The 144,179-nt window shown below is 37.5% G+C and overlaps 2 pseudogenes; one reads left to right on the top strand and one right to left on the bottom strand.

The window, feature by feature from the left end:
* Positions 1 to 85,976: 85,976 nt before the first annotated feature.
* Positions 85,977 to 104,598, top strand: LOC128026592 (E3 ubiquitin-protein ligase FANCL-like; annotated as a pseudogene).
* A 169-nt stretch (positions 104,599 to 104,767) lies between these two features.
* LOC128026591 (serine/threonine-protein kinase VRK2-like) lies at positions 104,768 to 143,657 on the bottom strand (annotated as a pseudogene).
* Positions 143,658 to 144,179: the final 522 nt, after the last annotated feature.

The following is a 144,179-nucleotide window of genomic DNA, read 5'->3' as shown; positions in this document are numbered from 1 at the left end:
CAGTGTATTTATCTAAGAAAGTTCTGGTAGTACAAGGTAACTACATGGGGTAGGGTTAGGTTTAGGGGTAGGTTCAGGGTTAGTACCTAGTTGTTACATAGTTATTGTATTTACTATAATAAGTACATAGTATGTACATGAGGAACAGGACTGTAAAATAAAGTTCTGCCATAAAAACTATATAATAATAAAATATGCAAAATATATAAAGTCATGTATTATAAATTACATAATCTTACAGAAACAGGAGAGATAAAACATAAGTCAAAATAAATTAGTCAAGGCTAAAAGTTTTTTTTTTTTTTTTGTTCTTTTTTTTGTTCTTATTTTTTTTTTTCAAAAGTGGCACTTCCTTTGAAAAAAAAATAAAATAAATTCCAGATGAGGCAGGCCTTCACCTATCAGGGGCATATTATTGAACACAAGTGGTTTCCAAAAGTCTGTAAAAGAGGTTCAGTGCATAGTATAAGGTTATTCTTTCAGTGTGAGTAACCCATACTTTCATACAAAAATGTGTAGGTCTTCATCATCTGTGATTAGATTGGTGAAAACGTGTGCCACATGACTACTGATCAGTACCTCCTCTCAGAAATGTTTTTGTCTCTGTTCAACAGAGAATCTTAAACCTGTATGCTTTGACCTTGCTGCCCTTGTTGAGAAAACTAAAAGTGACACAGAGTTTATAAAAGTCTCTTGACTTAGTTTTGCAGAAGTAATTATCTATTCACAAAGCAAGCTAGGAAAATAAAAGCCTCTGTTTGGTCCCCTTCATGCATGGTGGAGACAGAACAATGTGCTAGTAAGGGTCTGCTCACTCCGAGGACCACAGCTGTGTCTACACACTTCCTAAAGGGCTTACACACACACACATTTGTACAAATGCAGAGGCCTATCATTGGAGGCCAAAATCACACCAAAGACTATAATATTCAATAGAACATAAAACAAGAGCATGACGATGAGACCCCTTGTTAAATTCCAGTCCCTCTTTATCTCTCTGTCTCTTTGGAGATGAAATATCCTCAGTGGTGAAAAACGGAAGGGGAGCCTGTAATGGATCTATAGATACATGTAATGCAGGGAAGAGGCTGCCTCCCATGTGTTTTCATTTGATTTGACTTTAAAAGCACTCTCCCAGCTACCAGGGCTTTTTATAGTTATTCACTTACAAATGATTGCAGGTCATTACACAGTCATTGGGAGGGCAGTAATGAGATGGGCTTAATGGCTCTCGGTAGTACATTGGTAGTACATAGCCACAAAGTTCCCGTCAGTGTGTTTTTATTTATTTTTTAATTTTTTTCTTCCATATGAACAGTGTTTGCTAAAACTCCATTTGGTGAAAATTAAAATTAAACAGCTATCTGTTTTAATAAAATTTATTTTAAGTTGACACCGTTCATAGCTGAGGTAAGCAATCACATCATCAAGGGGCGGAGGATGGCAGAAAGAGAGAGAGAGAGAGACATCTTCCTAGACAAATATTGTGTTAATCTTTGGTCATGTTAATTCTGCTCTCAGCCCCTCTTTTTTCTTTATAATTTAACTGTAGCCACAGACAGCAGGCGTAATCAGATGCGGATGTAAACGAGTTGGTATTTATTAGGGGCCGGCGTGGACACTTGCCGAGACACAAGTGCCCACCCGTACTTATCCGCATTGATGTACCACGCTGACAAGTAAATTAAATTTACCTTTGAAAATGGTTCTATTAGTATTTTTATTAGGTTAATTAAGCAAGCTCTGGGGACTCATTGAATGGGCAAGACTGGAGATTAATTCACTGTTCTCCTTGTGCTGGAGGACTAAGGCGTTAATTCCTGCGCAGCATTCCTCCTCTTGATCTGCTCATCACCACCACACCATGCCACTTCATTAACGTCCCATTGCCGCATTCTCACCTTGATTCCCTGCTATGGGCTCTCCTAAAACACCAGATAAGCTGGTATAAAACACATGGTTTCAAGAATACAGACCACACATTTAAATATGCCTACTTCCCTATTATGCAGAATGTGAAAAGTAAGTTAGTATATCTGGTAGTATGTACTACACCTAAAATTCACACCCAGTGGACACTTTACTGTGCCATAAGACAATTTAAAATTAATTATCATATTTATAAATGTCAGGATATGTTATAGGTTTGCTTTATGTTTGCTTATAATGTTAATTTTTACAATATGAAGTGTACAGTGTTCCTGTAGCTCAATTAGTAGAGCATTGCGTTAGCAACGCAAGGTTGTGGGTTCGATTCCCAGGGAGCACATGTTAGCCTGAATGCACTGAAAATCGCTTTGGGTAAAAGCGTCTGCTAAATGCATATTTTTAAATTTAATGATACAATTGTATTACTATACAGTATGTACAGTAGAAACATTAACAAAAATGAATAAATAAAAGTATTGTAAAAGTATTGTTTATGATTATTTCCATAAGTGAACAGTTTTAATATATAAAATCTCATTGTAAGGTGTTATCAAAAAGTGCAAATAATAAAAACAGTAAATAGATAAATAAACAATTAATGTTGCAAACCAGTAAAATGTATTTATTTAATTATTTATTAATTATTTTTTTGTTTGTTTGACATTCTCTCAACTTTACACTGTCAGACAATTGACTGTCTGTTTGAAAAAGGAGAGAGAGAAAAAAAAGCTTTTACAATTTATTGATTAATGTTTATAATGGAATAATGTGTAAGAGTGTGAATAAATAGCACACATTGTTCTCTATATTTCCATTTAATACATGAAAAATGCATATGGTGTAATGACCTCCTATAAAGCGAGCATGCCTGTGTGTTTGTCTGAACTAAGTTCTCTGAGGTCAAGAGAGCTGCTGACCAGACTGACTCCAGCTGAGTGGGCATTAGCCTGTCCCGCATGTAGAATCTGCCCAGTGGGAGAGCCGAAACAGTGCAGGCAGCACAGCACTGGACTCCCCCGATGAAAGCTGTATTGATTTAAAAAAAGGCCTTTTGATAAAGCAGATTGCTCATCGGAGTGGAATCTCATGCTCCTCAGATATAACGCCTCTCAATCCGCTGGCCTCCAAATCGACCCTGACACCTGCAGCCGTCACCAAAGCAGGGAAACGTCCTCATCTCTCATCCGTTCTGATCACACTGAAGCTCGAGGCCCATCGATTGCCAACCGCACCTCCTCTGGACTGTGTGAGTGAAGTATATGGAGGTAGTGCTGGCCGAATGGCAAGCCTCCCCTCGGTTATACGGCTCACCCCCGACAGCGTGGTTTGTGCTTTGCTGAGAACATTCCTCATTTATTCCACCAAAAACAAATCAGACCCAATGTTTGTCTGTTTTGAGACTAGAAGAAATCAAATTTGTGCTTTTACATGGATGAAAACAAATCACCTTAAACAGTTATATGGTATAACAGTGAACTCCACAGATGTGTGCTATTGAAAAGCGTGTTTTTGGCATGGCATAGCGAGAAGTAGCGATGCTCGTCAATGTTATTTATTCACTGAGAGTAATTACAGGCGGGTGAGAAGAGAGTAAGGAGTTGAGGACAGTGCTACACAATTGTTTTGCCACTATGGTGGGTCTCTTCATGTTTGGGCTAATGAAAGGAGGGGCTGATGGATGTTTTATGATGGTTATGTATTACATACACTGAGTTTAGCATGAGCTGCATTGGACTCTCTGGTATTGTATCTGTTTGGTTAAATCACCTACCTCTACTCTCTAAAGAGTCTCATTGGTAGTGTTCGGGGAACAGTTAACCCTTTTGGGGCTCAAGTGTCATTTGACTGTTTTTACTGTAATCAGCATGCTACACAACAACACAAATGTGCTCAGGTATTCAGAGTGCTTTCATCTAGACTGTAAAGGACAGGACTTAGAGGCGACTGGGAATGGTTGTAACACTTTTTGCTTTAATGTCTAACTTTGGGCAGTAGTTGGCCCAAATGTACATTACAGATAAGTTGTTTTGAATCTATATTCTCTACAAACAGGTGGGGTGTTGTAACACTGTAGAAAACATGGAAATCAGTTCATTTTTATACATTCATTTAGAACATTCAAATAGAATAAATAAATAATAATAAGAAAAACACAACTGAAAATTATGCATGTCAGTTACTTTTACAACTGTGTCAAAAGTTGGATTATGCACTGTTCCATTGTGTATATCTTTGTGGGTCAAGTAGGAATAAATAGAGAATAGCTTCATTTGTACTTTTATTTTATTTTATTTTATTTAATTTTATTTTATTTTATTTTATTTTAGTGCAAATCAAGAAGTCCTACCTCAAAATACATACATGTATAAATAAATATACACACATTTTTTTTCTCCTGTATTTTCTCTTACAACCATTGCTCCCCCGCCAGTCGTTGTGTTAATAGTGCAATTCTTAAAAATAAAATAATAATAATAATAATAATAATAATAATAATAATAATTACATCATCCTGACAGCCACTTCTTCAGCACAACAACAACAATTATTATTATTATTATTATTATTATTATTATTATTAATAAATTAAATACAATGTTTAGGGTTAAGGAAAAGTGAAGAATGAAATAAATAAAACTGGACTTTAGTGAGGCCTGGTCTTCTCCACAACACTCCCTTCACCCTTTACCAGATACACAGTACCCTAAATAATTGATTATAATTGATTGTAACCTGGACCTGACCTGGGTAACAAAGGCTGAGCCAATAGCATCTATGCATCAGAGAAACAAGGAAAACAGGCCGGCACACATCTTTAAAAGCTCCAGATGTGTGGTACAGATAAAATATTTAAGCTGCAGAATCCTTGACCTCCCTGTGCTAGCCAGCTCCCAACTTGAATTGATTTCTGACAAGACAACTGGGACACAATTACAACAAAATGCACTAAAGCTGTCCAGTTGTGTCTCCAAACGCTACTGCCAATTTAACCTCTTCAGCGTAACCGGGGTTGAGTGCAGGGCCAAGCTTTGGCCGAGTGGACGGTGGATCACACCAGCTCAGGGAGAGAAAATAAACCTAAACAGCATCTAACCCTGCCAACAAAGTCCCTTTCCTCTTCTCATGACAGTAAGCAAAACAGCAGTGGTATTCTGACCTACATGTATTCTGATCTTATGCTGTGTCTACTCTGGGTACCAGTGATGAAATGAATCTCTCTGGGTATAGGCCTTATAGCACAGAGAGAGAAAGCTAGCACAGAAAGAGGATGTAATGCCCTTTTCCCGCAACATGAAATATCCATGATTTTGAGTATTATAAAGAACAAGCATAGCGGGTACACTGAGCTCCGTCCAGATTGCTGGGAATAAGGTCAACAAGAGATTCCAGAGGACAACCTGCATATGGATGCAACACAGGAATCTGTGCACAAATAAACCACAACTTTGTGCAACTGGATCCACTACGGCTCCAAAGTAGCTGAACATAAACCCCACAGAGATGGGAAAAAAATACAGTACATATTTGAGGTTAGAAACATTTTTGAAAGATTTCACAAAACTGCTTCTATCATATGTTTTAGTTGATCTCACACACACACACACACACACACAAACACACAGGTTTCAAAAAAATAAATAAATAAATAAATAAATAAGCAGCTCAACTGTTTCCAACATTGATAATAATCAGCATATTAGAATTATTTCTGAAGGATCATGTGACAATGAAGACTGGAGAAATGATGCTGAAAATTCAGCTTTGCATCACAGGAATAAATTATATTTTAAAGTATTTTAAAATGTAATATTTTTCACAATATTACTGCTTTTGTTTTTGTTTTTCTGTATTTCTGATCAAATAAATGGAGCCAAGATGCAGAGACTTTTTGAAGAAACAGCAGTTTATATGTACAGTACATATGTATAAGCTGCAGTCAGTAAGTACTTACTGCACCCATATGTAACATCTCATGCATGCACTTTAAATATATTCAGTGAATAACTATGTTGTGTCATAATGCTTAGTCACCAGAAGTTGTATTTATTTATTTTATTTTTTTAATGGTAAAGACAACCTCAACCTTTAACTTGCTTATTAGTTCATGTATATGTTCTACTTACATAAAAAGAAGAAATGGCATGCCTGCATTATACACCATCTAAAACACCCACTTATGTAGACAAACACTGGCATCACATGGAGCACTGCTGTATAGTGTACAGTAGATATCTCTTTTAATTTTTTAAATTCTCTCAGCAGAACACATGGGTGTCAGTCAGGATGCAAGCACTGAATGTTCTCTCCTGACGCACCAAATAACTTTAATAGCATGTTAATCCAGTGGTGGGCCAGGCTTGGGGCTGTCCAGGTTTGATGAGGTTGCTTGGGTTTAACCAAGTTCATTATGGTCATTGAACTTATGAGCTTGTGTAACCACCACAAGCTCAAACACACGCAGATGCAATTTGTTTATCAACCAGTCGCCCACTCTGTAAGGAAATCAGGTCTCTTTAAATTTGATTAAACCACATTTATCTCCCATCAAATGCATTATTTGACCTCACAATCATTTGTAATGAAAAACAAAACAAAATAAAATGAAAAAAGTTGTAAAAAATATAATATATGGTAAAATGTACAGAATTATTATTTGTACATATGAAATGCATTTAATGCATTTTTAAATAAATGAATTTTAAAGGACAATAATGTCATGTCATTGGCCCCTATACCAAGAAGAAGTGCCATCCAAAACAGAAAAAGCTTCATTATTCTGCAGACACAGAAAAACAGTACAAGCTCTAAAATGTAGTGTGTGTTTGTGTGTGTGTGTGTGGATGTCATATGGTAAGCCAGCCAGAGCAAATCTAGGCCATTAATCATACGCCAGTGATGGAAGCAGTGTGTGTGGCGAGGCGGGGTCAAACTGGGGCTATTAAAGGAAGGCACAGGACCGGGGCCTCTGTTGTGCTAACCTCAAGATCCCTGCAGGCCCTGGCTGGGCTGGAGCCCCAGCTGTCCCCCACTGCCTGACACCCAGCTGGCTAGAGCGAGAATCGAGCACAGTCCAAGCTGCCGCCCAACCTCCCCTTGTGAGCAAAAAAAGGGGGGCCTTCGGGGTAGTTAAGAGAAGAAGAGCTCTCCAGCCAACAAACATCCTGTGGCTAAAACCGAGCACAATAACATAGATGGTTTTATGACGTACTTGAACAGCTCTTATTAAAAGGGATCTCTCAGCCTGATTAGACTTTGTGGAAACATTTTAAGTCATGTGCACCAGCCAATGGACTTGTATTACGCATGACTCCAGACCACAAGCCATCATTTTAACTGGCATAGTCACAAGTCCGGTTTTCATGCTGTGTTTTACTGTTTTAACATTTTACAGCTGGTCAACTCCATTCATCTGGACTGCCATTTACAGCGTGTCATCATATTACATATGACCACATGAATGCTACTGGCGAGTCAGTAATTATACTGTGAGTTCTATGAGTGCAGTCATCAGTATGCTGCTGGTTAGGACACAATGTGCTTCTCACCGGTCAGCGTCATTACCCAACCAAGGCGTTTCTTTTTCTTCTTTTTTAGTAAATACCTACCGATCTCACTCTCTCTGCTCTCCCTACAAGCGTTCCCTCAACTAATCTCAAAGACTTCGCGGCAGTTCAATTAAATTCAAAGGTGGCATGCATTGCAAGCATCATTGCTATCAGTGATTTAGTTCTCTGTATAGCCAATCTATTTTTTAATAACGGTTCTGATGAAAACATTACAGCATTGATCTTTATGTATTGATCTAGCAGAGAGCATAGTTAAGGCGGACACAAATCAATCAAAATAAAATTAAAATGACGATAGAGTACAGCAGGACTTGAGGTTGAGCTCGGAGCTTAATTAGTGAAATGCTGAGAGGGAACCCAAAGCAATATCAGACAGTAATACAGTGGCTCAGCTGTGTTTGTGCAGGCCAGATTATGCATTTGTATTGTATTAAAGCTAGAAATTGCCAGCCAAGGTTAATGAAGGGGCAACTTACTTTAGGCCATAATAATCCCCAGAAAACGTCTCTGCACAACAAACTGATGTATCGCATAAAGCATGTGCTCAAAAGCTTAGACTGTACATTGGCCTGTGGCACGGGCAGCTAGCTTTCAGGTGAAATAATAGGAGAGAGTGAGAGAAAGAGAGAGCATATTGTCCATGTTGGGAGCGGCTGAACTGTTATTTTAATCAGAGGAATGTAACCTGTTCCTGAAATAAGACAATGGGTATGTCTAGCTTTAAATCAACTTAGAGATCAAAGCCTGCACAATGACTATTTCTTGATATGGCTCATTCCTGCATTCTTAAAGTGACCAACAGAACACATTTTTCAATAATCAGTGAACAACAAAAATACTGAAATTAGGAAATCAATGTATTACAACACTTTAAAGAATCTTAATAGAACTCTTCTCCATACAACTATAATTCATAGAGACAAAATCTGCTGAACTCTAAAACACACACACACACACACACACACACAGAGAGACACAAACACACACACATAAAACACACCAAAAAAAAGCTAAATAAAAGTAGCTCATACATTCCAAATATCCTGAAGCCACACAATAGCTTTGTGCAAGAATTGCACTTGTTTCTTTAATGAACGAGTTGTTATGTTACACAAACTGGACAGAAAGATTATTTTAGGAATCACACTGATTATTTCATGAGTCAATTTGATTCTTTCAAGAATCAAACACAATGATTACTCAATAATCTGAATGCAGCAGTTCTTGAGTAACAGCTAACCAGAAGGGAAGTTTATAATTAAATGAACTTCAGATCTGTTCTTCGCGCAAAGCTGTCTACTGGTAGACTTCTGAAATCAAAAGACAGCGTTGTGTGAAGAACAGACCTGAACTGCTTTTTATTACTTTATTTTTTTTATTGATTTATATTTTTATACAAATATTTGGATTTATTTTTTGGATTTATTATTATTATTATTATTATTATTATTATTATTATTATTATTATTATTATTATTATTATTGTTATTATTATTATTATCATTATTATTATTTTCATTTTTTTATTTTTTTTATTTTGGGAACTCTTGAACTACCCCTTTAAAACATGCGCAATACACACTAGAACTAGACTAATCTCTTTCTAGTATGATGGGAGTGATAACATGAGACACATTGTAAACTCATATTAATGAGTTTACAAGGACCTTCCCATTATAGTTATGTAGAGCAACTGTGGCATCTTAGTGGGCCAGAGCTCCCTGTGGGATACATAAATGTATCAGGCTAGCAAAACTCACCTACTTTTAACAAAACAGTTTACATGCAGATACAAATAATCCAAGCATCCTTCATTACCATCAGCCGATGAATGGCTATGCCATCTGCAACTTAACGACTCAAATAACTTCTTCAACCCAACGCTGACAGTTATTGTTCAAAGCACCGCCCCGTAACCTTTACAAAGGACACATTTTCAGGACATTCTCACATTACATTCTTCCTAACGCAACTCTAAAAGCATTTTCTGGGGAATTTGCGAAGGGAGAGAGACACATTAACTTGGACTTTTTTTAACTAAGTGAAATATTTCTTTGCTGAATTACTTCTATGAAAACCATGGCCAATCAATGGCACACAAGAGTGTGAAGACCGGAACGTCACCATAACCATGTTTGACAACTACTGACTCTCAACTCATTGGATAAGCTGAACCTCAAATCCACATAGAACTTGTGAGCTGTCTGGTGAGCAGCAGATAAGCATGTTAGAGAGACAGCAGATCTGCCTGTACCCAACCTAACTGCTGCTCTGGAAGAGTAATTACAGGAAGGCCTGTGGTAATTAGACCACCTCTCACTGTGTTTGTCTGTTTTTAGGGCTGACAAAAAGAAAGAAAGAAAGAAAAAACCTGGAAGCTGACAAAGCCGCTGCCCAGGTTTACCATATGGGAGCGGATGGATAGTGTCGAACAGCATGTTGTGTTATGTGGAACTGAGTCAAACACATAAGCTTAGCTACAGGGATCTCAAATCTGAAGACGCCCCTCCTGATACCACCAGTCTTACAGACAAGACAGCCACAATCTGCATTCCTCACCATTTGTTGTCAAGGACATTTTAAGCAGATCTCTCTAGGCAGAGCTCAATGATGAGGATAAAGGCTAATGTGAGAGAGTTTGGGGCCAGTTGATGGAACTGTTACTTGCCAGTGCTTACGTTCCAGCAATTTCATATTTGCACATCATATTCATGAGCTTTTATGCATTTATGCCAACAAAAGTTACCCGGTCTCATGGCATAAATGTACCTGGGTGCACATTTTAGCTAGACACGGTAATGCGTACAAATAAGTATGTATCACTGCAGTTTCCAAAAGAAATTAACAATAGAGGCAGTAAAACTACGACAACTTTCAAATTCCGCTTAACTGGTTCAACAAATGTGTTTTTATATCAGTTTTGCATTTGTTAACACCATCGGGTAGGTTTAGGGTTGGGTTTGGTGTAGGGCTTTTAGCGATGGTCCCCGGATAATTGAATTCTGAACCGCCGCAATACGTACCAGAAGCAACATAATAAAAACAGCAATACGTAACTAGATTAACGTAATCATAATGTGCCAGGGTTCACATATTAAACCTGTGTTTTAGAGCCACTCAGTGGACATTTCTCTTTGAGACTGTTGCAAAACGTGCAGTGATGTACGTAAAAACGGTCCTGCAGAAACATACTGTACCCAGAGGTACGTATATTTATGAGACTGGGTTGAACAAAAGCATAGCTGTCAGAGACCCAGTTCAGCAGAAAAAAAATTACAGATATTGTCAATTCAAGTATTATAAATTATTGTGTAAATTATTTGTTGTGTGTACAGTATTTGCTCAAGGGCTGCACGATAAATCACATGCAATATTTAAGGCTTTACTGACAAGATGCACATTAAGTATCGCATGCGTTTTTGTCATGCAGCCCTACAAGTTATGTTTTTGTTAGTTGGCATAATATATTACTGTTGTAATAACACACTTGTAATAACATAATAACAATCATACAGATGGAAAATAATCTAAAAAAAGACAAACATAATAAAAAAAATCCTTTCTGATAAATCAGTCGATCATTAAAAACAATGCATATCGTTTTGTCCTGCTATGCAAGATTTGTGTCTGCTTCTTTTGTCCTTGCATCATAAAAGCTTTGATGTATATAGTTCGAGAGAAATTCCTCACAAATAGCTTGTTGTCAGTTAGAGAAAGAAGAATGGCCTGTCACCATCATAAGATGTGTCTGCTGAACTCTTAAACGTACTGACTCAGAGGAAGATAATAATAAACTCAAAGGCTTATTTCCAACAACAAAAAAACTCCTCAGTCGAAATGAAAGACTATGACAAATCGTTGTTCTAATGTTTCCTGTGTGGGTGTGCCGTATGTGAATGTGTCTGTGTGTGTCCCTGTTGGCCAAGCAGCAGGGTGACTACTCCCCCTGTCTTCCCACCATCTGCCCAAGAGAGAGCTCCTCCAGCTCCCCTTCCACGATCAGCACTTTTCCAGGCTAAAGCCAAGAGAGGCGAGAAATCCAGCTAACTCTGCAGGTCCAAGCCATCGCTCACCTGTGTCAATGAGAACACAACTCACACAGTCTCACTGATGAGCAGTTAATCAAAGAAAATAAAGTTAGGAAACTGACAATTCAAGACTTCTTAAAGTTGTTTTAGAAGCGTAGGCAAAAGGAATGCATATATAAAAAAAAATAATAATAATCATAATAAAAAGATAAGAAATATATATATAAAACATATATAAATATATATAAAAAAAATTAATTAAAATATTTATATATTAATACAAAAATATTTACCGACAAAAGCAAGAAAAAAAAATATATATATATATATATAGTACAGACCAAAAGTTTGGACACACCTTCTCATTCAAAGAGTTTTCTTTATTTTCATGACTATGAAAATTGATTCACACTGAAGGCATCACAACTATGAATTAACACATGTGGAATTATATATGGAATTATATACATAACAAAAAAGTGTGAAACAACTGAAAATATCTCATATTCTAGGTTCTTCAAAGTAGCCACCTTTTGCTTTAATTATTGCTTTGCACACTCTTGGCATTCTCTTGATGAGCTTTAAGAGGTAGTCACCTGAAATGGTCTTCCAACAGTCTTGAAGGAGTTCCCCGAGAGATGCTTAGTACTTGTTGGCCCTTTTGCCTTCTGTCTGCGGTCCAGCTCACCCCTAAACCATCTCGACTGGGTTCAGGTCCGGTGACTGTGGAGGCCAGGTCATCTGGCGCAGCACCCCATCACTCTCCTTCTTGGTCAAATAGCCCTTAATGCTTTCAGTGGGACTCTACAATTTGCATAGTCATTAAAATAAAGAAAACTCTTTGAATGAGAAGGTGTGTCCAAACTTTGGTCTGTACTGTATATAAAATTACTTAATAAAGCGAATATACCTAATGTTACCAAATTAATCAAGCCATGTGACTTTTAGTAACAACCCCAAAGAAGAACATCATACACCAAATGTAAATAATATTTGTAAACTTAATAAAAATTGTCATTAAAACCAAAAAAATAAATAATGTGTAGACTTAAAAAAATCCTAAATATCAACCTGATAAACGGTCTGATCGATACCATCAGGAATAGGCTCAAAAAAGCAAACACCTCAAATCCCCACTTCTCCTCATGCTTCTTCTGGTCAGTCATCTCTCTCAAGCTGAGACTCGAAACCCCCCATATGCCCTTCACAGACTAAAGAATGGTCAAACATCCATTGAGCCAAGCAAGCCTAATATAAGCCATTTAGATGTTTGGAAAGGCTTACCCTTTTCAGTGCTCAAAGCTCCATTAGATAAAGAGGAGCAGGGCAGGCTAATTAGAGTCTGACCGTTTGGCCATTCTAGAGTAAAGATTCATTTGCACTTGTCTTACAATCAGTTTCTCTCTCTCTTTCTCTCTCCAGCTAATAGAAAAATAAGCTACTTCACTCTGCATCGCTGGCAGTGACACCTGCGATGGAGGGGGTAATGGTGTTTAATGGCCTTTTACATTTTTATTCAGTCTGAGAATCATAAAAGAGGAAGCAGGCAGCCACTGGATCTTTTAATAATCCCAATGCTATGGCAACCGGAAGCAAGCTCTGCCATCTGACTTTAGGTGGCTCGCCAGTTCTCATATTGGCAGAAATGCAGAGATATCAAGAAAAAGCCAAGTTTCTAAATTTCTGCAAGGTCACCAGTGGTGTTTTGGTGATCCTAATAATAGACGTTTTAAAGTTTAAGTGCTGCCTGGGGGTCTTGCCCGTGTTCATTAGGAATCCTGGCCTGCTTGGCCGACACAGCAAGGAATAGGCATTAATAAGGCAAAGGGAAAAAAGAAAGAACAGAGAGGGAGGAAAATGGAGAAGTAATGTTTATGTTTTGGAAGACTGCGCCAGTGTCTTTGCACACCCTGGCGGCAGAGACAAATTCAGATCCAATTTGAGAGTTGTGGCTTTTACACATCTGAGACCTGCTGTATCACAAGACCCTATCTTTTATTTATTTACAGAAGTGCTGTGAGAGAGAGAGAGAGAGAGAGAGAGAGAGAGAGAGAGAGAGAATCTCACTCTTGAAAGAATTTGTCAAATCACACTCATCACACTCAGGATTGTGCATAAATAACAAACACATCAGACACAAATACAAACCTGCGAGATTTGATGCAGATATCACCGAGTTTGTGCTTGTTTGTCCATTACATCGGTGATTCCCATCCAGGGGTATGTTTACACCAGAGGGTACTTTAGCAGGTTTCACTGCATACTTGGAAATACTTTTTAAAATTAACCTACAAACAAAACAAACAAACAAACAAAATTACAAATTAATTGTACTAAACAATTTTTTTTTTCAACAGATTACCTAAATCGTATTATTTTCAGGTTCTATGAAAAATGCAAAATAATGTGTACTGTAATGTATTCAAGTTTTACAAATTCATAGTAGATTGCCCTGGTTTACACCCATCATTAACGTGTTTTTGGAATTCAGATCTCAATAATCATAATAAATAATTAAGTTAGACTGTAAATATTAATATATATATATATATATATATATATATATATATATATATATATATATATATATATATATATATATATATATATATATATATTTAATGTTTAAAAAAATATATCTTATTCTCACCAAGGCTATATTTATTTGATAAAAAAATATGTACAAAAAGTAGATTTTTGACACTATGGAATTGCAATATGTTAACAAATTAAATTATTATTATCACCAGATTTCACTTCTAAACCTACAGTATTATCTCTATTAAATCCTTACATATCATTTACTTAGGGATTCATATTAAAAAAAGAAACCACTGACAGAAACTGACATTTTGAATATATGTCTGCTTCTCACCTACAATATTGATTGTTTTTCAGTTGTTATTTATTTACCATTGATAATAAAAAAATTACAATGCTAAAGGATAACCACTATAATAAGTGCTAACACATTTCTGTATTTAATGTGTTGTTCTATCAGTCACAAAAATGCAGTACAGTATAGTGGGGCTGCCTCCGTTTAACACATTTGACCATTCTGCGTAATTTAAAAAAAAAAAAATTCACCCAAAATCAGTGCAAAAAAATGCCATGTTTTCAGCGAAAATAGAAAACTTTTTTTTAAATCTGCTGAAACAAATGGGGTTTTTGATTTTTGAGACCGTCAGCAGTCCTAGTCAGTCTTGAAGATCCAGTCCAGGTCCAGTAGTCAGTCTTACGAGTGGTCTCCTGTCCAGCATCAGCTGAGTGAACACAGTGCTGTGTCGTTTAAATAGTCAGTGATAGACGTCAAACCCAATTCTTTCGCAAACTCCATCTGCTTCATACAGATGTCTCAATCAAGCCAGCAGCTGCGTGGTGTCTTACTGTCAGAGGGGGCCGGGGCTATACTTGTACACACTTCTGTTTAGACACAGGAAGCATACCTGCCATACGCCACATGCTACCTGACCTTCGCGTCTGCTACCTGTCATTCAGCCCCCTCACGGACCCTCAACATGCTAACGTAAGCGTCCACACCCTCACACACACACATACCCAGCAAACTCCTCCTCTAACTCTTGTAATCCCTTCTGTCCCTATGAAATGCTTCAATTGTTTAGAGAAAAAACCAGAGGCAAAGACATTTTAGTGTTATCAATTAAACACATCAGCATCAGAGACAAAATAATGGTTTGTTGTGACATGTTGCAGATGGCGTTGTGCTATGTGCTTATCACGAAACAGGTGATCACGACTATGGTTTAACTTATGTTAAACCATAATCTTTACAAGAAAACTGTTAAATATCTTGATATTACTTTCAATGAACACATTCTGGATCTTTTTGTCTTGTTACTTGTTTGTATATTTAGGATAATAGAAATAGAACAGAACAGAACAGTATTTATGAATGCCCAACATACAAAAAGATCCAGTAAAACACATACAATAAAATCAATAAAAAAAAAAAAGCAATTAATCACTTAAATGTAAAAGTTTAAAAAGTAATACAGTTTTTAAATGGATTTTGAAAACAAGAAGCAGTAGAGATTTTCTCATTTTACCATTTTTGATGCAAAAGCCTTGTTGTTACATTTACTTTCTAAAACTCTAGGGGAAAAAAAATGGTGAAACCTAAAAAAATAAATAAAAAAAAATAAGGAGAGTTCAACCAAAAGTGAACATTGTGTCATTAAGTAAAGGTTACTGTTTTCCCTTGAGTAAAATTATTTGGTTTCAACAGATCTCAAGTAAAGTACAGATTCCCCCAAATAACACTTAAGAATAGTTTTAAAGTGTAAAATGCTGCATTGCTTTGGCAGTACTAATGTACAAATATTTATCATGCCGATAAAGCATTTAAACTGTGCGAGAGAGACTCCTTGACCTTCTGATGACACCATTCTTCAGTCTCTCAGGGCACGGTTGGACACTGGTTCCTTGCACAAATACAGCGCGAAACAGATGCTATTTCAGCCCAGAGGACAATACAAACATGCTGACAACATACAAATGACCAATCATCTGTGGGTGTATACTTGAACAACATGCACTGCAATGCACTACAAGACTGAACATAATAGAAACGTAATACATTAGCATGAACACACAAGTAATAAAAAAAGAAAGAAAGAAAAAGAAAACATCCAAGTGACAGCATACAGTAGTTTTAGTGGCATAGCCTCCTCTCTTTGTCCATTCAAGACCTTATGGAGCCACTGCTTCCTGTCCTTTTGCCTGTTTTTTGACCATCAGACATCTCAAAATCACACTATGAAATTGTGATCTTATAAAGACTGTGATCTTTATAAGATCACAGTGTGATCTTATAAAACACCATTTACACTTTGCTCTCATATATTGCAAATTCCTGTGATGGTTTTTCAGTAGCCATTGTACTAGCCATAATAGCCACTGTCTTCGGTGTCACATGATCAATGTTATTTCTTACTAATGAATTATAACACAATTGTACTGCTTAATATATTTGTGAAAATCTGTCAAAATATTTTGTTATAAATAAGTCATTAGACATTATATATGACTTTAATGTCACTTTTAAACAATTTCATGTGCCCTAGCTGAATACATACCTAGCTGTCTGTTTATTTAAGTATATATAAATTATATATTACTGAGCCATATTTTTGAGTACAGTAGTGTTTGCATACCGTACACAATGGACACACAGTTTCACCATCACACTGTACAAACTATACATACTGATAGGGATCTAGTTTAGTTCCATAAAGCTTGTCTTTTTTTTTTTTTTCTCAGGTTGATTAAAGATCCCATGTTGACTTCAGAGTCACACTGAATAGCGGACATAAAGCCAAGCCAGCAGCTCATCAAACGCGCCACACGATACCCACATTAAAGGTAATGTTTCTGCCACTCCATCTCGCATTGTTTTATTTTTCTCTCTGGCTTTAATGAATGTGACAAAATTATGCCGATTTAAAACCGTCTGCTTTACTGTTCTGTTTGTTTATCTATTTCTTATTTCCTCATCTTTTCCCCAGCTCGCATCTGTCATTCTTCAGTGTTTTCATTTTATTGGCCACTCCATAGAGCAGTACTGTTGATCGCTGCCCATTTTCGGATTAGGAGATTAAGTTATTCATCACTCACCAAGCTCCCTGCTGCGCCACTGCTATCAGGACACCACCAAATCACAACATCTCAGCCAGCCATTTCAAAATAATTGAATGCACAATAATTTCCCTATTAATACGTTTCTCATATTAGCGATTATGCATGAAACATCCCCATTATCTGTGGCAGTGTTTTGATTCTCTCTTTTTTTTTTCTTGTGTGCCTGTGTTAATGTCTTGCTCCTCTCCAGTAAATCTAATAGAAAGGATTGAATAGCTCACGCCAGGATGAAGGGATACATTACAGATAGCCTCCTATTTTTTATTTATTTTTATTTTTTTCCTCTCCCTCCCTCCTTCTCTGGTGGAAGATGCAGAAGAAAGTGAAAGAAAACTGATCATTTTCGAGCAGGGTGGTGGGGACGAGCTATGACGGTTGCTAGAACAACAGTAACTCAGCCTCTCACAGCTGTCTCGTAGAAGTTGTTTTGTCATTTTGCTGGACGAATTAATTTATTTTTCCTCTTTTAAGCATTAATTATATGGAATAAAAAATTTCACAGATTTTATTCTGAAGTAGGGGGGATTTGTTCACATGAAGGTGTGCTATGCCAGTCATACAAATAGTAGTTGCACACATTTTTGCACTCAGCACTCCAAAGACATGTCATATATGCAAGTATTAGCATGAGAACAGATCATTAAATCCATTGAAGGCAGCCAACCAAAACGCCTCTGCACACCAGCGGCCATTATGTCGTCATCATTCTTCTGTAAATCGTGTTTTGCTTTGTACTAAAAATAATCCTCTCTTCCACAGCAAGGACAGAAGTGGACTCACAACATGGCTGGTCACTGTTAGAGATCATCTTCAAACATCAAAGTGTGTTAATCACTTGTGTTAAATGTGCTTGAGCCTGTATAAGGGGTGGAAGTGAGCATATACTGACATTGCAAGATCTATTATGGCAGGTGAATGTGTCTTAACAGCAGGAAGAGAGAAGATAAAATAAAGGAAATCAACGTAGAGAGCTTGTCTCACCATTAAGAATCCTCTATGGATCTAATCTAATCCAAATTAATGAATCCTGTCTAATTATTAAATTCGACATCTGAACAAACAACATCTTTTACACATTTAACTGAACAGAGAAGCATGCACACAGAAGTTTTCTGTGTCTGTCTGTCATCATGTCTTTTTACATCTATCTGTATGTCTGTTTGTACCAAAAGGGGAAAACTAAAGGTCCATCACTTCAACGTTTTCATAAATAATTGTAACCTCAGTTGTAATTTTACTTTAATAAGTTGTATCTTTCCAAGCATAATACATTAAAACTCATGATCATTTTGTTTCTTTACCTGTAAACTGAAAAGGTAAGAATTGCAACACTGACAGTAGTTATCATATACAGTGTATTTATGGAGCAGCTGTGGCCTAATGGTTAGAGAGTTGGACTTGTAACCTGAAGGTCGCAAGTTCGAGTCTCGGTGCTGGCAGGAGTTATAGGAATTAATGAACAGCGCTCTCTTCCACCCTCAATAGCCATGGCTGAAGTGCCCTTGAGCAAGGCACTAAACCCCCAGTTGCTCCCTGGGTGCTATATATATATATATATATATATATATATATATATATATATATATATATATATATATATATATATACATATATATATATATATATATATATATATATATATATATATATATATATATATATATCGCTGCCCGCTGATCTGGGTGTGTGTTCACTTCTCACTGCTGTGTGTATGCACTAAAATGCAGACTTGCAGCCAATTCCAAGTATGGGTTATACATATGTGTGTTTGTGTGTAATTGTGGTTGCTTAACAATTCCATTAATGATTCTTTTTGCACTTTTGAGGAGAAGCACCTGTAAATTCAGTGCCTCAGCAACAAATGTCATTAAAAAAGTATTAAAAATGCAAAACTTGTTCTAAATAAGAAATGGTTCCATATAATCACAACCCTAGATATAACAGATAACTATAAGCATTATATAGCATTATGAATATTTTTATGAAGCACAAAAGACTTTCTTTTGTATGCACTACATATAGAAAGAGTTTCATAGAAAGTGTTACTGAACATACTGCTGACTTCATTTGATTAATAGTAATATCATAAACAGACACATGATTTCACAGCGGGCAGAAAAATAAATAAATAAATAAATATCTGTGAGTGAAAGTGTGTTTGTGTGGAGCAACCCAGTTGCCATCTCAAATGAACATGTGCTCTCTCTGCACAGATGACACTCAAAATGCATTATGACCATTAATGAAAAAGTTAATGGGCCATTTTCTTACATATCAATTTACATTTTACAATTTGGGTACACAAATGATGTCTGCGACGGCGGGTCCTTAATATTTTGCTCAAGGAAACAGTTCTAATGTGTTTTGTGGGCATCAAATGTAGTGAATAATGATGCGTCCATCGCATGCAAATAAGATGACAGTTGGAATGGGCTGATCAACAGTGCTCACATAAAGAGGTTACAGACTGCCATGTGCCGCGCTCAGTTTCAAAAATGTCATCTACCATATTGCAGTGTGTCCATGTTTGCAACACAAACCAATATGCTCAATTACGATCAGCTCCCTTGTGTGCGACTAGCAAATTATATATCACAAAGTATCCCAGTTTTCACACTCTGCTGTATTAAATTTCATAAAACATGCAAACTTAATGCAAGCAGACAGAGGCCTTAGATGTACTGTACATTATATTAAGACATTAACTCTTATGCACTGGTTATAAATGTGTTTACATACACAGAAGTTAAAAAAATGAATAATAAAAAAAGAATAATAATAAATAGAAAAATCACAAAGATGCAACACAATTACACAATTTTTGTCCAAACACTTAAAGTGAATGGGCTCCACTGTTGTTTTGGACCCCATTGACTGTTATTGAATGGATACAAATGCTTAAAAGGTTATTCAAAATACCATCTTTTGTGTCCTGCAGTAGAAAACAGGGGCCTGGCGGGAACTATCCCTTTCATTTAAAGACTCACAGTACAGCATTTTAGGTCACTAAATGGTTAGTAAATAAGATGGTTACTAAATAGCATGCAGGTTTATTGTCTGGTTCATAAAACTACATAAAGTTTATACTTAAGTGTATGTTAACAGCAGTCATTAAATGCAGTACAGTTGTATGGGATCTACTTGGGGATCTGCTATCCCATCTCCTCCCAACACATTCCAACATGCTGAGCTCTCTCTCATTTTGAAAGAAAATAATAATTTTCACGGTGGAGCGTCGTTCTCCATGCAGCACTCCCGCATGATGCTAGTGCTCAAATGGATGCAGCGAGGTTTGAGCGCAAGGGCTTATGGATGTGAATATATGTATCAGTGCTTCGGCATGTGAAGTGAGAAAACACAGGGCAGAAAGCCAATCACACACCCACACACACCTGAGGAAGGCATCATCACCGCAACCTGTTGTTTTAGGGCACATTTCTGTATGTGTGAGGCACATGGGAGTGCTGTCACACCTTTTAAACTCACAGCCACCAACAAAAATAAATAAATAAATAAATGCAAATCCATTTTGTTTGATGTATCTTCAAGCTTCGAAGGTCATGTTAGAAATGCCGCTACCTGACATTGTTTGTGTGGGTGAGTATCCTAATAGACTGTATGTTAAGATACAACTCAATTCCCACTCCAACAATAGCTTTGATAAGCACTATAAGCGAACGACACCCATTGCTACAAGACGTATTTTCAGCACTCTTCATATACATTAATGCAAATGAAAAGACGCCCGCAGTTTGACGTGCTCCTTATTCCACTACCTGGCACGTTCCCGCCTTCTCATCTTTTCTCCTCTACCAGCAGCAGTCTAAAGCAATGGCCAATAACACAGCATGCTGGAACAGATACCTGCAAAGTTAATATCATTAATCAATACCAATGGAATTGTTTGGAGGGACGCAGTCAAGTGAGCCTCCCAGCAGTACCAATCTCCCTCCCTTTAAACCTCATTTGCAAGCCCAAGATGGCCGCATGGATGACTGGCAGCAAAGTTTTTCCAACAAATTTCATGGGGCATGAGCCAAAGATAATAGGTTTTCAGCCCAATGACAATCCAATTACAACGCCAATCAAAGCTGACTCCATGCAGGCTAATTATCAGCTTCAGCCGTCAGTTCAAATACTAACATAACACTTTTTATTTGAATTAAAATTCAGTTTTGAAACCAGGCGGGTCTGCCATCCCTGATGAGCGGTGAGCAGCGGAGAAGCCTACCATGGCGGTTGCTTCTGCGCTGATAACAAACGGCAGGGTATCGTTTCAGTAGAATGGAACATCCTCTAAAATGTTTAGGGATGGTTTCCTTATGTCTATGAACGTTACGAGGAGCTTATCTTCCAATGTGGTTTGAGGTTAATCAGACCTGTCTAATTGAACATTGGGTGTGATACTGAATTAGTCCAATTAACTTATCACTGATAGTGATTTGGCATGTGCGTTTCAAACTGCAATACATTACATAGTAGTGCTGCCAGTTTTAAAAAGTATAATGAAAATAGCAAGTATATATCAGATCTGTGACCCTGGACAACAAATCCAGCCTCAAGTCGCTGGGGGATATTTTTTAGAAATAGCCAAAAAAACATCGTATGGGTCAAAATTATAATTTTTTCTTTAATGCCAAAAATTATTAGGATATTAAATAAAGATTATGTTCCATGGGGATATTTTGTAAATTTCCTATTGTAAATATATCAAAACTTAATGTCTGATTAGTAATATGCATTGCTAAGAATTAATTTGGACAACTTTAAAGGCGATTGTTTTCAGTATTTCGATTTTTTTGCACCATAAGATTCCAGATTTTCAAATAGTTATATCTCAGCCAAATATAGTCAGATCCTAACAAACCATAAATCAATGTAAAGCTTATTTATTCAGCTTTCAGATGATATGAATATAATTCATTGCATTCTACATGAAGTGCCTTATTTGAAAACAAATATCTGAGAAATATTCTAATATATTTTAATTATTATATAAATGAGTATAGTATAAATACATTTAAAACAAGGTTCCATTAGTTAACTGAATTAGTTAACATGAAATGACAATGACAAACACTTGTAAGGCATGTAATAATCTCAGGTAATGTTAATTTCAACATTTACTAATACATTATTAAAATTTTAAGTTATGCTAATATTATCTAAAAGACCTGAGCTACCATGAACAAATGTATTTTTCAACATCTTAATAAAGATGAATGAATAGTTAGTCAATGTTAGTTACAGTACTGCATTAACTACTAATGGAATCTAATGTAAAGTGTTTACAGATTTTACACTATAAATATATAAATATATATGCTGTAAATAAAACAGATTGAGCATTTTTCTACTTCAAAATGTCCGGTTTATCTCACTGTGTTACTTGTAACTGTCTCTGAAATTTTCTAGCAGTTTCTGAGTGCAAATAGTTTCTACACTTTTTTTTCAGTGTATAATCAGGTTAAAAAAAATAAAATAAATAAATACCTTATTGTTTATGCTGTTTTCAGTTTTATAAATTGTGAGGTAAATTTGTGATTGACTAGAGAACGGCTGTTCCAGAATCCAGGATTATTTCCGAATAACAGCATTCAATGCAGTACAATTTTGAGAGGATAACCGATACAGCGGTGTAAAAACAAAGGATCATGTGTGTATGTCGACGCTACTCTGAGATGTGACGAGCTGAAATGCACTGAGGATATGGAGGGCTGGCACAGACATGACATCTAATAATGTCTTTCCTCTACAAGTCCGTCCTGCTTGGGTTGGATTTAGAGAAGGTTTATCTCCTTCATATAACACCCCCACAAACCCCGACACTTGCATTACACTCACACACAAACACACACACAAACTAACAAACAAAACCGGCATCAATAACACAAATGATTAAACATTCATGGCCTTTTATAGGGAACATCTGCTCTATATAGAAGTGTAGCCTGAGGGACATTGTGGAAAGAATCAGGAGAATTTTTCTCAAAGAAGCTCAGGGAAGCAATAAGATGGCATGCAGTTCTGAAAAGAAAACACACATACCATAGATATTCTGAGTGCTTTTGTCTAGATGAACAGACAAATAGCAGGAGGGAATATACCATGACTTCAGTGTATTAAGAAAAACTGATTTGGCAAAACTTCTGACACATTTGCCAAAGCAAAACTGTATTTTAATGATTGTTTTCATATTAAAGCTGATAACGGACAAATATGCAATATTATAGAGCTATACTGTTTTATGTAGAGGAAGGAAATTAACCAAAATTAGTAGTTTATAGGCTTTAGGTCAATGTAGGCAGTGCAACATTATAATATATTATGAAAGATGGACAATATTATTACTTTTAAATCTTGCTGTAGAATATAATGCAAATCCATCAATTTAAATTTTTAGAGAAATATTATAAAAATATTTTTAAAATCATACAAAAATATGATATGCAAAACAGAGAAAAAATTTGAATAAACGCAACACACCTCGGATCCCAATTTAATCCTTTAGACATCATGTGAGCAATATTTAGTTCAGTTGATGTATTCTGCACTTTAATGTTTTTTTCCCCCTTTCAAATTTTCTCTTTTATTACCAAACTGCCGTTTCCGTGAGCGTTTCCTATTGATTGCTTCTACCAACTATAAACCCACACAGAGCCACCCCATCTGAGAAATGATTATCTTTGATTATCTCTGAGTTTGTGGTTCAATAAATTCATGAAAATTTGAGGCCTTGCTGTGCTCCCCACCAGAGCCGGCGCATAGAAGTCTCTCTCTCAGTCCTTCAATATGTTATCACTGCTCTCTACACAAACTCTGCACTTCTGAGGAGATTAATGACACATTGTCTGTGGAGATAACATCTGTCGCCACTGCTCCTGAAATATCAAGCTTAATAAATATATTTATGAGCCCTGCTCTCTATAGCACTAATGCAATCAGCCGTTGCCGCTCATGCTGGCCCAAGACACTGAAAACCCATTGACTTATTTTGTAGCAAATTAGTCCAACAACTAATCGCTGAACCCTGCTTCACTTTTTGAATTATGCCTCTGAAACACCCATTCGCTCTGCAGCAACTGCAGTTTGAATTATATCAATTCATAGACTTGCCAGTTTCCAGATTTCATTAGCAACACATTAACAACGCTTTACATCTATTAACATCCTGACATGTTTTTATAAATAACGTCATGAAAACAGAGTATTACTATTAAACTCACTAGCGTTACGGAAAAGAGATTCATCATTAAAACTGAACATGGATCTTGAACAATAGACATAACTGACTTTCAAAGAAGAAGGGTAGAAGTAATTGTTGCGTTAATGTGGACGAGTCTTCTGCAGCAGTAGGGTGCCATCTTTAGAAACATGCAACATGCATGATTTTTTTTTTTTTTTTTAAGTAATAAAATTAAATAAAAACATTTAAAAAGTAAAAATAAATGTATTTGATCAAATAAATATTTACATGCACTTAAAGTAATTGGTGCAGAAACAATTGTCACTCACCATGAAGCATGAAGCCCATTTTATGAAACATAAATTTTGGAAGTAAAAAAAAAAAAATTATAAAAACCTAAATGCAATCAAATAATCTTTGTTTGTTCACAATTTTCATTTATTTTTATTATTATTATTTTATATAGCAAGGGTTTGGAAAGACATTACAGTCTAGACGTTGGAATATTATGTGTCAAAAATAAAATGACAATAAATTAAATAAAATGAAATAAAATATGGGTTTGGAAAGACATTACAAAGAGTTGATGATAACATAATTAGCATTTTTGGCTGCACTATCCTTTAAGTTCAAGGAGTACACAGCGAGCAGCCATTTGTTTCCAGGGTAAACATGTTTCCCCCGCCTCACCTCCGTCCCACAGTCCCTAAACCTGACAGAGCTGTAGCCGAAGGCTACATGAGACACAGGATGCAGTACAAGGACAAATCCCCACCCACGAGGACAGGAAGAGGAAATATGTGATTAAGTCTTTATCATTGCGACTTTATAGCAGTAGGAACATTGCTGCAATGCGATTTGCCCCCCGATATGACGTCCCACTCTCCTGTTCTCTAAATATTAGTCCAATCTGAGATATGTGCAGGAGGCGGGGGGAGGGTGGAGAGAGATAAGCCAAGAGGCTATGCTAACAAAAATTAATAACTGTGATGGAGATCTGTCTGTTTAGCATAATATCATTGTGAAAAACACCATGACCCCCCAATGATACTCTTTATCCTGATTATTTTAAACACCGTGAAACAACGTAATTTTGTTTACTACTTAACCTTTAGCAGTCAGGCGCTACACTAAACCTGACACTCCTGCAGCAGCGTGTGAACTCTCAGAACTCACTGTGTTAATCTACACCTCTCTCATTTGCTCTCTCTATGCACATGATAAGAAGTGATGTACAGATACAGTTTAGTTGGAAAGCAGCTAGATTATTATTATGAATATTTTTTAATAAAAGTTTTTGTGTTCAAATACTGGATGGAAGACATCAATAGTTTGCATTATAAGCTATCATGAAGCTAGTTTGAAGTCTGTTATACATTTGAATGGTTTTAATGGTTTTGAAAGAAGTTGTTTCTGCATACTAATGCATTCTTTTATGAACAAAAAGTTCAAAAGAATTGCATTTATTGAAATCATTTATAACATAAAAAATATATTTACTGTATTTACTCTTTTGATCAATTTATCCTTGCTGAATAAAACTAATTTCTTTTAAAAAGAAAACAAAAATAATTTGAATGTTAGTATGTTAGTGTGGCATGCTGTTATGCTGCTGCTGCTTCTCTTAAACACTGTTTGTGTCTTTCGTGTGGAACAGGCCTACAGTAATAGCTCTGGATTGTTTTATGCTTTGCATTGAAATGTAATTTATTTAGTATCAGATGATTTTGACCTAAACAAGCAATCAAGTGGGCATTCATGCTTAGTTTCAGACATCACTTTAAGGACTAAATATATTTACTTTCCTTTAAATTACAAAATGATTGTTTGCACACCAGCAGATGCACACAAAGTTGTAAAATGTTTTATCAAAAGCTGAGAAAGACAGGCGAGCAGAGGCAGGGATGTTAACTGCCATGGTAACCAACCCCTGGGGACTGAGGACTCTCATCAGATCACCTCCCAACATCTGGCTCTTAAATATCCGTGCATGAAAAAAAAAAAAGAAAAGAAAATCCGTGCATGAAAAAAAAGAAGAAATTAAAAAAAGAAAATTAAATGCACAAAAGAAAAGTAAATAAATAAATAAAACAAGAACGCTAATGATCCACATAGATATTTACCTTACAGACTGCAGACAGTTTACGCTGTACAGATCCATACACAGAAAACCTAAAATACACAGAGCTGAAATGACCCAACATAAAAAAAAAAAAAAAAACATTATGCAGTGCATCAACCCAAAAGGTTCAACTGAACATACTGAAGGAAGCATGGCAGTGATCCAGAGGTCATATAGAGGCCATTATCAAAAAGTTAATGACTGTCATGAACAATAACATTTGCAGATTTACAAAATAATGACCCCCTTTCCATTTATGCTGGAGCCATCATTAGATTAAAAATTCAAGGCTTTTATGAACAGCAGTATTTAGAATTTTTCTGTTTGGTAGATGATGATGTTTTTTTTTTTTTTTTTTTTTTTTTTTTCATGATCATTTCACACAGGTAATTATTTTAAGTCATTTGCTAAAATGACTAGCACAACAACAATAATAATAATAATTATTGAATTTGTTGTTGGGAATCAAAAATCAAAGTTTAATTTTCCTGAATGTGCTGAATTTTAAGCACCAGTTTCTTAATAACATTTCATAGCTAGTCCCAAAGCTGCATGAACGTGTCATGAAACTCGTCAATTGCTACAATATCCACTTTCATCTAGCTTCATAAAATGATGTCTTTTAATTTATATCACACACTGTAACTGAGAGAGCTTCAGCAAAAAGGCCATAATTAACAAAATATTATCACATACAAAATAGCCCTTAATTATGAGTGCAAATGAGTTTTCTACATAAAGATACTTCTGACTGATTACATGTTTCAGCAGTTAACATCAATGTGAGTGTTAAGAAACTCTCCCATCCCCCAAAACACTGATGAATTATGAGCATATAGAGGGCCATATTGAGACAGACAATCAAAACAATAAGACACACTAATGTGGAACACACTGGAGTACCAGTGATAAAATCATTTTCTTTTCTTGTCTTTTCTTTTTTCCACTTCACAATAAGGCTGATGGCAGAGCTCGAAGATTTATTATTCAATGCAAAGGAACTAAACTTATTGAGACTCTTGGCTTAAAATGAACTAAAAAGTTCTTTGTAGAAAGCTGAAAATAGCATTCTTCAGTCTGACCCCTGGTATTGTCTACTGTCCACTAAAAACAATTCACAGCCTTGACAGAGCAAGAGTGACAGTGCACAGACAGAGGTATTCAGGTGGAAATGACCTAAAATGACAATTAGCAAATTATCACTGGCTTTAGAATGGGATCTTTTCTTTCTTTTTCTTTTTTTTTTTTTTTTCCAAATTGTCTGACAACCCTATCCCCTGGGACCATTACTGACTGATTTTTGAGGTATTGTATTCATAAGGGGTTTCCAGTAATTGGATTAAATTGGTTCCAGAATGTAGCAATTTATATTGTAATACCCCATTACTTCTAATACTGTTCTTAATTAATTAGGTCTCTTTTTTTCTTGATGTATAAGTTAGCTACTACAGAAAGCTGGGTTAAGTTTGTCCCCTTCCCCCTATTTCTAGTGGTCTTACTCTAATGTGGTAATGCAATTGATCATATCACCGTTTACCCATTTTCATAACATATAGACAACATGTTCCTCAACATATATTAAAGACACACTGGTACCTCAACCTGAAACCAACTCGAGAAAATAAAAATATAATGCGTACGTGCACTGAAAAACAAAAACACAACCTGCAACCTTGATTTGTTATCATTGTCTCTTTGCTTCATGTTCTAGGTCCCATTTTAATTTATGAAAGCCATTCTGCTTTGCCTAAAGGTTGCCTAAACGAATACAATGTTCAGACAATTTCCATATGCAAATATGCTTTAATTAAGTCAATTAAATAATTTGTATTTTTTCCTTTGCAGAGCCTCCAGGCTGACTGTGTGGCTACATAACACACTCGCTTTCTTTGGAAGATGAAAAGCAAGTGATGGGTTGTGATATGAAAGTGGCAAAAAGGAACAGAAAAACATTACGCTGACAATGACAGTCAGACCACGCAAAGTCAGTATGCATTGCTATTTATTGCACCAGTAAGAGCAATTAAACAGGTTTTAATTACAGTAAATAGTTTATTTTGAATGCATCTCTTTTTATCACATCAGCTGGCCTTTAACCTTGACACATTTCTTTATCAATTTGTCTCTAAAGGGCATCATGCTCTGAAAATCGAGTTGCCACAAGAGCATGTTTATATAATTGTATTACTTATTATTATTTTACTTGCTTACATACACTAACACTCAAAAGGTTTTACATAAACATCTAGTAAAACACTAATATTGCAAAATATCATTACAGTTTAAATGACATTTAATTCATTGTCACTGGAGAAATCTAATATTTTGATGTGGTTCATTTATTATTAAAAACAATAGATTATATAAAAATATCTACAAATAAATAAAAGAATAATGCACAAGAGGAAAAAGTGCATAATGGCTTTGTTTCATTTTGTTCATGAATAATTGCACAACTTGGGTCACATGAGAGCTACCTAACAAGCTGTCACTTCAAAGAAACACTCAATATTACATAAAGCCATGCTACTGCGTGCTTATTCTATTAGCATGAATGCTAAGATGACACCTGAACAAAGGAGCGCGCGGCAGCACCCGTATGCAAGCTGCCACAAGAGAACAACCCTGTGTATCATCTGTATTCCTGCCATCAGCCGAACAAATACACACTCACAATGGAACATAAAAGAAAAAATAACTTTTAAAATCTCATCAGAAACTCAAGCAAGACGGACTGAATTTGCATCACTCCAGTGGCCCTTTAATTTAGTTTCTGCTATATAACCCTGCCTTAAATTACATAGAGAGTAATGAAAAAACGCTAGGCGCTTTGATTATATTATTCAAACATACAGAGTCTGCATTTCAGGAAACTAAATCTTGTTTTGCCTAGTGTAATAATTAAAAATGCAATCTTGTGTTGGGAATCAGCATGGACCTGGGGATATGATATTATATTTATATTTAGGCTACAATGAATTTATATTGTGATTCTAACAAAAAAAATAAAAATAAAATAAAAAGATTGTCAGAAATTAAACCAAAACTAAAATAGTTGCCATAAGGATATCGATGAAGTTTTGAGAGAGAGAAAGAGAGAGAGAGAGAGAGAGAGAGAGACAAAATCAAAAATTTATTTTCCCCTCACATAGTGACTCATGATTTCATCATGTATGGAAGGGGCATTGGGATAAAAATGTACATGCAAATGGTTGAGTTTCCTCTTCTGTGAGACAGCTGAGCCCTTGGGCTTCAGCAACCACAAGGTGGCATCTTCCTTCCTGAAGGAGACTTCTGTTTCATGTCTGATCTTAGGGGGATGCACACATACAGCATCCTAAAAGCAGGTGGGAGTGTGTACAGTATGTGTGTGTGTGTGTGTGTGTGTGTGTGTGTGTGTGTGTGTGTGTGTCATGGGCTCAGTGCGTTCATGACTAACCTGTATATACAGTATTTAATGAGCAATACCATGATCTCTCTCTCGTTTAATGGACTACAACCACTGTCAGAGAGCAGCATTCATTCCTCCATGGAGAAATATGAGGGAGCTTAAATGGGACGGTATGCGTGTATAAGTACAATAGGGAGAGAAAACCAGAATAGCGTCACAGAGTGGGAGAGCTTGCATTTCGGCTAAACACGAGCTTGGAGAAAAAGAAAGTTAATTAATGATTCGGTTTACTCTTATGTTCTGTTTCTCAGAGACCCCAAAACTATTTATAAAAGCTCTGAAAATATACTTGACATTTAAAAATCAGGTTGATACTTCCTGAGTTTTCCTAATCTTATGAGAAATGATGAAAGGAAATTTCAAAGATGATAAATGCTGTAAACATCCTCCATAGAAAATGCTACATTACTTATGTTTGGGGTTTCAGAGACCTATTAAATAAAATATTAAAAATCGTATTAATTTCTGCACACTAAATCTCTCTGACTGGCGTTAACATACCACATTTGAAATACACTCCAGATAGTTGTTCGTTTGGATCATCTTATATTTTTCCACAATGTGTTTTTGCTGCGGCCAAACTGACCATTTTCATTGATTTTCATTGATAAAAAACCTATTAAAAAATTAAAATAATTTATTTTGAAATAACTACTACCAACATCTACTATATATTTTATTATATATTTAATTTATTAAAACAAAACACTGTTAAAAAGAAAAACGTCTTGCCCAAAATAGATCAAACACACACACACATATGTATGTATGTATATATCACAGATCAGATGGATATTGTTTTGTGTTTCCATCTTTTTCCACAACTGCTCTCTCAGCGCTGAAAGCTACAGGGAAAAAGAATATCAGTGAGAGAGAAAGATTGTGAGAAAGAGGAAGAATGCAGTGGAGACTGCATGACTACTCCTAAAGTCCATTATCTTCACCTCTGGCCCACGCTCTCTCCTCACCTTTTCATCTCTTCCCACCATTTGCCATATGGAGGAGCAGTGCACACTGAGTAAACAGTTCATTTCCATCGACGGCAGGTCATTACAGGATGTGTTAATTTTCCTTTTCACAGGCTGGCTTTAAAAGCAGCTGCACCTTCACTGATTCTATACGTGCAATTAAACATCTGCTTGGGGTAACTGATTAATATGATCCATGCTGCAAACACTGTAGATGAAGCTGGTGGGAGATGTGTTCATATTACTCTCACTTATTCATTTGTTGAATTCATTGTGGAATTCATGCCCAATGTAATATGTCACAAAAAGAAATTTATATATATATATATATATATATATATATATATATATATATATATATATATATATATATATATGTGTGTGTGTGTGTGTGTGTGTGTGTGTGCGTGTGTGTGTGTGTGTGTGTGTATTTTGTTATGTATTTTATTTATGTGTATATTTTATATTATTTGATATTTTTTTATTATTATTATTATTATTATGCATATATAATGTATTATTACTAAAATGTATTATATCATCACATGATTATTAATATTATGAATGAAAATACAGTGATACTACTACTATTACTACTACTTCTACTTCTACTAATAATAATCCAAAATGTTAAACACTCATGGAAATTTAGCTGTTAATTATTTATATATTCAGCAAGATGCAAGGAAATGTCAATCTATGCCAAGATTCATTACTACACTAATATTTTAATAAGACTTTTACACACTCTAGGATTTACTTGCTCACATTTGAAGAAAAAGAATAATATTACATTCACTTTTCCAATCCTGAGTGAGGCTAAATGCTCAAATCCGCCGTCTCGCCTTGGTCAAATGTTCAACAACAACATAATTTCCTGTCACGCTCCAGAGTTTTGTGTAGCCAGTCAATATGATCTTGATTATAACCAAATACAAAATGAGACAGAACAAAATGCAGCATGATGGGGACACATCTGCATAACCAAAAAACTACTAAGCCGACTTGACACAATTTACCTCAAGAACCGTTTTTGTTTTCGCTTGCGTTTGATGAAACAGCATGTTCTTGATTATCAGCTGCAGTGTGGAGCTGTTCATGTAAATAGGTCCACATCTTGGGAAGCTAATATGCAAAGAAGCTGTGTCCCGTGTGTCAGGATCTGTGGAACAAGGAGATTAATGGAATCCTAAAAGTGTAAATTATAGCCTTTACCCACTGCAGCGTGGAGAGGAGGGCCGACAGCCCCCAGGGAGGCTCCCCACAAAGCAATTCCACCAGCTCCACACATGCAGATCTCCTATACACAGAGGTGAAGGGTAATTTCCCCTAGTCTCACTTCTTTATTTATTTCCACAGATAGACTGGCTGGACACATCTACATATTCACGTGATGGTGGCTGCACATGATGTACACAGATAATAATGTGCTGGCAGCGGGGGGTGGAGGGTCAGCAGGGACCTCAGGCTGGACGAAGAAACCTGACGACCAAATGATGCTGAAAAACTCTTCAATGGACACACTTGTATTTCCCAGTTTAGACTAAGAATGTTTCATCAAAAAAAGGTTCATCAAAAAACATAAATGTACTTTATATTATTAAGCTCCTGTCCTAAAAGCATGTTCACACAAAGAACAATAACTACAGTATAATGATAACTGTATTAGCATCCACACCAACGCACAATAATATTCTGTTTATAACTGAAGTTAGCACTGCAGTTTTGTCATCTGCCACTTTCTATATTCAAGCAGGATTGATTCTGATTGGCTGTTAATGTTTTTATCATTCATCAACTAAAAAAAAAAAAAAAAAAATGTTTTTTATATGGATGCCTTCCTCTGTGCCATTAAAGTTATAGTTGTGATGTGGACTCCGCCACTGCTTTTTTATTCAGCATCCTTGGTGTGAACGGGCCTGTGTATATTAATCTGAAAGAAAACAAAAACAAAAATGGTTTAGCATCATAATCTTTGATAAAAATCATGTACTATAACTTGTCTATTAGGGATGATATACCATATCAATTATGGACAGTTATTGCATTGAATAATATTGGATATTTTTACATTTAGACTACCTTTGTCATTATCTGAAACTTACTTAAAATGAATATTAACATGTAAATACTACCATTTAAAAACACTTGAATAATCGTAATCTTAACCAACAGTAACATATGGGCATCGTTTAATCAAACTCACACTCAGATCTTGTATATTATGCCCACTTTTCACCATCAAATAAATTCCTGATTGTTAAAATAATATCTTATAATAATACATTATTTCACATTGAACTTCCAGCTTCTCAATATAGAAGATCAGAAGGTCAGACATTATCCCTGAAAATACTCAGAAAAAGTGCTGTGCATGTTGTGTCATGTTGGCTACATGAGCCAATGACATTGACTGTTCTATCACAGACGCTCACACACAAAACATGCAAAGCTATTCACATGAGACCATTTTACCATCTAATGGAGAGGAGGAGAAACAACAACAAAAAAACTGCAGCTAACCTCTCAGAATTGCAGCTGACAGGAGGGCACCTCAGGACAGAAAGCCATAATTATAAACACCTTGTATTGTACGTATTATAATGGAGTGATGTGTGTCTGATGGATGAAAACATTTAAGATTTTTTCTTTCTCCTTCCTTTCTTTCTTCCTTGCTTCCTCAGATCTGGCAACACCGCTGTCCTCTGCACCCATCCTCCCCCCACCCCCAAGTCTCCCTTTTTACTATTCATTGAGATACAATCGCCGGTTGGCACTTCTCCAGTTTCAGATGCATTTGAATAATACATGACCTGCCCTTTCGCTGACATCACGGTGCCAGAGCTCCAACAAGGTATGAATCTTATTCTATATACACGTCCAATGTTCAGCTGTTCACAATCTATACTGTCAACAATTTATCACAGGATGCAGATTGAAGCTGCCAAGTTATCAGAGTGGTCGGCATGGAAGCTCCATGTATGATCTAGTCGGAGCATCTGGCTCTTCACTGCTCGTGACATTAGCTCAGACAAGAGAATCAGTGGACTATTGAATGCAATTACAGTAAGCAAGACAGACAATAAAGATTGATAGGGCTTTTTGATTTTATCACACAAGGAAACATAATGGCAGTGAGGCTTCACCTTCAACTGGCTGCATCTAATAATGATTGAGGGTGTGCCATGGTGTGGGCAAGACAAGAGGTGAGAGAGACAGAAAGAGCATATGCACAATTGGGCTGTGCTTTTATCTATGAACATGCATCACGGAGAAACGGGGATACACCCCCCCCCCCACGCACACATAGTGTGTACATATGCATTCACGTTCACATGCAAAATGCATACAGAAGGTATATACATGCAAACGCAGCCACATGACTTTCCGAGTTTGAGCGAGAGGCTTGGATTTAATTGCATTCTGAGGATTTTAAAGTAGAGAAAATTCCTCGACGTGCCCGTGCTCAGTTAATGATGAATATTTACACCACATCGATCACATTTTGCAAGCAATCTCAATGATTAAGAGGGGATAGAGTCACCATGCATATTTACACATTGCGAGAGATAATAAATGAGCCCTTTCAATACAATCAACAACCTCAGGCAAAACAGGAAAAAACATCACAAGAGAAAATATCTCTGCTGTTGACCACGCTGAAAGGCCAAATAGACCCCCGTCTAAGAGCTCGGATACATATTCATACCGCAGCCTTGTTGCATTTAAACAAAGCGTGTTTGCAATGGAGCGTGTTTACCGAAAAGCGAAACTGACAGGTCACATTAAAATGACCTGACAAGATTCTGAAAGGTGACTATTGGGGCAAAACGCATTATGAATTGCAGTTTTCAACTGGACTTACATGCAAACATGACAATTTTTAATTCCTTGAAAGAAAGCCATTTTCTGGGAGACACTGTGGAGATGACATGTCAACGCGAGGCTGTTCTATTATTTGCTTGAGTAATCATAACAATACAACATGCTTTCCCCAAGAGTTAATTGCAAGGTGGAGGACAGGCCAATGCAAGCAATTCAAGCATGTTGGTGTGCAGCTTTTCTCTTGAGATTAGGGAAAATTTCTTATTTCAACATGATATGTGATACTAATTGATATACCATTAGTTATTCTAGTAAAATAGTGCTCCACAGTGGGTATGGAATGGTTACTGTATAAATTAGGATTGACAACTAAATTAAATCGTTTAATCATATTAATAACATGCCATTTAATCAAATAATCAAAATATATGCTTAAAAAAGCCACTAAATGAAGATACTTATTGTGGTACACTAATTTATTTATTTTATTTATTTATTTATTATTTTTTTATTTTTTTGTATAATTTTGGACCACAGTTAATTTCATAAAATGGACAAAAACATTTTTCAAAAATAAATTATTTTGTGTTCTGCAGAAGAAAGTCATTCAGGTTTGGAACAACATGAGGATAAATGTAAAATGCAAATTACAGAATTTTCATTTTCAGTTTTCTGTCACTGCAAACTTGAAAAACATCAAGGGTGTACTAGAAGCTTATTGCTGTGGGTGCAGGGAAAATTCTTATTAATCTACGTATGAGGCAAATGACATTGTATTTTTTTTTAAATATAAAAATATTAATCTTTTTAAAAAAAATAGAAGTCTTAGTTCATTTTAGCTCATTAACACAGTTGCAACTTTCAATTTTAACAACGTGTTATTAAATATTGGAATACCTAAGATTAATGAATGTTCAGAAGAATTTTTCATTGGCAATTTATGTTAACTAATGAATTAACTAATGTTAACTAATGAAGTCCTAATCTAAAGTGTGAATGAACATTTCTAAATATTTAAGTATTTGGCGCTGTGATTAACACCATAGCGAATCCACAAAATCTGAATAACTATTTAAAATATGCTTTAGAAAGTAGCACAGCTGCTTTATATATGGGGTTTCCAGAGTAAGGGCTGCATTTTCTGCAGTTTAGCTCTATCTGCTGTCAGAGAGTGAACGTGCTTTCATTCAGTCTCTCAAGAGTTCCCCCATGTCCTTCTCATGCTTGCTTGTTTACATTAGAGCATGCGTCATTCAAGCAGCATACAGCGGTGTTATGCATTTTGACCAGTTGATGGGAAAATTATTCTTAAAATGCATTTCAAATTCTGAATAATTTGTAATATATAATTAGAAGTGCTCACGATAACAATATTGTGCATATTCATTACCGTGCTATATCGCATTATCGAATATCGGCATATGTCAACTTAGCATAGATCATTGAATCTGATTAGGCCATCAGCATCGCTCTCAAAAATGACCAAAGAGTTTCAAGAAGAGTCAAGTTTTAAATAGGAAAAATATTGAAACTCTTTGGTCATTTTTGCGATGCTAATGGTCTAATCAGATTCAATGATCTACGCAAAGCCACAGCTAAAGTGCGACCGCCAGACCCGGAGATCAGCTGAATGGAACTCAACTAGGGGATTTGGAAAATTGGCCTATTTACAAAAATAGTGGAGTGTTTCTTTAAGCAAACTGTCATCAAAAGTTTGCATCCTGCATCTAAAAGGAGGTTTGAACGGTGTGTGTGTGTGTGTGTGTGTGTGTGTCAGGACCTGACAGCTAAGGATATTTGCAATGCACACGCAGTTTTCACAAGCCGCTTGGCTCTTATCACCTCAGATAAGGCCTAACTGGCCTTTTACCTAGGGAAGCCAGGTCTAATCTGAAAAAGCCTGTCACTAACAAAGAGAGATCCCTTCCTCAAGGATAGCAAGGCTAAAGTGAAACCCAACTTTGCTCCTCTGCCTCTTTACTTCCTTTTATCTGCCCCTTCATTTGGGCCAAAACTTATTACACCCACAATGCAACACTTTCACCCAGGCTCAACCATACCATTACCCATGGATATTGTACCTCTTGCCCTTACTGTCTGATAAGTGTAAATGAATAGGTAGATAAACACTGACAATAAAAACAAAAAATAATAATCCTCTTTCTCTCTCTCGTTCCCCACTTTGTCTGCACCATTGCAGTTTTTTTTTTTTTTACAATAAGCTCTCTGCCTCTTACGTGTGCTTGCTTTCATCAAAGATAAAAGAGTGAATTTAATCCAAGGATAATATGTCCGTCACGTTTATTCACCTCCAAAAAAATAAAAAAAACTGGATACAAACAGTCAGTGATTGTTAAATCTATCAAACCAACAGCCATTTATCATGGCACTTAAGGTGAGATTAAACAGAAATATCTCCGTTGTTAATGAGGGTGGCGGCATATAAAAAGAAGGACACACAAACCTAACACAACAATAATGCAGTGTTACAAAAATTACTTGCATGATAAAAGAGCACCCATATTCTCTAAAGGAAAGCAGTTCTGTTAACACACAAGCTCTGACTTCCAGTAGTGGAGATTTGTTAAGATTCATATCTGCAAATGTCAAAAAGAATTAAAAAGATAACTGTCATTCAGAATAGGCTCCGGCATTCTGACATATTGCTCATAGACGGGGAAGATAAGGCAGACCCCAGCCTCCTGTTTCTCAGTCAGAACTCACTGCATTTCCTGCACATCCAAAGAGCTAATTCCCCCTCTCATATGAATATGCCATTTTCATACTGCCAAGATGATGAATCCCTGAACCGTACGTCACTTTTAGCCGGCCCCGCCAAAAATGCCATATTAATGTCAAATGAGATATAACGATTTAGATTTGTCAGATTGCCCAGTGTCAGTCCACATCCATCCTGTGAGCTGGTGGAGATTTCCCATCAGACATTGAGAAGAAGAACAGATAACACACCTCTCTGTGTTGGGCTGCTCTCAATGGAGGCAAAGGTGCAAAAGTAGTTATTCCAACTCCAGTTCTGTTCACTGTAGCTAATCAGGAGCAGTAACAGAATACAAATATGCAATTTTATATGTAAAACTATGTAAAACAAAAAATATATGGAAATATAACTAACCTACTGTGATTATTTAGGGAGATCAGGGGCAATTGCGGTAGTTCAAAAATACTTAAAAACTACTGTAAATCTACTCTGTTGGTATGAAACGTGTTATTAACTATAACCGTGATTTTCTACCAGTGGTTTTAGCACTTCCAACATGCAGGTCAGTTGATCTTAAGGGATACTTGGAAAGAACTGTATTTCTAAAAATAAATAAATAAATAATTAAATTCACTAAATAAATAATATATGTGAAAAAGGCCCTCCACTGAATTCCAATTCATATGTTACAATCAACCAAATCACACACCAAAAAGTAACACTCTTCTCAATTAAAATCCCAAATTAAAGTCATCCGCGTTTTATATTGTATCGAGCATCTGATAACTCACCAAATAGATATTTTGTTCAAATCCTGGCATCTATGTTTGAAAGAAAATGGTATAGAAAATATTCTCATTCAGAATTTGCTAGTAAAAGTTAAAATAATTACAAAGAAACAGCAAGCAACACATTGGATTAAACATGAAATTTTGAAGCAAAAAAGACGATATATATATTTTTTTTGTTGTTGTTGTTTTATTTACAACTTTCTAAAAACATTTATTACAGAGTACTAGCATCAGTCTTGGCATCTGCCATTCCCATTAACTTCTAACCAGCCACATACTGATAAAATAGATATGAGATTCAAAGACAAAAGCTTAGATAACAGGAAAAATAATGAATATCCAAAAAGAAAGAAAACAAAAGATATTTCTGACAAAGTGAAATGATTGCTGAAATTACATTCTTCACCCTGCTTATGTGTGACTGAAGACATTTAGTGTCACAGTTGCCCCCCATTGCCCCAATAACGTGAAATCACCTGCCTGCTGACGGTTCGTGTGTGTGTGTGTGTGTGTGTGTGTGTTGTCCTCCTGTGTTTAAAGTGCTACATTACAGTTTAATAAATAGCACACAGAGGTCAAGAAGAGAGGGCTCCTTGCCCAGCCCAAAGCACAAGGCAGAGAGAGAGAGAGAGAGAGAGAAAACAAGCTTCCAGCATTTTAAAGGTCATTAATGAAGTAGATAAGAAGTGTTTAGCATACTGTATGCTCCCTATTTAACAATATCATAATCTTAACAGGTTCAAGCTACAATGCATCAGCTCCAAGATACAATCTCCGATAGCAATTAAGCAGGAAACATGCAATTTGCTGTTGAAAAAAAAAAAAAAAAAAAAAAAAAAATCAATACCTATTATCGGATCTGAATACTGAAGTATGTTTCTCCTAGACTATCTGCACCAGCAATCACAGGCCCTTGGACTGAGATGTATATCACTTGATAAGATTTTCAACCAAGAGCCCCCCAAAATGCATGTAGGAGGTACTTTGAAAATTTTTCATCATTTTTCACCTCTGTCGTGTGTAAGGAAGCACATGCTAAGTAAGTATGTGGGTCTCACTTTCCGTGATGTTGTCGAGTAGGTTTCCTACAATTCTTTTAACAGAATCTCAATGGTGATGGATTCACTGGGTCATTGCCTAGACCTCTCCTCTTCAACCATAGAGCAATGCAGACATATAACGTTTACCACCTGTGGCACTGGAGGGGAGTGTGTACCACCACAAACATGTTATATTATTTATTCAACTTCTCAAGTCTTGTGATGGTGCCTCTCAGATGACTCTTTTAATTAAGGCCACCACTTTTTAAAAGATAAATGCTGCATGTACTGTATTCAGAATGGCTGAAAGCTTAAGTATAACACTCACTCAAGCACACACTTAACGTATTCACAAATGACACTCAGATTCATACTCTTAACCTCTGTTGCCTCGAGAAATATTAGCTGTATATACAGCCACAAGGGCAACACAAACAAAACTGACAGGTAAGTGGAGAGAGAGAGAGAGGTTAGAACATTGAGAAAAAATGCTACGATAAAACCCTGATAAATTGTTAACTGTGAGTTATATTGCTGCAGTTCATGCAGTGAAAACAGTATAAGGTTTAACTTTAATTATATGTAATTTTAATGTAAAATATTGTAATATTTATGGTTTGCAAGCAAAATATATGAATTACCATGGTCACAAGTAAAAAAGACATTGAGGGTGAATTAATGATGACAGAAATTGTATCTTTGGGTGAGCTATCCCTATAACTTCTAAGATTTACTTTAAAATAAAAAGCTTCATCAACCCAATGCATGTCATTTCTTAAGTGCGGATCACTAACAAGGCTTAAATCCATTCTAATATAAATGTTGCTATTGATGTCTTAATTAAAAATGTAAATACCAGCCCCACTTCAAAATCAGGCCAGACATCAGAATTAAACATGTGGCAGAGGAGCGAATGGGATGCCATGTTGGATGAGATTCCCAATGAAAGAGAATTAGAAAGGAGCTGACCCAAATATCATCTCACCAACAGAGGAACCGTGTTATGCTAAGTAGGCCATAAAGGTACTTAAAGATTATGCAAATTCTCTTTTAATGAATGACATGGAGAAATGAAAGACAGACAAATCTCAAGGCGAGGGAAAGGTATCCAACCCTTATGTCTCAACTTGTGTGTGGTGACAGACACAGGGCCTGAAAGGAGCTGTGATGAGGGACATAAAGGCAGGTGGGGATAGAGAGAGCTGGGCATTTTGTTATATGATAACAAGATATTACAATATTATAATAAAAGTTGCTTTCTGACAAAGTAAATTAGCAAATTGCAAGATTAAATCATGGGACAAAACATATAATGCAATGCAAAACAAGAATCAATGAGTGATTTTTAAAGAAATATTTCTAAAAAGACTGATGTATCATATTTAACACTCACATTTTAACATGATTTATGGGAATTATGATTCATGGAAACCTATCTGCTTCAGTCCAGTAACTTCATCTTGAAATATTAGTAAGAATATAAGAATATAAGTTATTCTTAAATTAACTTGATACAAATCAGTATAGTTTTAATGGCAAAAATACACATGCACCACAAGAAAGTTGAAATTTGTACAATTGGAAGGTATTTTACTTGCTAAAAAGTATAAACTATCAATCAAATTGACAGAGGGTATGTAAAAGATACAATATGCAGGTTTTTCAGAAAAGTTTTGATTATGTTAATAAATTAGAGGCCATCGAAATGTGTGTATTAAATATTATAAGTAGGCTTTATGGGGTTTAGTACAATTATGATTGTGTTTTATAGATTTTTCTTATTAATGCAGGCACACACACTGAGAAACCATGTTCATCCAGTGTCCTTCTCCCCACCTCTCAATCAGACCTGTCCCACTGGCACACTCATACACATCTCACCACAACCAGCAGTGGGACAGCGGTGAGGCCCTCGTAGAATCCCTGCACCGTGAACCCTGAATTTTATGACTTCATTATTGTCCTTCCCCACAACGCTCACTTTCATTTGAGCAAGTCTCCACATTGGTATAATGAGAGCGCTATAAAAATGTTGCTTTAAAAGGGTTTGCATACTCTCCCATTCTCAGCTCAACCCTTCGAGAAGCATATGGCAGGTAATCAGGTCGGCAATCACAGTACCCATAATATGTGCAGCATGATTTCAGCATTGTGCTATTATCCATCTGTTTCTGCACGAAGACACATGAACCTTCCAGTGAGAGGTCAGTGCTTTCATGGCACTCCTGGATCCTCAAAGCTTTCCTGTCTTCTTCCTATAGGCACTCCTGATTTATTTATTTTATTTATTTATTTATTTTTTTTTACATTTTCCTGGACAATTCCCTGACAAAGGCACACTTACAGTCTCTCTGTTTATCCTTCAACCTGTATATCCACATATCTATGCATACACTATAGTCTCTATATCCATCTATCTATCTATCTATCTATCTATCTATCTATCTATCTATCTATCTATCTATCTATGTAACCACATGTCTGTCTGTCCATCCGTCCATCCTTTTATACATCTACAACACTGTATACTCCCATCTACCCATTCATGTTATCATCCACCCATCCATCTACCTACCTATCTTGTGGTGCCCCTTGTTCTATGTAAAAGCCTTGAAAATATGAAATTGCTTTATGTTTTAATCTACAGTAAACCAAACACTTCATACTCAATTCACATTCAATTTTGACAAAGGATATCTTATGTAACCCTCTGTTATTGTTCATTTGGGAGTCGCACTTGTGTTTTTCGCAGTCAAAAAGTGACCAGACACCTGAAATGTAACTTTATTTTACATTCAGTGAAATCAATGTAATATATTTGTTCAATAATATTTTTTCTTTTGTATTTTGAAATAACTTTATTGTACTATTTAATATTTATGCAATAATTACGAAGAAAAAAAAAATCCATTGAAAATAACACAAGTTATTTTCTAAAATTTGTATTCTTTTTTTTCAAATATGGCAGTATTTCATGTTAAAATAGAAACAATGCCAATAAAATCAGTTTTTTTTTTTTTTTTTTTTTTTTTTTTTTATACAATGCCGAACCGTGTGGAGGACTGAGCTGTTAGATATATATATATATATATATATATATATATATATATATATATATATATATATATATATATATATATATATATTATGGATGGAATGGTACACAGATGTCAGAGTTCGGTACGTACCTCGGTTCGAAGGTCACGTTTCGATACGATTTCAGTACAACAGAAGAAAACAAAAAACTTCTATGCCCGGTTTCTTTTCATTTATTTTGAACATACAGTAGTGAAAATATTAAATATATTAAATATAGGTTTGAAATGTCGGTTGAGTCATCTGGCTCAGTTTTGCCATAACAGCTTGATATAAAGTGTCAGCTTTTTATCTCTTTGCTCTTTTTTTCTGCATTGTGAATTGTTTGTAGATTGTACACACAATAAATTATCAGTATTTTTGTATATTTGTGTATTTCCAATGTCTGTCATTTTTGAACACAAACAACTCCATACATTTTAAAGGCATATCGCATGTCACATTAAGTTACAATGCACAGTAGGAAAATATCAAATACATCTTTGTCAAGGGAAATAAGACAGAAACTGGTCAAGATGTCCAATAAAAATAACTGGCCTGAATAATGTTTTATAGTTAACTGTTTTGTATGTGCTGTATACACAATATATGTGTGTAGCATCTTAAAAAAAAAAAAAAAAAAAAAAAAGGATCAAGCATGTATATTACTGTATATTACCAATGATTCGCATAGAAGTTTTGAAAACCCCGAACCATAGAATTCTCTGGATAGCTCTGCTAAAGTACAGTGGCAAGAAAAGCTACTATATTTAGTTTGAATGACTTTACTGGGTTGCAAAATCAAAGTAGAGGCGAAATGTCAAATTGGAAAGGTAACGAAAGAACTGGAGAAAAAAATAATACAGCCTTCATATCAAGATAAGGAATATAATTTAAACACAAAAGACACTCCAAATCAGAATAAAATACAATAGACTTAAGACCAAAACAAGACGATAAAACCTTCAATAAGAAGAACAGTGCTGATGACAACTTAACCCTGGATCTGGCTTCAAGAATGGAAACAATTACCTTCTGCTCCACACTAGCTTTGAACCTGTCCCTATACACATTTCTGTGGTACAGACCTTCATTTCAAATCAACAGAACACCATACCTTCACATCTGCTTTCCGAGTTAGTACATAAAAAAAAATAAAATAAAAAAAAACATACGACAAAGCTGCTGATATGATTTTCATATGTGCAAATAGTAACTACGCCAACCAACAGACAAAATAATGCTTGACTGGTGTTAGCTAAAAAGTTGATTAGCTCCGGTCTTGTATGTTATGCACATATTCAAGAGTACATCTAAAGAGTCTGAACATCTTGCACAAACTCACCTGCTAATAAATTATGGTGGTGTGGTGTGGTGAAGGAAAATAGGAGACAAATGTCAGTGTACTTTATAGACAACAGCCAACAGTTGAGTACTATAACAAGAACATTTTAGCTTCAAGTGGTGAAAACAAGGTATGTACTGTAAATGTGCAAACTAAAAGTAAGGTTTTATTTACTTAAAAAAAAAAAAAAATTGAAATCATCAACCACTGAACAATGTGTACAGGTTAAGCACAGATTTTAATCCAGTTAAACAAAAATGCGTCTGATTTAAAAGTTTAAAATCATAACAGGAAATTTCAACACCTCCTTTCAAACAGCAGCCCCGAAGTTCTGCGTCCATGTGTTTGAGGAAGGAAGCTCACAAATCTTTATTTAGAGATGTGTGATTATCCCTTTCTCTCTCTCCGAGTGCATTAGAATGCAATGAGAGCATTCATCCCTTCTTCTCCTCTCCTCAATCTCCCTCCATGCTGAAGGCCTTGTTTGTACTGCTCTCAGCCCAAATCCATTATTACTTCCTAAACTGACAAATCATTTTAACAAATACAGTCTCACTCTCCTTGTGCCGGCTGATAAGATAAATGCTGAAGTCAAGAGAGGAATGAAACAGAGGTTCATATTTCAATTTGCAAAGCACCTTGCTTTGAATCTTAATTTAGAAGGAATAAGAAAAACAATATAATAATAATAAAATGATAATAATAATAATACAAAAAAAAAAAATTTGCTCAGAATATTTATTTATTTATTTAATACTACTACTACTAGTACTATTAGTTATGGCCATATCAAATAATAAAAATAGTAATAATACAGAGTCTATAGAGAGATTATTTCCAGTGCTCAGGATACACCTCCTGTTCTGTTCTTCCCCATAAGCCTGTGTTTGTTTTAATTGTGACCAGTAAAAAGGTCATAATTAATACCGCAACAGAGACACTGATAAACATTTCCAAATTGCCACCATAATCAAATGATGCAAACATCTATGAGTTACAAAAGTTCACAGCCACAACTGACAATTTCTTAATTGTATTCAGTCATTCATGGAAATTTTATTAACATGAAGCTGATGTATCCTGCCCTTCCTCTGTCACAACACCAGGGATCTAATTTAATTATTTTCCACAAGATTTGCTTGACTACTGCCATGGTTTTAATGCCGGTGCAGTCCAGATGTTTATGTTATTTAAATTAGTAGGCAAGGCCTGTTGGGTAAACATAATTAAAGAAAGTTGAGTTTTTTTCTCTCTCTCTCTCCTGCCCTCTCTTTGTCTCTTTGCCTCCCCTCTCTCCGTCTTCGTAAGTTTACTTCATTAGGCAACTTTCAGTTAACTCCTGACACCACATGGCCCTCTCATAAAGCACAGTCCTCTGCAGATCTGTGAGCGGCTCACGGCGCCATGAAGGAGACTTACGCAGATCAGTGCACCCACGTCGCAGGCACGACAGCAGGCTGGTGAGAGGGGTCAAGGTCTGTAGGTCCACAGGGAGAGGAATATTGGGTGCTAGTGTTTACATGTTTGCTGTTCTGCCAAGAAAATAAACCATGAAAAATACTGACACAAGCTAACTGCATATCCCAACAGATTTGGCTGAAAGTACATTTATTTATTCTTTTTTCTTCTTCTTTTTTTTTTTTGAAAGCAAAACTTAAACTTGTTTTCAGCTAGTTGCCAAAGCAACATTTCTCATTTTCATTTCAGTTTAACTTCATGTACTAAAATAAATTAAACTGAAACTGAAAAACAAACAAATAAAAACAAAATTACTAAAACTTTAAAATAAAAATGGAAAATACACAGAAGGTAATGATATAAAAAAAATGTAACAATATATCAATGTCAAAATTGTTCAAATATGGTAAAAATATACATATATTAAATATACATATATTAGTGCTGTTGAACAATTAATCACATCCAAAATAAATGTTTTTGTTTACATAATATATGTGCTATATGTGCAGTATGCACATTTATAATGTATATAAAAGGAGATATTTACATGCATACACATTAATATATTTATATTCTTATGTTTTATATAAATATATTTAATACATAAACATAACATGTTTTTCTTAAAGATATACATGCATGTGTTAGTATTTCTGGATACAAAATAAATATACACAGCACACACACATAATGTAAACAAAAACGTTTATTTTGGATGCGATTAATCACGATTAATCATTTGACAGCACTAATAAATATATTCAGATATGATATAACAAGTTGTGTCATGTAATGAAACCTATCATATCAAACCTGTGCTGTAGCAAATCGCTCAATAATGACTTAAACTTCACTCTTTTCCACTACAGTATTGTGTCACACAACAGTTATATATGTATTTATTAAGAGTATGATGGCCTTTGGTGAGCATACATAATAATTAAATCATTTCAATCATTTTTTAGATCATTTCCCTATATGGGTGAACTGCTCCTTTAAGTAAGAGATGATAGGGATTAGGGATTAGGGACAGAAACCATTACATAAGCATCATAGAATGGCAGGTAGTATCAGACATAATATATTAATCTTGTTTTGAAAATTCATACAAAAGTGACTACATTTCTTATCACTCATACACATGCAAACTGTCTAGATCGTGTTCTGATGCTGATGCTTTCTAATATTCCGGCATTCTTATTTCAATGACTTGTGGACCCTAACCTTGCATTAGTTTAAAAGTATCATTGAGGTCAAAGCCAGTGATGAGAGCATTATTTCTCCTGTTTAGCCAATACTAATAAGCCGTCCTAGAGCGTGAGTGTATGTGTCTGTGTGTGTGCAGAGGAGTGAAAGAAATTATATCACTTATGTCAGAGTGCTAATAGGCCCAGCCACACTCCAAATGTAATTTCATAAAGCACTGTTTTCAACCCCCCCCCCCCCCCCTTTCAGATTAGTGACTAACAATCTATTACAGGCAAAATCACAGACAGTGTAATACAAGAGGTCATTACAAGATTACATAAACTCCAGACTTGCATTACCATTCCACATCCATTTACATGATGATTATTAGAGTAGAAATTAGAGTGTGATTAGAGGGCCCAGTAGCCTTTGCTCTCCGCAGACACATCTGTGAACATAGCAGAGGGGGACTGACCATTTGTGCCAAGGATTTATAGAAGCATGTCCGCATTTGTTTTGTCAGCGTGATCGCAGCAGCACCCAGGTCATAAAATCAAGTCATTCTGCTCGCGTTTCCCCACTACGGGCCAAACCGTTCATTTAGCATATTTGATATGAACACCCCTTCTTTCCCGGAGCCACACTAAGGAGAATAAAACTCCTCCGAATAACATTCTGCAGGCGCCATACGTGCGTTTTTAAGTATGCAGCATGCGGAACGTTCGCCATACTTTAGTGCACATGAGCTGAGTAGCTGTCAAAATTACAACAGGCATCTCAAGTAATTATGCAGATTTATGCAAAACATTAACAAGAAGAATTAAAAGCACAAATGAGGTGGCTACACTTGAATTGTTAAGATTATGAATAATTACCATGAATCTTTTTTGCTCCTAATATAACTTGTTTTTGATAAACAAAGCCTTAATTATCAGAATACTTCTGAGAATATCGGTGACCTTCATTAATCTTACAAAACAAGTCTCTGGTGAATGGCAGCTGAGGAGGCCCGCTCTAACACGGAGTACATAAATGACAAGAGCGGTGTATGCTAACTAGCCACTTCAGAGAGCCGAGCGTGCGGCCAGGTATATCTCACAGCTCAGCCACGGATGCACATCATGCCAGGCGACTCTGCCTTTCCATCTGGGACTTCCTCATTCCAGCTACTCATTAATTACTGCAACATTTCTCACCCATCCTCCCTTCTCTTCTCAAAATGAGAGATCTGTCGTCGTCCTAAACTCTGCTGTGAGAGGATTTGTTGCGGAGCTTCTGTTTTAGACATCGGCTGTTGACTACTGGCACGTTACCCCCCGACCCCGACAGATTCATCAGACTCGCCTCTTTGGCATGTCACAACGCCTTGTCAATCAACGTGTACCTGGCAGGTTTTTCGTCCACCTACTCAGTCTCTCGGAACAGACTGAAGGTCCATTCGTCCAACCCCTACCACACCACTCTTCCCTTCAATGCTCTCCAGCTCCTCCACCCCTCCATCTGTGCTTCACATACTCTCCTTGTAGCTCTAAGACCATGAGGATGGGACTCACTGGCATAAAAACTGGCTCCATATTATTGGGGTCAGTAAGATTTTAAAACAAGTTAACACTTTTATTTATTAAAATGAAATGCAAATACATTAAATTGATAAAATAAAAATTGCAGTAAAGATATGTATAACATCCCAAGATTTATTTTTCAATTAATTTCTGTTCTCAGAACATTCTTTTCATCAAAGAATACAGAATTTTTTTTTAAATGTATCATGGTTTCCACAAAGCATCACAACTGCTTTCAACATAAAAAAAAAAGAAAAAAGAATATATATATATATATATATATATATATATATATATATATATATATATATATATATATATAATAAAAAAAATGATACAATTCAATAAAAAATAAATCATGTGACACTGTGAATCATGACAATTTATATTAGTGAGAAAAAAAGGTGTGTATATACTTTGTTAGGTCCACCAAGAAAGGCAGCTATTCACCGAATCAAGGTTTGGGAAGTGTTTGTGATGACAAATAGATTATTGTTTTTAGTTATGATAACATGGCCACTGCACTCAAACATGCATATTGGAGAGGTAAAAAAGGAAATGAGCTATTAGCACATCGCCACAGACACTACACTCCCACATACAGTATCATGCAGGTGGAGTACTGCTAGATTTAGGAACAGATGTCAGTCCTGTTTTAGAGTGCTACACTTATGTTTACATCAAGTTTGGTTATAAACAAGAGTGACAATTGAGCTGACAACATTAAATAGTCATTACTTATTAAAAAAAATATGATTTTTTTAGTAAATTGTCAGTCTGTGTCAGAGCTGGCAGTCTCATGTAGGGGAGAGCGGGGTGATTTAAGCCTGCGGGGAAGTTGAGCCACCCCTTGATTCTAGAAAACCTTTAAAAAAATTGATGAAATTACCAAATATATTTGAAGATTTAATTATTTTACCCTGTGATGGAGAGGGGCCTATGGAATACTTGGTAACTACATTTAGGTTCAGAAATGCTTCCTGTGTCTGAACAACATACATACAAACAAATCTGAATATATATTTATACATTTTTGAAGGGAACACAAATAATACAGCTAAAATTGTATTTGTAAGGATATGTAAACATAACCTTACTACTATTAGTGCAGCAGGGAGACTGTGTCAAAGTAGACCACTTCAAGATGCTGTGCTCCGGTCCGTGAGTGTGTGTGTAGGTGATCCAGGGTTGCAGAGCTGTTGCATCAAAACCCGCCCAATTGCCACTGAAAACTAGCCCAAAACTAGGCAAATCGTGTTTCGAGGGGGTTCCCCAGTAAAAATTGCATTCCGATACACAATTTTTTGGCAGGGTACCTCCAGTAAAATTTGCATTCATATCACGTTATTTGGGGCTAATATGTTCCTATTAGGTTTGTGGGGAGCTGGATCCTAAACCAGCATCTTGGATAGGTGGAGTGTTGTTAATATTTTTCAAGTGAATGCTCTAAATACATTATTTAGGTAGTACTTTACAATATTTAACACATTAATACACTTTAATTAATGCAGAGGAGATGCATTAATATAATCAAATATAATCGTCATTAAATACTTTAAATTTACAATTATCAAATAAAAGTTATTCGTTTGAACTTTTTACTAATTTTTTATTTATTTATTTTATTTTTTTGAGCAGCAAATCAGCATATTAGAATGATTTCTGAAGGATCATGTGACAGCTCCATCATTACAGGAATAAATAACATTTTATAATTTGATAAAACAGATCTGTTTTTTGTTTTGTTTTGTTTTTCAAATTGTATTAATATTTCACAATATTACAGTTTTGCTGTACTTTTAATCAAATAAATGCAGTCCTGCTATACATAAGAAAGTTCTTAAAACATTTAAAAAAAAAAGAAGACTTTTAAACAGTAGTATTAATATATTAAAAATAAAGAAATAATCCAAACAGCTAAATTAAGATTTGATGGAAGAACTTGTGCCTACATTGATTTGTTAATAAAATAATGTGTATTGACTTTCTGACGTTATCGAAGATGACGCCTTTGAAATGTACTTTGATATTCACAGCTCACATGAGAATACAAAAATTAGTTGGACTTCGATTACTTGTTAATACAAGATCATTTTTGATCTGCACCTGTAAGCTCTTGTATGAATGAAACAATTCGATAGTAACACCTTTTAATGAATACAGTTGTCAGACACTTCCAGTATGAATGTAACTATGATTTGTTCTTCCAATAGAATCACTCATGTCCATAAATTATCAATACTCTGATAAGCAAAACCATCAAACACCTCCTCCCTAAGCACAAACAAACAGCATGACCACAGTTACCATTTATCACAATGCAATAACACAGATAATTGCATTTGCGTATTGATCTATAAAAACACTTAAATTCACAAAGCAGGGAAGTTGCAAGAGCTCTAGTTTACTGCTCATCTTCCGACATCAAAGCAGGAATACTGAATGAGTTTACATGAAAAGATGGTCGCTGTTAACCTGTTAGGCAGTGCCAGATTTACAGAATCTATTTCTACATTTTCCCTTTCAGATCGATAGGGGAGTCAGGCCTCTTCCACAGCAAGAGCTGCTCATTTTCTCCACATCAATACAGCCCCACAGTTCACTCTGTTTCATCCCCCTCCTTAGTATTAGGGTGGTTTTAATAGGAATAGAATTTAGTTTGGAGCTGTATTCCCATCTGGCGCAGTGCTTTAAAGCTATTTTAGACTGAACGTTTGCAGTATGGAGGTGAGAATTGTGGGAGGGGCCACCCCCCAGACCAAAGCAACGCTCGACCCGGCTCCATTGCACGCCCTCTGGGTTACACCGTAGCACTTGCACATGAAGTAAACTTGGCAGCGGCTTTCCGTGTGCAATCCAAGGTGCACACAAGAAACATACCCAGGGAGAGATTTACTTTTTGCCATTCTTTTGTTCTCAGTTCACTTGAAGTCTGCATCTATCGACTTAAACATTTTCAAAATCCTGGTGTGCTCCAGTTGCGTGCTGGCCTATCGCGGTTTGATGTGAATGTGTTTTTGCATGGGTAATAAAGCAGTGCTCAGGCTGAGCCCATCATTATTCTGTTAATGAAGTTGGGTTAGTTGTTTAATTTGGTGTCTGTGTGTTAGCAGGCCTGCTGTTTGTTGCTCCAGAGTGGAGTAGGGAGGAAACAAACTCCTGTCAACCATTATTCTGGCTCCAGCATGCCTCTACCCTGTCGTCCCTCTAACTCCCCCTTCCATCCCGAGCACCCCACTGCTTCAATGCCTGACCCCCAGGCAAACAGATGTCTCATCAGCCCAGGCAGACAGGACTGCCTGTCCCTCCCTCACAAGGGCTCTTCAATTATTCCCAATCTCACACTCCTCTCTAATAAAACATTAGCTTGCTAATCAAATGTGGTGCAGCTGAATCCAATAAGCTCCCTCAACGTGCATGGCCATCGAAGGAGAAAAGACACAAATAGACCTTCCATGGTAGTCCGCACATAAATCAGCAGACAAGTTAAAGGCAAGAATCCACAAACATGTCGAATTTCAGATATGTGTGGAGATTAGCACCTTCAGTCACTAAATATAAACCATCTGGCTTTCCTCAATGGACCTTTTAATGGGCTTTCTCGCTATCATTCACTTCACAAATGCACTCTGAAGCTCAAATACACCCAGTGCTGGGAATGGTACTTTTAAAAGTAACACGTTAAAATATTGATTCATGATACTGATCACACAATACAATTTTCTAACAATTTTTTAACAAATGAGATTCAAGACAGGACTTTTTCCAGTCAATTAGAGGCAACCACTGTATTTTACTCATGATCCAAACAAAGTTGATGCATACATGAGCAGTTTTTTATCTAAATTAGATATTCGACATTTGAAGCAAAAACAGAATGATCCGACTTTAACTTTGTGAAATTATTCAACACTTTACTCCAAATACTGAATATATCAAGATTATTTCATGAAAAAAAGTCTCTCTTAGACCATTTAGAAATATTAATGACAGTTTTAAATATATGTGCCTCATTTGAATATATGGCACTTCCCATCTTCCCGTGTTACCTGTTTTGTTACTGCTTTCTCTTATGTCGGATGCCACTGGAGCGGAGGGGAAGACAAGCAATGGAAGGCCCAGCAAATTGACCCGCTAAATGTATTCTGCTCTCAATAACTGCTCTCAGCTGAAATTCATGTAAAACGCCAGGAACTCCCAGTGCTTTTAAAAGCCACATCTGATAGTAGATAATGACACAGATTTCAGGGCCATTATGGAAGGCTATCAAATATTCCATTTCTTTTTGCATTTAGACTTGTAAAATGTCCACATAGTCCACACCTCATTCACTAACACAGTATCTGCAGAGTGTGGCGGACGATAAGACGGTCCACAACCAACAGAGCTTAGAGGGAAAGAAAAAGCAAGATATTGGAAAATGCTTATCAAAAATGAAATGCTGGAAATGTACAACTCACCATGACAGAGATTTCTTTAATGCTTTAGAATATCAATAGATTTTAATCCAAGACGAAGTAACAAAGTAAAGGTCAGCCTGTAAAATAACCAAAATAAGCATGTGCAAGTGAACGCATTAAAGAAAATGTGTATTAACACTCTTTACTTATTCATTTATTTTGTTCTGACAGGTTGTTTCAATATGTGTTTGCTCTTTATGTTGTGCCATGCAAACGAATGCAAGGTAAAATGACTCCACCTGAAACTTAGATAAAACCATAAGATAAATGTGAAAAAAATAAATAAAAATAATCCTCCAACTGAAGAACAATGACTGGAATGTAGAGAAAGAGGAGAAAACGAGAGGTTCAACAGGCACTCATCAAAAACTTCTCAGTAATGGGCAGGCATTCACCCATTGGACCAACATCTTTCAATTTATTAGCATGACAAAGGACACAATCATTTTGGACATGCCTGAATGCAATTTTCATTAACTTTGCAATGATTTATTAACAAAAGTGTAAGGAATGTAATAAAAGCAGCAGGACCCCACAAAATGCCAAAAGAAAAGGGGGAAACATTAAACTGAATAAAATAAATAATCTTAAATGAAGAGGAAAGAAGTAAATCCGAGAGAGAGAGAGAGAAATAGAGAGAAATAGAGAGAAACAGTCGTTACATTGAGTCAATGTTTTGGATCCTCAAGTCAGTAGGCTAAGGTTTTGTTTCCATCACAGACATCATAGAAATTAAACTCATTTATTCAACTGCAATTATTTCATTAATGCCAGACAAGCATGCTGAGGTAAAAAAAAAAAAAAAAAAAAAAATATTTATTTAAAATACAGTTCGTTTTCACCAATACGACTGGTTAACAGTTCAATAAACAGTGCAATAAGCACAGAACCGCTGCTGACCAAATGTGTGCCCTAAGCAGGATTGTATTGTTGTAACCCAAACCAAAAAAAAACCCAACATAAAAATATATTAAAATGTAAAAGGTGTCCGTTATAGTTGAAGGATCGGGGAATGGCGGTGCATGTTTTTTTTTTTTTTTTAGCAACTGGGATGGGGCCCACCTGGGAGTTGGTGCCCTATGTAAACTGCGTACTCTGCGTATAGGGAGCGCCAGTACTGAATAAGAAAGTACAACAGAGATGTATAGTAACGAAGTAGAACTACTTCACTACTGTACTTAAGTACTAAAAGGCGGTATCTGTACTTTACTAGAGTATTATTTTTTTTGTCCTACTTCCACTTTTACTTCAGTACATTTTTTCGCTGAGTTTAAAACTTTTACTCCGATATTTTTTTATGTGCTGCATCGTTACTCGTTACAATTATAAAAATTTTACGAATCATTCCATTACAAATCCACATTACCACTGCCAGAACTGTAGATGGCAGGTTTGATGAAGATGGCACATCATTGAGCGAATCAAGCGAGACTGCACGTGCTGACTGAACTGCTGTGAAGAGAGAGATGAACACCGAGCCGAGTCAGATAATGACTCGTTCACGAGTCAAGAACCGGTTGCATCGGTTCTCGGGATCACCAGTAGTTCTTTCTGACAGTTCGATTCAATAAACCAGTTGAAGAAAACAGTTCACCGATTCTTTTACGCTCGACGTAATGGCGTCATTGGCGTTGACTGCAAGCCTCCAAGCCTTCGGTTTACCTGGGCTCATAACATTAGGACAGAATTCAGTTCACGAATCGGACGCGTCTGACAGAAACGGTTCTTGACTCGTGAACGAGTCAGTCTGTTGTTCGTTATCTGGCTCGGCTCTGTGTTCATCTTAAGGTCTCTATTCACATCAGTTCAGTCAGTGTACTGTGTGAGTAAATTAATTACTCCGGGATATTGGTTTGTTTTAACTCAGAGGGAGTGTCAGACACATTAAAAAAGTTGACAGCTTAAGTCATTTGTGGATTAATGCGTATTGGAGACGCGAACCGTTTAAAACGATTCAGTTCGATTTGGTGAACGGTTTCAAAAAGATCCGGTTACATCTAATGATTCGTTCGCGAGCCGGATATCAAAAACTGCTTTGTTTTTAACTGTTGCAAACTAACCCTGTAAACCGTTTTTTGTTTACAAAAAAGTTAGTCAAAGGAATTGTGATTGTCCTTTAGGTTAATCATTTCAAATAGTAAAAACAATATGTTCAAACTTTTGACTACTTTCTTTAATAACTACATAACACAATACTTGTACTTTTACTTTCAGTACTTGAGTAGTACATTTTTAAATAGACTAATTGCAATACTTAAGTACAAAAACATTTGAATACTTTAGTACTTCTACTTAAGTGTGGTGCTTAAAGAGCACTTCAACTTCTACTTAAGTCACTTTTTTGATAGAGCACTTGTACTTTTACTCAAGTATGGGTCTCTAGTACTTTATACATCTCTGAAGTACAATAATATCAGGTCCCTTACATTTAAGGCTAGGGTGACCAGACGATTTCCAGACAAATGTCCCCGTTTTACAGCACGTTCAAAACAACCTGCAAATATGTACACTGGAAAAGCCCGACCAATTTAGCCAGCCGACTATCATATGATTGCAACTATTTTCACCAGCAGAGGGCGCTGTGAGCTGATTACTTGTTCGCAACTTGTAAGCTGCTACTCACATAGCAAATTTCTTCTGGCCCTGATCCGAGCCACACAATGACTTTTGCCTCGGCCCAAGAACCGCAAAGAATGACGGCCCGGAAGTGGCCCTGAACTGGATTAAAGACTCGGGCCACACATGGACAATAACCGGCCCGAATCTCAGCCAGTTAATCAGCCTTAGCTGGCCCTCATCTGGGCCAAAACAGGTTTTATTATTGGTGCCAATTCTCAGCCTTGAGTAAACCAGAATCCCCAAATCTGAGCCACACTTGAGCCTTATATAGCCCAGACCCAACCCAGACAGCAAGCAGTTTCAGCTCAGATCCGGCCCGAATGGATTTCACGCGGGCCAGATGTGCGCCAACACTATATTGCTGTCTGGTAATTTTAATATTTCATATTATTACCTTGAATATTACTATGATCACAATTATTCATTTTGTGACATGCTTTAATGTACACACAATCTATGCCAATAAAGTACATTAAACTGAATAGAAAATCCGACTTAAAACCCACACATAAGAATCATAACCTAATCATAAGAATTTATTACAGATGCCACAAAGAGCAGTACCACAGTAGTCCAAATGACGATGCAATGCAGTTGCAGTCCACTCTGGCAGAACATAATAGTAGTGCGAGGAGCAAGGCATAATTTAATTTGTTAAACTCTGAAAATACTATTCCAATCCACTCCGTCAAGGTGCGCGTTTCTTATTCAAAACATGCATCACCGGAAACACGGCATGTCGCAATCTCTGACAAAACCCGACTAGAGCCAATAAGCATTTGATATCGCTGCCGCAAAACTTGTTGTAAAACTTCTTAACGGCACATTTTCAAATAGTTACTATAGCCACATAGGAAGGAGATACATATCGACAATGAATGCGACTTGAATTTGGATCGGTTCCTCACACCAAACATCAGATGGATACAGGATTTAAATAAAAATAAAATACTTTCATGATAATTTTATTTAATGGTTGTGCATGACAGCATACTAATAAAAAATATGTGCCCCCACTCTCTATTTTAGATCAGTGTGTGTTCCATAGTAAACCAAATAAATATTACTTGTTAATATTAATTGTTTTATTATTAACAATTATATATACTATGCATACACGTACCCTATATATATATATATATATATATATATATATATATATATATATATATATATATATATATATATATATATACACACTCACACACACACACACATACAATTATTAATAATTAAACAAAAAAATATATATATATATATGCATAGAAGCGAGATGCATAGGGAAATACAAAGCACTAAACAACCTGATCTGAAATGGTTTTAATTCTCACTCGCACTGTCACACACATGCAAACACACGTGCAAAAAAAAAAAAGAAAAAGAAATCCAAATGCACACATATGCTCTATGAGAAGAAACAGAACACCATATTGGTGGTGGTGACAGTTACTTGCACATTTGAGATGGTTTGTCTCTTGGTAGGAGCTTGTGCCAGTTGAGATATGATCATTCTTTTCTTATTTTGCTTTTTTTTATATACCAACACTCCCTCACAGCAGCATTGGCACCATAATAACTCAAAAAATATGCAGAGACAAAAGAGAAAAATCATCATCTCTGCATTACCTCCCCCTTCAGTTACTGGATATTACTTGTCTCTAAATGTGATTTTCATCATTTACTACTTATTAAACCTCGAGAACCAAATATTTACAAAACCACCGAAGTTAAAATTGCTGGAAGAACTCAGAATAAAGCATTCATTTCACAGAGGAACAAGAAAAAAAAAAAAATTAAATGAAAAACAAAACATAACGGTAGTTATTTAGAGACTGCAGCGACAAGGGAAACATCAGACAAACGGAAAATGTGTTACAACAAAGAGAGTGTTTGGTGCTGCTTATCAGAAATGCTATGTGGACTACAGGGGCTGACACACATATTAACGCAACTGTGAGTTAAGGTCCCTTAGTATTAAACTCTCCACACCCCAGAGCCTCTCCGTATCATTAAGATTTTATCAATTTATAATCCGCCTGAAATAAATACATGATAAACTGTAGATTAAGCAAGCTTTAAAAGCCACAGTTTCTCCCAGGTGAACAGCCGCAAAGACGCATAAGTCACTACTAAAACTCTGAACTGACAAAAAATTAAAAAAACACCCACAAGTGATCAGGACACAGAAACGGTTACATCTTCCATGCTCTCTTTTCTAAGCAGGATATTTCAAGGCCAACTTTCTGTGTCTGATATCTTTGCTTTTCAAAACTTTTTTACACACACACACACACACACACACACACACACACACACACACACACACACACACACACACACACACATATATATATATATATATATATATATATATATATATATATTCGTCCCTTAGAACGATAGTCATCAATACAAACATATGGCCTCCAAAGTTATGCAAAAAATCAGTGCAAAAATTATAGCGCCATCAATCTGATTGTCCAAACATAAAACTAATTTGTGCTCCAGAAATACATATTTACCAGTGTTCCCCAAAGGAAAAATGCCTTGTAGATCTAACATAGCTTGGAGTAGAAGAAGAAAAAAAAAAAAAAAAAAGGTGGTGGTAGGCGAGGAGGGGGGATCCCATGTATTTCTTATATATAGTCAACTTTTAGCAAAGCTTATTCTGGCAAAGGTGGCTGATGGATGGGGTTCCTTATTTTAAGCCCTTTCAGGGAAAGAAAATAAGCTCAACGTTGCAATTTACAGAGCCATATAAATCAGCCCGTGACCACAAATAATTCTGCGAGGGGAGAATTTATATGTTTAATTACACAGTGCAGGTGCCAGGCTTGTCTTCCTCATTACTCTAAGACACATAAAACACTCAATAACACGTATAGCAGCAGGACAATGGGAAGACAAAGTAATTAGCTGGCTGTTATTTAATAAGTTACTTCTATGAGCAGCTTCATCTTGCTCAAGTTTAGCATATTGTATTTCGTTAGCAAAGTGCTCCAGATCGGCTTACATAGCCAGGTTGTTCTTTCATTCTGTTCCCAGTTATTGCGTCTTGTTTTTTGGGCTATTTACGTACTGAAAACTGGAGCCCAACAGGGGAAGCCCATGGAGAGCAGGATGAATCCATTTTCCGAGATGGGCAGGTATGTTCCACACACCTGAGCGAAGTACACAGGCAGCAGTGACCCTATTCCAGCTGTTCTGTTCTACCCCTAGGCCTGGAATCATATCAAAGTCAAGCAGCATGCCAGTGTGGGTGGCATGGGATTCAAACCACAAGGTCAGGGGAGTTCAGAAGAACAGAAAAGGGCCTCTCAGGAGAGATAGGGCAAGAGAGGAGGAGTTGAAGAGAGAGAAAGATAAACTGATGTAAAAGCTACATGTGCACATGGCCTCCTCTCTCTTTTTCAGCTTTCCAGCTGCCCTCACCACATTCTCAGCCTGGGGATGTTTAACCACCCAATACAATCAGGGGCCAAGTCGCTCTCTTTTCTTTCACTGTATCTCTCTTTCTCCATTCTAGAACCCACAAAGTACTGAGTAAACATGGTCCGGCCTACCTCACTGGCCATTTTCTTCTCATTGGGCCTGGGGCTGTTTAGAGACAAGCCAAACCAGGTCTGGTTCCCCATCCCTGCAGGCCTCACACAAGGCCTGACCTCACCCACTCGTGGCTCCCACACAACGGGCTGCGGGTAAGCTAATATAGGCCTCTCTCACACTCACACTCACCCATATGGCCGTATTGGGCTTGGCCAGCGCTGGTCTGGCATGAGTTGACAGGCGGGCAGCAGAGGGCCATGGGAACAGCTTGGCGAGGTTTGATGTCCACGGGGCCGTTTGGATATGCTGAGCGTTTTTAACAGGATGTCATGGACTACCTGGCCCGCTCAATCTGTTTCAGCATGTCTCAGCAGACTCGGACTGGGCACCGGGCCGGACACAAACCATTTACTAAAATGCTACATTTACTCTAACCACAGTAATTACTTGACAGCAACAACACGGGTGACCATTTTTGACAGGCACACTCAAAGGGGCTTACCAAAACTGATTCTGGTGTGGTTAAAACACAAAATAGCACTGTTTAAACTAGTTTATCCAGCTGCTGCTGCTAGATTCTTTGGACTTTGAGTTTGGAAACATACCCCAAGTCAATCCCTTCCCCTTATGAACATAATAAATAAAATGGAAAGTACAGTCATTATTGTCTGCTTGTAATATTGAAGTGGGTATGCATGATTAATATCAGCTATAGACTTTCAGATAGCAGATTTATCAAGGCCGTAAAGAAGAAACAAGCTCAATGATTACTTTGTTGGCTTCTCATGTAATTGCAATTCTGTTATATCGAATGAACATAAGAAAACTACCAGAGTGTGGTGAAAAATACTAAATCATAGAATTGTCACAGCCATGGCTTAGCAGTTAATGTATCATTCCTGGCCCTCGCTACAACATCTATGAATGGAAGTGGCGAGAAAAAAAAAAAAAGAGAAAAAGATAAATAGATAAAAGAAACAAGATAAGATAAAAAGATGACCAGTCTGGGTGTACCTGTAAAATCATTGGAGGGCGCAACATCACACCTCTACGCTTTCTGTAGCCATATGTGAGCTTTTTGAGAACCAGTGGCATTGGACATCATCAATGTCAAACCTGGCATAATTAACCCTCGCTCACCATATGAAAGTGAAAGTGATTTGTAGCCAAGTATGGTATCCTATACTCAGAATTTGTGCTCTGTTAACCCATTCAAGTGCAAACACACAGCAGTAAGTAGTGAACACACACCCAGTGTGCTCAAGGGTCTTACATCAGTCATGGTATTGAAGGTGGAAGAGAGCATTTACATTCACTTCCCCAACCTACAATCCCTACCGGTGCCGAGACTTGAACCTGGATGCCTTTTCTTTATAATAGAAAAATGTTGGGAACTAAACAACATTGGTGAAGCCTAAAAAAAGCAGCATTAACATTTGGCCTAAAATCTTACTTTGTGGCACATGCAGAGAAAAAAAAAGTGGATTTGGAAAGACATGAGAGGGAATGAATGAATTCTTTTTTGTGTGTGTGTGTGGCCTTTGAGACATGCATAACTCAAAATCAACCAGGAAATGCAAATAAAAAGTACATGACAATTTAAAGCATGCCTTGGTTTGTTGCATTTTGATATGCCTTCCTCCCAACTGAGGCACATGAGCCACTGGTTTCCTGGCAGGAAGTGTACTATGGCAGGACTGAGCTGGACCAGGGTTACATTATAATGAGAGGAGGCAACACTCACAGAAGACTGTCAGACAAAACTAAATCCCACCAGTGAGATCAGCCCTGAGAGTGGGAGGTAATGGAGGCAAGGATGAGTGTGTTGATAGAGGGGAAAGAAAGAAAAACGGAGAATGAGGAAAGACAGGAGAGATAGATGATAGCATCAAGAGCAGCTTGCCCATAGCACTCGCTAACGGAACTGTTGCCTGATGGGCCAAGGGCTAACAAGAGGTGTGAAGTTACTGGGAGATGGCAGAATAAATGCTTGGTTTCTCACTGGACAGCAAATAACATTCATTTCATTTTTTTAACAGGCAACTAATAAATTGACAGCATGCACAAAAGAAATGTAAATAGCATAATAAAGAATCTCACTCTGCCTCTAGACAAAAAAAACCCACAAACATACAGTAAATAACATACAAAAAAGTAATTATTAAAAAAAATGTTGCTTGGTTTTAAAGTGACCTCTGTGTGAGAGCTGCTGCGGGACAGTGGACCTTTTTTTGTCAGTAAAATTACACTAATGTGACTGCGCCACATTTACTTGTCTGATAAGCGGTGGGATAACCTGTCTGATACAAGCCATTACTTTCACAATTCTGTTTGGTGATGCTAGTGGCACAGACATTACACATTTCACCTTTAGAGGTTATGTGATGGAGAGACCCTGATTAGGATGGTTGCATATAGTATGTTGGATGCTGGGAGAGGCAGCAGAACCAAAGCACAAGGGATGTCTCACAATTCCCATTCCAAATTTGCTTTAATCAGGGCAAAGAACCCCAAACCTCTCTCACTATCCCACACATCTCACTGTCCGCCTCCTGCACAAGGCCCAGACACTCCCCTGACCCATTTTAACACATTTGGGTCAGCCTCTGAACTCCGAAGCACAATTTAACTACTGCATGTTTCATTTCACATTTCATGTGAGCAGTGTAGGGGAAGCTATTTTGAAAGCATAGCATGCTGAGCAATAGGCTATACCTAAAGAAGCTAACTAGTGTTTTAATGCTAATATAGTCATATACTTTACTATTTCAGTACCGACATCAGTTAACAGCTAACTACACTGAAGTTATGTATTTTTATGATACAAAAAAAAAACAATTAAAATTAACAATTAAATAATTAATTAACTATTCAGTGATAGAATAAAAAACATACAAGTAACTTTATGCTAAATGAGCTAAATAAAAAGGAGTAAACATCCAAATGCAACATACTGTAGAGTAACAGGCAAAAAGCATGTTTTTTTTGACAAATAGCATTCACAGGATCCCTTGAAAAAGTGATTGTGTGTTTTTAGAATTGTTCTGAATTACGCAGTCATTCCTCAAACGTAAATACTGAAACTGTACTGTACTTTAAAAGATTTCTAAATTTATTAACAAGTTATATATATTCCTCTACAATGATGCAAGTTTATACATTTCCTGAATCAGACAACTGTAATAGCAACTACTGAATTTGTTTTCCAAGCTGGCCTACAAATTATGACTGAACAGCTCAAAAGAAGGCAAATAATTTAGTATTTTGACTACAATACTGGAAAAACTAAAACAGCAGAGCTACTAAAAATGCAGTCAGGTTAGTAGCATTACTAGTTTAGTTAGTTACACCTTAAAGCACTTGCTTACAAATAACACATTTTTGCATTCCACTGTGCTACTTTTTCAGTTTTTTCTATGTAAACAAACAAAGCTAAACAGACATACTCCTTTTTCAGTCTCTCGTGCACGACACATTTTAAAAACACAGTGTTCAAGTTATATTGTCTCTAGACCTTGCAATTTCTTTCATTCCACTGTTCCATGTCTTGTGTTTTTGCAATCCACTATGCATTGATTTTCTATGTAAACACTCATCAAACAGTTTGGCCATTATTCTTGCTTCTTGTGTCTTTTGCAGCTTTTTCAACATGATGCATTGTAAAAAAAAAAACTCAAGTTAAAAGTGTTTTTTTTTTTTTTTTTTTTCTTCTTCTTTTTTTTCACTGCCCCCTAACACTGCGAAGTACAAAATCCTAGTAGTTCTGATTGGTTTTCACCAGGTAAGCTGCTCCACCTGTGTGTACTCCCATAGAAACAAAGATATTAATTTGTCCAAAGGATTTTAAATGCAGTAAATATCATAGATGGATTTAAAATAAAAAAAGACCTAAAATGAGCAAGTGAGAGATTCAGCAAACAAAAAACCAAACTGCTCCGGCTCAGCCCAGAAGGACTCATGACGTGCTGTGAGGGCACAGGGGATGTGATTAAAGACCTTCCTCTTTCTTTCCTGCACTTCCAAATATAAATTACCTTTGATGTCTGTGTGAGGGCGTTTGTAGCAAATACAAAAAAGCCGGTTTTCTTTTTACTTCCTCTCACTTTGAATGTGAAAGGAGAACGCAGGTAAATGACACAGCTGTCCTTTGCCCATGGCCTCTAGCGATCTATCCAGTACAAAACTTCCCATAAAGAGCAAGGGAAGTGAAGAGAGAGAGACAGAATGAGCCCATTTCAGCTAGGGCTTCTGGCTACAGTGTTCAAAGAGCCGTGATATTGAAATAAAGAGCAAGCGAGAGCGGCGGGGTTTGGAGCAATCCATAGTGGTGTATTGATCAAGGTTAGCACTCTGTGAGAGAGCGCATCATCCCTACCGCGCTGCTGGCTGGAGGGCATCGCGCGCACACACACACACACAGTTTTGAGGTGTCCACACTAAAAACAGTTCTCCACAAGCTAACAAGGAAATCTCACGGGCCAGTCTGGGTTCCAGGGAAGACTGAAAGAAAGGGAAAGAAAAAAAGAGTATATAATAACTTCAGAAAAAAAAATAAATAAATAAATAACAGTAGATATTGATAGCTTGATCGAAACAGCACCCACACATCTCAAAGTGCAAACAAATAGCCACATGGCCAGTGACAAATTACAAAAAAGAGAAAAAAAGAGAACTCTTTTTAAAACTGATTTAAAAATGATGTGATCAATTGATTAATAAATCAATTGAATGAAACAAAGTGTACAAATGTGTCAGGGCTCTATAAGCTTACATATGTTTTAGGAGCACTTCTGAAATTTTTTTGGCAATAACCTTCTGATCAATGAAAGAAAGTAACCTTCCCAATACAAGGTGATATTTGACTCATTTTATTTTTGGAAGCTATGTTGAATTTAATTAGGGAAATAAAATAATAAAAAGATAAAAGATTATAAAGTATAATATGAAATAGTAACATGATATTATAAATTATGACTTAATGTAAACAAAATGATGATGATGATTATTATTATTATTATTTTACCAAAACTATGGAATAACACAAATGGAAGTATAGGAAACTTTGTATCAACTAACTGACTAACAAACTAACAATAATAATATAATAATATAATAATAATAATAATAATAATTATTATTATTATTATTATTATTATTATTGTTGTTGTTGTTGTTGTTGTTTTTAAGGAAAGTTTGTGTCATTTTTTTTACTATTTTCCATATTTTAGGCAAATAGCAAGGTCACCAAACTATGGAAAGACACAAATGGAAGTCAATTTTGTATTAACAAGTTAACTAAATATTAACTAACAGTAAATAAATGTGTATTTAGGTACACATACGTCACTCAGGACATTTCTACCAGGGAAGTTTTTTTTAAGCAAATTAAAACATATTATGTGGAGCTCTAAAATGCCCATTTCGTCCTAATGTCCATGCTAATCCTCATAGTTCACTATAAAGACAGGGGCTTTGCCCTTCATCAAGTGGTTCAACAATTACAAATGTTTTCCAGTTTAAATTCTGCTGCTGCCTGGAGAGCCACATTCAGCTGAACATTCCCAGCAAGAGAAACTGCATGTGGTTTTGAGGGATCATGGACCAAACCACATGCACATGTTAAAATCCCTGCAGAATAGGGTATTTTCAAGATTGGCATGTGTGGTTCATCACATTATGGATACATTTTAACAGAGGAGTTAAGATCTTGCAGAGTTAACGATATTGAATATGACACTTATTTTGTTTAGTACTATAAACATTTTTGCTCACTGGAAAACCAGAATAAGCCTGGAACTGGCCGTCCTAGGAGAAAAGTAATCACCACCCTCTGTCTATAGCAGGTGGTTTACAGTTCTACATGAGAGCAGTAATGCTGTCAGTGATAACAGTGATGACTATACCAGCAAGAATTGAACTCTTCAAGCAATGTGATTTATTTAAGGAAGATTGAGAGGTTTTATACACTCTTTCATACAAGATGTGGAACGACTCAAGTTTACATGTGCTGTGTAGAGAAATGGAACCTGCCATTTCAGTCTTGAGCCTTTTGTTTGGGTAAAAATCCACCCTTTTCCTAGATTACTGCTCTTCTCATTACATGACACTACATGTGGATATAAACTGTATACATGTACAGATACACATATTGAGTTTTGTAGACAGATTATTTAGATTCTGGCACAATTTACACTACTGTTGAAAAATCTGTGCTCAGTAAAAATTTTACATATTTTTAAAATAAGCCTCCAATGCTAACTAGGGCTGCATTTATTTGATTAGATATAGAGTTACAACATTAATACTTTATAATATTCTTAATATTCTTCTTCGTATTACCAATGTTGATAACAGGCAACTGTTGTATATGTTCTCATTTGTTGTGACCGTGAGACCTTTTTTTTCAGGATTCTTTAATGAATAAAAAGTTCTAAAGAAAATGAGTTTTTAGTGATGTAAAAGTCTTTTCAGAGAAAAAAAAATGAGAAAATCCTGAATATTTGAATGGTAATCCATATTATAAATCACAGAAAAAGAAAGTTATTTCAACAAAATATATGCCTAGTTTACCACTACTGCTCTCAAATCTCTCCAAACACATTCCATCGACGCAAAAATGTACACATAATTACTCCAGATACTACCATAAAAAGTGAGGTATGACTATACTGTATATTATTTTGAACATACATTTTGAATTATCTGTAAAAATATTTTATTGCTCCCCCACAGTACCTGTCAGACTCCCTATAGAACTGCTTACACTGCAAAATCAAGAAATAAAGACAATATACTTACATATGACCAAAAATTTTTCATGGGCTCCCTACTCTGTCACAAAGCACCTGTAGAGATAATAATTTAAAACCAGATTTGGCCAGAGAGAAAGATCAGACATGGCAAAAGCCATCTGAAGGCAGTTCCCTCACAGGACCGTGTTAGGGAGAAGAAGTGATTCTACATTCTCTCTCTTTCTCTTTCTCTCTCATCTATCCTGTCAGAGAGCAGTCTGGTCACTCTAAATGGATGGAGAAATTCCCTGCTTACTCATGCATACCACTGGCAAATTGTCCCTCTCAGATCCTGGCCCTGCCGTGTGATTTGTGCAAGATGCTGCTATGTAGAGTCTCTACCTCATATTGGAAAAGGGCACCGCGGAAATAGACAAACTAGTCCGAGAGGTGCATTTGAAGAAAATTATATCTTTCAGGGCTAGCCGATGAGTCTGCGCAAAGGAGAAGCCACTAGGAGAAGAGTGAGATGCCTTTTAGTGGCAACCTTGGCAGGGGAGTGGGCGGCCGGCAACATTTTGAAAGGTCTCGCTAAGGCTGTCGTGCATGTTATTGTCATCATACTGCGAATTAGGAGGTAAAGGAGAGAGAGAAGAAAAACGAGAGCGGCTAGGAAATATCAAACAACCTTCAAGCTAGAAAACAATTCTCATGAGAGATTTGAGAAGAGATCCTGGTGTTATGGTGCAGATATCATCATGATGTAGAACACTGGCTCTTTTGAGGGGAGTGTGGGTTTGTGGTAGGATGAAGGAAAACATGAAAGAAAGGGATGTTGTACACACCGGTGTGCTTGTGGGTTCTTATATCTGGTGCTACCGTTACAGCACTGAATCTCACCTACTGTACAGTCTTCCATTTAGACTACTTGAGTGACTGTGGACCGAACAATTTTCCTTAATATTAATCATGGCTTCATGCGCCCCCTATGGACTGTGTGATTACCCCCTGGCACATTCAGACGTGCCACAGCACTGCATAATGAGTTCAGATTATTAATGCTTTTACCAACTTTGCCTCCAAGATCATCTGTAATAACAGATAATATCTGTTAGCGCTGAATTAGATCAATTAGACAGCACTTTTAAAAGAGGTTACAGAGCAATTCATAAATGGAGCTGTGAGGGAAGGCAAAAGAGGATAAAAAAAAAGAAAGAAAAAAAAAGAGTCATGTTATAGTCCATGAATAGCAATGAGAAGGTATTAGACAGCCTAATAGCACCGAATCATGCACAGACCTGTTGAGAGCTTCAGTCGCACTACAGGAGAGATAAATTTGGTCTTGTTACCAGTGTGATTTATGCCAAAGACAGACAAGCCTCAGGTACTCTCACACACACTGATACGCTACCATGAGCTTTAACAGACACTGTATATCAGGGATACGCATGCTGCAAGAGGGCTGGTTTGTAAATTCTATTCCCAGATCAGAGCAATCATACAGTATCTTATTTTGCACTATTTCAGGAGCTAGTATGTCGTATTGCTAAGAAATTAAACAAACAATGTGCATTTCAAGAGTCATAGAGAATATATTAAACATATATGTAATTTACTTGAGGTTCCAACTTTTTAGTTTTATTTTATTTCCCCCCAACGTGAGCAAAATTGAAAGAGTCATAGAGGCAATAATAGATTTTGGGTGTTGACAAAACATAATCAATGATTTTCAGAGGGATTGACACCCCCTCTGAATAAAAGCTAAAATCGCATGCAATTTATTATGAATTTTCAGGTTGTCAGCTTTGCAAAAAGTGATAAAAAAAAATACATTTAAAAAAATCCTCTATGATTGCTTTATACAGTATATGAAAATAATTTTCAGGTTGTTGATGTTGTAAAAGTGACAGTAAATAAATAAATAAATATACACAGTGCACACACACATATCCGTATGTGTATAAATGTACAGTATGTGTACATCCATTACCATTACACTATTAACAGCAAAGACATTTATAATGCTACAAAACCATCTTTTTTAAATAAATGCTGGGAAAAAATAAATAAATACATTTCTGTTAAATCCTTCTGGAGAATCATATGATGCTGAATACTGGAATTATGACTGCTGGAAATTCACGATACTGAAACACATTAGATTTTAAAATATATTAAAATAGAACACAGTTATTTTAAATTGTAGCCTAATAATATTTTGTTCATTTATAAATCACACTGTATTCAGCCTGCTTTAAGGTGATACATAAGACAATAAAAAAAAAAAGAGGAGAAAAAAGTCAAACACTAATACAGAACAGGTTTACCTTCTCTTTTTAAACGGGACACTGCAATTTCCCAGACATAAATATCATTCACAGAGCTCTTTTAAAAGTTACACACATTTAACATGGGTATTTGCAGAGTAATTCTGACACATAATGTCTGAAGTCTCTTTTTTTCTGATTTATTTCTTCTCTCATTTTTACAAAATCTCCTGATCTTTAATCTCTGAGCAGTGCATGTAATACAGATTATGGCTAGCTACTGACAAATCAGATAAATCTTTGCTGGCTGACAACTCTGGCAGCAAAATTATTTGAATATAATTCTCAAAAGGGAAAATGTTTTAATGACAGGCAGCCAGCATGAACACAACTGCATTCGAGGGTCATATTTGGTGGCCGCTGACTCGCATTAAAATGAGCAAACAAAGCCCAGAGTGTGCAGAAAATCTTGTCTAAGTTGTGTGAAATTGATGGGTGTATATTAACTGTCTGCGGCGATAGTGCTGGTAGTGATTGTGGATGTTTAATGACACATGATCTGTTGTTCAAAGCCACGACAGGCCCACAGAGGCACTGATTTTACAATACTGCACTTAAATCTTCAAGTAATCCTATACGCTCAAATCAAATTGGCTGCAAAAAGAAAACGTTGTCTGCTAAGTCACAAGTCACCTGCTATACCCATCTTAAATGTCCTAATAGTGCACAAGTACCACTCCCAGCAGTCTCACTCGACTAGGCTGAGTTGAAGGCAAAGGAAGGGAGAACAGATACACAAAGAGTGAATGCACTGCCCTCTCTACTGCTTCACTGGCTGTTCAGACTGCTTTACACACACTGCAGGCTGGCTAATTATCATGGGGTTCTATGCTGCCCCCCTCCAATTGAGCTCAGCACACCCCCACATCCCCTGCGGGCATGGGACGCACTGACAGTAATCTCCCTATGACAGCACTTGGACGTGCCGTCATTAAGCCGTCCGTGTTATTGAGATGATAGCCCTGAGAATGTGGCCATCGTGCCAAAGAGAGCGAGCGATGAGCAGCACTTCTTCTATGGCTGAAAGACAATGAAAAAGAAAGAAAGGGAGGACAGACAGGTTTCCTCTTTCCCAAAAGCCACACCAGTTTAATCCATGTTTTTAACATGCTCTTGCCAAGGAATATTTTACAGTCTGCATGTTGACTCAATTAAACAAAAAAAAAAATCGACTTAAAAAATATCTCCTCCACAGGAAAAACCCAAAACAAAATTGATTTAAGAGTACTCAGACAGGGCGCTAACAACAAGCTATGGTTAAAGGAATAGTTTACACATCATTTACTCATCGTCATGTTGTTCCATAGTAGCACGATCGCCTTCTCACATTTCTCTTTCATGGTAAATACACAATTATATATTTTGTAGATTATTGGCAGCTCTTTCATATAAAAGGAAGTGAAATCGATTACAGCAATTAAATTATTTGGGTGAAATGGCCCCAAAAAGTTTGGAAGGCCGAAATCATTGACCAAAACAGTCAGGTTTAATTAAAGCTTCTAGTAACTGTGAATAAGCTACAACAGGTAAACATATCAGCACTGTGGACCAATAATGATATTAGAGAAGCAATATGTAAAATTTGTCTAAAATATAAAGAGGCGGATTGTTGCCAAAGAACTTCACTTCGACTGGTTTATCACCTGAGAACATGACCTATGAACAACACAATAAGTTCCGTTACCCAGTTCTTTCATATTTAAATTGTTTAAACATTTGTTGATGCCACTTAGGTTTTCTGCAAAGTTTCGGCCCCTTTGTGTATGAGTTGTTATTTATTTACTATAATCTTCCACAACAGTGCATGCTAGTGTTGTAATACTTGAGACCGGTCTTGAGACAATTTTTGACCAGTCAAAACAACAACTGCAGGGATATTACTAAATTGCCAGTGCATTGTCTGATTTATTTTATCCTCCTTACCGTGATTGGATGTGGGACTTCCTGCTTCAAATGCAATCAATAATTTACTTTGATTTGACTATTTTTATACTTTTATGCCAGGTCAGATTTTAATGGGTAATTGTATAAAAGGTTTCATCAAAATGAATACAATTACCCCCCAAAAAAATCTAAATATGATTGCAAAAAAAAAAAAACAAGATCTGTATGAGATGTATTAACATATAATTAAGCAATATAAAAAGAGCAAGAGAGCTGTTTTCACAAATGATTTAGCTGCTTTGAAAGAATCGTTAGAATAAATGATTCAGTGACTCACTCATGGTGATTTGCCGGCCACCTAGCTTATTGGCTGTTATTGGCTTAGTAGGTCTTAATATTGTTATCATATTTATTGATTAAACATCAGACATTTCTCAGGCAGTAAATTTAAAACTTTCATGTGAATTTGAGAAGTGCTGGTTTGGTCTTGACTCAGACTCTCCCTGCCTTGGTTTTGTCTTGGACTCAACTCCTAAAAGTCTAGGTCTTGTCTTGGTCTCAACACTCTCTGGTCTTGGTCTCGACTTGATCTCAGTTTACGTGGTCTTGACTACAACATTACTGCATGCACCATTTGGACTATTATGATGTTTTTTGGAGCCCCTGGTCACCATTCACTTCCATTGCATGCATGGAAAAGGGCAGCATGAACATTCAACTTAACATTTCTTCTCTGAATTTGTTGAACAATGGCATTTTTTTTTTTTTTTAGGTGAACTTTCAATTTAACGTGTCAAATCATTTTATAAATTGCAAAAACACATTATCCTAAAGAAAGAACAGAAAGATCAGATGAATGACATAGTGAGTAAGGGAGAGAGAAAACTTTTCCTTTCCCCCTCCTCTCCTCTCAGATTCTCAGAGTGCTCTGACAGGGAAACAGATGGCAATTTAAGCAGAGAATTTATGAGCTCCACAATCTTAATGTTGCATAAAGAAAAGAAAAAGACTTGCATCAAGCCCACTGAAAAATGTTCTCGCTAATATTAATGCACTCCTCATTCATGCAATATGCTTCCTAATTGCTTTTCTGTACACAGTAATATGGCACCTGCTGCTCAGCCCTTGCTCCGGCGTTCAGGAACCAGGCAAGGCATGGGCCGCCACTGGCCCTCGCGTCGTGATGGATGCAGGGCCGTGTATCACGCACCGAGCCTGTCAGGCAGCATAATTACAATTTTAGACTTACAGCCGAGAGAGAGGGAGAGAAAGAAAGAGAGAGAGCGAGGGAGGGAGGAGTGGTAAACAATCAAACAGAAAACATGGCCACTGCTCAAAGGCATCTTCACAGTCAATTCACACACTCTGAAATAGTGACTGAATCACACAATCACACACACACATACATGTTCACACTACCAAGTGAGAATATACACATAAATAGCCACAATATAACTGAAATAGCATATTGACTAATGAATTTGAAAGAAAGAAAGAAAGAAAGAAAGAAAGAAAGAAAGAAAGAAAGAAAGAAAGAAAGAAAGAGAAATAATGCATTTATTATTTATTTATGAATTATTGTGCATATTGGGCATTTTGTGAGATCCAAACACATTCACCCACATATCAGCCCCTGATAGTTCTTGTGTGTTTCAAAGGTCCTTTGAATCCAGTATCCATGAATCATTCTTGGAATCATTATACATTTATTTTTTTGTTCAAGTAAAGAAATCCTTGATTTCTCTCTCACCTAAAAATTACACTCACATTTAATCTTTTTCTAATGCTCGAACCTGTAGTTCCTGCATGCTGAATGAGTGTTTAAAAGAGTGGAATTACACCTTGCAGGGAGTCATTTGGGATAATATAGATCCTACCTATAGCTCATCATTAACTCTATAACAGCTGCTGTTAAATGCACTAAATTGTACTATAATGAGCAAGTGAATTGCAAGCAATTACAGAGTTAAACTGAATAAATCCTCAGAGCAATAAATTGTCCTTTCTCTTTACTTCAGATTTAATTGATGTACATTCATATGGAGACCCACACATATAATTTTCAGGGAAACAATGCTGTCTTCACTAACACTTTCAATATATATATATATATACACGATTACATATGTTTCTTTTTTGTTTTGTTTTTCAAAAAAAAATTTTTTTTTGACCATTAAACACCCATTCTATGAATCTTACAGGGTTTTCACACTGGGCACATTTTCCTGCCTTCCAAATCTGAGTGTGAATGTTCCCAGTACCCCCTGCAGTGTTGGTCTGGTTTCAGACTCGCTTGATTCTATCGAACCCTGGTGCATTTGCGTTCATTTGCAATTACACTACAGGCTGACTCTTACTTGTATCCAAGGTAAATCACCACCACTGTCATCCCCTTCATGTGTTTTGTTGAAATAATGACATCATCATTGGCTAAAATGCATATCACTTTACCTCCTGAACAAGTGTGGAAAAAAAGTTTGAGCTACTTTCACATTCACATAAATTGTGCCATAGTTCCATTGAAACCAAACTCAGACCACCTCCTAAAGGTTGTCCAGGTTCAGTACCACTGTGTGTTACTAAATCCACATGACATAACATTTTCATGCAAACCATGCACTGTTTAGATCTAAACTGCAATGGTGCCACCTTACAATTAAAGGCTCCTGTTTGCCACTTACCTCAAATGACAGCGCAGGCAAAGTTTCTCATGTCTGTCCAGTGATTTCAGAACAAGTAGTTTTGGAGCTTGATTCTGAATATAGTATTTTTACAGTATGTTTCCATAGAAAAAAATTACAAAATTGCAACTGGTCAAGATAGGTTCCCTTTATAGCAAATTGTTAAAAGTCATGATCATGACTTTTAGAAACAGAAAATCCACTGGTGTGATTTAACATAACTTTAATAAGACAAATATACATTAACACTGATTTACAAACCCCATTTTTAAAATCATTAATCATTAAATCTTACAACCATTCATTAGTATACACTTTCTGTCTCTTCTCCCTAATTCAGCACTCTCTCATACCCACACACACACACACACACACACACACACACACACACACACACACACAAAGGGCTTGACAGCATTCTCTGGCTCTGGTTCTATGTCAGGGACTTCGTTATGTGTATAATAGGGAGTGTTGTGCACCTGAAGGCACTTGTCAACACAGGATCCAAGGAGCTGGCAGCAGCCTGGGGCCCCAGCACCACACATCTGCTGTACCCGCTTCCAATGGACAAACATATCAGACACACAATCCATTCAGACACACACAAATGCACAAGTAACATCTCAATTAAGCATGAAAGGCAACAAAATCTTGATAAAAAAATGCACGCACACACACACACACACACACACACACAAATCTTGATAAAAAAATACACACACACACACACACACGCACACACACACACACACACACACACACACACACACACACACACACACACACACATATATATATATATATATATATATATATATATATATATACATACATATACATAGCTTGTAGTTGGGTTGCTGAGAAACCATTTGCATCTAATAAGGTGTTTTGTTTTTGTTTTTCTGCAAGTGTGTGTAACAAGTGTGTGTAACAAGGTTGTGCTTGGCCGCAACTCTTTCTTCAGCCTGTTTAAAACTACCCGCGTTCAGACCACCACACACGTAGCATTTAACACAGCATGGGCACATGTCTGCAAATCTCAACACCTTACATTACCGTGCTCATCTGTGCAATTGCATTTCTGAGACAGCTGCAAGTTCCTGCCCACTTGTGCTCGTGCATTTCCCAGATAACTCTCTTTGCTTCAATGTCACCACAATTACACAACACAGGTATGAGACAAAGGTCCAGTTTTCAGGCATGAGGTAATAATTGGGTTGTATTTGATGGTTTGTGTATTTTAAGATTGTGAGAAATAGCTCAGCTGAATAAATCATTCATACGTTTCGAGTGATTACCGGAGCGAGTAAAGTGGGGAAGCTAGATCGCCCAAGATAGATTACCCATAATGCATTTCAAGAAGGCAACTAATTAGCAGAAGAAAGGTCAAGTAAACTAGAAAGTGATTAGAGAGAGGAGACAGAAAAAGAGAAAGCGAGCGAGAGATCTTTGCATCTCGCATACTTTTAGTCACTTTTGGAACGTGGCCAAATTTTTTTTTACAACTGGATAAATGAAAGCAGATGCTTCAATATTTAATGAAATGCTTATGTTGTGGCACCTGGACACATGCGCATCCACAGCGACCCGCTGCCTCCCAAGTGGGTCATTACTGTAGCCATTTGTAAAGGGCACAGGCCTCTCTCTGCCTGCAATGATGCCAGTCTTCGGGAATCTGCTGCAAAACAGCAGGAGATGTGGGGGTGGCGCCGTACCCATCTACCGGGAGGACAGAGTACCGCTGCAGAGAATAAAAGAAGAAGAAAAAAAGAGGCAACAACAACAGCCCAACGTTGCACCTAGAGCAAAGCTACTCCCACTGAGCCCTGCTACGCTACAGCCTGCAGCCAGACTTCTGCTGTCTTCTACTCCCAGAGATTACCGCGCACTGCCAGCGCAGGCACGGCGGATGCATTCTTCTGGCGCATCTCTCCTGTCAACAGCAAAAACACAGCTTTGCGCTGGCACCATCCTCTAAGCACCCCCCCCCCCCCCTTAATGATTCAATGCATCAATACATTCAGCCATCAACGGGGAGCAGATGTCCCCTGTTACTGTATCCTTGGCCGTGATTGGGAACGCTGCTTTAAAAAGCATTAGTCTCCAGGTACACGATGGCTGTGTCACCGTGGCCCGCCACCCGCTTCCACTGGCAGGTGATCCCGGGGCCTAATGGAATTTAATTACTTCAGCCACATTAATCATGGCCATGGTGGAACAGCCACTATTTCATCTCCACTCTTTGGGGTTATTAGTACAAATACACTGTCAAACTGCATTGTGGAAGTGGCATTTTAGGTGTCATCGCCATTACATTTATTAAAATCTATGGCCGTATCTTTCAGCGGAGACTTCTCTTACCACCCCCCTCCCTGGTGCTCTCCTGTGCACATCAGGGTTTCAGAAAAAGTTTCCTGGCAGGAAGTGACACTGGTCTGAGAAACTTTTCCTTCATTAATTCTTTCCTGCCACTCCTGCCCGTCGTTTGACGATCGATTGGACGTGGCTGGCAAGGACAGCCGAGCAGCGCTTCAAGACAACACTCTGAAATAGAGACTTCATGCCCTGACTCGATGGAGGTGTCAAAATCATTACTCAGTTCATTATATTATTAATGGTCCGATGGTCACAAGCGTTTTTCACAAAGGTATTTTTTCATAGATAACACCTGACGTATAGGTCTCCCTGGATAAATTATCTATTGTTTGTTTTTAGCTAGTGAAAAATAATAATAGATAATTTATCCTTTTTTTTTTTTTTTTTTTGAAATTTCTTTCTTACAAAAGTTGTACAGTTAAAGTTTTATTAATGTTGTCCAGCAATCCCCTCCCCCACCACCCTTAAATATTGTAATTTTTTAGAGTTAAATTTTTTAAAGACTTGTTTTCTCCCCCAAGTTTACAGTGTTTTATTATCTTAATACTGTATGACATTATCAGCTCTACCACCTAAACTAAAATAGCACTTTATACACAAACATATTTCTAAAATCACTCAGCCAAGGACCAGGTGCTGTTTTTTTTTTTTTCTGTTTTCATTATTATTTCTAGCCTTGAAATAAAAATCAATAGGTAGATTCCCCAAGCCCTCGTTATCCCGTTTCATGTATTTCATAGTAAAATAATAAGCCACAATAGTAGTATGTGGAATTTGAGTCCTGCTGCTCTAAAAACTCAAAAGGTCAGGGAAATTAATTGTACTGCCTGTGGAGGCGAGGAGTGGAAAAAAAGTGAAACCACAATAAAAACTCCTGCTATACAAAACATTTCAACGGCAGATAATTCAGTATTCGCTGTTCCATAAATTTAAATTCGCATATCATTCGCATGAGGATTCGAACATGCAGCGACAGCTGAATTGGACGAGAGACCTGCAATGAGAACTTCACCTAGAGAAACAAAAATTCTCCACCAAATTCCAAATATGTTTTACGTGACAAACTCATTTAAAGGCATATTTTTTTCCATACTTGAAGAATTTCAAACAGGCTATTTTGAAGATATGCATCAATTTTATAAATATACCGATAGGCATCACAGCAAAAAGTCCACTCAAGAATGAACTAAAATCAATCATGAACACGGCTTGCATCAGGCAATAAAGCAGTTCTGCTGCAAAACAAAACGAAACAAAACTGCTTTTATTTTACACATAAAACATGCGCGCATTCAAAGCAAATGTTGAGAAACTGCCTTAAGCTCTGCTTTGATGGGGATACACCTATCAATAAAAATATAATGGATCTGGACCAGAAAGCTTGTTAGCTTGCTCACAACCAGACTATAACCCTATAGCAAAGACAAAAGAAAGTCCTGTAGGCGCTTTAAACAAAGGCATATGAATAGTGAGGTCTTGAGCTCTGGGCTATATAGATTACTATACGATTACTAGAGCCTATGTTTGCGCATGTTTGATGTTATGTGAGGGGGGTGTTGTGTTGATGAGGTTCAGGTAGCCAGAGAGGCAGCTGGGCCACAACAGAGGATTCTGGGTGTGAGAATGCGAGTGGTGGAACCCTCTGGATCCCTGCCACTCATCTGGCCACCTTCCTAAGCAGGGCAGAAAATCAAACAAGTAGAAAAGAATTAAATAAAAGTAAGAAGAAAAATGATTTCTTATAAATAGCAGGCTTCGCCAGAAGGCATAGGAAATGAGAGCAGCGAGGCGCAGGAGAGGAGCTTGAGCTTGACACGGGTCTTAAAATTGAGAGGGGGCGGAATCAGGGACCTATTGCGCAAAATGGCTCCAACCAAAGCAAGGATTAGTGTTCCTTCCTCCACAGCCAAGATTCTCCAGAAAAACTAATCACCTTCAAGTTCTCTCAGGTTTTTTTTCACTGTCTCTCGCTCTCCTTCTCACTCCCTTTCTCTCTCTCTATCCTCTTTAAAGTATCATTTCACCCATCACAGCCATTATGGCTAAAATTAAGCAGAGAGTGTTCTGCCAGTGCCGATTAGACACATCCCTGGATCCACGCTGAGGAGAAGGTGTCATGTCAGTTACAGCTCTGAAAAGAAACGTGTTCACTGCGACAGTCTACATTGGCAGGTTGAGAAAGCGACTTACATCTGTGGCACACAGCGAGAAGACTTGTGGCGAGAATAGTTTTGACTTGGTTCAGAGGACTAAAATACCAACCGGCAGTTAGAAACGAGACGCAACGGCAAACAAAAGTTGTGGAACGTTTTGTTCAAAACCATTAATAGACTCCAGCATGTTTTGAGTGAACAAGTGTTATTCAACTCAAAATAAAGACAGATAATCTACTTTCAAGTGAGCATAATTATCCTGAATAAAAATGTACATGTGTTTATAGTCGCATGAATATTCTACACTTCACTTGAATTCATTAACTACAAGACAACGGTTTGCATAACAGTCAAAAGCATGCAATGATCAATTAGCTTAATGCAAAGAAACAAACAAATGCTTCTTTGTTGTTGCTTAAAAATACAACATCAGCAAATCTCACATTCACACTTTAACCCAGTTCCAACAAAAAGGCAAATAAGAAAACTGAAGTTTCATAATTAGTCATTGCAAGGATGTGCATAAGAACACGTTTACTTCATTTATGAGCAGAATGAGTGTTTGCACACCTGTTTAATATGACATTCTGTGAGATATCTGAATCTCACAAGCATGGCTGCACTCGCAAAGGGCAGCGGTGATATTGATAAAACAGACGTATTATAATCACAATGATCTGGAGACCCGCACTGCCACATGAAGTTTAAATGAGTCTCAGATAGGTCACCTTCAACTTTAAGAGTTCTGTCTGACCTTAGTTCTTTAACGTCGAGCTGCTGGTTTCAAGAAAAAGAAAAAAAGATGATTTCTCTCCGGTCCTATTCAGCGACAAATGAAATGGGCCCTGCATACTTGCAAATGACTGAGAAATATGCAAGTAATTTACCGTTAAATTCCATAACAGGAAAACCTAATTGTACAGCATGTCCAGCCTAATTGAAATTGTTCTACAAGTGCATAACTGTTATGGAAATAATACTGACAGGAGTTATAAGAGATTGAATGAGAGACATTGAATTGGAGAATAAAATAAGAAAGGGGGGAAAAATCATACACAGTGATTCGATAAAACAGGATCAAAAGTCTAAAATGAAAGAATTATTATAACAATATTAATAATAATATTATTATTGATTATGCTTATGTGTGCACTAAAAATACAAGTTTATTTGTCAAAAAAAAAATGCACAACTCATTCACACACAAAAAAAGCCTTTTTCTTGCTCAGACTGGAAAGGTACACACAGATATAAACGTATTCATGTGTATGTAATTATGCACTTATAATGCAAAGGTACACATGTGCTTTATTGTATAAAAATAGTTCTAAGTTGGAAGCAAGAAGAAAAAAAAAAACAATCTTGCAATATTTCTGCTGTGAGTAATAGGCTTCGTTTGACTGATGCAAACACACATGCGGTTATATTAAAAAAAAAGCTCACGAGTGATAACGTTGAATTGGGAATGTAATATCACCAGCATTACCAAGAACCACCAAATCTACATTTATGGTACACTGACAAAGAAATAGAAAAAAATCTCATTAAATCATATCACTCCTAATAAAAGGAACTGCCTAAATATATAATGAAGCTTATGATCTCAAGCTACAGTATCTCTTTGACAGCAGGTTGTTTCAGCAATGATAGGTTAACGTCATTTCTCTTTTGTTTTCATTCAGTCATCACGAAGGAGATGTCCTTCCATGATGACACGTCGATGGTAAGCAACTTCATTTCAGTCCTGGAATATCTCACGCATGTGACAACACCTTCCTTTGTTGCCAAGAGTGTTGAACTGCTTTGAACTGCCGACTGACAGAATAGGGAAGCCATTCCAAACGCAAATGTAAATTATTGTTACTTACACGTTTAACCCTCTAGACACTGTTCTGTTCTAGTATGCGGAGGAATTCTGAAAGCATGTTGCCCTCTTTTGGCTGGCATGTGCGACTGCAGATTCTTTCCTGACATAATTACAACTTCTTGAAAATGGGCAGATATTTAAAAAAGAACAAAGGTGTGATATCGTGATACGGTGTTGAAACATGTAGAATATGAATGTGACATATTTGAAAAATCAAACAGATGTGACAATGTTACAAATCTAAAGGTAATGGCTTTGCGGTTGCATTACACAGTATTGTACAAAAACATCTGACTGGATTTCACAGATGAATTCAACTGCAATGACCTGAAGAAAACCTGTAACAGAAACCCTGTAAAAGAAAATTTAAAAAAGAAAACCTGTAAAAGAAAGTCAAACATGATTTAAAAATAAATAAATAGTGACCTGTACCTGACCGTAGTTTGGCCTAGTGTGCCGAACACTAGGCCAAACTACGGTGTAAAGGACTATTAATGAATATTTCCTTTTCATACCAACTCTGTTCCTAATAAATTTTCTCCTGTGCTTTCATTGCTTGCGTCTCATTTCATACTCACTCACTTTCTCCGCCTTCCTCTCCCTCACTTCTCCTCAGACCTGTGGGTCACTCCAGCAGGAACAGGAAGTATCGGTCCTCCTTTCCAGCTCGCCCCTTCATCAGTTTCCCCAGCGTTCTCCCAGAATTCCAGTCTTTGATTTCCCACTCGTCTGCAAAGATAAGAAACAAACCCCAGCAATGGGAACTTTCAGTGAATATCCTTTTCAGCCTCCACACCTACTATCTGTTTTGCTTTCTCTTTTTTTCCCCTCCCTCGTGTATCTCTGAGCTCGGGGAAAATGAGGAGGTGGGTAGTTTATTCAGTAATATTCAGAACGGCTGATCTAAATAAAGATGCTCTTCAAATTCCAGTGTATGTCTAATGGTCTATCACGGAGGGAGGATTGCTGATCTGATTTAAACGGCTAAACAATGCTGAGTGGAAAGGAGGAGCGGAAAAAAAAGGACTTTTGTGGTGATAAATGCAATATCGAGAATTTCAGTGGCTCATATTTTAAGCTGGTGAAATAGAGTCATTTAAACGGCCTGTACTGTCCAGTATATAGCAGTAAATAAACAATAAAAGCTTAGCGATAAGCAACCCACCCCACACTCTCTCCTTGCAGCTGAATCGATATGTGCAGCATATCATTCATCTCATAAGTATAATGAATACTTGTGTTATTAATCTCATCTTTATACAGGGGTAATATGATAGTTAATTCAGCTCAGTGGAAATGAATGGAAATAAGTTAATCACAAATGCATCGCTTAGGAAAAATCAATTCGGGTGAGATATTCTAATAACAATACGTATAGGCAACGAGCGCTAATTCCATCATGCATAGAAACCAATATTTCACACCATTCATCTAAATAACGCACAAATGGAATATTTCACACTCTTTTCTTCAGCGAAAACAATATAGATTTTGATTTGCTTGCAAACAATTTTAATAAAAAGCTATTGATGGGATTTTGATTGGTTAGCTCACAGCACACAGCTCTTGGGCCCAGTGTGCAACAATCATTACGCGGCATGCTTTTGGGTTCATTTCAACTCGTATGGTCAATAAAGACTTCATATGCTCTTGGCCCTTTCAACATGTTGGGATGCTTTTTCCAAAGCGCACTTTAAATAAAACTCTACTGTCACAGGATGAGCCAGAAGAAATACTCAAATGTAGCACTGCTCCAACATCCGACTGACCATAAATCAAAATATGCTGAAACAAAAACATGCTGGACAAACTGATACTTTATATCAGTGTAATATAATATAGAAAATTAGAGTCTTTATGTGTTGGCGGTGAACTATGATTTCCACCAACACTAAAACTTCAGTAGTACATAAGTAAATCCAATTTCAAATTGGCCAGTGTTTCAAGTCTATTCAGCTTTAATTTTCCAGGAATCACATTTATACTGTAGTTTCAAAATTTGTGGCATCCCTCAAGGCTCCCTGAGTGGTTCCTTGACTTCTCTCCAGTCTGTACCATTCTTTAAGAATGTGATCTCTGCTCTCAAATATCTTATTTATAACCATGTCACTTTGTAAAATCTTTATTCGTGTGAACATATCTTTTAAATGTGAGAGCCACTGGAGTAACGGCAATAAAAGGCTGGAGAGGGATCAATGCTGAACGCATTACGCCTCGGCACAGAGACTTGGCTTTAATAATCAAAAAATTGATCCATTAAGCTCGACCTAATTCTTTGCCAAAACGGGAGAGGTGCTCAGTTTTCAACACATGGTTATGTGAAGAATTGCAATTTTTCACAGACACTCTGGTCTAATGACACGATATTGAAGATGAAATGGGCTCATTACATCATATAGATAGATAGATAGATAGATAGATAGATAGATAGATAGATAGATAGATAGACAGACAGACAGACAGACAGACAGACAGACATATGGATAGACAGATAGACTGATAGACCCTTCTCACATGACTGCGATCGTTCTCCACACACACTTCAAAGGTTACCAGATGTGCCCAATTCAAAGCTGTAAATGAGTTCTACTTTTGTGTCTTAACACGAGGATTTACCAAAAAGAGGGGAAACATTATCCAAGCTGCTCTGATGAGCTGGAGCATGTGTGTCTATTCAAATATGAAAGCGCAGATAGGAAACTAAGAGAGCAGATGATGGGGGAAGTGGAAGAAAAGGTGCACAAAGGAGGTAAACAACCAAAACCGTCTAAAACAAGAACCGTGGCAGAGTCGTTTGGACCTCAGTGAATGCGCAGGTCGAGCATCACAGTGCAGAGACACTTTCTCTGCGCCGTGTCCCTGGGCTGCTGCTGCAACTCAACACCAGCGATATCGATCTGTCCTAAGCCTCCACCAACCTGGTCGAACCCGAGTCTTTCTGATATTTACCCACTAAAGTATTCCCTTCTGCTAGCTCTGCCAACCCACAAGACATGGAGGGAGGAAAAAAGTCAATTATATACAACATGCTTGGATTCCCCTTAAGGAAGGAATCCACCCTTTCTAATCCGATCAATTCATGTCAGACAGGAGGCTGGATTCAGTGCTATCTCTGAAGTCCTGTAATCCAGGCTAAGTCTTCACACTGCTTGCTTCACCTCCACAAGAAAAGGGTTTGGTCCAGAACGTGATACAGCAAATTAGCTGTAGTGAACATTCAGACATGCTGCAGTGGATGGGTGCCAGTGTGCTAACAACTAAGCATAATTGAATAAGCAATTTAGCTAACTCCTACTATAGTCGTTGCTACTGTTAGCACGTACAATATGGGGGAATGGGGCTAGTTGTCACACTTTTTCTTTTTATTTTATTGTTGATAGTATTTTTACATTTTTTTTATATAAAGCAGGTGTGTTGAAATGCATAAAACAATAAAAACACATGCATTTTCAAATTAAAATAAACAGTAAAAAAAAAAAAATATATATATATATATATATATATATATACATATATATATATATATATATATATATATATATATATATATATATATATATATATATATATATACCAAATCATTGTTTTAGCCACAAATACTGTAATTAATAAGCTGTATCAACTTCAAAAACATGACAATTTGCCTAAACCCAGTTAAACAGGCTTTTGCTATATACTTGACTCTTTATTATATACTTGAAGATATGATGCTGTAATTTTAGTTTGGTGAACATAATTTACAAAAAAGGGTTTAAGAGGGTTTTAAACTAGATATTTGAAAGTTGTGGCAATTAGCCCCAGTCTCCCTTATTGTAGATATTCATCAAGGTACAATCAGATTTTATAGCTGATACTGACTGGTTTTCGGTGGGGTCCATGCTCAATGGGTGAAACGTCTGGTGAGTGCATAGAAAAAGACTTAGATCTTTGAGTTCAGCCCATGAAAAATGGGGGCAAAAACAAAAGTGTTGCATTTATAATTTTGTTCAGAGTATATATACTTATTTGACTTTTAGCCACTTGTGAACTATATCCAAGCAGTATATAACTTTGAAGTATTTGGCTGGTGGTGAGCCATTGGAAGGTGTCCCATTACAGACATGCAAAGGCCAACGACCAGTGCGCACAGTAAATTAGCAGGAACGAGGAGAGAGTGCTGGGACACTTTAATTTCCACTGACATATTGTGCTCCATGTACAGTCTGAATGGCTCCATAAAGAAAGTGTAATGATGGTCCAGGACACTGGCCAAATAGCTGACATGCACGGTTTCCCTGGTCAGCTCAGCACCAGGTTTGATCCATCTCATTACACCAGTCATTCAAATAATGGGTAGCTATGGGAGCTCTGGTAAGCTACAACCAATACACATGCCAAAGTCTACATCATAGTGGTTCATTCTCGCTGTCTGCTTAGTATACACAGGTGTTCAGGGCTGAGAACATAAACATATAAATCTAGATTTTCTAACATACTATAATAAAATTACATTAACAGATATAAAAAGCTTATTTCAAAACTATACAAATAGCAAAAAAAATATATACTTACGTGTGAATTTCTCAAAATAACACATATATATATTACCCCCCCCCCCAATTAAAAAAAAAAACAATGTTATATATTCTAGATGCTTTAGATAAAAGCATCTGCTAAATGCATAAATGTAAATGTAAAATGATTTTACATAAAATATAGTGTAATCAGTTCGGAAATCATTCAATAAATGCACTGCTAAACAGAATGTGACTAATGTTTATAAACAATATTCTTAGTATAATCTTTTTTCGGAAATGTCCTCTAAAACTTACAAATACTGAATAAAAACTGCACAAACACATTACAATCAAGCATTTTCTTATCTGTCCATATATGAGAAACTGGAGGAAGCTTAGATAAATCATCACCTATAAAAGGATTTCATCTCACGATCCACAATTTAGCAATAACAATATATTTTCAAACCGGTTCGTAAAAACTGCATTAACGCTTGTCTACCGAGATCGGAAAAGAACAATAGCTCCTTATTCTCATTCAGATGAATGCATGGCAAGGAGAGAGAGAGAGGTGCGATAAATTGGCCACCCCTGCTCTTGTCTCGCTTCAAAAGAATCTGTTAGAAAGAGAGGGAGAGGGGGAGGGGGGGAAGCAGGGAGCAAGACCCACACGATGTAGTTCCAGCCAATTGCATTCCAGAAAAGTGACCATGGCTGGAAATAAACAATGCACAACAGATCACACTCCACAAAAGGTATAAAAGAAAGGCAGATGCCAAAGGAATAAGGCAAAAGCAGGAGAAAAGAAATAATCCACGTTTCTCCAGCAATTCCGAAAGGCATAATTGTTTGAATCTTTTATTCAGGATTGCCATTAACCCTGTGCAGTGTACGGCTGTAACAATCTGCATGTGAAGGGAAATAGGAACCTCTCTCTCTCTCTCTCTCTCTCCCTATGTGAAGTTGCCAGGCTCACCCTCTCCAAACCACAGCCAGAGCCAAATTCGCTTTAAATTGTTCCTCACTGTCGCAAACAAAAAAAGCATTTAACACTCACCCATTGTGCACCCCGTCAACACAAACACAGAAATCCTTGCACAGATATGTAAACAGCCCACTAAGATTTCTTTGTTTGGATTTTGAAGCTGGGTAGGTTTGCCTTTGCTGCGCTTGCTTTTACAGCTTAGAAGCAGGTGGATGACAAAACATCAATCTCTCCATGCAGACAAAATGTCTAGCACGCACGCTTGACACTCTACACAAGCAATATACAATCACACACTCTAATACAAAGCTCTCAGCTGTAATGTGTGCTTGCTTACTGAATATTTGAGCATTTTTGGATAAAAAAACAAAAAACAAAACGGCATGTTAGAGCCTGTGAGCTTTAATGAAGGGGGAATTATACATCAAAACATCCATCCACAGACATCTGCATCCGAGCAGAAAATGGCATGGACAAGTTATTTTTCACTTCTTATATTTTCACTCAAGTATTAATGCAAATCAGGTGCTATCTAAAATAAATGTTTAAGTGGAGTGTTCCCACAGAGGAAACCAGTCAGAGAACAATGCTGATATTTGGGAGATTGTGGCTACATGTCACATCATTTAGCCCAGTGAATATTTCTCAGAATCAGTTTCTATAAACACATACAGTCCGTTTACATGAAGCATTGTATTCCAATAATAATCAGTTCAAAAGTCCAATCTGAATGAAAATGCTCCATGTAAATACCTCAGTCGGAATAAAAATGCTCAAACCGATAGAAATTTCAGCTGGATTGAAAAGGGTGGAATAAACTTTCTTCATGAATCGATCAAATTAAAAATTACACCATGTAAACAAGCTGATCGACACCATAATCATGGGTACAGATTTCTTCTATTTTGGCAAGTAAAAACACATATTCAAAGGGTTTGTTTAAATTTACACTGTAACATGCCTTAAACCAGTTGTCAAGGTGGCCTATTAAGGAGCATCAGCAAACTTCCAAGGGGACAACATGGATGACTTTTATGTCATTCATTTTATTAAGCTGTATTGTTAAAATAATATAATAATTAATTAAATAATAAAATAAAATAAAATTGTATTATAATATATTATACAATTATAATATAACAACATAGTCTAATCTTAAAAGCTAATAAAACATAAATGATATAAAAAAAAATATTTAAAAAAGAGATATAAAGGTAAGGCTACAATAGCCTCGAACAATTCCCACAAATAATTACAACAATGTATGATGATGCTCTTAAAACGTGTGACAACTTGCCTATATTGTCTTGTCTAATAAATGCAAGTGTGGGTTCATTGCGTTCACTTGTTCACCCAAAAAATAAAATAAATTAATAAATAAATAAATAAAATACGGAATGTTACATTTTAGTTTGGAGGACAGAAGTCTTAAAAGAGCGTTTTTGACCGACCTGTTGCACTGTGTGTAGTTTGCTTGTTTGGATTTTAATTAAAGCTGTCCTGTTTAATTAAAAGAAGCCAATATAAAAATCCATAAAATTATTAACATTACTAAACTTCACATATTGCTCAATGGCCCCTTTATTTTACGAGATGTTGAGAGATTCTGTACGTGCACACTGCCAACATATTGCAGTGATAGATTAGATATTCACATATTAACAGTTAAACAGGCTTTTGCAAATGAATTCAAACAGCTTGTTGAGTCAAACTTTAATGACGTCATCGGCTCGAGTCTTTTTGCGGGAAGTTACTTTCGCTTTCCCAGTCTATATCACAACAGTGGAAGAAGTGTCTGACTGCAGGGATTGACATTTGTATGCCTGTAAACCTTAAGTCTGTGTTTATATGGTTTAGTTTATTGTAGAGACATCTACATAGGTGTTTAGTCCGCGGTTTATGTTCTGCCCGTGCTTTGACATACTTATTTTTCATCATGAGCATGTTTGCTGATGAGAGAGAAAGCCCTATGAACATTGTGCTTAATAGGGAGAAGACAGTGTATGACGGGTTCATCACAGTACTGGTAAGAAAAGTTTCACATCTCAGTTTACACTCACGCTAAAGAAGACAGCGTATACAGTGTGGATATGCAATGTGGTGTGAATCGTATACCAGTGAAGCGATTGTCACAAGTGTCATTTGTTTCTCAATATTTAATCTTTGACAGGAAAAAGATTTCAGGATGAGAATATCTCTACCGCCTGATCATCAGATGAAACAGGCAAAGTATGACTGAAATCGTATGTCTTTAATGGTAGTTCCCTTTCGAAGGGAACTTCGACAATACGTCATCGACGCTATGGGGAACGCCTCAGGTGTGACAGGTGTCTGAAATCAAATATCATCTCACAGCAATCATGCTGACTGGCGACAGCCATGAATCATCAGCTTGAATTATGAGCGTGCGACCTGGATATAAAAAGGGTGCCTTGAAACCATGACAATAACCTTTTCGTCTTCAGGGACTGTTTTGTCACGAGATGTGTGTGTACTGTTTGGGTGAAGAGCACGCACAGGATGCTCTTGAGGGAGCGTCCTGTGCAAATTGTGATTTCCAATAGTGTTTTCCTATGAGAACGCTCCGCTCTCTTCTCGAGGGAAGAGAGTTCAGCATCTGGTCCTCGCTGATCGGGTCCCGCTCGTGCCGAGGCAGAGCGGCGACGCGCTTCATGGGGCTCCCAGATGGAGCTCGCTGACAGTCTCGAGAGGGGCGTTAACCTCTCGGACGCGTCATCGGCTGACGAGAGTGAGCTGCAGGTGGATGACGGAGACTTTTCTCCTACTAATACTGCAGCGAGTGCTCTTCAGGCCGGGCAAGAGATGGCTGAGAAGGATGATTTAGATCCTCAACCTTGTCAGCCATCCTGCCCCGTGTACGCAGAGTTAGTGGAAGTTATGGAGCGCGCCACTGACAAACTTCAGTTGCCATGGCGGCACGCTCAGGGAGAGATCGTTCGCGGTCGTTTGGATGATCGGTTTCTCCCTGAACATAGACCACCGGCTTAGCAGAGCCTTCCATTCCTTCCTGATCTCCATTCAGAGATCGAGACGGCATGGAAGAAACCGTACTCTGCCCGTATTCATCGACATCAGCGGGGTAACTTCGCTGATGTTGAGGGGATCGGTGAGTACGGTTGTGTGTCGATGCCACCCGTTGACGAGATGTTTGCGAACTATCTCGTTTCTTGGTGGGTGTCGACACTAAAAGCTCAGACTCTGCCATCCAAGCCCCTTAAAACGACGGCTCGCTTGAATGGCAGAGCGTAGATGGCTGCAGGTCAGGCTGGTGCTGCCCTTCATACCATGGCAGTGCTCCAAGCCTACCAAGCTGACCTGCTGCAGGATCTCGACCAGGGGGCAGGGCTGTCCCCTGAGGTGGTCGCTGAGTTGAGCCAGACCACAGATTTGTCCCTCCGGGCCACTAAACAGACTGCTGCCGCAATCGGCCGATCGATGGCGGGGATGGTGGCCACAGAGAGGCATCTGTGGCTCAACTTGGCTGATATCGGGGAGAAAGAAAAATCCCTTCTACTTGATTCACCAGTTTCGCCTGCTAAACTTTTTGGCACCTCCGTTGAGGTGGTGGTTGGAAAGTTTAGGGAAGCGAAGGCGCGCTCAGCTGCATTTAAGACCTGTATACCGCTGAGATCCGGGCCCCAGCCCAGGCAAACGGGAGGACCTGGTCCGTTTTGGTCTGAGAACCGTAGGCAGGACCAGAGGTCTAGTGTCGCCTCTCATGCCCCCCCTCCATGGAGGAGTAGGACACAGAGGAGGTGAGCCTCCCGCAAAAAGAGGGGCTTAAGGGAGGTCATTCAGCACAAGCGCTGCAACGCTCAGCGGAAGTAGGGTTTGATCTCCCTGGAGGGCCTTTTCTACCAGCCCTCTCCCTCTTCTTGACTCTCCAGGCGTTTACGTTACACCAGCCCTGGGGATGGGCCTTATGATGAGAACTATGTTCTGATGGCCCGCCGTAGCAACTGGTTGATGTGAGCGCCTATTTTAGGCATGTAAAAGTGGTGGACCCCAGATTCATTGAGAACTCTCTGGCGAGTCTTCACTCCACACGCCGCAGGTGAACTTTTTGGTTTGTAAAATTCTGTGTGCATAACTAACACTGAATGTATTTCTCTACAGACCTTGTTCCCTGTAGGGGGTCATTCTTAGAGGAGCAATTAAAGTATGGACTTTAGGGCCCTGAAGCCTCCCCCAGTTGGTGGCTAGAATGAATTAGGAAGAAGCTCAAAGAAGATTTGGCTTCTGTGCTGAGTATGTGATGGCCTTCCTGTCATAACATTTTATATGCGTGGTGGGCCACCGCTCATTTCTGTTTAGCCTCAGGGCTATTAGCCACCCAGGGGTAGAGTAGTTGGTCTTCCTAAAAAAAAAAAAAAAAAACTCTTTTGCTTTAGGTTTAGACTGACGCTGACGCTTCAGATAGATCTTCAGATAGATGTCCTGCCTATCGGTTTGTGACATTGGTATCCTGAGTACTCGCTCCCATGAGCTCTGTAGGGTTTCAGTAGGTTGAGTGTTTCACAGCCTCTCAATCAAGTAGGCTGTGGCTCCTCCGAGCCCTATCTATGCTTGTAGATCTATGCTTGTAGGTCGGCCCTCATCCGGGCCGCCTCTGTAGCTGGCCTAGGCTATGCTAGGGATGTTGGAGGTGTGTTGCTAAGTATAGCTTCCACATTCATTATGTGTTAGGCTTCCTCCCCTAGATTTCAGCCTCCTCTCTTAAATGGGAGTTGTTGGCCAAGGCCCGCCCCTTTCTCTGCATTCAGGGGTGATAGAGTAATGCAGGGTGGTAGCTGACTTAGGATCAGTGTGGCAGGGTTAGGCCATCTTTCGCTCTGTGAAATGACAGTTTGTCAGACCCTGCCAAACAGAGATGTTTGGGCCTCTAGAGCTGGCTCCACTCAGCCCGTTGAGCTAATCGCTCGACCGATGGGTTGAAGTGGGTTGGCTTGCAATTTAGCCCTCCCTGAAGTTGACCTACCACATACTGTGGTTGTCAGGTAGTAGGCCTCACCAGGCCTCCCTGGAGTTGAGTTCCAAATGACTTTCAGTTTCCACTTAAGGTTCTTATCTGGTAACAGGTAGTAGGCCTCTCTAGGCCTCTCTGTAGGTGAACTCCCACATATTGTGGTTATCAGAGAGTAGGCTTCACCAGGCCTCTCTTAAGGTGAGCTCCCACATACTGTGGTTGTCAGGTAGTAGGTAGTAGGTAGTAGGTAGTATCCTGCTACAGCCTGGTTGCCTACCAGGTAGATCTTATGCTCCCCTCACTGAGGGTCAATGTGAGTATGTGGTCTCCTGAGTCTGGTCAGTCGCTCATCAGGCCTGCCTGGTGGCATTTCAGGTGGTACATTCCCCTGAATAGTGACTGGCTGGGGTTCCCTCGGGTTCCCTAGCCACATTCCCTAGAAGGGACCCCTTCTAAGAAGTTGAAGTTGTGGTCCTATTCCCTTGAGCAGGCCCAGGTAGACCTTTCACTAAACTATGTTTATGGAGGTTTTCTGTGGTATCATATAGCTTGGGCTATGACCGTAGGGAGTGCTGTCACTGACAGCCATGTGTGACCTGAGGGTGAGTGGTTCTAGCGTTCATTGAATTGCTGGTTCTGACAGTTGTCACTGCCATTGGGCATGCACTCCCTTTAGCATGGCAGCGTGGGTATTTTGTTCCCCATAGCGTCGATGACATATTGTCGAAGTTCCCTTCGAAAGGGAACGTCTCAGGTTACAGATGTAACCTTGGTTCCCTGAGAACAGGGAACGAGACAATACGTCTCCCAGCCATGCCTTAGGGCCTGCCTGCCAAACAGTCCCTTCAGACGAAAGGATATTGTCATGGTTTCAAGGTGCCCTTTTTATATCCAGGTCGCACGATCATCATTCAAGCTGATGATTCACGGCTGTCGCCGGTCAGCATGATTGCTGTGAGTTGATATTTGATTTCAGACACCTGTCACACCTGAGGCGTTCCCCATAGCGTCGATGACGTATTGTCTCGTTCCCTGTTCTCAGGGAACCAAGGTTACATTTGTAACCTGAGACGTTTTTCTTGTATGTGATGTCCATTGAATGTTATATCTGTGTATATAGTCTTTGCCTTTTTATTAAGATAAAAGAGAATGTAAACAACAAGATATGGTTATATGTATAAATATCATAATTAATTAAAAAATACAACTCAATTGCACTCATTTTGTAAGCAAAGATATTATTGAAAAATCAATTTCATATTTGTACTTTTTGATAATGTTGTCAAAGAGCTTTTAAATTAATGAAAAACTTTTTAATTCCAGTTAATTTTGTGTATATGATATTGAGCTATTATAAACAATTAAGTCACATATAAACAGTACATTTTTATTGTTGTCATTTTAACTTTTTATTTATACTTATATATAAATTCCAACAAATTTATTATTATTATTTTCTTGTGCTTGTCCTGATTGTTTTTTTTTAGATTTCATTGTTGCTGCCAAATGAAACGGCTACTTCATGGTTATCAACACATTGTGAAGCAGGTACAATAGGAAAACTATTTCTCATCATTATAGAAATACATCTTAATTAACACACAATGTTTGGCATGGGGGAAAAAAAAGCTTTTTCCCTATATGCCTCTAGGGTAAACAATATTAGATTTATGATTTGCCCTGCCTAGATTAATGCAGTACCCTAACTAGTTAAAGTCCATTATTTTCTTATGAATTTAAAATTATTAATAATTAACTGTAATGGTCACTCTCATTAGTCAAATGGCAGGTGCTGGTTTTGAAATTCTCTATGTTATACTTTAATCACAATATGTGTATTTGTTTTCTTTGAACAGAGGTTACAGCATTCAGCTAATTTGATGGCTTTTATCCTGGAACTCAGGACAGTATTGGTAAATATCCTTAAAATATTGCAGCATTTATCCTTGGGGTTGGACATTACCATATTCATGTTGACAAATGTTATACATGATGTAATGTTCAGCATCATATTACCATAATAAGTACATGAGTCCAGCAGATAGAATAAATGATTCTCATTACCAACTTGTCTATTATCAGGAAGTGGCATTGAAGAGCCAACCAGGATGTCAGTCTTTCTCAACGCCTCAGTATTATTCCCAGCTGATAACAGAAATATAGAGCTTAGGATGGGATAAGTATGATGTTTTTAGTGGCCTAGTGCTTTTCACCTTGCATTGTGTTTTCTTTTAATTACATACAGTACAGATCTTGCATTACTGTAAATGTGTAGGACATTAATAGCACGCACTTCTGCAATCAACTATAGTTACAACAGTTTCATAAAAACAGCATGTTAGATTTATTGCTTTGTAATAAAAGAGGCTAATGTTGTGCCTGTCAGCCATGTATCAAGCTGTGATTTCACTAGGCTTCTCATTTTCCACTTTCTATTAATGTCCAAAGATATAATTATGATATTAGCAAATGCAAATTGGTCTAATTGGAGACCCACTCTCAAGTTTAATGGGGGAAATGTAGACTGAAAAGTTAGGCTGGAAATAAGGTGCACGTTTCAGACCTGAATTGCGGTCAGAAGTATTATACACCAGCGCTATCTGTAAATGCACTTGAGATTAATTAAGATCCTTAATTCGTGTCTCTGTTAATAGCCTCAAGTCCGGCACAGTTGCAGACCCTGATTGGTTTAGGAAGGGGGACGTGCCGCAGAACCTGGTCATTTTAATGAGTTTTAGTTGCCTTGAAGAAGCCACATTTACTGTTAATTACTGTATAGATGGGGTCAGGTCTGTTCTCCCCTCTTATCCCCAGAATAGTTCAAAAGAGTTAGATATTTGGAAAATTACAAAACATCAGTCTCTGGCTGCTTTATAGTGCATTCCAAGTATGCTATTTGGAATATTGCAGCAAAGCGTTAGGTCGTAAGAAAATTAAACTTGAATATTTTGACTTCGATCCCATTTTGCCCCCATTTTACTGTGAGATATTGCGTTTGTCATCTGAAACGGTTCTGATTTTTTTTAGACAATTGGTGCATGGGAGCCATGGTGAGAGGTTGTCACACCTTGCACATGTATGAGAGAGAAGCACGGGGCCTTTTGCTGTGGTCTTTTAACACCCGCCAAGATAATGACACCTGAGCAGGTTTCCTATTGGTTGGTCTTCCCACCATCTCACTTTACCCAGCAGTTATATCTTAAAACCCATGATCCCTGGTGGCACCTGTGAAAATGGAATAACTGTACTATTTTCAGCTGGTGGCTTTTTGCATATCTGGAAAGCTGTGACGAGAAGTCTTCGCTAAATGGCCTTGACGGTATTTGAGTTTGTGGTTTCCCCATCTAACTCTTTTGATTTTTTTTATAGCTTTACGCTTTCATCTATGGCCTTTTTGCATGCAAACATGCCAAATGTTCCTTCGCCATTTATGAGGGGAGCTGATTTTCTAGTTGCAAATGTAATGCTCTCATCAATCCTCCCAGCAAGACATCAAGCCGTCAAGCTGTTTCAATCAACTGAGGAGAATGCCAGCAAGGCCTGATACTGTTGTGGGAGATCCCTGTAGAATGCAGAGTGGCTGAATGGGGTTCCAGCTCAGAAAAAAAAAGAACAACAAAAAAAAAAAAAACATCTACATTTTGAGGAAATGAATGATTGGTGTGATTTTGTGCCAAAAGCTCATGTAATTGAATGCGATGTGAAAGATTTATCCCATTGCTTCATGGGTTGTGAGAGAAAAACACAGAGCATTAAGGACATTTTGAACATTGGAACAGAGAAAAAAAAGATAGTTTGTAGGTGGATCTGTCAATTTCTGCATCAAAAAGTCACCATTGATGGTTTTAGATTAAGCTAACAAAGTACTTTTTTAAATGCAATAATATGCACTCATAAAAACCCATTAAATAGCTGCTACATTTGTACATTACTACATTTGCATTCACTTAGCTTACATTCAGGGTTTCTGTTGGTAAAAAAAAAAAAAAAAAACATGCCTTGTATGCCTTTCTACAAATTAAGGCTTTTAATGTTCTTAAATCAGAGAAGATTATTTTAAATTATAATAGTTGTGACATTTAATGTTGCTTTCATTGCAAAACATTAACATCTTCCTCAGTTTTTTGTCTTGCTTTAAAGGATAAATATCCCAGTGTCCTTAAATAAAGATACATTTGCTTGAGATCCAGAAAGTTGTAAAGTCTTGTTTTCTACTCTTAAACACTTAAAACATGAGCAAATATTCCCTTTTGAATTAAATACATTTTCTGAGCGCATTGGCAGTTATAGGACAATACTGTTCTTGTTTTAATTAAACTCTGTTAATTTTGATAAATTTCACAGAAAACAAAACTTCTTACGTCATTTTACTTCACAAGTAAGTGTATCTTGATTTAATCGTATTTTGAAATTTGCACTAGAAAACAAGACAAACTCTGAGGAAGGACATTACTTTTCTTCAGTGTGATCACTTATGCTGAGTCATTCTAGATTTTATTGGTTGGGAGTGGTGGTATCAAGCTTTTTTTATTTTATTTTATAGAAATTAAAATTAAATTCAGGGCCAAAATAAATGAAGAAGTTCTTCTCCCAGAGTTTTTATGTGGATAGGGACAGAATGTGAAAATGTGATCCTGCAGTTTTAAGCAACGGGAACACTCATAGCAAAGTGTGCATGAATGGACTAACCACGATATGCTGTTACACAACTCATAAATATGCTGCTGAAATGCATGTGTCATGTGAAGTGATGGAATTTTAGCTATAAATTAAGTGGCCTCTGTAGTCGATTTCAGACTTTCAGCACTGTTGGCTGGGAGAAAAAAAATGTGTAGGTCTGAGGAGCATCTTTAAATGAAGAAATCAACCAAAACCATTTTGTGGTGCTATTGATCTGTTTTGGCAGACTGCTCTTCATCGATGCAGAGTTCTGAAACACTCAAGCTGAAGGCAGAGGACTCTGCAGGTCGTCAACACGACATTACAGTCAAGTTCAAGTCCAAGCTGAAGCCGGGGGTCAAGCCCTATTTTATTTCTTATTTCCTCTCACTTTTTATTTTAGGATCAGTTTTGCATGGTCCGTTTTTAAATGTTAGGTGATTAGAATTCATTAAAAAAATAGGTTTTGAATAGGTCCAGATTGCTGGACTAGTTCACACAGCTTTCTGTGTCAAGATTGTCAGACTCAGCTGGACTTCAGAAGGAGCAGAACTTTGGTTTAGTATCTAACTTTAAGCAGGTGGCACTAATATACTGTGACTGTAAGATTATGTTGAAAGATGGAGCTGTGAGATTGTGGCAGGGACTGAAGGAGAGGTGAGAGAGTTTCCGGGGATGCGGTGGCACAGATAAGACCATGAATGATCCTCGTAAATTGATTACAGGGGCCACAGAAGAAGCAGAAAATTGTGGCGTGTGAGTGGTTTAGCCTGAAAGACGGGTTGTTTGTGAGAGAGCTCTGCTTGGCATTGCAAGTAGTGACATGGTATAGATGTCAGTGTCTTCTTACGGACACTGCACGGGATCCTGATGAGATTCAGCAGGGCGTGAGAAGCCCCCTGTGCCCACCTGCCCACTGGCCTGCTGGGTGCTAAAAATAGCTGTGATCTACCCACCTCACATCTGCTCATCTTTCCAGAGCTGGGCAGCTTTCACAAGGCCCTCCGTCACCCAGCAGCAGCTTACTCAACAGGAACCAGTAAGGGCATTTCTGCTGCTGGTGGAAATGTGGGTTGTGGGGTCATACAGATAGTCGTATAGGTGTGGTAAGTTTTCCTTTTAATTTCATTACTAAGTGTATTATTCAAATTTTTAACAGTATTGTATATGTATGTATGTTGCATATGATATGCACTGCTGTTTAGTATTCATATGATATACCGTTGTCATTATTCCAAATATCTGATGCTCCTTAAGCCTTACCAAAATGAACAACAATAGTACCACAATCACTGTTTTTCAATTTGAATATATTTTAAAATCTAATTTATTCCTGTGATGGCAAAGTTGAATTTCCAGCAGCCATTACTCCAGTCCAATTGTGACATTTTTCTTTTGTTTTCAGGAATATTTTGATGAAAAGTAAGATCAAAAGAACAGCATTTATTTGAAATAGAGAATGTATGTAATGTTAGTATGTAATAAGTATGTAATTTACTGTCACTAAAAATAATAATAATAATATGTATTAATTAAATAAAAATTTAATTAAAAATAATCTCTTTTTTTTTACTGAGTTACTTTTTTTTCTACTTTTACTACTTTACCATAATTTCAGTCAAATTGCCATTTTTGCCAAATAGATTAAAAGTAAAAAATAAAATACAAATATTAATAATAATAAATTTAAATATATAAATAATCTTAGCATGTTTATTTTTATTATTATTTTTTTATTCTTATAACGTGTTTCACAGAATAAGCACAAGGAAGGATGGTATTTAATAATTGTGTACATAGCAAAACACAGTAATAAGCATTAATTCTTGCCTACATCTTACCTTTTACACTTGAATATTTGAAATACACCATTCCAGACTTCCATTAAAATTTGTAATTATAAAAGTAAGATGCATCTGATAAATTACTACTTGCTTACCATGTATACTATGTTAAACTGTGATTATATCACTCTTTTTAGTATCCTACTGAGGCCCAGAATTTTCTGCAGATCTCCCATTTCCACTAGTCATCATGTGGACCTCTCAGGTAGTCATAAATTGCTAAAAACATTTTGAACAGAACAAATTGTTATTGAAAACTTGATTTGGCATTTTATCATATTACCAAAATTATATTTTTTTTTTTCGAAAACCAATCCAATTACAATGTTTTTAATTAACAAAGTTTATTTATTTTTTAAAAAAAATTGGCATTTGAAGGTGTGTTTTTCTTGATAAAAGGTGTTCCGTTCCACCGCCACTTTGATGTTGATCCATAAAAAAAACAATAACTCTCCTCACAAAGGCTCAAACTGTGCCAAATAAACTGACAGGACGGTGATCTGGAAAGCTACATATGTTCGCAGCCTCTAATGAGCCTCGACGAGTTTCCTCTTATGTATAACAATTAAAAGCGAGAATGGAGACCCATTTTTCACTGTCGTTTCCTTTTTATCATCGTCCTATGTTTTTCGCCTCCTCCCCTGAAAAACAGGCTCCTCTTCAGTCGTACGTTTGCTCCAATTACTTTGAGGTGGATGAAAGAGACTTGGCATATTGCAGAGCAGTGGTGTGAGTTAGGGAGGGTTGTGCATTGTGTTGGGTGAGGGATGGCAGTGGAACATGGCTCTCTGACAGAGAAGACCAGCTCAGCACATAGCAGCCTTCTGTCGGCTGAAGTCCCGCTGCGCTGCTGATGTCTTGATGCATGTCCTCTGTTCAGGGAAGAGAAAGGCCTGTCTGCCTGCCTCACGTACTTTTGAATGCGTAAAGATTACCTGCGCTCAACTGACTGTGTGTGTGTGAGAGAGTCAGTGAGTTTGTGAGTAATGTTATACGGATCAGGAGATTTGCGGGGTGTGCTCTTTGTTTGGTTGCGGACACAGTGGTGCAGGTGTGTCTCAGCGGGATTTACACTCAACCAGCCACCCAGCCCGACTCCTGGAGTGCACAAAGAGAAACAATGCTCACTGCATGAATTTTAACCCCCTCAGTCTGTTTCAAAAAATGAAATAGCATATACATAAAAAGTTAAGGGTCGTTTAGATATTTTGAATACGACAATGTATACACACACACACACACACGCACACACACACACACACACACACACACATTTTTTATTAAATATATATCTATTTGACATATGCTTACGATCTGAACTGAAAAAAATATAATTATTATATTCATATAAATATATTTATATATCACTTATTTACATTAGTTCCTTAGTAGATGCTTGGCAAATAACTGAAAAAGCTGTGTATAAGATATTATTGTCATAAGATAGATGATAGGTAAAAATGTATAGCCTGAATGCACTGTAAGTCACTTTGGATAAAAGATTTTAAATTTAATAAGAGATAACAATATTGACATTCTTCTAATTATTATTATTATTATTATTATTATTATTATTTGTTTTAGTAAAAACATGTCAACTACTAGAAATCTAAATGAAATGTGAATAATTTCCATTTAATTATGGAATATATTGACATCTCTAATTTTATTTTATGAGCGCTAAATTGTCTAAATTCCTTGTCAAATGTATCCATTTATAAGATATACTGAGATACCAATGACCAAAACTGTGTTATTGATTCAATCCTATACGATGATAATGAATGATTACCATATTCATGCACAATTTTGTTTATATTGTACTCTTAAGGTACTGTGCTTCAAAGAATGGTAGTATTCATTTAGAGGTCATTAATGACATTTCCACTATGCATTATGTATTATACTGTAGATTTTTATAATAATCATTTGTTTAGCCCAGCATTGCTTCGTTACGTGGTGGGCCCTTAACCATCACAATTATAGACTATGAGCATTAAATAATACGTATTTCTCTTTGTGCAATTATTGATTTGTTTACTTGACACTTGTTCACTAAATGACTGAAAATGCACCATTGAACATTATGAGGAGGGACCTAATTGGGAGAGTTAACAGAACAGTTAGCATGCTGTCACCTCACTGGGGAGGAATCCATTGTAGCATTCGACATTTCGGGCACATTTCCTAGAGAAATTTGATTATGAGGACATCTCGCCTGCACCATATATTTAAATAAAAGCATAACTCTAATCACACAACCGGCATTAATTGGGAAGTGATTGCTCCGTCTATGCACCTGTGCAATGCTAAATTGCGTGTGCTGTATTGGCACAGTGACCCATCATATTTGTTTTATGCTATCCTTCCTATATCGAAGCATCCTGTCCTGTGTGGCATCAGTAAAAAATTCATTCACATTAATATGTTCTAGTCGTAAGACAGACACGATTTATCCTGATTACTATGCTGTTTTTTTATTTTTTTATTTTCCTATCTGCATATCCCTTGCCTGTCTAAAAAAACCTGAAGTCATTTCATTTGTTTTGTTATGTTCAATTACGAGCTCTGGCTGCTCCATTCAGCTGTGCCTCTGTGCTCTCCAATTTAACATGTATGGTAATGTATCAGAGAATCAAGCACATAATCAACATCAGCACACACAAATTATGTGACTAAAGAAAAACGCATGAGATCTCATCCTCTAAATGCAGCTAGCCTTGTCCCTCTTAAATAAACTGAAATTGGCTGTATTATGTTGTTGAGATATTACAGTGCTTCAAAATTACTGTCGACAAATGTGATTTAACATCTCACAATCTAAAATCAGTCTAGTTTTCCATTGAACCACAGCAAAAATATACATACAAATAAGAATAATGTGCATATATATATATATATATATATATATATATATATATATATATATATATATATATATATAGTGTGTGTGTATATAAAGTGTATCAGTTTAGATATTCAAAGTTTGGTAACAAAAAAGTTCATTTCAGATGTTGCCTTTTTTAATGCTAAATAAACATATTCATATTTATCATCAATAAAAATAAAGCAGTGGTCGTGGCTTTGAGCAGAGAGGATCTGGTGTTTAGACTAAAACATTCAGATTTTGGGCTGAGATTAAAGACTTTGTATTGGCAGCGGGGTGGAAAGAGAGGAGTGTGGGTCTGAGGTCACAGCGGTGTGGGTGACCTGTGCTCTCTCACTCTGACAGCACGGAGTGAAAGAGGGCCAAAGCCCATCAGCTGTCAATCATCAGCTGTGATTTATGAGCGGTCATACTCAAACCATTAGCTCTGCCTCACCACTGGACAGCTCCAGAGGAAACAGAGGCCTACTGTGTTTGTGTATGTTAGAATTAGTGGAAGCCGTAATGCTGAACTGTAGATGGGTCTTCTGTGGTTCTCTGTGATCAAACGCCATTGCTGAATTTCTCTTGTTTGCTGATGAATGAGTTTTGGTCTTTTCCTGTTCAGTCACATTTTATATTTGATTTGTTCTTGGCTGGTGCTTTAATCAATGGTTTGTTGACAGGTAGCTGATGAAGACTTGGCAAGACTTCAGTGGGAAGGTTTCTTTTTTCTTTTTCCTCTCCGAGTGTTGATGGCAGAGGGCTGAAGAGTTTGTATAAAGCAGTGATATGAAACCAGACATGTGGACAGTATCAACATTTTCCATATGTAGAAGTGTTCAGGAGTTATTAAAGACAGCCTAGGCAATGTCAGACAAAAACAGAAAAAAAAAAAAAAAAAAATTAAGAGTTGCACACAAATTTAAAAGGATACTATTTCTAGCATCTAAGGACTTCGGAAAAAAAACCCTTTAAGAGTACAACCACTGACTGAAAGGCTTCATGTCCCTTCAAACTGAAATGTTTGAGCCAATAGGATTTTAAATACAAAACAAAATTTAATATTAAAATATGATAATTGATTGATTGAATTGGCAAAAATAGTTTCAAATGCTGTGGCAGAAATAATGCACTCACATCACATATATAAATGTGGTCAATACAATAATTTTGCTCTTTCTGCAGATTTTTTAAATTGCTGTTTTCTAATAGATGTTATTATTTTTTATTAAAACATCTTGATCAAAACTTGATCTTTGGTAAAATTACAGACTTGTTTCTGCTGACGTATGGCCGACTTCTTCATTTAGTCCACAGGTCCCCATCCTACACTTTTGTTCTTTTCTAATAATCTGATATAAGTCATATTATACGCCAGGAAGAACATATCTGATGCTATTTCTGTTTCCTTGCATTCCCTTGAAAAAAAAAAAATCTCTTTCCCATGCAATGAAGATGCATGATGATCACTGGCTATCAAGTTTGGTTGCAGTGCTGTTTGTTTATCAATTTGGTTGAGTCTACCTAGGACCCCAGCAGATAGATGTTTGTAATGTCTGATCAAACAAAAATGTGATATGCAAAAAAATAAAATAAAAATAAAAAATCATAGGGTACAGATTAAGATAGCAGACTAGTCAACTAAAGATGTGGTCATATTTAAGACAGTTAAGCTCTTTTTTTTTTTTTTTGCAGGGAAAATTAACTTTCCGTCGAAATTAATGTTACAACATCTTAACAGTGTGCTTAAACTAAAAAAACTAAACAAAAAAAAAAAAAAAAAACAGAAGAAGAAAAAGAAAAAGAAGAAGAAGAATTTTAAAAATGACATTTCATTTTTTGATGAACTTCCGAAAATACCACCTCTCGAGCAGGAAAAGTACATTCAAGACTAATCTATTGCCCTTTTCAACTACAACCAGAGCACCTTAGTCAGTGTCCACAGTCAGTACCTGTTAAATGTGGAGGCTCTGTCTGAGTTCTGGTCGGTTTTGGATGAGATCGATGAGCAGATGTGGGTACTGGAACCTGAAAAACCCACAAAAGCAGATGAGAAGGATCGCCATCGGTAACATTACATTCATATTACAACATTTGAATCTCATTATTTGCAGATCACCCACCATCCATCCAACTATGCCCATCCACAATCATTTCCTGTGATATTAAGCTGCCATATCGCTGTTCTTCCCCAGGAAACAATGTCTCAATAATGGTACAATTTGACCCCAGACACCTCAAAATGCTGCCGGAGTGCTGTTTGCTCGGGGCTGAGCACGGTAGGCATTTTTCATATCTGCAAATCTCTCTGTTTATCTGCATACAGGTTTTATTACCGTTTCCTGCATGTGAGAGGCAGCGCGGATGTGAGAAACTTGTACCTCCCTCTCACGCACTTGTTTTTCAATCACCTCCGTACATAAGTGCACATGCTGTAAATGCTTTACTGCATTTAGACAGGACCACTGGAGTGACCGAACTGACAGCCCGCAATATGTTTGCGGAGCAGAGTGCTTTTAGATTTTGCATGAGATGGTGCTAAAATGGAGGTCAGTTTACACTATTTAAGCTGCCGTGATTGTTTCTTTAAATCCAAGGTCATGCTTGGCTGACAATAGTACACAGAACACATTGTCGGTTGCCTAGCAATGTTATTCACTGATATTAAATCTACACTTCAGTAGTCAAGACGGTGGCAGGCACGGGCCCTCCGAGGGTGGGGTCAGACAGAAATATTGCTTTTTGCATTTACAAATGACAAACAGAGAGTGTGGCTATCACGTCCTTCCCAGATTGATCTCTCGGGTGGAACAGCCATGATGAGCACGTTTTCTTTGAATTATTTGAATATTTCCCTTTCTGTCAGAGTGTTTGTCACAATGGGAAATGCCCTGTTCTTTTGCCCGCTCTGCTGTGGCATTTCTTTGAGAGAATAGAGATTAGAGGTAAGAAATGATGCGGATTTGCATTGTCTGTCAGTGCTCTCCGATCAGGTGGGGAATGCTGAATGAGAGATGAGGTAGAGTTAATTGAAACTGCTCGACTACATTAGGGGGGTGAGCGCTGTTCTTGCCTTCATATACAACACTCCCTCAGGCTTGTTTTTGCTATGCAGATTGATTGATATGATTTATGTTGATAGCATTTGTGTCCCTCAGTGCTTTGCAAACATTAGGAAGTCCAGTGTGGTTTGCTATTAGAAAAAAACATAAATAAGTATGTATGTTTTAATGCTGAATCATTGAAGATGTGACAGAACCGATAACTTTATTGATTTATTTTAGCAATTGTCAATGAAAGTTAAAGGTTAAATGAACATACATGTAATTTTATTAAATAGTAAATAAAATAAAGTTGACATAATATATATATTAAATATATTAGTTTATTTAAATTAATGATTATGGATTCATATGGATATATTTGTAAACAATATACACTACCATTAAAACTTTTTATTTTTATTTTTATTTTATTAATACTTTTATTCAACAGAAACAACACTGAATTGATCGAAAGGGACATTTATAGAGTTAAAAAAAGATTTGCGTTTCAAATAAATGCTGTTCTTTTGAACTTTCTATTCATGGGGTGTATAACAGACTGTTTTTAACATTAGTGATAATAAGAATCTTTCTTGAGCACCAAATCAGCATATTAGAATGATTTCTGAAGGATCACATCTCACTGGAGAAATGGCTGCTGAACATTCAGCTTTGCCATCACAGGAATAAATTGCATTTTAAAATCTGTATTAAAATAGTCATTTTTTTATTGTAATATTATTTGACAATCTTACTGTTTTACTGTATTCTTGACCAAATAAGAGCAGTCTTGGTGAGCTTCTTCCATAAACAAAAGCTTGCCAAAAAATATTAAATTCTGTAATTATAACCTTTTTTCAGTTGTCACTCCTTTAAGGGATGAGTTGAATGCTAATATGCATTTATGGTAAGCAAACAATTATATATTTCTGTTTGATTCCGACTACTTTTTTTCGAACGAGGTTGAACATGATTAACGAGGAATAAAAGTGGATGTTGCGTATTTCAATGCAAATTTGCCATTTTATGTGCATGCCACACATATTGTTCAGTGGATATCTGTATCACAGTGTAAAATGAATCAGAAACCACATGGTGAGAATGTCTTGGCCCAGAATGTTGATTCTCACAGTGATAGCCTGGATTTTTTTGGGCAGTAATCACTGAGGTGTATTCATTATACCATCATGACTTGACTGTATGCGTTTAATTAGTGTATGAAGGTCTGATTTCTTTCTCTCCTCATAGGAACCCTGACTGCAGTGTCCTACAGAATATGAAGGATGTGTTGGAGATAGAATTTCCATTGCCTACCACCCACGAAAAATCTGTACATTGCATATTTTCATCTCATACACTGCCACTTACAATTAGTTCCACAGCACCATCACATTTGAAGCTTGAAGGGTTTTTTTTTTTTTCACCTCGTTTTTTCTTTATGTTTTTTTCATCGGGAGAGGTGGGTACGGATTTCCTTTAATTGGGTTGTTTACAGATAAGATCATTACAATAACAAAGGTGGCAGAATCTTCAGCGCTATCAAGAGCTGTTTAATCATAGCTCCGCCATTTATCTTTCTTCCTTGTGTGCATTTTTTATGCTTTCTCTTTCTAAGCTCGGGGGTTGAAAGGGCGCAGTGTTTATTCACAGTCTGTACCACAGATTAATGCTTGACCATCATTAACATTCTGAAGCGAGAAAAAGTTTACTTGACCAGATGTTGAATTTTTTATCTTCCATCTTTTTAATGGATTGCTCAAAAAAAAAAGAGAAAAAAAAACAAGCCTCTAATTATCTAAACAGCAATATGCAAACACGGACAGTGGAGGAGAAGAGAGCAGAAGCATTTATTTGTATAATAATATATGTAAAATTATTTGTATATTCACCATTAACTCGTTCAACATTAACAGTGATTATTTACTCACCGTTGTGTAATTCCAAACCTTTATGACTTTCAGAATGACTGAAGGAATTTTGTTTCAATGTACATTACTGGTCATTATTTACCAACCTTGCAATGAATGAATACTGAATTTAAATTAAGATGAAAAAAAAAGCGTCCATGCTTCCTACGAAGATTTTTAAAACTTAAAATCATTTATTTATTTATTTATCTATTTATTTATTTATTTATTATTTTATTTTATTTTATTTTATTTTTTTGAGTTGCTTAATATTTTCGTTGAATCAGTTCATCCAGTTCACAAAACTCAATGCTCAATGACTAGGTGGCCAAGGCAAGCTTTTCTAAATGTTCAATTTCATCTTATATTTATATTTTATTACCGCTTTAATTTAATTACATACATTTTAGTTTTAATTGTCATCAATTCTGCTTACTGGAAAGGAATGTTATCAGTTTAAAAGCTATCTAGCTTCAAAAGACTTGGGATATTTTATATGAGTGGACTACTTTTATGATGCTGCTTTTATACACATCTTTTATGAAAATATTATATCCCCATTCGTTGTAATGTACTGTAAGAATAACTGCTAGATTTGTCAGAATTTCTCCTTTTGTTCTCCAAAGAAAAATAGAAAATCCTCCAGATCTGAAACAACACAAAGATGACTAAATGATGACAGATATGTCATTACTGGATACACTAAGAATTTTCTTTCATTGAAAGCTTATCTCATTTTGTTGTTGTATACAGAGTGTCAGTGTTAAATGTATTCTAGATCAGGTCTGCAATGACCCGCGCTGTGGCTAGCCTTTTCAGTAAGTGTTTCTTTATGATGTAAGAGCTTCAGATTCAGCTATCAGAAACAATGACCCTCAGCCCATACAAACAAAATAAATACAAGTTTAACAGTATTGTAAACAAGAGAATAATTATAGATTACCACGCTAAGACCAGTATGCAATTTTCAAAAGTTTTTTAATTTGTTATAGTATTTATTTAATATTTTATTGTTTTATTTGTCTTCACAGTACCTGAGAGGTTTGCCCACCAGTCGCCAAAGCTTCAGTATTGTGTTTGGAGAATGTCCTTAAAGCAGCAAGGTAATATTCAACTTACAAAAATACATCCGACACGCAACAAAAAAAAAAAAAAAAAAAAACATTATTTAAATCCACAAATAGATGTATAGTGCAAAAAATGACTAACTTCTGTTTTTAGCCCATAACTGTGAAAATGGTCACATGAATCGCTTAACAAAATCTGTTCATTCTGAGTAGGGGTCACATGGCATTAGGGTATTACCAACAAGAGTCAGTACCATAACAACAAGGAAGATCAGCATTATTTTGACAGGCAATTTAGCATGGTTTTCTGATTTCTCGAAGCCATCTCCTCCTCTGTAATGGTGCTGAGTCTATTCATCTTCCTGTCCACAAACATCACTTCCCCAGTTGTCTCCTTCATGGTCAGTTTCTTCCCACTGCTTTGGATTCCAGCTGTGTTTCCTGCTGTTGTTCCCCCAATAGTCGACTTTGCTGACTACTGCATGGTATTCATTTAGTGGCAGAGTATGTGTTTGCTGGTTCTCATAATGAGCGTTTTGTCTTCCCCTCATGCTCATCCAGGTCTTGCCCTCATAAACATCTGTGTTCCTTTTTTCCTGCGTTGTTGGAGCAAATTTTATGTTTTCAGAATATAAGAAGTATAAATGATAGGGTTGGTATGTTGAATTTGTTAATAGACTTTTATATCATATAATAAAAACCACAAACCATATTGGTATTTCCTGACTCTTGATGCTTTTAAAATATTGATTAATTTTAATAAGGAAATGATTGACTGTGCTCTATTTGGTATTTGGCCTGCACTCTGCTGCTGGTTTTACTTATTCAAGTTCCTGTCTCTGCCATGCTTCTGCTCTAGTTCTGGTATTAACTCATGGATGGAGGGGCTCATCTTCATCACTGACGTCCTCATCACTTTCATAAGGCATAGGCCTTTGCCTAACTCTTCCTTTAGCAGCCGTGTCGGCATTGTTTGGTCTCTATGAAGATGACACCAATGAATGATATCAATGAAGAGTGTATTAAACCATTGTATGAGCATTTTAATTATGGATGCAAGAGCAACTTTGTTTATCACAAATACTGAGAGAAAAAAAGTATCACCATTTCCACAAAAAAGTTAAAGGGATAGTTCATTCAAAAATAAAAATTCTGTCATTAATTACTCACACTCATGTTGTTCAATTACAATATTTCTGTATTACTGATCAAATAAATGCAGTCTGTTGGAGCATAAGAGACTCAAAAGCATTAAAAACCTTGCAGACCCCAAACGGTATGAAATGTAGTGTTAATTTCCATGTATACTGTAAATACCCATTTATATTCTGAAGAAAATACGTTTTGATTTAAAAAAAAAAAAAAAAAAATATATATATATATATATATATATATATATATATATATATTATACCTGTTTGTGTGTCTCTCATTTTGTCTTGTTCCAAACTTTGTTTGATGTTGACCCACTCAACTCTTCCTCATCATCTTCCTCTGCCGTCACCACAGGCTTTGATCTTGCTGTTTTTCTCAGTATTTTGGGGTTGGCTTGCAGCCTGTGGAAAGTTAAGTTAAGTTAAAGGACAGGAATGTACTTGCTTTTGTCTCTCAGCATTCACAAGAGTGAGAAAGTGAGCATTCAATGTTCCCTCCCTGACTTGGATCCTGAGAAGAGAGGACCTGCCCTGATTAATGACATCTACTGCTCTCCCTAATGTGGCAACTGTCCATACTAAATTTGGCCACAGATCACCAGCGAGGTCAGCTGTAGGCAAAATAAACTCCAGGAGTTTTGAAGTGACACGAGAAGCCGTTGGCCTCATGCTTCCTGACATGATTTCAGGAGAGCTGAGGCACGAGGGGGACATTGATGGTGTTGTTTTAGCTTTTATTCAAAGGAACTTCAGCTACATCTTCTAGAAGGAGATTAACAGAACCACTGAGAAAAATAGAACTACGAAGAAAAGAGGATTCAAATCTTAATGCCCTTGCTCTTGACACTGATGCTTTCCATCTGTGCAAAAAGTGGTCACAGTCAGAGGTAAAAGACACTTCTGCACACTGTTTTGTAAGAACTCTCCATTTATCCTTGTAGAACATTAAAATACATTGATACAGCAATCATCACCCAACTACCTGGGCACAGGTAACACAATATGTATTCACAGAAGGAGCAATCAAATCTTCTCAACTTTGAACTTCCAGTATAACCAGTTCAGCTGTTTATCATTTCAGTCACACACCGTCCTGTAGTCTAACCCCTATCAGGGAAACAATGTTCTTAGTCTAACACTTGTCTGGTGCAAAATTATGTAAAAGTAAAACATCACTCAAATTTCTCAGTTCATTCATATCATGATTTTTTTTATATATTACTCAAATCATAATTTGTGTGATTCATGATTTATTTATAAAACACTTGAAAAATGCAAATGTCAATCTAAAACTGTAGAAATTAGATATGTTCTTCAGGTGGTCCACTGTTTTACTAACTGTGCAGAGTGGTTTCAATATCTGGGTACAAAGGAGAGTAAATGACACCCTAAACACTGAGGGTATTTAGCAACCCTTCTCCAAATCCTCAACACGGAGCCTTCTCCATTGAACCACAGATCAAATTGCTGGACAGCTCCACATAAAAATGAAAGGCAATTCTAACTGGCGATCTTTTGGCCTCAGGAAAATGTGTGTACTCAACAGCCCCAAATTGTGTCGCTCGGGTGTTCGCAAAAGTTCAACTGTGAAGTGATTCCAGAGGAATTACGGTCTCTCCACTCCAGACCTCTTGAGATCCAATAAGCCTGTTGGCAAGGTCAGCAAAGGTTAACCTACGACACCACGGTCAAGATCCAACAGCTCATTCCCCTTATACAGGAAAAGTGCACTACTTGTCTCATAATAGAGTGCAGGAATTCAATGTGATGTATTTTAGGCAGTTCAATTCTGAATGTGCATACAGACTTTGAAATGCACTGCATGTGGTTTCAATAATTAAAAGTGCTTTAATTAAATAGCTTTATTGTACTGAGCTGTGGCCTCAAGCTGAGGGCCTTTAGTAACTTTGAGCTTTGTCACCAATGTCTAAATCCCCTTTTTTTCTGGTCCGCACCACTTCGTCCCAACTGCAACGCTGCCAATGGGCCAGTCAGAAGGCTCTGAGCAAAAGTGGGAGTCAGTAAAGCAGGGAACGGGTCAGAGGAGGGTTCCCAAACCTGAGCATCTCCTTCTCTCTCCCAGACAGATAAATCTACCGCAGCCCACAAGCTTCTCTGAATGCTCCAGCCCCGGCTCATATGGTCCCTATTAAGAGTACTGGGCTGATGTGCCAAAGCATCTCACACTCACCCTCTGTATGGCTGGCCTGGCTGTCTCCAACATTCTCAGCTTAGTGAGGTCCAATAAGCCTTGTGGCCCGGCCACTGACATCATCTTCCTGAGGACCTGGTAGTCTGGCTTTTCATTGTAGCCAAGGTTTTCACACTGGACAGGTCTCTGCAAGGGGTCAGAAAGAAGGACATCTGAATACACAAAAACCTAAAGGACTAGTTCTGTCAAAAATTCTGTCACCATTTATGTCCATGACCATGTCATTTATTTATGACCATGTCATTCCAGACTTTCCTTATTCTGTGGAACGCAGAGTTATTTTTAAGAACATTTAAGTTTTTGTTCAAAAAATGAAAGTTGGGCTCCAAAATTTTCAAGTAGCATGAAATTATTCTAAACACCTCCATTTATTCAATTAATTTGATAAAAATGAAAGAAGTTATTCTCTTTTAAATAAAATCAAACCAATACAGAGACTACATCGAATATAACAACATAAATCTCAAATGTCAAAACTTGGTTCTTGCATGCCACATGACCAAACGTTTGAGCTTCATATTACCATATTTGATGTAAGCTGTACATGCATGCATACAGAAAAAAATTGGACTATGCCATTTAGGTTGTATAGATTAATTCACCCTACTTTTATGTGCTTTTTAGGGCTTGAAGATTTCGAATTTTAAAGCTAGCCATATCAGCCATATCACCATGGAGCCCAAGACCGGTTGCCCACTAAAGTTGAAGCCTGGTCAGTACCTGTATGGGAGACCTCCTGGGAAAACTAGGTTGCTGCTAGAAGAGGTGCTAGTGAGGCCATAAGGGGGTGCTCACCCTGTGGTCTGTGTGGGTCCTAGCGCCCCAGTGTAGTGATGGGGACACTATACTGTCAACAAGCACCATCCTTCAGATGAGACCTTAAACCGAGGTCCTGACTGTCTGTGGTCATTAAAAATCCCAGGATGAGTAGAGGTGTGACCTACTGTAGGCATCCTGGCTAAATTCGCCCATTGGCCTCTGACCATCATGGCCTCCTAACAATCCCCATATCTGCTGATTGGCTTCGACACTCCGTCTCCTCTCCACCAGTAAGCTGGTGGAATTCTGGCACAATATGGCTGCTGTCACATCATCCAGGTGGATGCTGCACACTGGTGGTGGATGAGGAGTACCTCCTGACAATTTAAAGTGCTTTGAGTGCCTAGAAAAGCGCTATATAATGTATGGAATTATTATTATTATTATTAGAATGTTCTTCAAAACATCATAATTTGTGTTCTGCAGGGGAAAAAGTATTTAAAGACATGAGGGATGACTTCTTTCTTTGGTGGACTACAACTTTAATACTCTTTAATAAACAATCTTGAAAATCAGATGCTGAGCAGGACGCATTTTATGTTGATTTATCCTGCAGTTGACCCAGATGCCTACCTAAAGCATGCACAAAAGTCCGGCCAAATGACAACCTGCATCTGCAGACTTAATTTTCATTCCAAAGGGAACAAAAAAACACATCTTCCTAACAAATGGACGGTGGCAAAAGCACGATGTAAAAGGGCCTCTCTGTTCATACAAGAACACAAATGTGTGTCTAATATGGGCACCTTCCATTCTTCACTGTAATAAATATGCTAGATGCAGTTCTACGCCGGTGCACATTCTCTTTGTGGCAGCCCAGCTGAATGTATACCACATGTGCAGCCTTGATGCATGTTAGAGGTCTTATCTTTCTGGTCCAGCTGCAGCCAACCTCTCAAGGTTGGGGGAATAAGGCCTCATCATAATCATAGATCACAAAACCCCCTTTCCGAAGACGCACATGCCCTCACTCCCTGTGGAGGAGGGAAAGATACTGCGGGGACACTACAGTCCATTGATTAAGGAGAAGCAAGAAGATTGCGCTTGTGGGGATTGTGAGGAAGCTTAGTCCCTGTCCCAAACCTTGTTGATCAATGCAAATGGTCCGCACACTCATGTGCACCTACCCGTGCTGGAGCCAGAGGTGGACATGTTCAGGACAGAATCTGGCAAGCTAGACATCAGCCTGTGGTCAAGAGATGATGAAGGGAAAGTTTAACCAGAGGTCCTGTTGCAAAATGCATCTGAAAACATATCTTTGCTTTCAACTGGAAATACACAAAATAAAAATAATAATAAAAAAACTATATTCTATATTTTAAAGATTCTTATCCACAGCTTAAATTTCCAGGCAAGAAAGAAAATCTGAGGCCTTGAACCTTTGGTGGAGTTGCTTTAACAAAACAGTTGAGTGAATAATTCAGGCTGAATAAGCACAGAAAGCCTCTGATCAGAAGCCACTGTACACAACAAAGCACAAGACCTAGACCTGTGGTGAAAAGGGGAACGTATTTGGCCTTAGCCTCCTTGACCTCAGCTGTGTTCTTAAGAGATGAGAGCCAGGGCAGAGTTCCACACTGCCAGTGAAGCAAGCAGTAGCCCAACACCTCCAAGTGTCCTTGACTGGATGGGGATGTTGGAGAAAGTGAAGATAAGGAAAAGAAGTTGAGTGTCGGTTAAGAAGCGAGTCAAAACCCATTGATTGAATGACCCGTCCATTGGCTTCTGAAATATGCCCTTATAAAAAAGGCTGAGAAAGGTGTATGTGTTGGGTGGGGGGAGGGGTTTGATAGAGAGGAGTATTTTGTTTTCTCAGCTGGTTCTCTGGCATGCTTCACAGGCTAACCGGCTTTTCCAAGAGATGCTGAAAGTTGAGAGACCTACTAGAGTAGGTCAGTTTCCTCCCACCAGAGTTCCTCACATCCCTCTCACACTCCCACCTCCTTCGTCTGGTCTGGCGACTCGTCCAGGAACCTGATCCTGACGGCCTCTGACATGATCCAGACAGACTGTGGCCCGGCCCGACACTCTCTCCAATGGAGAGCCAAGCAGTAAAACAAAGAAATAAATGTCTGGGCCCAAATAGTTTCCACATGTTTCTGGATTCCATGGGGTCTCCACTGGCCTTAAGAGAAGAGTCTGAGAGTGTGTGCATGTGCTCCCTAAACCTCCTCCTACTCCGATTCTGCCACAGCACATTACACAACTGCCATCTAGTGTAAGTGTCTTTTGTAAACTAAAAACTTTTTACAAGGCCACTTCATAGTTCATGGTTCTCACATTTATTTAATAATAAAAAAAAAGGTTTCAATAAAGATTTCTTAAGTTGGTTTGTTTTTTGATTCACAAACTATTGATTTGAATCAGATTTTAATGTGGTTAAATTTAAGTCCAACTCTTGGAATGGATGCAGTCCTCGCATATTTTTTCATATCTACCTCTGTAAATTATACCAAGCTTAAGACTGATTTAAATCACTAACTCATCTTCTTGGACTATTCATTGCAAGAACTAACTCAAAAGAGCCTGATAGTTCAATGGGGATTGAAGCGTTCAGTTTGGAATCTTGAAAAATGTCACACTTTATGTTTTTGTTTCACTAAAAATAACAAGTTTATAAGAGTCATTAATTTAGGAATCAGACTACAGGTTTCATGTTGTTTATATTTGATTCACTAAACAGCACAATCAGCTCACAAAAGAGTCAGATTACCTTGATCATATTGAATGTTTGTTTTTTTATGTGAGACCTGTAAGAATATCTCAATATCTCTTAATAGTTCTTAACCTCGGTAACAGAAGAGATTATTACTTTTGGACCACGTACAAAGGTTTTGGTCTTCAAATAAGCCCAAGAGCCCACTCTAATGTTACAGCAAAAGCATTTACTTATGAGCACTGAGTATGAAATGGCCTCACTTAAACTGACTGATTAGTCTCACGCTACCAGACAGACAGCAGCAGCATTTAGATATGAAATATTCATTTTGGATCCTAGCTATGAAACTAAAATGCGTTTTGGGTCAGACTGACCAATTACAGGTTGACTTTAAGCCAAGGATCCTCAATGAAACACATTCAACTTAATTTAAATCTGAATGGTACAGTTTTGTCGAGTTAACCTCCTGTTAAGCATGTCCCTTCATGAAAAACTTAATCAATAAGGGTAAATTAAGGCACATCATTTGTTCGTGCCTAGAGAGTGTCTTAACTAAATACTGTAACTGCAGCCCATCTCCTGAGAAATAACCTATCGACTGCATTCTTCAAAAGGGAAAATCTCTGACTAAATCCATGACCATCATTGATCCTGCCATGCCCATTATGGAGTCAGCCTCCTTGCCCGCTAGCCAGCAACACCATTAGGCAACGTATATAGGTTTTCTTTATTTTTCTTTAAACTTGATCAAACTAATTTAGCAAACACACAATTTAATAGAAAAGATTTTAAAATCCCTCACAGGTGACCTTGAAAAAGGGCACTATGACTAAATACCAAAGTGCAAAAGATAAGACATGCTCTGTAAACATTTTGTCTGCCTCTGTAACTGGGAGTGGAAGGGGTGGTCTGCCTTGCCTAGTCCTGACACCGATTCATAAGGCTGAACCACAAGAACGGTTTATTCCAGGCTGAGCACAACACCTTCCATCAGATAAAAGCTGTTGTTCATAATTATGGCCTATTGTTATTGTGATTATCCAAATCGCCATGTCAAACTCTTGAACCTCTTCTTCTGAATTTCAGCCAGCTCACTTCAAACCCACAGGTGATAATTAGGCCTTGGTTTTAGCATGGGGTTCAGCAGGACAAAAAGTGCCCGTTTCTGCACTCCTCACCATGGAAACAAATCAACACCTACACGGGGTGCAATGGGCCAAAAGAAAATAATCTACATTCATCTACAGGTCAGATTATGCTAATGACCTACACAAGAGCAGCTGACAGTCAAGAACGTCAAGACAGATGCAGTGCAGTGACGTCGGCTCGGCCACAGTGTGTTTGCTAGTGGTACAGACAAGGTTTGTTCAATTTATAGCCTTGCTGCTTTGAGTTTAGCTTCAGGAGTGGATCGGGACACTAAACTCTCGGGTCGGTGCATCAGTGGTTAGGTGTTTTTATAAACTCTCAAGTGTTATATAACTTGCCATATGCAGTGTGATTAACAGTGTAGTTCAACTAGCCATCCATTCACAGAGCAGTGAGAAAGAATCAGGACCATATGTAGAATCCTGTACATGAAAAGTTAACAAATTGTATCAGGTAAAAACACACAGCCTTGACTGAATGAAGCCAGACCTTGGTCTGAACCTCAGCATGATTTACTTTCTGATGTATCAAACAATATGTTGTTCTGAGTCCGCACTATGAGCTACGAGTCATGTACTTTTTTCCGTTTATATCACTAAACAGTAATAAAACACACAGGCATTCACACTTATTTATCTTTCACATATAAAACCATCTTCATAATATAACAGTTCTGTTAAGGAAAAATTGAATTAACTTGTTTCATTCTACATAAAAGCCTATTGTTTTTCTTGCCAGTGATTTTCTAACTTGTTGACAACATGGACCCCCAAATATGATATTCTCTTTAAAAGGGTGCACTTCCAAAAACATGAAGGCAAATATATATTTTGATGTATGTTTCCCTATATTTTTTATTGAGAAAAACAGGCATGCTACTTACAATAAATAAATAATAATTCAAAAAAATTATATACTAAAGAAAATTACTGAAACTGTAATATCGTCTAATGCAATAAATGTGTAAATGTAAAATAGTATTGCATTAAACATATTTAATATATAAATTATCTAACATTAACTTTAACCATGTAAATATTTTCATATTTTCCTGAACATTTTTGCAGATCACTCAGCACCATGGGGTTCTTGCTACAACTTGCAACATAAAAAAATAAAATAAATAAAATAAATAAAAAAAACTTTTAAAAAATCACCCATTGTCAAATATTGAACATTAACCCCCGGTTTCACAGACAAGGCATAGTCTCATAATAAAATGCATCTCTGGGCTGTTTTAACTGAAAGAAACGTGTTCTGTCTGATCTTAAAACATGTCAATGCCACTGATTTGTCTCAAAATGCACATCAGTAATGTTTTTTTCTTTTTTTTTTTTATAAGGCACTTTATAAAATATACTTAAAAACTTATAAACAGGCCTAAACATTTTTTGCTGACTAGGCATCTTGTCTTTTTTTCCGTGCACTTTCAAAATTAACAGCAACAGAAACATGGCTATCAGCAAGCTTTACCACTCTGTACTCAGTATTGAACTCCTGTAATATCTTATGGCCAATGAGTTCAAAGATATTGGCTTTGAGTCCCAGTTCAACAACACACCAAAGCTTTAATTAATAGTAAATGAATACAAGATGCAGGTTATGACTTTGACTAATTAGGGATTTCTTGAATTAAGTCTGCCCAAGTAAGCATGGATAGAACAATCAATATCCAATGAAAAGGACTGTACACAATTTACTAGTTAATGTGTTTCCAATAGCATGACCCATTAGCTGAGGACATGGTACTGACAAATCCCAGCAATATAAACAGGACCACATTATACGGTGAGTAAAATGGCTAGAGAATTCATAGTTTTTGGTGAACATGAGATTACAACTCACTTCCTTCCTTAATGCATGTTCCTTGTGTGGCAAATACATTGATTCAAGCTAATATCCCAAAGAAGGCCAGTCTTTGTAATCATTAATCACATTTCCAAAACCCCTTTCCTTTTCCCTATTACAATTCCCAATCATTATTTTCTTCTTTTTAAATATCCTGTTTCACTTGCAAATAATAATTATGGAAGTAAAATTGATTGTACATGGCAATTCATGTTGATTTCAACTTGTAAACGTTGGACATTTGTGCATTGTAACATGTTTCTATCTCAGTAATATCTCTGGGTGGCTTCAAAAAATAAAACTAACAACACATTTCACATGCTCCTTTGTGAACATCAATGCTTATATACTTAATAGTGCCATTGTGTCCTTTCTTGGGATTCTCTTTGCACTCTTTATGCTCACCATTAGGACAGTATCTATATGCAAGACCATAGTCAGCCAGGTACACCTGCAGGAGATAAAGTCACCATAAATCATCCCAAATACATTTCCTTTCAAAATGAATCCCTCCTACTGTATATGGTATGTTAGTGCAAAGCACAAAGAAATTGGTTTAGTATTTAGGTTGTGACAGCAGATTGAGAAGTTAATTGATTATACTCAAGAGTGAGTTCCAAATGTCATCAATGCCGGCTCGCCGTCTTAGTAGACGATCAATGAAAGTAATAAAAAACACTCTTATTTGAGTATGTGCTGCACTTGAATAGGTATTACATACACAAAAAGATAACCAATCGTTTAAGATGGAATTGTGTCGATGTGTATGCAGCCACACCATGTCCCAATAATAGATTGGCAGCCTTAATGTCAGCATGGACGTACTCATTGTCATGAATATATTCCAGGACATCCAGCTGTTGAGGGCAAAGTGACAGAGGTTAGCTTGAATAATTTAGTAACCTCGTAATGACCTACTGTAATGACTTCAGGTAGATAAGCTGGATGCAAAGCAGCTAAACCATCAGCAAATGCAACGAACGTTTACTTAAAATCCACCGTATTGAGTAATGCTGCAAATACTTTTTGCCTTGTCACACTTATGTTCAATCAAATCCTCTATATAAAAACTGAGGTCACGTTATACCTACTCATAGGTCGAGATTACAGTTTGTCGATATATTGTTATGAAGCAAGCAGCAATTTTGTTATTTTTGACTATAACTAAAACAACAACAAAAAATCATTCTAATAATTTAAATGCAGTTGAAATAAAATTAATTAAAATACATAAACTTAAAAAAACTTGACAGCTAAATGAAATAAGTTTAAGCTGAAGTACTAAAATTACAGATAAATACAAGCATTAAAAATGTAAACACAAATAAAAGGATATAAATAATAACACTGGCAAGCAGCTCTAAACTCAAACTAAATGTTGCATGAATGTCAGCAGCGTCTCACCGTGTGGAAGCCAAGCTGTAGCACGGTGGGCTTCTTCAGTTGTCCACCATTCTCCATGAACACTATTTGCAGGTCTGTACCCAGCTGATCCATCATCATAAACTTGTACCTGCATAACTGGAAAACAAAATGAAAATGTACTTAAATACACAATTAGCAACACCGAAACACAATATTATTAAAAAAAAAAAAAAAAAAAAAAAAAAAAAAAGATGCACTTTATATTTTATTTAATGGAAAATTCAGGGCTGGGCAGTATGACAGCATATATTATGAGACTTTAAATGTGTTGGCAATGGGTCATGATTTTTTTTTTTTTTTTTTTTTTTTTTTGCCATTTAACAGTGGGCAGGATTGTTATATAATATTTAAACATGAGACTGATAAAAATAACAAGAAAAGTGTGTCCCAGACAAACTTTTATTTTACCGTTTTAAAACTGCATTGGCACGATCCCAGATTTATTATTCTGAGTATTATTTTTATTTTTATTTTTTCATTAAGATTCACAGAATTATGTTTCCCTGTCAAGGGAACTTCGAACTGCGTCCTCTGAAGGGACACTATGGGGAACACCTCGTCGTGACCCGTGTCTGAAGCATACTTTGAAAAACGCCAATGTGTTGGCCGGCGACAGCCTCTGACGTCGCTACCGGCGCGACTATAAATACGCGCCCGTAGGACCCGTCACTTATCTTCTTCGTCTTCATTGACTGTTTTGTTTGAAGCGTGCATCTGAGAAACGACCAGAATGGTAAGAGCGATCTATTATGGTTATCATGGCATCCACTAGCAAGGCGTTTAAACAGTGTGTGCATCCATGTCAGCGTTATTTGACACCTGATGACACACACAGTCTGTGCGTCTCTTGTTTGGGCAAAGAGCACGCGCGCGATGTCCTTGAGGGGGCATTCTGCGCGCACTGCGAGCGTTTTTCTGTGGAAAAGCTCCGCTCTCGTTTGTCATCTGGATCTCGCGGCTCAGGACCCGCCGTTGCCGAGGCACGGAGGAGAATGAGCTCGTGGGGATCGCAGGTGGATCTCGCTGAGGAGTTTAGAGAGGGACTTTCCTCTCACACTCTCCGGCGGCAAACGAGAGCGAACTTCGAGAGGAAGATGCGTTGTCATTAACCCTTTCTGACACTGAAGTTAGTGCTCTGCTGGGTTCTAACCAGAAAGAGCAGGAGATATTTGAGACTGGTGAAGAAGCTGAGGCTGAGCCGCTCATTTCTCCTGCTCTGCGTATGGGGAGCTGTTAGAGGTTATGGATCGCGCCGCGGCCAAAAAAAAAAAAAAAAAAAAAAAATTTTTTAAATAAAATAAAAATAAATAAACTTGCCATGGAAGTGTGCCAGAAAGGTAACGTCGCGAGGTAGACTCGATGAGTGTTATTTTTCTGACCATAGCCCGCAGCCCAGGTGAGCCTTCCATTCTTGCCTGACTTACATGCAGAAGTTGAAAAGGAATGGAAGAGGCCGTTTTCTCTTGCATCCATCGGTTTCAGCATACGAGTTATGCTGATATCGATGGCATGCACGAGGACGGCTATGAGAGGATGCCCCCTGTAGAAGAGATGCTGGCTTGCTATCTCTCAGTGGGGGAACATCCTCTCTAAAATCTCCCTCTTTGCCATCTAAGCCCTTCCAGGATACATCCCGCTTAAATGGTAAATCATACGCAGTAGCAGAGCCCGAACAACAAAGGGGTCCTGGCCCATCTCGATCTGAGGATCGAAGACGGGTGCAGAAGGCTAGTGTCGCGGCTCGTGCTCCTCCCCCGCCTGAGGGCAGGGGCAAGAGGAATCGCGGGTCACGAAGAGGTAAGCAGGGTCTGAAGGATGTGATTCAGACGGGGCAGCGTTCTCGTCTGGATCAGAGCGATACCTAGGAGTTTGTCACTTCCTTTTGGATGTTTTTAAATTCTGTTTCATTTCTCCCCTGCCTAATTCCCCTGTAGCCACCAGCGCTCCACCTGATCGTGGTTAGGTGGAAAGTTTCTCACATAACAGTCTCCTATCCTGGACCTGTTATGTTTTTGGTTGGTCCTATTTTCATAGTGACCTCCTTACTGACGGTCCGGACCAAAAGGGGACGCCCCGTAAAGCGGGACTCCAGTACAGGAGGGTGGGTGAGTATGTAACCCTTTCTGCTTATGGGTGTTATGTTGCTGGTGGTTATGTCTTCTAACAGACTCTGTGAGTTTCCTTTTACAGTGCTCAGTTCCAGCCTTGTGCTCTGGCCACGATCACACGCTTTCGGCAGGCGGCCGTGCCGCGTGGGTTCGCCCCCCCCCAGGGCGCGACACCCACCGCGGAGCGAGTTCCACGTGCGGGAAGCAAGCGCTCTGCGGTTGCTCGTCCCACACCCCTCCCGAGGAGCCTGGCTGATCGTCAGAACTGGCATAGCACTGCAGGGAATTTCATGGATATCCGGCCAGGTCACCCTGAGGGGCCGCCTGGCCGCTTGGCGCATCCGGGGAGGTGGTAGTTACGGAGTCCTTCTGTATGTACTGCCTCAGGTGATGTTCCCCTCGCTTGAGGGTTGGAGCTCGCCTCTCCCGTGCGATCCAGCGCCTCTGCGATGCTTAGGAACCTTTCTGTACACACGCTAAGTCTGTGTACTGTCTCAAAACCACATGGTGGTCAGTGTGCACGTGAACACTTTGCGCACTGTCTCAAATCCACGTAAGTGGTAAGTGTGCACGCAAGGCTCTGCGCACTTTCTAAAATCCTGTACGGTAAGGGTTACGCGCCCCGCTTCGTTCCCTTTCTTAAGATGATTAGCCCCGAGGTTTCTTGGGCTTCATTCAACCAGTGTGTATTTGTTATACACCCCAAGCATCGCTTCCCTCAACATGAGGGGCTGTGTGGACTCCCACATATTGTGGACTTTTCAGATAGTAGGCTTCACCAGGCCTCTCTGATGGTGAGCTCCCACATACTGTGGTTGTCAGGTAGTAGGCCTCACCAGGCCTCCCTGGAGATTTAGCTCCCACATGCTGTGCGTTTCCACTAAAAAAAAAAAAAAAAAAACAAGCTCCCACGGTTTGTGGTTGTCAGGTATTAGGCCTCACCAGGCCTCCCTGGAGTCGAGTTCCATATTAACTTCCACTGAGGTGGTTATCAGGTAACAGGTAGTAGGCCTCTCTAGGCCTCTCTGTAGGTGAACTCCCACATATTGTGGTTATCAGATAGTAGGCTTCACAGGTCTCTCTGAAGGTGAGCTCCCACATACAGTGGTTGTCAGGTAACCTTTTTCTGTACACACGCTAAGCCTGTGTACTTTCTCAAAACCACATGGTGGTCAGTGTGCACGTGAACACTTTGCGCACTGTCTCAAATCCACGTAAGTGGTAAGTGTGCACGCAAGGCTCTGCGCACTTTCTAAAATCCTGTACGGTAAGGGTTACGCGCTCCGCTTCGTTCCCTTTCTTAAGATGATTAGCCCCGGGGTTCCTTGGGCTTCATCCAACCAGTGTGTATTTGTAATACACCTCAAGCACCGCCCCTTAACATGGGGGGCTGTGTGGGCAATTCTCGCGGTAGTTTAGCAGCGCTCCCCTTTTCTAAAAGGGTCGCCTATGAGCATGCTGCTCGGAGCTCGGAGTCCTCCTCTCATGGGAGACTGAATTCTCGGTTTTTTCATCAGAGCGCTCCAGTACTACATACTGTTTTGAGACGCACTGTGAGAGCAGACATCCTGCTGAGGCTCGGGGAATGGCGCCTTCGCACCAAGGTGTTGAAGTAGAGTTAGAGAGGTTGGCCAGACCTGGGTGGATCGGTTTTTGCGGCTCAAGAGAGCGTCGCACTATCCCCTCTGGCTTCCTCTGACTCATCCAGCTCCATTGGGGCTGGACGCCATGGTACAGGCGTGGCCGAGGCTTCATCTGTATGTTCCGTCCTCCAATTGCTCTGCTCCCGGGCCATTCCATCTACGAGCTGCTCTATCAGAGTGCCACGAGAGCCCCTCCTTTGTGACAGGCAAGACTTGGTAATAAACGGTGCTAAGTTCTTAGCCGTATCCCTTTAAAGGAATCTTTCGTGATTCCAAGCCTTCAGCTCTACCCCGGGCCGAGGCCCTTCAGGTAAGTTGGGTATGTAGCTTAGGCCTTTGGCCATAAGGGATAATGTCATGGACAGCCGTCGAACCGTCCCAGGGGCGACTCCCGGTGAAATGGTAGAGTTGGTACTTAGTGTTTGCCATGATTCTGGCCTGCACTCCCCTCAGCATGGCGGCGTGGGTATACTGTTCCCCATAGTGTCCCTTCAGAGGACGCAGTTCGAAGTTCCCTTGACAGGGAACGTCTCAGGTTACGAATGTAACCATGGTTCCCTGAGAGGGAACGAGACACTGCGTCCTCTAGCTCCCTGCCATGCTTCGGACGCAAGCTTCACGAAGAAGATAAGTGACGGGTCCTACGGGCGCGTATTTATAGTCGCGCCGGTAGCGACGTCAGAGGCTGTCGCCGGCCAACACATTGGCGTTTTTCAAAGTATGCTTCAGACACGGGTCACGACGAGGTGTTCCCCATAGTGTCCCTTCAGAGGACGCAGTGTCTCGTTCCCTCTCAGGGAACCATGGTTACATTCGTAACCTGAGACGTTTATTAACAAGGTTCAGGAGGAGCATGTCAGATACTTAGCCTAATTAGCAGAGGTGGAGCGCACTTAAGCTAATCAAAACTATGGTATAAATACAGCTATGGTATAAATACAGCAATCTATCCATTGACAGTTTATCAGTATCCCGCCTCCACCCCATCTCCTCCTCTTAGAGTTATTTTTATACTTTTATATGGGAGATACTCTTGGTTCAGGCCATTCCCGAGCTCGGGGCCCTTCCCCGGACAGCAAGCAAAATATGCATTCTAGTACTTCAGCTAATTATTTGTAAGCGTGAACTCATGAAATGAGAAATTAATGACATGACATGAAGTGTTCATGTCATGATGTAAGATGATATGAGTCAAACTCAAGTATCATAGTGTAGCCTACCTTGTAACGTAACTTTCAATCAGTCCAGACCCCCAGTAAGCAAAAACCTCAGCTATTTGAACTTCTTCCAATGTTTTACAGGGATTTCAGAGTTAAAAAATGTTTTAGCCATAATATAATATATTATATTATGTCCAAACTCCTGACACTGCATGCCCATTTTATGTATTTGCACATGCTTTATAAACACATAAAGTGATACGTACACACACTCTCTCACACACTCGTAAAGAAGCACTTCTGTCTTGACTGGCTGTGCACCAGATTGACAGTAGGCCTGGGGCCTTTTGGAGAAACCAGCTTCATTATCAGCAATTTGGTCACTCTCTGAATTAGAGCTCAAACAAGCTGGGATTGCACTAACGACCACAGAGGTGCATGTTTGCTTTGGTTTATTAATACGCCTAGCCAGGCTAATTTACATCTATAGCCACTTCATCAGTGACATGCACTCCATGTTTGAGAACTCTCAGATGAAGATGAGGGGTCTTCAGCATTTTCATTCAACATACTCTAAAGACTGCATCTGTTTCTACCTCCTTTAGCAATAATACAGTGAGTGTTTATGGTGTTCTTTTGCTTGTTTGTTTTTTAATGTTTTGCATAACAACAGAATTCCATCACAGGATTTAAGTTTAAAAAGGAACAAAGTTTCTTACTAGTATCTGGCTTTGCTGCTCGTTGGTAAAATGTCTATTCTGAGAATAATGGTCCATTTTCATGAGATTCCTGAAAATGTACAGTATATACAAAAATCAGAAGCGCCATAGACACTTAACCTATTTATATGAGTATTAATGAATTTAATGTTTCAATATATTTCTTACTGTTTTGATCACAAAAACAGTGTCATCGTGGACAGGGACATTCACATCTCGAAAGGCTGTAAAAAAAAAAAAAAAAAAAAAAAATTATATATATATAAGAACAATTATATCTGTTGTCTGAATAATTGTTGGTTTGACTGTGCACTAATTCTTGTTTAAAACTACAAAGTTATCCAGTCAAGAGCAGTGAGTGATTTTATTTCTTTCATTTTCTTGGATTAACATTATAGCAGATAGAAGCTAAATTAGGTGTGGTACTTTTAAGAGACAACGAATGCATCCAATATAACAAACATCCCATTTTTTTCTCAACTGTTTAATTTCGCTTAAAAACATAACCAACAGTTTTTTCGAACAAACTTTCCAATGTATTTTGACATATTTGTCGGTACAACAGCAAAAAGAGGCAAATTCGTTGTACAAGTGTTTTGAGACGTCTCTCTCTGCGTGCGTCCTGAACACAAGAACACCGCGGGCTCTTTCACATCCTTTTTTCTGTCTGTTTAAACAACTGCCATTGGTATTTGTTTGTCCATGTGCAGGAGGATCTTTGAGGAGAGCTTGGTTCAGTGTTGCTGTCTGTGAGACGAGGCTCACCAAACACAGCGTGTGAGTAACCAGCTACTCTGTTGAGCTTTTCCGCGTCTTGTGTTTGAATGATTCTAACTCTTTTGAATGTTTAATTTGGCAAGTTGCAATGCTTAAAAACAAGTGAAAATTATAAGCTTTTGTGATGACACGGAGCAGTGGCCTGTCAACTGTCCTGATCGTCTTTTTGGCTATAGCCTTAGCCAGACTGTTGAGATCGCCAGGGCCCCCCCTCGGCCGTGGACCCACCTTTCACCCCACTAGCAACGGCCCTGCTTAGGGTTAGGAGTCAAACTCTCTTACCACTAGGCCAAGACTTCCTTTGTTATAATTTTTTTAATCATTCAGTGTGAGCAAATCGTTTTGGCAGGTTTTTTGAACATATTCGTTGAGACGATCTAAATAAAAAGAACAATTTGTTCATGACTCTTAAAGGAATGTACTTTTTATTCAGCTAAAACTGATGATAGATAGCCAGCATGGTGCACCATATATCAAATAACTCTGTTTCAAGAGCTTTATAAATAAATGTTCAACAAACAGGTTGTGCAACTTAATAGAAATCTGTAGAAAATGTCCCCGTGTCACATTCAGCTCAGAATCATTGGCATTTGAACACATTTGTCCTGTGTGGGCTATAGGGTATATCTCCTTGGCTCTCTTGCAGTCCCAAGTACAATGACACCAATCTTGAAGGGCCATGGCACCATTTTCCATAAATGCCCCTTGTAATGAAGATGGCATAATTGTTGCAATTAGAGAGAGCAGCTTAGGAAGGCCTTGCAGTGGCCCACCTCAGCCCAGGTCCATATGGTCTGAAATAGATAATAAGAGTCTTTTAATGTGCTATGTATACTCAATATGAACTGTAAAGGAACAAGCTGTAATTTTCACCTAGGCCATTAAGAAGTGACAGATCAGACCCTTGTGAAACTGTCTTGACAATGTTAATATGCCAAACGTCTCTCTCGCTCATGTTCTATAACTTTCTCAAAAAAAGACAAATTATATTTGAGTTGTGTTCAAAATAGGTAATATTTTTTTTTATTAAAATATTTTAATATTTTATTTAGTAAATTTTGATTTCTTTCTTTAATGCTGAATTTGTTCTGTCTGAGTGCTCATGACCTTTAGTAAGGAATGGCATCTTCATTGGAATATGTACCTTTAAATTATTCTCGTTTACTAAAGATCACCAATCATTTACATGCTTTCATAATATTTCCATAGATTCAGAAGGTTTAACTGATATCTCTGAGTGACAATACTAAAAATAGCTGCAATTATTAACGAGCTGCAGTTTTAAAGCTCATATTGCATGCAATACCAACAATTTATGCCACTGATGCGAAAAAAAAAAAAAAAAAAAAAAAAAAAAACTTGAATTTTGAAAATATTAAAAGTTGTGAAAGTCCTTCCAAGGTCAAAACTAAGGAATAAGGTGTTGTGTTGGACATGGAGAGTTTGTCACAAAATTTATAATGTTGCTTTTGTTATTTGAAATTGAATTATTTTTCACTTGGATAATTTAAATGTCACAGGGGTTACACTGGCTGCAGTGTTTTGATTTTTGAAAAACAATTCTAATACATCGTTTTAAATGCTTCAAGGAACATTTCTGAAAATTATTCCTTTCTGAGATATATATAGATCTGCACTAGGTACATCTGTGAAAGCTTTCATTGTTTTATATTAACACTTCTTTAGATTATGTTGTGTTGGTTTTGACCTGTTTGGGTCAGGTAGCAGGAAATACTCTGCTGAAAGGAAAACATCAGCATCAAAAATGAATATGCCAAACAGATGAAGAAAATGCATTTTAAAATGTCACGGCGTAACCCTACACAATAAAAAAGTTATGTATTTAAGAATGCATTTATGGATGCATATGTAAAAGGGCATAATGACCTGACCTATCACAGATCATTACATTGACTTACACGGTTGGCAAGAAGCAGAGCTGTCAAGGTGTTGGCTCTGTTGGGGCTTTCAGGCATGTTTAGTATTCTTCATGTGTGTAGTTCTTTATTAGCTTGTAAAGAAAATGCATTGAGGATGCTGAAATTCTCTCTCATTCCCAGTATGGGTCTTATTGCATCAGTTCCATTATCAAAAGTTCATTCAGCACACTAAAAGAAGCTGTTTAATATTGTCTGCAATACATGTCGACTTATCATATCGTAACCCCAAGGCATTGCCTGCAAAATTATACATTCCTCTGAGTCAAAGCATGCCTTAAATGCAAGATTATTTCAGCCAGCACATTTCTGTACTGATTGTACAAGTTATTATACAAGAGAACCACATTAGCAGTCCATACAAGCAAACAGCCTCTACAGCATGTTCCAATTACAGACTGTTTTGCTCCGAGTATTTTCTTTCTCCTTAGTGCATTATCGAGGCCTTTAAAACTAGTTAGGGTAGCAAGATGTATTGCTATTTCAAATACAAGTAATATGAATCTAATGACCAGTAATGAGAGACTGGTTTGCTATTACGAGGAGGCCAGATACTTGCTAATAAAGCATGCGGACTGCTCCAGGGAACTTGCACTGACCAAGATGTACATTAGGGCCTTGATGTCTCTAAGACCTGGGGCTAAATTGAAATGTAAAACTCCAAACCAAACATCATTTAGGGCTATATATCTCTTCATGATGTGCCACTATTTGTGGAGATTGGTGGTGGTTATGATGTGATTTTTTTCTCTTTTAGAGCTGTGCATTCTGCAGTGGTTCTGCTTGTCCTAGATAAACAAATAATAAAGAGTGTGGCAAAAATATGAGAACATTGCATAGCAACAATCTAGCCGGAGTCCAATTCATTTAAATCAATAGATAGAGCAAGACCTTTGTGGATATTTTGATTTCTTCCTTTAATGTTAAATTGGTTCTGTCTGAGTGGCAAGGAATGGCATCTTCATTGGAATATGCGCCTTTAAGTCATTCTCATTTCCTAAAGATGTGCCCTTGGGCGACAGTCATTTACATGTTTTCATAATATTTCCATAGATTTTCAAGTGACCAAAGAGTCCTTCAGGCCAGTAGCAAATTAAACTCAGAATTCAGAAAGTTTTAATTTATATCATTGAGTGTGTATGATAATACTGTGTATGTGTATATACAGTATATATGCAATATGAGCTTTGCAGTTTAAAAGTTCTGTCAGTATACGATTTTTTTTCTTTTTTCTCACAGATTCATCAAGCAAGACAGTAATCAGTTATACATTATTACAATTTCTAATAATGGGGTGGGGGGTGCACTTTTTTCTCTCTATAGTACACATGCAGTGAGGCCCGGCTGTAGGGTTAATGAAGCTGTCTGGTGCTCTGTGCCTGGATGTGTTTGGTGAGATGGCAAGAAGACCCTTTAGCTGTCTGTCAACCCTGCTGTCCACATGACTAGCCCCTGCCTCTGTGCGACTCATCGATCTCAGGGTCAAGTAGACAGTAAGCGAAAAAAAAAAAAAAAGAAAGAAGGAGGACACAAGGGAGTTGTGTTTGAAACTGTGTGTGTGTGCTTGTGTGCTTCTTTGACATAGTCTCCCCAGACATGTGCACTCTTCTTTGCCCTGCAGGACAACCAATTAGAATCACACACTGGAGGTGAACTTGCTCTGTATTTCTGCCTGTTTATATCAAATTCAATGTTGTTTATTGTGTTTATTTGCAATAATGAGATTATGGATTTTTAATTTGGAGGACAGGATTTACAATTATTTTTTTCTAATCTAAATTTTTTTTTGAACGGGATCTTTTAAACCAACTTACAAAATATCTGGTGAGTTCAATAGGCAGGAATAAAAGTAAATGGCTCTAAACCCCGCTTACTTTTACTCTTTCTAAAAGATGTTTCAAGATGTCACAGTGTCTGGGTTGTGTTCCCTGGGTTTCCACTAGGTGTCTTCCTTTTCCACGGTGTCTGTCACCTTATCACTTCCTGTTCCCTTATTTGGTCACCTTTCTCCTTGTTTGAGTTAATTGATTGTTCCCCACCTGTCTCCAGTTCCCTCATCATCCTTCTTTGTATTATACGATGTGTCACGGAGTCCTTGTCTTATGTGTGATACTTTCCTGAGTCTGCTCTTGCCGTGTGTTCTTGTTTTGTTTTCATGTTAATTGGATATTTTGGTTTTGACCCTGCCTGGACTGTTTACCCTTTTGGATTGCCCCTCAATTAACCTCTTACCTGACCTTGGATCTCTCCTGTGTTTCCTGTATCACCGAAACGTGACACATGATTGTTTGACTGTACAAGAATTACTGCTTTTTGCTACCAATATGCCAGTCAGTGTGGTCAAGGACTACTGATATACAAAGATTGTCCATTTGCCTTATTATATCCATAGCAAAGGAACAGTTTAGCGAACATTTTTTGAGATTTCATGATTCCCCATTTATTAAGATTGGACTTGGTCTTGGATGTGCTGCCCAGAGGCATTGCAAATATGGCTGCCTAGTGCTTTTGCTGTGGTGTGGTTTAATTTGCTGATTTAACATCGTGTGACCCTTCAGAGTTTAGTCTCCTCTCCTCTCCATGTCCCCCCTCTCTAACTCTCTCAGCCTGACCACAAGTGTCTTCCCTCATACTGCTCAGACACAACATCTCACAACTAAGCCATATCAACAGCTTGCATATCAGTGACCTTTATGTTTATACTTGGTCTTCAGCTGAAAGAGATAAGTTGCTTTAGTTTATACAGTATAGGCCTGGTTCTGCCTCTAAAGCCAGCACTGGTTCCACTGTTGTAGACAGAAAATGGGGTAAATTTCATTTACAGACAAAAGCATTGTTGTGTTTGTTAAATTTGTTATAATGTGTTACTGAATGAGGTTTTGTGAACTAATATTGTTTACACTACAATTCAAAAGTTTGGAGTCAGCATTAATATTTTTGAAAGAAGTGCTTTAAAAAAGTATTCATTGATCCAAAATAAACTGTAGTGTATGTTTTTACTAAAACCAGATTACACGTGCACAGTGTTTCTTATATTGTATTGTTTCTTATAAGCGAGAAATTGAATTTAAAATAGATGTGCAATCTTCAGTTCTAATGCAATGGCTGTTTATCTTTCTGGGTATTTATAGAAGCCCAAATGTGAGTTGAATGACAGTAGAAAGGCATACAGTTTCTCTAGATGTACACATCAGGGAATCTTAACAAGCTTTGAGAATTACGCTGAATTGTTCACCTGTGTGCCAATTACAATAATATTATTTACTTAGCACTACCTTTTCCTTTTATGTTCTGCCTTAATAACAATGGATATTGAGTCCCTTAAGTGCTCGCTTAGGTTTGCTTAATTATGATGCCTATTATCATCCATGTATCCACCCACAACTCATCTAAATTCAGTGCATTCTGTCTCTGCATATGGAGACCACACCTCAAGGATAAACATAAACGAACCCATGCTTTCACATAAATGACTGAACATTTACTCTCTATATATGAATACACTGGAGTATTATTACACAGTATAGAAAAAATGTACTTGAAGTTTTACGATAAAATCAATATCGTATTATATTTATAAGTTTGTTTAGACTTTAACATGCATCTGTGAAGAAACTGTCTCTGACCTCCCATGCTGGCCATTGATTTGCTATAGCTGCCTCTCACTACCATCAGAACATACAAAAGGCTTTAGCAAGCATTAGACTGTGTATGGTTCAGTTGTGAATCTCATAAGTTAACAGTACTTTTTAATTTGGTCTCCAGTGGGTAGTTAAGAGAAGGGAATGACTATGAGAAACACAGAAACCCTTGGGCTATAACAATTCCCCTCTTTTTCTATTTCTCTCTCTGTCTCTTTACATGCTCTCATCCTCCATTTACTTCTCTTCCAAGCCCTTGTTCAACTGTGCATCAAATGTTAAATACTCGAGTTATCTTCTCTCTCTTTTCTTTTTACTTTCACTTTTTAATTGAACCACAATGTTTAAAGTATACTCTATAACAGGTTGGAAACAGGTTGTGTGCTTTAACATAAAATCCATGAAAAATAGGATTTCCATTTCTCCTCAGATTCATCAGATGAATTTTTTCAGAGTAGCTTAACATATCTCTATAAGCTGTCTACATCATAATAATCGCAGGGTATGTTGCATCTGTATACCTGAGCAGATGAGAGAAAGGGGAAGAAATCAGTTTTGTATTCATGACGGTTTCTCTGCACCGAAAAATCAATCTCAATCAAGCAGCTACAGAGTTTATCATAAATTATCATGAAAAGGGTTCCCACTGAGTAGATGCTTAATTACAATCTAATTTGAATAATTTTGCATATTAATGAGTGCCGAATGAAAATCGTTTTTGGAGTTCTTACTTGAGCCCGGGAACCCACGGTGATAATTGTAGACCTTTAAAATGTATGTGATCTTATTACCGCACCAAATCCAGCCATTTCTCTCAGCACACAGTTGCGTTATAACTTGATTAATGGACTTGTGTCTTTGACATTAATAAACTATAACCGAATTAGAAAGACTTCATTAGTTTCAGCTTGGACCACATGTTTAGCTGCAACATGAATTAAACTGCTGTGATATCAGCACCTCCTAGCATTTTGTTTGGGTGATGAAAGTTTTCTTTCAGATGGTGGAAATTAATTATCAGTGTTTTGAGCAAATAGAATGCTGGTAAAATCTGTTAAAGGGATAGTTCACCAAAAATTTTGTCATTTTACTCACCCTTGTGTCGTTACAAACCTGTATTTCTGTCTTTTTCAGAACGCAAATGTTTGACTTCCCTTTTCTCAAAATATTCCACAGAAGAAAAGTCTTACAGGTTTGGAATGACTACAGGGTGAGTAACAGAGTTGTCACTTTAGGTTGAATTATCCCTCAATCATGAACATTTTTTGTGAGCACTTAGATAGCACATGTATGTCTGCAAGATTTCTTTTTACAGATCGCTTCATCTGCAAAGCATCTGCTGTAAACAAACATCTGACAGATGTCTTTAAGATGATATTATTATTAGAAGATTCTATATCATAAACATCTTAAATAAATTTTTTAAGTGTCAATTTGACATCTGATAGGAAGCGTCCTATAGAGGCATTGCAGATTAGCAAACCATTAAAAAAAAAAAAAAAAAAAACTTGGAGATGTAAATGCAGACATCAGATAGACGTTGTCTCCGTGTGCTTTAAGGAAAATTTATTGAACTATAAAAAGTCTAAGCTAAATAGCTGTATGCGGCTTCCCTTAAGACCATAACTGCATCAGATGAAATCTCTCTCATCCACACATTCTCAACTCAAAGCTTCAAACAAACGCTGGAGTAAAACAACACGTTTTCTGGGCAGAGGAATGCAGAGGTTTGTGTGGGTTGTAAAAAGCAAGCTTGAAAAGTGATCCAACAGCAGAGACTAGTGGCGAGAAATGAGCTTTGTGAACATTTGTGGTTTTTCTCCAGTCTCTACACTGTTCTTTTTTATAGCCTTGATCTTTCCCACTGTTTGCTCAATGATCTAAGATACATTTACAACACATTAGGCTGTAAGGGTGAGGTCATTACAGAGAGGTCGCCCACAATATACACAGAAAGTTAACTTTCTATACTAATGAAAAACTGAGGGGTTGTAATCCCTGTATGAAAATGATTTCATGGATTGTATTGACTTGCCATTCTATGTCGAGTTATAATTAGCATTTTAATATATATGTGTATTCACTTTCTCTGTGTTAATTAACTCTATGGATATTTCAGTTTAATGCATAAGAAAGATATGCATATAGCAGGTCTACTATATGCATCCATTACAACTCATTTGGAAGTAATTTTTCACTTTAAACAAAGTTATGATTTCATGAACATTTCTTTCATTGCTGGAGATCTGTCTCCTCTCTCACTCTTTCTCCCGCTGGTGTTCAGTCTCTCTTAAGCAAACACAGGAGATAAAGTAAGGCTTTAATTAGAGATGTGTCATTAAAATATCCTCTCTTTCCAGAGATGGTGGGGTGGGTATTAACAAGTTCATGGATCTTATTACTTTCTCCCTCCGTTGCATGCTGTCAGCTCCTAGGGATATGATATCCGATAGCTGGGCTCACATTTACAACAAGTTCATTACGGCATGACTGCCGCTCTTTCTGCTTGGGCCCAGCTGGTTGGAAAGGTCTGTGTTTTAATTAGTGCTGAGGGTGTGCATATTAATTACAACATGAGTGATATTTAGTGTACCTAAGGAACACAGGACCGGCTAAAGACACTGGCAGCCTCAGCTAATAAAGCCAGCCATGCTAATGAGCAAAAGGAACCATAAAAATAGACGGCGGCAAAATAATTCATGAAGTTTATTGATCTCAGAGTAAAGACGTTAAGCTCCGATTAAGGGCAACAAAAGGAAAGGCATCACACTTTATCAAATAAATAAGCCGAGTGGAGAAATGTGAGCATGGAGACAGATTGTCATTAAGTAGGTCACGTGGCGCTTTCCTCCAGAGAACGGGTACATTCGTTCAAGCTGTGAAAGAATAAAATAAAGGAGGGGAAATGCAGGAGTTTTCTCATAAATCTGATGTACCTAAAACTGGCGGTGTTCTGATTGACAATGACATTGTGATTCATCTAAATGCACGATTGTTATAACCTTGTCCAAGTTGTTGCAGGTCTTACGTCTATTTGAAAAGTTTCCACATTTGTCTATAGTTGAAAATGGGACTTCAGTAGAAGCGGGTGCAGTTTTCTTAAAGGAACAGTGCTCCTAAAATGGATTTTAAAAGTATACTGTTATTTATTCATTTATTTATTTATATTCTTTTCATTTCCATATTTTTTTTTCTTGAGCACAATAAGGGTGTGTATTTTACTTAAAGTGTGGTTTTACCACATTAATATATATATATATATATATATATATATATATATATATATATATATATATATATATATATATATATATATATATATATATATATATATATATATATATATATATATATATATTCATGGAGTTGGGGTGTGAAGAAAAAGAGATATGAACTTTTAAATTGTTGCTGTTGTTGTTGGTTGGCATGTGTGAGTTTGAGAGAGTTTGAATTTAACAGTCTCTATAAAGTGTCATTGTGAGGAAAAGTTCTATCTGTCTATTAGTAGTTGTCTCTGGGCCTGTTATTCTGTCCATCTCCAGTCAGCTTCCTGTATGTTCGTTGCTGTGTAATTATGGCCAGTCCGCAGTGCACCATGCCTTCACAGTGTGTGCCAACCACGTGCCAAGATGGCGCCACATGTCCTTCACACAACAAGGCCTGTAATGTGTGAGATCTGGCTGTTATCCAAGACAATCAAGGTGCCTAGACAGGTATATGTTGAATAGTCATGAATTCTGCCAACATGTGTTAATGAATGTACTGTACGGCTAAGCAGTTGTCCTGTATGATAACCCTTGACTGGCTATCAGTGTTTCTGCGTCCCCCAGTTTTCACTCTGCGATCAAATCTCTGATTGTTTGGGAGTGACTTCAGGATGGTTACGGTTCTATTTTCAAAGTGAAATCCACCGTTCACCCAGATCACAAGTCCGTTTGCGTGCGCAGGAAACCTAAGGGCTGATTTTATACGTTGATAAAAGGCATCTGAAACAGATGCCATGTTAAATGGCTGCTATGTGAGAGTGCACACTTATGTAGCGGGTGAAAGTGGGATTGTGTTGGCAGCTCTCCAAATGAAGGTTGTGCATAGCACACACCGGGGAGAGACGGAGAAAAAAAAAACAAGTGAGAGAGTTAGATGCTTCATCTTAAGTCATGTCTGGTATCAAGGCAACACACTTAACACAGCAATTTGTTTCCCTTGCATCCAATAAACAGCTCATTCCTTTTCCAATCAATCACCTGAAGCAGAAAGATTAAAAGTGGGGGAGAGGAACTCCGGGCTGCAGGTCGCTCAGGAGAGGCAGCGGTGCAAGGCAATCTGAACCATCTTCCTCCTGCAGAACAATAACAGCAGATCTGGAACAGTTTTTTGGGGAAATCTGATTAGACATTATTGTTGATGATATATACTGTATTTTTTTCTGTAATAGTGAGTTTTGTGGTGTAAGACTTCTGTAAACATTCAAATAACCTAAGAGTCACATGCTGTCATCATATGTTCCTCATAATGTAGAGTAGAGCATTTTTTTAATAAACATGTTAAATGTCTTAAAGGGATAATTCATCCATAAACTATTCTGGCTTCATTTATTCACATTGTTTAATTTATTTCTTTCACGGAACTCAAAATGGAAAGGTTTTTTTTTTTGCTCTTTTTACCCCATTAGGCTAAAAAACCATTACAAAACATGTATGTATGTATGTATGTATGTATATATATATATATATATATATATATATATATATATATATATATATATATATATATATATATATATATATATATATATATATATATATATATATATATATATATATATATATATATATATGTATGTACATGTATGTATATATATATATATATATATATATATATATATATGTATGTACATGTGTGTGTGTGTGTGTGTGTGTGTGTGTGTGTGTGTTACAGGTTTAGAATGTCACAAAATAAAAGTATAATAAACGTTAATGACTTTTGCACTATAAGCCAATAATTCTGAAGCTCTCATATGTATATATATATATATATATAGTGTTTGTTTGAAGAAAAAGACTGTATTCAAGTTGATATTCACCAAATTTCCCCTCTGCTATTTCTCACAAGTATGATTTGTGTTTGTGTATATAAAAAATATCCCACGTTAGATGTGCACTTTCAGCGAGGTTAGATGACAATGCTTTCAATTGTCACTGGTTCTCATTTGTCTCATAACCTATTAACAGTTTTAACAGTATTAACAGCAGCTAGGGATTTTCATATTGGGCATATTGGATTGCAGTTATTTAATGAAAATCAGAAAGAAAAAAAAATCATACAGGTATAGAACAACATAAGTCTTAGCAAATGATAACAGATTTTTTTGGGTGAACTGTGAGTGTGTGTGTGAGAGAGAGAGAGAGAGAGAGAGAGAGATGCTTTGTTTGTCATGCAGAATGAGAGAGTGTTGAAACCAATGGCATCCCCTCCTCTCTCACCCTTTAACACACATCATTTCTGTCTTCCTATACTTCTATCATTCCATCTCTCTCGTTTTCCTCTTGGTCTCGGTCTCATCCTCTCTCTTGGCATTTCAGAGATAGGGCTATTTCCAGTCCTGGTGTTGACAGGGCAATTAGTCTGAGCACCAGATCTCTAAACTCCCGGCAACACTATCATTCTGCAGCCCGTCAGTTCATCAGCAGATTTGCTATTAAAAAGAAAGCCAGTGCTATAACACTGGACAATGAGGTCCTGAACTTGGCTGTTTGGAAATGCGGACAGGTTTGTTTTTGCAGTGGGTAACTGGCTAACAGGAGACGGCTCTGTCCGGCGCAGTCTAGGCCTGGTGTAGCCTGTCAGCCCTAGACTTTGCGCTTCTCCTTTGTAATGGAGGCACAAGGGCTGTTGTCCTTGTCAGAACACCTGCCGTCTCCTCCGCAGCCTCGCTTCAGTCCTCCCCCAAAGATCTCATCAATCCAGCCCCTTCAGAGCTCTGTGGGCTCAATGAACCCACCGCCAAGGAGACATCAGAGCATGACAGAAAGTGTATGCATTAGTGAGTATGATCTGTAAAAGTATGTCAAAGCACTCTTCAGTGTATTGTTTGTTGTCTGTTTGTTCTTCTTTCAAACGAATCGTTTGAATTCAAGCTGGGGAGGGGTTTCTGCGTGGGGGCGGTCCCTCCTACCCTCACTTTTCTTTCTTTTTCTGCCTCCATCCATCTCTCTTTCGATCAAAACTTCAGACTTTCCCCCTCATCATTTTCTTTGTTGCTATCTTTTGTCTAATTTTGCCTCTCCCTTGACATATTTCTTCCCTTTCCGTCTCATCCAGCTTCACTTTCATTCATCTACCTCTCTCCCTCTTCTTTTCTCTCTCTCTCTCTTCATCCCTTTCTCCCTCTCCTCCTCCTCTCTCTTTTCCTCAGCGGTCCGACCGTTCATTATCCTAATTAAATCCAGCAGCTGAACATCCTCTTATCTGTAGGGGAGGAGAGAGAGGCCATGATGCAATAGGGCTGATTTGCATATCCAAAGTTAATTAGTGTGGAGGAGCAGGTGTACAGTAATAATAATCATCACACATGACAGTCACCTGTGCCCGCTTTGCTCTGCCCTTCCGAGATGTGCCCCCTCCCTCCACTGCCCCATATCCCCCCCATCATCTCACCCCTCCGTTGATGGAATTCACTCTCTTCCTCTCTTAATCTCTCACCATCTCTCTCTGTCTCAGTTTTTTTTTTTTTCTCAAACCCCCGCACACATGCATGCTTTCTTTTCAAACGCTTCTCTTTTCAGATTTATTTCACACACGCCCCCATTTTTTTCCTACTGGAGTTGTTGCTTCTCTTTTTGTGTGTGTTGACTTTTCTTTTTTTTTTTCTTTTTTGTTTCATCAGCTCGATGCATCTGGTTAGTCTCTATTTCTCATTTTCTCTTCAGGAGCTCTTTAGCTGCCCTTTGCTAAGAATGATTGGTTAGAAATAGTGTTTTTACACAGACTTTTAATATAAATGTCTTTTACATTGAGCTGTTTTTCATTTTGGCATATTCTTTTAAGTCCATTTTACTTACTAACATTGACTAATGTACTACTGAATAAATGAAAATGATATTTAGTTTTGGTCAGTAACATGCAAAAATATTTTTTTTTTCAAGCGCACAGATATATGCAATTATATATGCAAATTTGTGTTAATAGTATTTTTTTACTTTGTTCAACAATACAAAACAGTTAAGAAAGAAACAGATGACAAAAAATATTATAATTTAAAATAAATTAAATATTTTCCTATTCTAATATATCATTATTTTCTCATTATCAGTGTTGAAAGCAGCTATACTGTTTATAATATAAAACTATGGCACTATATTTTTCTATTCTTCTATTATTTTTATAGAAAGGTCAAAAAAACTTTTATTTTAAATATATATATATATATATATATATATATATATATATATATATATATATTGTAACATGAATGTCTTTAACATTTTTAGGCCAATGTATTGCATCCTTGCTGAAAAAAAGAATAAATGTCCTGTTATTTCTTGCTTTCTTATTACGTATTTTTTGTATTTACATTAATCAGTTATATCATTAATAAAAACCTAACAAACAGACATGAAAATATATTGCAATTTAAAATACAGTACACCACTTGAATACTTAAGCTCCTAAAATAATATATTGACTATACTGCATATAATGACTGTTTGTACAGTTACAGTTACAATTCATCAAATTTTAAATTTTTTTATGTATTTTCTATAATGTTGCCATAACAACAAACTATACAAAATGCAATAACATGTTCACAACTTTTCATATTCTGACTAGGATGTAGCTTATTTGGCCATTTGTTTCTGTTGATGCAAATGTGAGTTGTATAATATTATGTTTATGTTGTGGATACATGTGATTAATTCCCTGCATACATGCATTTCAGTGAGCATAATATCATGCAAAGATATCCAGTGCAGCTCATGCAGGTCCAACTACACTACTGGATCATTTAGATCAGTTCTCGCAGCCTTTTTCTTTTTAGTCTTGCATGAAATCAAATAATCTTTTGTATATATTCATTCTCGTCACTAATTTTGTTAATGAGATCATAGACAAAGAAGGGGCTTTTGCCATTTTACATCCCTTCCACTCGGCACACTTGTCTCAGAGCTGTCAGTCTGTGTGTGATGAGGCTCTTTAAGGTCCGGCCTGTTTCTTTTCATCCATGCCACTAATTGCTGTTGCTAATTCTGTATGGACATTTCACAGTTTTCCTGCTTCTCAGCCTAATGCGTGGTTCACACCTCCGGGTGTCCAGGATAGTAGTGACGTGCCACAGAGTGTGTGTGTGTGTGTGTGTCAGCCTTTGAGGTGTACTTCACTGGGCATATTTAACACTGTCACCATCAGCACTATTTCAGAGTCACAGACTGATGTGGTTACCTAGATACTGCTCCCTTGGGATGCAAATTAAATTCTGTGAAGAGATGTTTTGTTGTGGTTGTTTTCCACAACATAAACATTCTTTCAATCACCATCAGTATTCATTTCCATCCACCATGAACATTTTACATGTGTTATCAACTACATTTCACAATTTGAAAGTGAGAATTTGGATTTTTTATGTCTTGCCAGCCTGATCTCATGGCAATTCTTATACATATTTTGTGAGGTGGCTTATATGAATTTGTATGACCTCATTTGTACAAATTCATCCGATTTGTGCTAAATCGTACGTATTTTACGAGTTGCACAATTTATATGAATGACCTACACCTAACCCCACCCCTAAACCTACCTGTCACTGGGGTCTAGGCAAATCGTACAAAATTGTACGAGGTCGTACAAATTCGTACTAATTAACCACCTCGTAAAATACATACGAATTTGTCATGAGATGGCGTTGGTCTTGCCTTTTTATAATGCATATGTTAATCTCAGTTTTTATTTCATTTTCCAGTACAAATCCTTCCACCATCCAACAAATTCAATTTAATTGAGAACCAATATTTTCAATTATAGGAAAGAAATATTAAGTTGTTATTAACATATTATTATTATTTACAATTTTAATTATATAAAATGTATTGAGAGAATTACCGTATTTGCCGTAACGTACCGTAATCAGTTACCGTACTGACTGACTGATTGATTGATGGATTTATAATTTTTTCTTTAACATTTAACATTCACAAGTTGATGAATTTCTTACAAAAGCACTGCTGATAACGGTGCTTGAAAGTTTTAATTTTAATTTTCTAATTGCTATTGATTTCTGCATGTTATTGATCTTATTGGGAATGATGTGTCTGTGCATATGTTTATTTTTTGTTTATTTATTGTGTGTGTGTGTGTGTGTGTGTGTGTGTGTGTGTGTGTGTAGCATGTAGCATTTATCTAATAACCCGCTTGCAGTCAAAGAAAGTACTTTCTGTTACGGTTGCCTCTCAGTCACACAGGTGGAATAATTTGTGAGGAATCACACAAGCCACCAAAATAAACAAGGCCTGTCTCCTGTAATACATTATTTATCATTATAGTCAGTCTTGCTGCTCACATTCCCTCTCATGTGCCTTTATGGATTATTTATGCTGTGTCAGTCATTTGCATCTTTTATATATTTAGAGGCCTGAGTGTCTCTTTCATCTCTGAGAGAGGAGAGGTTGTCAGGAAGGCCAGATTGGGAAAATCTGACCTGTGATGGACACGTGGGTGACAGTTGATTTTGTGGATTAATATGAGATTGGAGCACAAGAACAGGTAATGCCTTTGTGTCTGTTTTCTGTCACTGTATGTGTATGCTTGACAAGCTAGTGATTCTTTGTAGTTACACCAACATTGTTAAATAACTAAGCAAATGTGCATTTTTTCAACTACATATTTTCTGTTTTCTTCCTTTTTTTTAATCTCTTGTCTTTTTTTTTTTTTCAAAATGTTTTTTTGGAGAGTGTGAAAAATCACCATAAAGATGAAAGAAAATGTATATACAATTATATATTGTGACTGTCAAAATTAACTATGAATGTTTTATAAAAAAGTACAGTACAGTGGAATTGCAATGATAATATTTTAATAAATAATAATTATAATAATTTTTAAGATTTTTTTTTTTTTACTGATGGTGCAACTGATAATGAAAATTTCATAACCTCTCTTTAGTGTCATATGATGGATTTCTCCAGTCATAATATAATAATATATTAATTTATTTTCAATCCTTTGTTACAATCGACTGCAAATTTACATTCTGATCTGCCACCATCCAATGTAATACCAATGGATAGAACCTATTTTCCATACTACATTTTTTTAAAACCTTGAATTTACACCACAATATGGAATAAAATATGTATCGCTATGCTACAGTACTTCTGTTCCATCACAAGTTTAAATGGAGTGAATTTAAAGATTCTAAGAAAAGGTTTTAGTATACTAACTGATAATTTTAGTATGATAAACATAGCACTTCTCAAAATTTCCATTTACAGCAGTTTGTTACTTTTTTAATTAATTAATTTATATTATTATTATTATTATTATTATTGTTTAACTAGTCATCTTCAGTAACTGATTAGTTTGATAGTCGACCCTCATACTGACCTGCATACATTAGAACACTGGGATGAGTATGAGTTTTATCTTAAGATTCACAATAACCTTGCGTCTGCTGAAGATTTCATTATGATTTATTATTGTTAGGCAATTGACAAGGCATTTTATATCATGTAGCATGGCACCCACATTTATCATCATGCATTTTTTGTAGTGTACTTCCTTACTAGTGACAATATTAGCAAATTAATCAACCATTCACACTAGAGTGCTTTGTGTTCTTTGTCTCCCCCTCTCGTAGTTGCCCCCCCACACCTTTACATCAAGCACCTTTTGAATAATAATATAGATGGGTCTGTTGTCTTTCATGCAGTCGTCTGCTGTCCCGCTGCTAATGGAGATGGATGGAAAGACACTTGTTCTCCGTGTCTTTGGGTTTATTAACAATTCCCATGTGCTCTCGTCTTCATCGGCACCTCATGCCAGCATGGCCTGGACTCTTTTGGATGAGGTGATCGTTGTCCGTTCTGGGCTCTGAGTGAAAGTGTGGAGGGCTTTGGTATCATTAGCTCTCTGTTGACTCTGTGAGCTGGTAAGCGGCCAGTGGCCCAGCCAGCGATGGAATTAAAGCCTATTTACACAGCTGTTAAAGTAATGCTACCTCGGGTCTGAATCTGGACGCCTCTAATTCTACTCTTTCCCACAGAGGATGGCCCCACGAAAGAGTTCCAAGAACTGGTTCCCTTAATAACCATATATCACCAGATCTCTCTATTTGGTTCAGTCTAGAGGGATCGTACCGCCCTCGCCTCAATTCAAGGCTTCACGTTAGTCCCTTGGTCTCCAACATTTAACACACCTAAATACTCTTTGTTTGAGAATGTAGGTCAGCTTTGAATAGGGACGCCAATACTTTTTTTTTTTTTTTCATGTTAAAGGTACAGGTTGTAGGACCTGCCACGAGAGGGCGCACTATTAAAACAATAACAATCGCGTGGTTTGATGAAGCTAAGAAGGAGCGTGGAATGATGTTTTTAATTGTAAAGGCAAGTTTGTTTTATTTTCACTGCCAAAGAATGAAGATCAGAAGAACCAATGGCTAAAATTCATTTTTACCACAATACCAGAGCAGTACAACAAATCCCTAAATACTTATCAGTATGTGTGCTGTCTGCATCCTTTGTCTGTGCTGATCTTCATTTACAAACACGTCATTAAAATGAAGTGTAACAAGTGCTGCTAACAGATATTCTGTGATAAAGTAATCCATATGAAAACAACGCGATGTCCGTTTTTCACGTCTCCCTTCACTATATCTAATGTGACCACGCCCCCGCACTGAATGCGCTATTCAGATTCAAACTGAAGCGCGTGGCTTGAATACGCACACACAGAAGAAAAAAAAAAACTGTTCAAGTTTTTTATTTTACTGTTTGCTTCACGATGAGAGGGATGAGACATAATTCACCCTAACGCATCTTTTACCGTGAAGTTGTGTGCAGAACAACCAATTAAGAACACAGCATGCTACCAAAAGGTGGGGTTTAAGGAAACTGAATCTTTTGAACAGCTTCGCGCGAACCGTTTGGGGATCTCTGAGAATTGAGGTAATTTTAAAATGATATTTTGACAAAATGACAATGTTTTTTAACCTTGGATGGATTTAAACCTATTGTACAGGACTTATAAACAGTGATAGGAAGCTTAGAAATTTCCCATCAAAAAAAAAAAAAAATGCAGTCATTCATTCATAATTTTAAATTGCTCACTTAAATTGCTCATCAAGCAGTGCATTCAGTTCATTGTATGAATGGATTGGATTTTAAAAGGTTTTTTTTTTTTTTTTTGGTATAAATGAACAGATGGGACAAAAAATGAGCTACGTGTCATTGACCCATGAATAACAGGTTTTTGCAAATGAGGCTAAAGTTCTGAATTGTCATTATTTCTGTGCTTGTCAGACATGTCTGTGAGAGATCGTTCTACACCATGTTGTGCCCAAGTACCTCATCCAGCTAGACTGGCACTCTCACACTGTGTAGATAAGTAGCTCTCTCTGCGTAATGGGAATCAGGAGATGACTGGAAGAGGGATTGACATGAGCAAACAACAGCAAAAAGAAGCGACAACAACAAACCGTGTCTAATTCCTTCTGTTACTTCCTTTTATAGCAGAATAAACAGGGCCATCTCGTAAATTCCTCCTGAAAAGTATTATTGCTGACAGGTCTGACCTCGGCAAGCCTGCGATGTTTACCCATAACTCACAATTAACAGAGACATTAGAGAGTTCTCCTGAGGATTGCCAGCTTTATTTCTCTCTAACTGGGCAGCACTAAATCTGGAAGAGATCCCAGTTCTGCCATTTACCATCGAAGGGGCGGATTCCACAACGGAGAGAAGGGGCTCCACAGACTGAACACACTTCTGAGCTTTGGGGCTGTTATGGATATGGCGGCGGTAATTATTCAGGCCTTGTTATTGCTCAGAACACCACACCTGCGTCCAGCTCACTGCCTGTTATTAGAATATCAAAAAGGCCATGGAAGAAAAATGTCTCGCACAATCAGAGCTAAATGTGTTGCGTGTTTTTTTTCCCCCTTGATCAAAGTTTTTCGAACAACTCTGAATAAATCACAATGCAGTTTATACTTTGTTTTAACACAGGTACATTTTACTTCTGAGATAACTTTGCACCTGTTCATAGACATGTCAAGTCCAATCAAATGCCAGCAATCGAGCATTGCGTTTGTTCAGTCAGGCCACGTTAGTCACACTTGCATCAGCTGACAGTCAGCTGTTCCTGACATGTACCAATCCAGTCTTGACACCTATCACCTGGGGCCTATTTAAATTGCCATTAAAATAGTGTCTCTTCCATCGCATTGCTGCTTGCAATTAACTCCTTCCTCCAACCCCAACTCCACCAACTGAACCTGTAATCCGATCTAACTTGTTCTTTCTTTACAGTGTCTTCATTGGAAGCAGTCTCTATCTCATTTTGTTTACGACTCATGTAATTGTGCATTGTAATTATATATGCTTATAATGGTGCTGTTCTGTACCCCAGGGGGGTTTGTCTTGCTGCTCTCCCAGCTCTGTCCAAGCATGGCTGTATGGACAGGAGTGTGGAGTGTTGCCCAGAACATAACCATACCGCCAACACTAACTGTATGCAATTACAATTGTCATAAATATACTTGACGAAAGTGGTCCTGATTGAAATGGCATTTTTTACTATGCCTTTGCGGCCAATTTCCAATTCACTGCTGTCGGCTTATGTCATAGTCAGATACATTCAAGTATTTATTTATTTCATCATTGCATTTCATTATTTTATTAGATTAGTAACAATTGTGGTGCAAACAGGACACGGGAAACCTGAAGACTGAACTGAATTAATGAAGGCTCCATCAGCCGATAATCTGTTTTACCACTAGCTCGCCGTTGAATATCAATGAGACAGCTCCTTTTGCTGCTCTTAATAGCCTAATCTTTTATGTCTGAGTGTAGTTTATCCCAAATCATCCATGAGAAACGTTGTCAGCGTGAGGGTCTGCTTGTCAAAACACTATGCTGCCGTGGCCTCAGGAAAGGAAAGTTTCCATGTAATTAAACACAGCATATGACAGAGGCAAGGTCTCATTGCTCACTGCACATCAGACGTAGAAGTGATAGGTGAACATTTGCATGTTACCAAGCTTCTCCGGCCTATTTTGGTTTCATTTTCAAAGTGAAAAAAAAATAAGCCAACATGTGAAGACATGTTAAAAGAAGCAGATATTTCTTTATGTTTACGCAGTGCTCATCATATTTTGCGCGCGCACACACACACACACACACACACACACACACACACGCACGCACACGCATACACACATGCACATTCATATGCATACCCATCTGCGCTCAGATTGAACACTAATGGATTGTTGTCATTTACTACTGCTGTTATTGTCATTGAATGATAACTGAAAAATTTTCGTAGTACCTTAATGATCAATTACAGCACCGGTCCGATGGAGATGGTACTGGGGTCCCACCAGAGGGGCCTAGATGTGCTTGGAGGCCCCCATCAGGAGTAGGTCATTGCGTATAAACTTATGAGTCAAAATTTGGATGATTTCCCTGCTCGACTTCGACAGATGAGGTTCTTTTTTTTCTGTCCGCATTGATGAGAAGCCCTGTGGCATGCCTCTGTTGATTGGAAACCAGACGTTAATTTAACAAAGCTCATAAATCAAGATCACAGGAGGCCCTTTCTTTATCTCTTTATTCCACTTTTTCTCTCTTCAATTCTCTGTTTTCTGCTGCTCAATTTATGACTTGGGTTGAATAAGGATTTAAAGCGTATATGTCAGGGGTTACTTTTACCGTTCTGTTTTGCCCAAAGAGATCATACATGTGTATTTTGACACTTTTAGACACTAAGGCTAAAATAAAAATAAATGTCATTGTATTTTTTTTTTTTTTTTTTTAGAAATTTATGATTTTAGTTAGCAATGATACATTAAATTGCTCAAAAGTGGCAGTAAAGACATTTACATATTTATTTATGTGTATTATTTATTTTATGTAGTCTATTTTGAATCATTTTCTATTCATCAAAAAGGTTAATGTGACTGCTGGAAATTCAACTTTTTGCCATCACGGGTATGAACTACATTTCAAAATAATAGATAGCAGCTTTGTAAAAATGTTACATCATATTATTGTTTTTAGTATATTTTTGATCTAATCAATGCAACCAAGCATAATAGACTTTCTAAAACTCTTACTGACTCCTTACTTTTGAACAGTTGGTTGGTAGATGAATGGATTGATACACTACCTTTCAACAGTTAGACATTAATTGGTGTTAATGTTTTTGAAAGTATTCTATTATGGCAGGTTGCATTTATTTGAACAAAAATACAGTAAAAACTGTCATATAAATATTATATATTTTATATCATCTATATACATCTAAATTCATGGAACTTTTTCCAGTCACTGTATACATTGATCTGCATGCTTTGTCAACACGCAGGCCTTATGTAGTTTGAATGTTTGCAGCAGTGTTTGTGTATGTGTGCAAAGGAACAGCTGCCCTTGTCACCTCTCCATCCGTAACAGAGCTGTTGCCTGCTTTTAAATAGATCTGAGTGAATTAACACAGTGCTCCAGGTCGGGTCCACTGGGGCTCTGGTGACAGTAACTGTGCCCTCCACTATCGCTGGTAGAGGAGGCTTTGGCACGCTGACATTGCTGGCAGGGGCTGCCCAAAGTGACTCTACAGGGGCTGGACGCCAGCCAGTCAACTGAAGCCTGGCCAACAGCCACAGCCTGGACTAAAGCGAAGCGCAGAGAGGCCACTAGAGAATGCGAAAGCCAGCTTTTTCATTTAGCCATCCAACTGTTTTCCCCTCTCCTCTCAATTGAGAGAATAAATGCACCTGCCATTGTGTGATATTGGGCAGATTAGTTTTGGCTGTGATTGAGGAGTTGGTGTCAGAGTGGGGCATCTCTGAGGGGACCCACCTGCAGGGAGTCGGGCTGCTGGGAGCTCTCGTTTGTACTAAATAACATCTTTCTTGCCAGCCATTGGTGTATTGATATTTTGAGGGAAATACAGCCTACTGTTAAAGTTGATTTAGAAAGAATAATAGATCAGGTAATTGGGGTGAGAGGATGTTTGAATATTATTATAACAGCACATTTTTGCAACAGCAATTATTGCTTTCAGAAATTATTTATTCAATAGTTGAACAACATTATTCAGCTTTTGATTATTTTTTTTTTTTTTCTGTATTTTCTCCATCTTGAATTACTAAATGAACATTTCATGGCTCTCTGGAATCCTTGATTCTGATTAGTTATCACATCATACAGAGATATAATGTTTCCTAATATTAACCATCATCCATGTCAATGTTCGTCCAGGTAACTGAAATCAGTGCTTATATCCAAGTCTCTCTCATCGTG

This window comes from Carassius gibelio, chromosome A13 (genome assembly GCF_023724105.1).
Source record: "Carassius gibelio isolate Cgi1373 ecotype wild population from Czech Republic chromosome A13, carGib1.2-hapl.c, whole genome shotgun sequence".
NCBI lineage: Eukaryota > Metazoa > Chordata > Actinopteri > Cypriniformes > Cyprinidae > Carassius > Carassius gibelio.
This window is presented reverse-complemented; position numbering and strand designations above follow the sequence as displayed.